The 144,179-nt window shown below is 40.2% G+C and overlaps 3 protein-coding genes and 2 long non-coding RNA genes across 7 annotated transcripts; 1 reads left to right on the top strand and 4 right to left on the bottom strand.

Annotated features, from left to right (window-relative positions):
• Positions 1-2,776: 2,776 nt before the first annotated feature.
• On the bottom strand, positions 2,777-53,562 carry LOC112054365 (sodium-coupled monocarboxylate transporter 1). Its single transcript, XM_052889060.1, has 9 exons — positions 53,382-53,562; positions 21,618-21,838; positions 17,881-18,023; positions 14,068-14,298; positions 10,728-10,877; positions 9,439-9,752; positions 8,494-8,624; positions 7,295-7,545; positions 2,777-6,434 (listed from the first exon to the last, which is right to left on the bottom strand). The coding sequence occupies exons 2-9, from the start codon at positions 21,835-21,837 to the stop codon at positions 6,075-6,077; spliced, it is 1,800 nt and encodes a 599-aa protein (XP_052745020.1). The 5' UTR covers position 21,838; positions 53,382-53,562; the 3' UTR covers positions 2,777-6,074.
• A 6,469-nt stretch (positions 53,563-60,031) lies between these two features.
• LOC112054363 (dedicator of cytokinesis protein 1) lies at positions 60,032-120,909 on the bottom strand. 3 transcript variants are annotated; one of them, XM_052889057.1, is made up of 30 exons: positions 120,747-120,909; positions 101,615-101,786; positions 100,519-100,621; positions 100,298-100,443; positions 99,808-99,931; positions 99,494-99,721; positions 99,072-99,163; positions 98,829-98,972; positions 98,338-98,464; positions 97,844-98,053; positions 90,877-90,975; positions 89,157-89,523; positions 88,298-88,512; positions 87,085-87,485; positions 86,262-86,436; positions 75,376-75,477; positions 73,752-74,490; positions 73,445-73,586; positions 73,058-73,376; positions 72,460-72,988; positions 72,283-72,390; positions 72,035-72,199; positions 71,812-71,961; positions 70,839-70,945; positions 69,816-69,910; positions 68,015-68,077; positions 67,301-67,358; positions 66,414-66,614; positions 64,994-65,096; positions 60,032-64,411 (listed from the first exon to the last, which is right to left on the bottom strand). In XM_052889057.1, the coding sequence occupies exons 1-30, from the start codon at positions 120,790-120,792 to the stop codon at positions 64,131-64,133; spliced, it is 5,811 nt and encodes a 1,936-aa protein (XP_052745017.1). In that variant the 5' UTR covers positions 120,793-120,909; the 3' UTR covers positions 60,032-64,130. The 3 variants fall into 3 exon arrangements, with proteins under 3 accessions (XP_052745017.1, XP_052745018.1, XP_052745019.1); XM_052889058.1 differs by having other exon boundaries at positions 67,313-67,358; XM_052889059.1 differs by lacking the exon at positions 75,376-75,477.
• On the top strand, positions 104,690-106,384 carry LOC128199458 (uncharacterized). The gene is made up of 2 exons (XR_008252094.1): positions 104,690-105,146; positions 105,929-106,384. It is a non-coding gene; the product is annotated as an uncharacterized LOC128199458 (long non-coding RNA).
• On the bottom strand, positions 110,179-112,637 carry LOC128199459 (uncharacterized). Its single transcript, XR_008252095.1, has 2 exons — positions 111,393-112,637; positions 110,179-110,586 (listed from the first exon to the last, which is right to left on the bottom strand). It is a non-coding gene; the product is annotated as an uncharacterized LOC128199459 (long non-coding RNA).
• A 13,288-nt stretch (positions 120,910-134,197) lies between the features above and the next one.
• LOC112057019 (uncharacterized) lies at positions 134,198-137,368 on the bottom strand. Its single transcript, XM_052888892.1, has 4 exons — positions 137,203-137,368; positions 136,479-136,576; positions 135,308-135,367; positions 134,198-134,256 (listed from the first exon to the last, which is right to left on the bottom strand). Exons 1-4 carry the CDS (start codon positions 137,328-137,330, stop codon positions 134,198-134,200), a joined length of 345 nt encoding a protein of 114 aa, XP_052744852.1. The 5' UTR covers positions 137,331-137,368.
• Positions 137,369-144,179: the final 6,811 nt, after the last annotated feature.

Below are 144,179 nucleotides of genomic sequence, written 5' to 3'. Positions count from 1 at the left end.
AATATTCTTTGAAAAATGGCTGACGCAGTCTTTAATCCAAACGGAAGACACGTCCATTGAAAGTGTCCTTCTTGTGTAACAAAGCCAGTTTTGTACCTGTCTTCTATTTTCAAAGGAATTGACCAAAAGGCTGAATTTATGTCAAAAGTAGAAAAATATTCGCAATTCACAGCTTTGATCATTAAATCTTCAATCAACGGAAATGGTTGTGATTGGGGAATAACAATTTTGTTCAATTCTCTAAAATCTATACATAGCCTTGTTCTCTTACCGTCTTCTTTTTTATATGCTAAAGTAACTGGGGCAGCAAATGGGCTATAAGATTCCTCAATTAAATTATTTTTTAATAGTTTTGATATCTGGCTTTCTATTTCTATTCTGTCTTCAGCTGTACATCTGTAAGGACGTTTGCAACAATATTTATCTACACTTAAATCAATATGTGCTTCATAATCCCGTACAGTGCCGATATCATATTTATCCTTAGCAAACACTTGTTTATATTTTTCTACCAACTTATCGATTTCTGATTGTTGGGATAAATCAAGATGATTAACCAATATTTCAAAATTTGCCGTGTCAATATGTTCATTGAAATTCACTTCGTATTTATTTATGTCTTCATTTTCTTTTGGATCATTAAATTGTACGATTTTTAGTTGTTCATTTTGCATCAACTTAAAGTTTTTAATACAATCTAGTCCAATCAAAAAGTCATAATTAAAATTTTCATTATCTATTACAAAGATATCCATAACTCTTTCAATATTGTATATTTTTATTTTAAGTTTTATTATACCTTTCGTTTTCTTCTCACCATTAATAGTTTTCAAGCTTACTATTTGGGTATTCTTTGAATTTTCATTTTTCTGTATTTTTAACAATTTTGCATTAATCAATGATACATTTGAACCTGAATCATAAATTCCAGAAATATCTAACGTATCATTCAATAGTAACTTTACTTTTATTAATGGTGGCACATCTAGTTTTTTGGACTCTCTTCATTCAGTTCAACTTCCAATTCAGAGTTATTTACAGTTTTAACAACTCCTGTTTTATCTTTATCCTTAAACCAACAATTTTCCATTAAATGGTAACGTTTCCCCTTTTTTTCTTTCACACATATGGGGCATGGTTTTGTTTGTTCCTTTTTATTTAATTTAATGTCAGAGCAAATACTGTTTTTATTGTCATATTTATTCTTTCTTACAAGGTGTTCTAATTTTCCAATTTCATAATAAAGATCCTCAGTACTTTTCAAAGCTGCTCGATCAATCTGATCCCCCACATAATTCGGTAATCCGACCGCTATAAGGTCAATAAGTGTTTCAGTATCAATTGATTTCCTTACTTCCAGTAAAAGTTTTTCTTTTTTTAAACCATATGCAAGTAATGAACCTGTTTGATATTTAAAGGACAGAGCATATCTAATGGGTGACAATCCTTTGTTTGCAAATGTCTCACAAAAACTTTTTTCCCATTTGTCCCATTCTGATTCTATTGTATGTTTCATTATCATACAACTATACCAATCGACACTAGATTGCTCCATAAAATTTTTTAAAACTTTAATTTTCTTTATATCTTCCTTTATGTCAAAACGTTCACATTCTTTATTAAAATCCTTTAGCCATTGATAAGCATTTAAGTTTCTACCATTGAATTTTTCAATCATGAAATCTTTTGCAATATTCCCTAAATTTTGATTTTCAGGTTTGTTTTGTCTTTCTTCAAGCATTTTTCCTAACAATTTTTCTAGTACTCCATGTGAACTAGGTATAATTTCAGAATAGTTTAGAATTTCTTCGAGATAAAAATCATAAAATTGTACATTTTGCTCCGCATCCAAATAAATATCTTTTATTTCCTTAGTTAAGGTTATCCAGACTTTTCTCGTTTGGTATCTTTTATTCAAGGATTTTTTTACCTTAATAAAGTTTGGAGTATTATAAATTGTTTGGTGGAGATTTACCGGCTGATATTCCTCTGGTATACTGAAAGTTTTATCATCAGGTGTGGCAATCGAAGTTACACATATTGTGTTTGATTTTCCATCACTTGTTGGTTTTACTTCAAAATCAAACCTCAGTTTCTCCATTTTTCGTAAAATAGTTGCATAAATGTTGTTTTATAATGATAATTATTTCACATAAATGTGATAGTAGTAATAAAAGCTTGATTGTGTTTCTATAAATAAAATATAATTGTTATTTACAATATTTTACATTAAATTATTAAATTAAATACTAAACTAAAACTTACCTATAAATAAAATATAAAAACAACATTCAACGCTATTATTTACATTTAGTTTATATTTTAATAAAAATTTTAATATTTTGCTGTTAAGTCAATAATAATATATCGAATATTTCAAATGTGACAATGTCATGAAAAAAAAAAGTAAATTACCAAAAAGAAATAATATTAAAGAGGTTTTCTTTTTACATATTAATAACTAGCGGACGCCCGCGACTTCGTCCGCGTGGAAATCAATGTAAACTTTCAAGCCCTATTTCACCACTTTATGGGTTGAATTTTAAATTTTTTTTAATAACATTATATTATTTTCATGATTTATCGGTAGGGTGGTAACTAGCCACGGCCAAAGCCTCCCACCAGCCAGACCTGGACCAATTAAGAAAACCTCAATCGGTCCAAGCGGGGATCGAACCCAGGACCTCCGTCTTATAAGTCCACCGCGCATACCAATGCGCCACGGAGGCCGTCAAATATCAGTATTTTCAATAGGTACAAAATCAAACCACACAAGTGTCAATAATTTTTTTTTATTTAGGTACTTTTAAGTATTTTTAAAAAATGTATTTTACGCACCAAATGAGATTTGTAACGTACTCCTGCCATGGCCTTCATTGCGGGCCCGCGTGCTAGAGTTGCAAGCTTACAAATTGCTAATAACATTATCAATACATATCATACATACTGACTTACATAATAATTATTTTACATAAAGTAGTAAGTATTATGAAACAAAAAAAATATTTTGTTTATTAAAGCGCAGAGGTACAAAGTATCTAATACTGAAGTATCACACGGACAACATTACCTACGCTTAAATTATACATACTTACACTATACGTACGTCGTACGCAATAACTTAAAAGTCCGTTTATATCTACAGACACAGTGCGTCACAGACAAGTAGCGTGGCAGACACCCACAGACGCCGTCTATTCACACTGCTCAGCATAATATAGAGACACTTAAAGTCCTTTTCATGAAAGAAGTCCCCCAGACGCGGCGCTAATGTCATAATGACGTTCATCGTCATTTGGTAAGGGCGGTCTTTATGTCATTTGTGTTAGGCGCTGTCAATTTTAATTCAGATTTTATGACAGACATGAACCACACAGATAAAATATTCTTTTCGCGAATACTGGCCGGGCGCGGCCCGTATCTATCAACTCTGCGCGTCCGCATTACGATAGATCTATATACGTTAATAAACACTGTATTAAAGAATATTATTTTGTCTGCCACGGCACGTGTCTGGCACGCTAAATGTCTGTAGATATAAACGAACCTTAAGAACTTAACTACTCACAACATTTTCACTTAAACCCTGTTTTCTTATTAATCACAAGTTCTGCAATTGTTTGGCAATTTCTTAAACTATTCTGTAAGTATTAACGTCCAACCACTCTGCCCTACCTTTTTGCTTTCATAAGGCATTTGTCCCTATACTTATTTTTATTTATATCCTAATATTAAGTTCTACATAAAATTATTCACTAACGCCTAACTAGTTATCTTAACTGATAGATATTCATTCAAAAGTGACGAAATTATTGTAAATCCTTAAATTAAATGCCGATCGGGAGCGAGGCAATGTAGGTGCAATACTGAGAAACTAAACTCGAAGGAGACCGACCATATTGTACATACAGCGCGTGCGTATTTACATGACTCGAATGATGATACTATGTTTGTTTGGTTGTGCTTGATGGCCAGTTGTCAAGTGAATGCGCACGAACTAAACATCGCTGGGCTCACAGTTTGATGAATTATGTAACCGTCCAAATTAATGTTATTCATTATATAATAATATCAGTTTTAGACTGCCAGTCCACCGAACCGGAACGAGGCAGCGGAGCCGACAACGGAGAAATATTAACCAATAGGATTGAATAAAATCTCCGCTCCTCTTCAGTGGACAGGGACTTGCGAGCTAGTTTAAAAATTCATATAGGTACATAAAACTAGTAAGCGGAGCGGGGAAACGGAGCGGGGTTAAATAAATTATATATAACATTTATGTATTTAACATAGTCTGCAACTCCACTCCGCTCCTGTGGACAGACACAGTACACAACTCTGCAGTTTCTCCGCTACGCTCCCTGAGGATCGTAACGCTTGATTTCTGTAGAAGAAAAAGTTTTTTGGGTCAAATTTTCCCTAAATCTGCTGCCCTAGGCTCCAGGCTAGGCCTACTGATAAATCCACCACTGACGTGGTGGGCTCGAAATTGTCGGCCTCAGATAAAGGCTTTTACTTCATAGGAATAAGGAAAGCAAAGACCCGTTTGAGCGATAATAATATTTAAATAACAATCTAAGTATTCATCACTATCTAGGATGTATACCGCGTCTCCACTTACATGCTACATCCTGTTGCCATCGTCGATTCTCTTTCTACGATCGCAAACGCTTCGAAAACTAGAAAAATGTATGGGAATGACATTTGCTAACGACAGGTCACGTCCTAATGATAATGCATGTATCTGCAAAGAAATAAATTGATTGATTAATTGATTACCTACTTCCTTATCGAGATTCCAATAATATTAGTGGAGATGTTGTACTAAAACACGATAAATAAATATTTCACACATACACTAACGCAACGATTTTTCATTATTAGATATGTTACGTACCTACAAAATCACCGCAAAAATATATTCGAATTTAGTTAAATACCTACTCCACTAAGCGCACATAACACATGCACAATTTTGCGTTTACGTACCTACATTATAATATATATATTTATATATAGTTTTTACACTTCCTAATACATAATTTGACATGTAGACAATATTAAATTATAATTTAAGTAAGTACTTATTATTTGTTTAAATAACTTTCGTTAAATGAAATTAACTCACATAGGCATCTTTGTTCGCCTTAGTTTCGACGTGCTACTGACATATCTAATAGTCTTAAATCTTTGGACTAATGTCAGTTTTATTCCATATACTGAACAAATGTCACATCGTATTCGCAACTGTCGGAGTGCGACCGACTCACGACTGTTTGCGCAACTTGCGTTGACGCGTGCGGCGCAATTTGCGCTAACGCGTGACGCGAGTTGCGCCGGAGGCGGGTTCAATATGTGCAATTGAAACATCGCCATCAATGCAGTCGATTCCTCTGTATTTATTAGATGAGGCTTTTTTAATTCCATGTTGTATTCGATTACTTTTACGCTCAGACCAATTACAGAAGGATGTCTGTCATTTTCTGAGGAAAACGAGCTTAGATTTTGTATATATCTTATATTAAACTAGAAGTTTTTTACACAATCCAATTATACAAAAAGGTATTTTTACGGAGCTCTTTTAACCGACGAACACGATTACAACTATTTAACATCGATTCTATAGAGACAGTTTTTATAATCGCATTAGATCGTTGATCATATACTTTGACAGAAAAGTAACGTTTAGCGAGACAGGTCCTATACAATAATTGGTCTGAGTTTTTACGTGAGTTCGAGCGATAGAGACATGTAACAACGCAGTCCTTTCATGATGTTGTTCGACTGCCACGTTAGACGCTCTATTTATGTACCTAAAATCGATAAGACATCAGAGCCGGCGGAGATGACTTGCAGGCGTCGACGGATTACAATTATTGTGATAAATTCGATTTTTAAAAAGTATTGGTGCTGAATGTACGCGACTCACTACACAAAGGGAGAAGTGGCGAATGCTCGTGAGGCGTATTACATCTGCCTCCAACACGTCCTAAAGACCACGACCGCTCTGTCAAGAGCGCAGCGACAAAGAAGAAGATTGGTACTGAAATCGATTTGACGAACACATCACAGCGTCACAGCCGCGTGCGGAGCGCTGCGGGCGACGCGGGCGGCTCGGGCGGCGGCGGCGCCTTGTCTGCCCGGCGGCACAGGCGCGCCACCAGCGGGTGCAGCAGCCGCGGGTCCACGGTGTGCTGCGCGCCCGTGGCCGCGCCCACGAGCGCGCCCACCAGCACGCACACCAGCGTGCCCAGCACGGCGTACCACATGTACGACACGGAGTACAGCCGCAGCAGCGCCGCCCACAGCGGGCCGTGCGGCGCGGCGTGCGGCGCGTGCGCGGTCTGCAGCGCGCGCAGCACGGGCGCCAGCTCCGCCAGCGTGCGGTTCACGGCCAGCGGCAGCGCCGCCGCCGCCGTCGAGTTGCCGCAGCCCTGCAACGAGTGACGCGTGTAGGTATAACGTGGTTATTGTACTTTTTTTTTTATTTTATTCTTTACAAGTTAGCCCTTGACTACAATCTCACCTGATGGTAAGTTATGATGCAATCTAGAATAGAAGCGGACCCTTTCGGTTTCTACACGACATCGCACCGAAAATGTCAATGTCAACGGAAAAATCACAAAAACGAAAATACGACAAAAATCGATGTAGTGACGCATGGTTTGAATGGTACACTGAGATACATAATAAGTCCGCTGATGGTAAGTGATGATGATGTGATGGTTAGGAGTAGGATGAAATCTACATATCTACGATATCGTGTAGAAACCGAATATTAATTTTAAGATGATTATGAATACACTAGCTAACCGCGTGGTTCCCGTTCCCGTAGGAGTACGGGAATAATATATAGCCTGAATTTTTTAAATCGGACTAGGAGTTCCTGATATTAGCGACCTGATTAACAAACAAACACTATAATATTAATATAGATTGAATGACCTGTAGAAACTAATTTGTTGAGCTGTATATTTTGATCTGTAATAGTTAATAGATTTGCTTTTTTCTTTGGTGTCTTGAAGTCTATGCTCGATGATCAAGATCAAGGTGATGTTTAATTATGAATGAATGGATAGATGGATAGATGTAAAAATATGTTTGTTTGATATAGTTATTAGACAAGTTTTAAACCGACAAGTGGAATACAAAATTAATTCAGTCTACTTATCTTTTATTTCGCTATGCTATTACATGTCTAAAGCTTGGTTTATTCCCTGGAGATGGCAGCATGCCGGCCAGCGCGCCGCGCCCGTCGGCACCGGCACCAGCGCCGCCAGCGGAGCACACTCACCTCGACAGACAGTGGCAGCATGGCCACCGCGTCGTCCACGTACAGCAGGCGCCCCACGGCCAGCCACGCCGTCACCGCGTGCGCCGACAGCATGCCGGCCAGCGCGCCGCGCCCGTTGGCCACCGGCACCAGCGCCGCCAGCAGGAACACGCCCAGCAGCGCGCCCGACGTGGCCGACGTGACCAGCAGCGAGCCCTCCACCACGCCGCCCACCTGCCCCACGCCCAGCGACAGCAGCATGATCACCAGCGCTGCAACAGAAGGCCGTAGTACGTGACTGAGCACTGTCACTGCTCACTGCTCACTTGACGAGCGTCTGTGCGTATAAAGTGGCGTAAATAGCACAGGGCGTAGACTCTCGGGGGCGCAAGAATAAACAGAGTTAAGCATCAGAATGGGCAACGCATTTGCAGTAGTGGACCTGCGTTTGAGTTTTAGTGAGTGAGACACAGTGGGCGGTATGGTAGGCAAAGGGTCTACTTAAATAGGGCGCAGTTACAGAAGCTCGCACAGGGCGCGGAAAAGGCTATTTACGGCACTGAGTGCGATTATAATGCGATGCGTAGCAGCGAAAAGAAGTATACCATCCGATGACGCTACTCGTGCGGTAGAGGAAACATCTCGAGCAGGTTCCAGGACTTGTGACCTTGGGTGTAGGTTTAAATGCATTCATACTACACAATTCATGCCTGCCCTGCCCATAATGTTTAAATTTATCAATATACGGCTGGAATCTTTTTAATCAATCAATCAATCAATTTATTTCTTTGCAGATACATGCATTATTTATACAGGTGGTCGGTAGATGTAGATGGTAAATGTATCTTGCCAATTTGGCATGCAAATTATTTATTAAGTATTTAATGATTCAAATGACAATTTCAATATTTGGCCTTCATGCAGCTTAAAGACGGTTCGAACAATCGAGTCTTTTTTAATGGCATGTTAACCCTTGTACGTCATCTCACTTGGTGTGAGTGATGCTGCAGTCTAAGATAGAAGCGGGCTTACTTGGTAAAGGTACAAATTTGTTCTACCCATAACCCTGACGGTTCCTTAGCGGGACTGGTACGCTAAATCGCGGTACGTCTTTGCCGGTAGGGTAGCCACGACTGATGTCTCCACCAGACGTTTCTTTTGAGTGTCACAACACTAGCTACTGCGCCAGCGCTCGTCTTGGTCAGGTGATTCGTCCATACCGTACACGACGCCGATGATCTTGATGACGGTGAGCTGCTGCGAGTCGCTGATGCCGCGGAAGGCGGGCGCGGCCGACACGAAGTCCTCCCACGTCACCGTCGACAGCGAGTTCACGTTCGACACCAGGAAGCTGCAACCGTTGTGTACATGTCAGCCAGTGTAGTGTCGGAATACGAGCTACTGCGTCGGACTATCAAATACATGGGCGTAGCCAGGATTGCATCTAGGGGGGGGCAGCTATACTTAAAGTGACTGGTTATTATTGACGGGACAAAATAAAATATACCTTATAATACTTCCATAATTCAGTTTAAACACTGTTTATAAAAGAGGCAAGTAGCCTATTGAGAACCTGCTCTACTTTTTGCTCGTTTAAAAAAGGGACCACGTTTTTGCCCACATCTAGATTTGTTCACACTACGCCACTGCATCAAGAGAACACAAGTCTCTCCACCTGAGTGTGCGCACTGACTCACCTCAGGGCTCCATTGAACAGGCTGCCGAGAAACAGGCCCACATCTAGATTTGTTCACACTACGCCACTGCATCAAGAGAACACAAGTCTCTCCACCTGAGTGTGCGCACTGACTCACCTCAGGGCTCCATTGAACAGGCTGCCGAGAAACAGGCCCACATCTAGATTTGTTCACACTACGCCACTGCATCAAGAGAACACAAGTCTCTCCACCTGAGTGTGCGCACTGACTCACCTCAGGGCTCCATTGAACAGGCTGCCGAGAAACAGGCCCACATCTAGATTTGTTCACACTACGCCACTGCATCAAGAGAACACAAGTCTCTCCACCTGAGTGTGCGCACTGACTCACCTCAGGGCTCCATTGAACAGGCTGCCGAGAAACAGCCCCACATCTAGATTTGTTCACACTACGCCACTGCATCCAGAGAACTCAAGTCTCTCCACCTGAGTGTGCGCACTGACTCACCTCAGAGCTCCATTGAACAGGCTGCCAAGGAACAAGCCCAGCATGCCGGGCAGGAACGCGAACTGGTCCTGCACGTAGTATGGCAGCACCTCGTCGGGCGCGGCGATGCGGCCGGCCGCCAGCGGGTCGCAGGCGCGGTACACGGCGTACAGCGCCATGCCCACGAGCCACGACAGGCTGAACAGCACGCCCACGGCCGGCACGTTCGCCAGCAGCGTGCGCCGCACGCGCGCCTCGCTGTCCATGGAGCAGTAGCGCTGCACGAACGTCTGCTGGCAGCCGTACACTGACAGCGACATGAACAGCTGCCCCACCTGCACACACGGTGATGCATTCGTTCGTACTGTATCATTATCAACGTTATTCGGCTCACTGCTGAGCTCGAATCTCCTCTCAAGATGAGAGGGGTTAGGCCAGTAGTCCACCACGCTGGCCCAATGGGGATTGGCAGACTTCACACACGCAGAACATTAAGAAATTTCTCTGAGGTTTCCTCACGATGTTTTCTTTCACCGTTTGAGACCTTACGCACCCCCGCCTTAGTGACGCCCACTTCGCAACGGGCCGTGCAGCAGAAATCGTAATATTTTAATTTCGCCATAACTTCAAAACCAAACGTCCAATTTTAATCATTCAAAGACCAAATATTATCTACATAAACTTTACTTAGTGATAAAGTAATTTATTTTGGTAAGGATTAATAGCATGAGTAAAATAAATGCGTTTGAATGTAGTCCAAAAAAAAATCAAAATTTTTAAATAAAAATATGGTTGTTGTGCCTCAGTCGACATAAGTAGGTATAGTGTGTCGCGGACTTTTTTGTAGATAAGATCTACAATTAATTAGAACATTTTTTGGTTCTATCTTTTATAGTTTAGGCAGCGTACACAAAATAAGTAACTTTTCTGGTTGATTTTTACACCTTGTGTCCGAAAAACCCAAATACCTTACGGAACCCTATCTTTTTCCAGAATAAAATTTAGCCTATGTTACTTGTGGATAATGTAGCTTTCAAATGGTAAAAGAATTTTTAAAATCAGTCTAGCAGGTTTTGAGCCTATTCATTACATACAAACAAACAAACATACAAACGAAGTTTTCTTCTTTATAATATTGGTATATATAGAAGTATAGATTAATACTTTTGAAACATATTACAGCATAATTTATATTTTTTAGGGTGACAACTCAATAATTAAGGCGATTTTAGGGGTATTTGACACAAACTTTAGGGATAAATATTTTTGAGAGTTGGTAATATTGCGCGTCGCTCACACGCGTCGCTCACCAGCGCTGACGCGGTGTCGACGCGCGTCGTCATGTCGCCCGTGAAGCGAAAGAAGCGCAACCGCCCGCCCTCCATGTTGTCGCTGAGCACACGCGCCGGCCCGCCCACGCTCACTGTGGCCTGCGCGATGAAGGCGGCGCTCACTAACACCTGGAATATACCAACAGGAATATAGATAATATCATCATCATCATCATCATATCAGCCGATGGACATCCACTGCAGGAAATAGGCCTTTGTAAATCCACCGCGCATACCACTGCGCCACGGAGGCCGTCAAAGATATAATTAGCAAAAAAACTGAGAAGTGGATTTAAAAATAAAAAAAAACCAATAATAAACAAAGGTTATGATTCATCTTTCATTCATAAGGTTATATTATGGTTGAGGTGTGTATAATTGTATTTCTTTCTATTCGCAATATTTGTTTACAACTTAAGAGTGTGCAATATGTAATTTGGTGGTTACAAATGGTTCTGGATCTCAGATTCTGGAAAAGTTAGGAGCCTGATATTTGGGTAAATGATATTTCAAAGTGTTAGCTTCGTTATGACTATACAAAATACACAATTTGTAAGACTTTTCTCGATAGTTTATTTTTTTGAAAAATACATGTTTTTTTTTACATTTTGCTTTCAATCTCAGGAAACGTAAACTTATTTTCTTAAATTTTTATTTTGTATAGAAAATTAGGTATATATCATGAACATGGCTATTTTGTTTTTCGTTATGTTGTTTAATTTACTTGCAATTAGGTAAAAATGGTTTTGGCGCTCACGTCATAAAATTTGCGTCGCGCGTCAATCGCTCCGTGCTTTTCACTCACGTGAAAGTCATAATTCGGCGTCTCGCTTGCGCTTCGAATTTTATCCATATCGTACCGACGCGCTGCGCGCTCTTAAGCCGACCGAACGCACCTTAAATCACAAGCCAGCCCGCCCAGCACGTTGAACTTACTCAAAGTCAAAGTCAAAGTCAAAATTCATTTATTTCAAATAGGCTTAGTTTAGAAGCTCTTTCGAAACGTGAGGTAATAATATTAAACTCAAGATAATGGTGATAATAATTATTCGAAAACTTAAAATTAAAGTTACGAGGGTTCCAAACGCGCCTTGGTCCGAGAAGAGCCCACAACAAACTCAGCCAGGCTTATCCTTTTTTAGTTTATCACCATTTAACAATAGGTATATACCTAAGTAGCCTGTCATGTAATAATTTTCATTTCCAAGCAATTTTGTCGTTTACGTAATCATTAACACTATTATACGACTTTAAGCTTAGAACTTGTCCAGAAAGGGCGAATTCGTATTACCGTCGCGTCCACAAGGGGCGTACCAACGCGCGAATTTTGAGGAGGAATTCAGTACGAAAAAAATTTTAATAAAAAAAATTCAACCGACTTCCAACTCAAAAATTAACCTAAACTAAAAAGGAAAAAATAACATCTTACCTATGTGCTACCTTCTGATCAGTTTGAAGGCGGTGCCAAGCCAGTGATGTTTTAATTCAAGCCGTTTAAATTACAAAATTTCCGTGGTTCTTTCAGAAACGGCTTTAATTAAAACATGACACTGGATTGGCACCGCCTTCAAACTGATCAGAATGTAGCACATAGGTAAGATGTTATTTTTTCCTTTTTATTAAAATTTTTATTTTTTAATTTTTAGGGTTAGCACACCTACTGAGTGTGAAGAAAAATTAATAAGCAATTAGTTGAAACGTTATTTTCTTATGTTAAGTATCTAAGTCATACAATCCCAATTTTAAAAATACTACCTTAACTCATATACAAAGTTTCACCCCCCCTTTATCCACGTAATATGAATATTCAGAAAAACGAGAAAGGTGACTGTCCTCCGTCTTCATCACCAAACCTCCTGTGCAGTCACTATGCATATAGGTGGAAAGTTCTCATCAATATAAAATTTATCAAGTCCAAACACAAGGTAGCTACTATGAACCGTCGAGGAGTTCCCTTAACTCTCCTTCATCTTCATCACCAGACCCCTAATACAGTCACAACCTATCCAGGTGGAAAGTTCTCATCAATATAAAATTTATCAAGTCCAAACACAAGGTAGCTACTGTGAACCGTCGAGGAGTTCCCTTAACTCTCCTTCGTCTTCATCACCAGACCCCTAATACAGTCACAACCCATCTAGGTGGAAAGTTCTCATCAATACAAATTTATCAAGTCCAAACACAAGGTAGCTACTGTGAACCGTTGAGGAGTTCTCTTAACTGTCCTTCGTCTTCATCACCAGACCCCTAATACAGTCACAACCTATCCAGGTGGAAAGTTCTCATCAATACAAAATTATCAAGTCAAAACACAAGGTAGCTACTATGAACCGTCGAGGAGTTCCCTTAACTATCCTTCGTCTTCATCACCAGACCCCTAATACAGTCACAACCCATCTAGGTGGAAAGTTCTCATCAATACAAAATTATCAAGTCAAAACACAAGGTAGCTACTATGAACCGTCGAGGAGTTCCCTTAACTATCCTTCGTCTTCATCACCAGACCCCTAATACAGTCACAACCCATCTAGGTGGAAAGTTCTCATCAATACAAATTTATCAAGTCCAAACACAAGGTAGCTACTGTGAACCGTTGAGGAGTTCTCTTAACTGTCCTTCGTCTTCATCATCAGACCCTTAATACAGTCACAACCCATCTAGGTGGAAAGTTCTCATCAATACAAATAAATCAAGCCCAAACAAAAGGTACCTGCTGTAAATCGTTGACGAGTTCCATCGTCTATGTATCGGCTCCATCATCAGACCGACTCCAGACCTTCATAAAATTGTAGTGGTTTAAAATATCTTATGGAAACACTAACAAACGCACTAGCCGTCTCTACGATTTTCGAAAGTTCCCCTCGATTTCTCCAGGATGCCATCATCAGATCCTGACATGAAAAAAATGGGACCACCCTGGAATCAAACCCTTCAAAACAAAAAAAGAATTTTCAAAATCGGTCCACAAATGACTCCTCCTCCTCCTCCTCCTTTTTGGAAGTCGGTTAAAAAGGGAGTTGACCGTGCACTCGCTCTAGAATTCGCGCGTTAACTGGACGCTACAAAGCGGCAGGCGCCCCTAGTATCTCGTCTCGCGGGCAATAAGCGCAACTCCCGCGCGAATCGAGAGTCTGGCGTAGTGCACGCGATTTACGCGCGTATTTTGAATTCGCGCGATGCTTGTGGATGCAATGTATTGATGTCTAGTACTCTGACAACGGATTCGCGCAATACGATTCGCGACGAATTCGCCCCTTCTGGACAAGGTCTTACGTTTAATATACTGTCAGGGTGAGCAAGGAACACATGAAACAATCACCATAGTGAGGGTCTGGATGACGTCAGCGCGTATGGCGGCTGCCAGCCCGCCCAGCACGTTGAACACCGCCGCCACGGCGCTGAGCGCGGCAGCTGACGCCCAGTGTGGCAAGCCCAGCACGGCGTGTAGCGCTACTGTGGGCGTGTACACCGTCACCGCCAGATTCAGCGTCTGGCGCAGCAGGAACGTGCCCGCCGCCAGCCGCCGCACCCAGCGCGACCCGAAGCGCATCTGCCGACAAACACATCGGTTATTAACTCAGACCAATTATTGTATAGGACCTGCCTCGCTAGACGTTACTTTTCTGCCAATGTATATGATCAACAATCTAACGCTATTTTATAAACTGTCTACAAAGAATCGATGTTTCATAGTTGTAATTGAATTCGTCGGTTAAAGAGCTGCTTAAAAATACATTTTTATGTAGTTGAATGGTGTAAAAAAAGGGCAAGAACTTCTAGTTTAGTATAAGATATGGACCAAATCTAAGCTCGTTTTGTTCGGAAAATGACAGACAATTTTGTTAGTGAATATGGGTGCAATACTGGTCCTTCTATAATTGGTCTGAGGTTATTAACAACTAGCGGACGCCCGCGATTTCGTTCGCGTAGAATTTAGTTTGTCATAAATCCTTCAGGAACCATGGATTTTCCGGGATAAAAAGCAGCCTATGTGTTAATCCATGCTGTAATATATCTCAATACCAAATTTCAGCTAATTCGGTTAATTCGCAGGCGTGAAAGATTAACAAACATTTATATCATTAAAATCAATCAATCAATTTATTTATTTGCAGATACATGCATTATGATTGAACAGTAATTATTTTTTTTTAAAGAAAAAGTTAATTAATGTCTATGACCAATCAGTTATATTGATTCCAATTTCCAGCGTTATCGTAGTGCTCATCGTCGCTTTGTGCAGACACGGCCAGTCGTGATAGCGACACGACACGACGAACGTACAGCGACACGATCGACGGACGATATGTCGCATTTGAACGGTTATACGTTTCTCCTGTTAATCTTCAATGGTAATTTTAATCTGTATCTACACTACATCATCATTACCAGCCTATTTTAACACAGCCACAGCCAGGTCCAAGGCCGGATCCAGCAATTTCTTTTTGGAAGTCGGTTAAAAAGTACAAAGGTAAATAAAGGGAAAACAAAAAAAGCACTTATCTAGATCAGTAAAACAAATTAAGTAAAAAATAAATAAACACGAGACTGTAGAATGACATATTTCAGCGTGTACGGCGGCGCGCGCGCAGACTCAGACGACGCCGGCGCCGCCCTCCTCGCCGCCCGCCTACGTGTTCGACGGCGTGGACTACGAGCTGCTGCCACCGCGCATGCGCCGCGAGTACAGCACGTGCTTCGAGGAGCAGGCCGAGTGTCTGCGCTACAAGTACTGTGCCTACTGCTGCGTGCTGCCAGTCTGTGACGGCCTCCTCGCCGCCCGCCTACGTGTTCGACGGCGTGGACTACGAGCTGCTGCCACCGCGCATGCGCCGCGAGTACAGCACGTGCTTCGAGGAGCAGGCCGAGTGTCTGCGCTACAAGTACTGTGCCTACTGCTGCGTGCTGCCACTCTGTGACGGCCTACTCACCGCCCGCCTACGTGTTCGACGACGTGGACTACGAACTGCTGCTACTCTGTGACGGCCTCTATGGCGCAGGTGGTGGGGCGGGGGTTCGAGGAGCAGGCCGAGTATGTGCGCTACAAGTACTGCTGCGTGCTGCCACTCTGTAACGGCCTCTCTGGCGCAGGTGGTAAGGCTGTGCTCCTCAACAGAGGTCCTTGAATCTAGTCCCGACTTTGGTCAGTTTGATTTTAAATTTTCTAATTTGGCTCAGGTCTAGCCTGGTGGTAGGCATCGACCGTTAATTACCACTAAACGGCAACCGGCATAGGCGTACATTTAGTAGGTTAGACTCACAGAGTGCCGTTAATACAAACTATTGTTAAGAAATGTATCCAAAAACTAAAAGATTCCGACTAAATAAGAACTTCCTTCTTCTTAGAAGTCGATTATCACCGTTAAGGTTGGCGATGATCCTAAATATCTGGCGACTGGAGCTCCGGAGTTCAGAGCTCTTCTGTGTCCACAGCGAGTACATCGCGCCGGTGTGCGGCTTCCACCGGCAGAGCTCCGCGGTGCATACCTACCTCAACATATGCGAGCTCGACGTGCAGAACTGCTACTTCCTCAATCTGTACTGGGGCGTCGACAAGCACGGCAATCGGTGGGAAGATCGTGAGTACCCAAGCAGTCATCATTCATCATCATTACTGTATTGAATGTACTGGGCACCACGGAGTACGTTGATACTTTATCAGCCGATGGACGTTAACAGCTGGACATAGGCCTCTTGCATGGACTTCCAAACTAAACGGTCTCGAGCCGGCAGCATCCAGCGGCTCCCTGCAACCCGCTTGATGTCTTCGGTCCACCTAGTGGGGGGTCTCCATTCCAGCACCTTGGGACCCCAACGTCCATCAGCTCTTCGAACTATGTGGCCTGCCCATAGCCACTTCAGCTTCGCGACTCGCTGAGCTATGTCAGTGACTTTCGTTCGTCTACGGATTTCGTCATTCGATCACGCAGAGAAACTACAAGCATAGTTCGCTCCATCAGGCCGCTGAGTGACTTTGAGCAGTACCCAAGCAGTAGCACAAGGTATTGACTAGGATAGGCTGTGGAGCGGTCAGCCGTGATCAACAGTTCTGTGCTCTTCACAGAGGGAGGCCTGACCTTGTAATGAGCAATGCACTAGGCTGATGTTGATGAATGATATAAAGTTTGTCCAATAATAACGCTGAGCAGATGGGTTGATCGTAGATTATTCACACCCCTGACGTTGCTTCCTGACACTTGCCATTCGAACGATGATTGATGTAAAATTTATCCAATAATGACGACGCTGGGTAGATGAGTTGATCGTAGTTGGTACCTAACTGAAATTGCCTACACCTCATTGACTCAAAATGTAATCGACGAGACAAATAGTCAGTCAGTCGGAGGCAGACAGATACTGATAGCCTCTCCATTACATCTCCGACACTATTGGCATTTTGTTTGCTCAGGTTTAATCGTCTACCTGGGTGACGGCGCAAACTGCGAGTACCATTCACGACGATTCAGTGCGCGCTTGGCTCAGCTGGCCGCGCGCGCGCCGCTGCCGCCTGTACCTCAAGACGACGACCAATAACAATCTGTTGAACTGTGCCGAGTTTCATTTTATTTTAACTTATATTGTGACGAATTGATTGTGGGAGTAGTTTTAAGACTTCACTGACAATAGTCAATGAATACAATAAATACTACTGTGATGTACAGAACTGCCAAGGGCACATTGTACCTACCTGTTTTTTTCCGATTTCTATAAGCTGCTATGTGGAATGTCCTTCCGGTGTCAGTTCCCTGACACGTATGAATTGAGCACCTTCAAGGCAAAAGTGCATTGACATCTTCTAGGCAAACTCGCTTCTTATCATCGTCTCATCATCGCTTTCCATCACACATAATTTTAGTCAAGCGTAAGCATATTCAGAAGACTCAGAAGTGGATAACAAAAATTAGAAACCCAATGTCGAATAATTCAAATTCAATTGTCAATTAATACTTGTCAGGAAAACTTAATTAACAAATCAAACTGCAAATCAAACTGCAACCAATGTGTCAGATTAATCGTTAAGTGCACACACACACTGATATAAACTATGCGAAGAAATGTTTCACTTGTCGTTGTGATTCGCGCTGTGACTTCGCTCAGAGCTGAGAGGCGTCGGGGGGTAGAGCATGGGTACCTGCAGATACTCGTAGACGGAGTTGGTGTTGAGGCGGTAGTACACGGGGATGAAGAGCCAGCAGACCAGCGGGAAGGCCAGCACCATGCCGTACAGCGTCTCCCACACCGCCGACCCGAAGTACACCAGCTCGGAGGGGAAGCCTGCAACACGCACACGGTTCTTCGTTATCAACCCATATTCTTGTATGAGTCTTAGATTAACATTCATAATTATATTATTTTGAAAAAGGAGGCATTTGTACAAAATTGTCATGACAGTGATAGTACAAACAAGAGAATGACTTGGAATTCAGTATATCAGTCAAAGAATCCTTTAACCCTACACACATTGTTCACAAGTGTGTGACTCCACTCAAGGTCATTCTCTGCCATTCTAGGGTCTTATTTTGGTTACAGTTTGATTTGTTAATTAAGTTGTCCTGACAAGCTGACATTAATTTTCTTATATTTGTAATCACTTTTGAGTCATTAATATGTAGGAACTTGTAAGTTGTAACTATTGCTTTATCAGACAGTACATCTCGCTGCCATCTCTTAGCCTCAGGGACAGACAAACAAACGACACGATTATAATATGAACAAAGTAATTAGCACCTTCGCTCTGTACCTGCTAGCTGTCAATCGAAGCTCAATAGCGGCCTTTGTGACTGAAACAGCGTCGTGCGTAGCTAGCTGTACCAGGAGTGTCACTATTTAACCGAGTTTAAATAGAAGGAGGTTTCTCAATTCGACCATATATATCTATATATTTTTATGTGTGTTTGCGCATAACTTTGTCGTTTATGGACCAATTATAATGATTCTTTTGTTGTTAGAAAGGAATATTATGTTATTTATTGCTACTGCATACTGTGTTATTTATTGCTTTTGGATATATTCTATTTTTTTTAATTAACTAATGAGCCGCCGAAAATTTTTTTTTTAATAAAATATTATTCAAAATACAAAGTCATGTATTACAAGTAGGCTCAGTTTACAAGCACTTCTGAAACGTCAGTTGACTATTTGTAAAGATTCTACCACAGGTTCGGAAGGCGGGTTCTGCTGAGAAGAACTGGCAAGAATCTCAATAGTTGCTCATTTAAAAAAAAAATCATACAGTAGGTATTATAATTTGCAAATGATAACAGCAGTACAATTTCTTATAGTTTTACTTCCTGTGTGAAAGTTGAAAGAGCCGTGATAGCCCAGTGGATATGACCTCTGCTTCTGTTTCCGGAGGGCGTGGGTTCGAATCCGGTCCGGGGCATGCACCTCCAACTTTTCAGTTGTGTGCATTTTAAGAAATTAAATATCACGTGTCTCAATAAACAGTGAAGGAAAACATCGTGAGGAAACCGGCATACCAGAGAATTTTCTTAATTCTCTGCGAGTGTGACGTCTGCCAATCCGCATTGGGCCAGCGTGGTGGACTATTGGCCTAACCCCTCTCATTCTGAGAGGAAACTCGGCAGTGAGCCGAATATGGGTTGAGAATGATGATGAAAGTGGAAGCTGAACTAATGGCCTCCAAGCACCTTTATCATTAAGGAACTAATTTTTTTTTATTTATGATAATATGATCTGATTACGAAGATTAATATGATGGCAACCCTATGTCGACCCTGTGTGAGTGTGTGAGTGTGCGCATTGTATGGTTGTGTATGATCATTGATCACAATACTCGTCGTACTACAACTAAGTACATCGATTATGATGACTATAGTCTGGCAAGTTGATGACACTCCCATGATATGCGGGCGGCGGGAGGAAAGACTGCGCGGGTGTGAAATCGTGCGTGCGGGGAAGTGAGGTGCATCAGTCGTGGGGTTTTCATTCATCGCTACACGCACCCCGGCCCGCGCGGACCGTTACAGTTTTATTATAAGTACTTATTAGATTATGCTCATCTCTAAGTCGAGAATTCTGCCTCGGAAAGCAATTCCGTTTTGCTGTTACTGGGCTATTGGGTACATTTTTTTACAAGTTAGCCCTTGACTGCATTCTCACCTGATAGTAAGTGATGATGCAATCTAAGATGAAAGCGGGCTAACTTGTTAAGAGTAGGATGAAAATCAACACCCCTTTCGGTTTCTACACGACATCGTACCGGAATGCTAAATCCCTTGGCGATACGTCTTTGTCGGTAGGGTAACTAGCCACGGCCGAAGCCTCCCACCAGCCAAACCTGGATCAATAAAGAAAACCTCAATCAGTCCAGCCGGGAAACCCAGGATCTCCATCTTATAAATCCAAGACTCGGAACACCTATACATCTTTCACTCCAAAGAATATTTGGAGTGAAAGAATTTTAGGTTTTGCGAGTCTATAGGTTATAAGTCTAAGTCATTAGATATAGACGTATCAGATAATCAATATATCCCATTTCTATTAATATCAATTAACCCCGAGTACGCGCCTCTATTCGTTACATTTGCTTGCATGAAATTCGACGAATTAAAAATGTAAACTCGAATTAAAAGTAAACATTTCTAAATTATGAACGCTCTGAGTCAATTAAAACTGCGTAGGTAATTGAATCGTGCATTTGATTGGTCAAGTTAAATATCATGTGCATAAGGTCTTTAACAAGGGTATGCACTATAAGTAAAAATTAGAAAATTCCTTGTCCAACATACGTTTGTATTGAGCCCTTAGGGTAGGCAGTGCATGTTTGCATCTTTGAAGTGCACGCCACTGTGCATATGCATAAGTACAGAACATTGTGACTACGCGGACGAACGGCGAAGGGACGAGTTATTTATGTATGTGTAAGCACAACGTCGTCGTCTCGTCTGTGTCCCCGTCACACACACACTTTTGTACGCATGTTATTGTGACACACACACTTTTGTATGTATAATGTTATCAAACGGTAGGTATGTTATTGTAGGAAAAATGTATTATCCCGTTTTGATAAAAAAATATAAATAACACACGTTACGTATGCAGCAAAGTTTTTATGACGATATTTTTGAGCAACCATGTTTCATATAAACATATATTTTTAGGGCACAGACTAAAGATGAGTCGATGAAACCCATAAAAAAACAAACGTCACGCGTCCTCTTGACATCCGTATATGACTTTTTTCAAAACATCGCGCTTGCGGCGCCACAGCGGCGCGCACGACGACAGGCCTCAGACCAATTACTGTATAGGACCTGCCTCGCTAGACGTTATTTTTCTGTCAAAGTATAAGATCAACGATCTAATGCGATTATAAAAACTGTCTCTATAGAATCGATGTTAAATAGTTGTAATCGTGTTCGTCGTAGAGCTCCGTAAAAATACCTTTTGTGTAATTGAATTGTGTAAAAAACGGGCAAAAACTTCTAGTTTAGTATAAGATATATACAAAATCTAAGCTCGTTTTCCTCAGAAAATGACAGACAATTTTGTTCATGACTATGACTGCGATACAGGTCCTTCTACAATTAGTCTGAGCGACAGGCACACGAACAACCTACCACCTCCCATGGCCCTTTCAACCTCTCGGTAATTTGGGCCGAATCGAGGGAGGGCGAACCCGGTACTTGCTCTTTGCGTGTTCCCGGGACGCCTTCTTGACTCCCTACAAGTTAATTTCTCTTTTAGCTCCTTGTCCCTTGATACTCACTCTCCCCCTTCTGGGGATGGACGACACACGACGTTGAGATTCGCTTTCCCGCCGCGGTCCATGCATCACCTTCGACCGGTGGTTAACAGTCCAGAGCGAAGCTAGTCTATACACACATGCGGCAGTGGGGAGCTCACCCAGGAAGGAGCGCACGCCGAGCGTGCCGCGCGCCACCGACAGGATCATGGCGAGCGTGGACACGCCGCCGCCCGCGAAGATGTAGGCGCGCTTGGCGTCGTCGCCCGCCGCCGCCGCAGCCGCCGCGTCGCGCTTGCGGCGCCACAGCGGCGCGCACGACGACAGGCACACGAACAGTGCGAACACCACGCACTCCCACGCCAGCCAGCCCGCCTGCATGCTGCAACACGAGCGCGCACCGTGAGAAACAATAACGTCGGACGCGTCTGCACGCCGCCATACGCGCGTACGCGTCGATACATTACGCTTAACGCTATAGGTACGCTGAAAAGAGACAAAGATTTTAGGCTCAGTCCAGAAGAGGCGAATTCACCGCGATTCTCTCGCGCGTAATACGCGCGACCTTTGTGTCCACAAGGCGCGTACCAACGCGCGAGCATTTGGGGAGGAATTCAGTATGAAACATGGAGTTGAACGTGCACTCGCTCTAGAGTTCTCGCGTTAGACCTTGTCCTAAAGGGGCGAATTTGTCGCGAATCGTATCGCGCGAATTCATACGCGCGTCGAAGTCGAATGTCGAAGTAGACATCAATACATCGCGTCCACAATACGCGTAAATCGCGTGCACTACGCCAGACTCGACTCGCGCGTGATTCGCGCGTATTGCGCGCGAGTCGAGATACTAGGGAGTAGGGACGCCACGCAACGTCCGTATGAATTCGCGCGATACGATTTTCGACGAATTCGCCCCTTCTGGACAAGGACTTAGATTGTCATCTTCAATACTCATGTTAACAACTAGGTACCGACTTTCTCCTTTCAAAAACATTACGCATAGAGACACGCATTGTCATTAGGCGCAGCCTTAATTAAAGGGTGCAGCTTAGGAACGTTTGGGATTACTGGCAACATGCACATTGGACGGGTAATGATAGGAATATCAACAATATACGATGAGCTCAGGTGAAGATAGGAATATCAACAACATACGATGAGCTCAGGTAAAGATAGAAAGATCAACAACATACGATGAGCTCAGGTAAAGATAGGAAGATCAACAACATACGATGAACTCAGGTAATAACAGGAAGATCAACAACATACGATGAGCTCAGGTAAATATAGGAAGATCAGCAACATACGATGAGCTCAAATGAAGATAGGAATATCAACAACATACGATAAGCTCAGGTAAAGATAGGAAGATCAACTATGTTGTTGATCTTCCGATGAGCTCAGGAAAAGATCAAGAAACACCGAAAGCTAAATATCTGTTCGCTAGCAAATTTTTCCACCAATAGAAGGCGATGAGAAAAGTGAACCTGTTCGATGTGAGATTGAGATCTTATTAGTACCATATTCAGATATCGAACACGTACGGAGAACATTGTCAGTTATGCCTAATTGCCTAATTCGTACTATTTAGTCGAATACGAACGATTTTTGGATTTACCGCCCAAAAATCGTTCGTACTCGACTAAAATACTAAAGTAATCCGATCTAGGCCCGAGAGTCAACATGTTTGCACGCAAGTTTGCACTTAACTTAAGGCCTATTGCCAATGATATTAAAAATTTTATCACTGGGTGGCAGGGTAAGGGTAGTTGAAAGTTTACATCAATTTACACGCGGACGAAGTCGCGGGCGTTTGCTAGTAAGTAATAATTGTTACTAACAAAAAAAAATATTAGGTCAAATACCATTAACATACTTCTATATATAAGTAAATTATATTAACTAATTGAGTCATAATTACTTGAAATAAACGAATTGATATAAAAAACATTAAAAATTTAGTCAATTGGAATTTAAAATGCGTGATTTTTTTTCCAATTAATGGTGTCCAAAAAGAGACGTGATTGCCCAGTGGACATGACCTCTGCCTTCGATTCAGAGGGCGTAAGTTCGAATCCGGTCCGGAGCATGCACTTTTCAGATAAGCGCATTTTAAGAAATTAAATATCACGTGTCTCAAACGGTGAAGGAAAAACATCGTGACGAAACCTGAGAATTTTCTTAATTCTCTACGTGTGTAGTCTTCCAATTAGCAAGGCCTAACCCCTCTAATTCTGAGAGGAGACTCGTGCTCACAGTGAGCCGAATATGGGTCGTTTATGATAATTATGATCCAAATTCTTGCAGTTGGTATAGAAATGACAGCCACTCACCTGTTCGTAATAACATATCCCAAACCTCGGAATGCTTGCATTTTTGACCGATTACAAAAAAGGAGGATATCAATTTGATTGGTATTTTTTTTATAATTTATTTTTTTAACCTATTTACCAAAACGATGTTTCTATGCGATCGTGAAAACAAGAGTGAGCGCAATGTAATAGCCGTGTGACGTCACGGCAGACAAAAGCCTAGACAGGCGTACTAATCGATCTGAGGAGTTCTCAATGTTCTGACTAATGGTACAGATATACTAGTTGTCTGCTGCGTCGTCAGTTGACCTAATACACACAACCTTCATTTTTATAGTAAACTTCGTCCGCGTGGAGTTTAGTTTTTCACAAATCACTCGGGAACCATGGATTTTTTCCGGGATAAAAAGTAGCCTATATGTTAATCCAGGCTATAATATATCTTAATACCAAATTTCAAATAATTCGGTTCAGTAGTCGAGGCGTGAAAGAGTAACAAACATTTATATCATCAAAATCATCAGTTTTTCGCTAATCTCGGGAAACCATTGATTTTTTCGCGATAAAAAGTAGCTGTGGTTTTCCAGAGTAAAATCTATTTCCGTTCCAAATTTCAGCCAAATCGCTTCAGTAGTAGCGGCGTTAAAGAAAACAAACATCCAAACAAACATACATCCAAACATCCATACAAACTTTCGCATTTATAATATTAGTAGAATATATTTTTTACGTGTTAAATTATGTGTTACCGTTAAATTGTAATAGTAGATTATGAAACGTTTGCATAATTACAGTCATTAAAGCATGAGTTGCATTTTATAAAACGAACGAAGTGAGTTTTATAATAGAGACACAAGTGATTTAATGCCAAGTTATGCACGTTTCATACTCTTCTTTATCTAATCTCATGAAAAAGGAATCTAACAAAATTAAATAGGTACTATTACATTTTCCACGACTAAGAAGGTAAAGGATTGATGGTTGTATTTGTAGCACTTTCCAATATATCCGGGAGAGTTTGTTCCATATCAAAGCTCGAGTCAGTGATTTTGCTATAAATACAAATCTAAAATGCAGTTAAGATATAAATTTGTAATTAAATCTATAATGTAATTCGAGTGGCACCAAAATTATATTACTAATTAATTTTTTTTTTAAGTGTATACCAACAGGCAAAGATTGACACCCGTACAGCCATGTCTTCATACTCGAATTTGAATCACAATTTAAATTACAGCCCTGTTCAAATTGTTAATTAATTAATTTTAGTTAAATTAATTAATTATATAGTAAAAATATACCAATTTAAAAGGAGATGGTCCAAAATTGTATAGAGCCCAGGATCACTCATTGTACCCTAGCGGAAATAAAAGAATATATTTTTTTAACTAGTTTTGATTATAAAAATCTACGAATTTACTTTAATTCTTTCGAAATAATATTCATTATCTCCCAAGCAATGCAACATTATTATGGGTAATAATGGCGGATAGATGACCTTTTTTAATGCAGTAATCGATTTGACGTTTGTCATAGTTGCTTTATGGGCGCCATCTTAATTTAACTCGAAAACTTGGGATTTTGTTTTATTTATTTCTTTTTATTTTGTTAGATTTATTTACTTTAATAAATTTTAATAAGATCCTTGTATTTATTAAATTTTAATGATACGGGGTACAAGAGTGGACCTGAAATGGACCATCTCCTTTTAAAATATAAAAAAAATTGTTAAAAAATCAAGAACCCAGAGCTGTGCTGTAATAGTATAAAAGTTATACTATAATATCACACTTTCCTTATAAAGAGCAGTGTTTTAATGTAATTTTTTAATTTATTACAGTATGCTATTTTAATATATTTTTTAATTTCATAATTGGAATACGAGATTACGAATACACGAGATTAGAGAAATTATTTTATGTAATGATAATAAACATTGTAAAGGTTAAAAGAGCAACTGTTGAGTTTATTGTTGGTTTTCTCAGTACAACTTGTCTTCCGAACCGGTTGTTTATTCTTTACAAATACATACATATTATATGTAGTTAGAATTGACGTTTTGCAAGGGATTATAATTTTGCAAAAAACTCATTTTGATTATAATTTTTAGTATCGATTTTTTTTATTCTTTACAAGTCTTGCCTACAGTCTCACCTGATGGTAAGTGATGATGCAACCTAAGATAGAAGCGGGCTAACTTGTTAGGAGGATGATGAAAATCCTCCTAGGGTGGTAACTAGCCACGGCCGAAGCCTCCCACCAGCCATCAAAAGCAATATTTATTTCTGGAATAAAAGTGTCATAGGTATGCTTTTTCACATTTAATTTTTAAATTTTGGAAAACCAGAAGCAATTTTTTTTAATTTGTTTGTTTTATGTTTGGAACTCATTAGTAAACCAATTCGTATAGGCTAGACTAGACGCTATTGCATTTCTCAAAAACTAATGTTAAAAAAGTTTTAAATGAAAATTTTGTTTGTTAGATATCAGTGTCGAAAATATAGTATTTCTGTGTAATATATATTTCTTCAATAGTATAAAAAACGCAGACCCGAAACATAGTGAATCTATACTAATATTATAAAGCTGAAGAGTTTGTTTGTTTGGTTAAACACGCTAATCCCAGTAACTTCTGGTCCGATTTGAAAAATTCTTTCAGTGTTAGGTAGCCCATTTATCGAGGAAGGCTATAGACATATTATCCCCGTATTCTTACGAGAATGCCGTGATAGCCTGCTTCCGATTTTGGAGGGTGTGGGTTCGAATTCGGTTCGGGGCATGCACCTCCAACTTTTCAGTTGTGTGCATTTTAAGAAATTAAATATCACGTGTATCAAACGGTGAAGGAAAACATCGTGAGGAAACCTGCATACCAGAGAAATTTCTTAATTCTCTGCGTGTGTGAAGTCTGCCAATCCGCATTGGGCCAGCGTGGTGTTCTATTGGCATAACACCTCTTATTCTGAGAGGAGACTCGAGTTCAGCAGTGAGCTGAATATGGGTTGATAACGAACGAACGACGACGATTCTTACGGGAACGGGAACCACGCGGATGAAGTACTACTATATATTATAAGTAGTACTATATATTATAGAATGATTGGCAACCCTTCGCTGCAGGCACGTGAACTTATTACATGGTGAGTGGCTAGCTTATTATCTCGCATAATGTAAGAACTGGGTGTATAAAAGTAAGTATGTACATAAAACCATTGTCCATCAGATGTGTTGCGGTGAACCGAGCTCATTTGTGGTCAGGAACACACAAAAAAGCCTCTTAATCGGCGGCCAGCCGTTTAATATTCAACTCGACGTAATCTCGTATGATAATGCAGTAGGTATACGAGTAAGTACATGAAGCGCGACTAGCAAAAAATGTGATGACTGTGTTATCTTGGAAAAGGGGACGATTTTTAGCAGATTTCGACGAAATTACCTTACCTAATTACACAAAACTTTTTGCCCAAGTAATTAATTATTATCAACCCATAATCATCATCATTATCAACCCATAATATGCTCACTGCTGAGCTCCAATAGTCCACCACGCTGGCCCAATGCAGATTGGCAGACTTCACACACGCAGAGCATTAAGAACATTCTCTGGTGTGAAAGAAAGAAAGAAAATATTTTGTTTGGACACACACACATAATACACAAAAGACAAATAAAAAAAAAATAAAAAAATACAGAAAACTAATAATTTAAAGATAATTAAATAAATCCAAAAAAATTATATGTGTGGTTCCTTAATGGTAGGCCTGAGCCGAGGTTAAAAGTCAAAAAAGGTTAAAAAGAGAATGGGCATTCTCTTTTTAACCGACTTCAAAAAAAGGAGGAGGTTATCAATTCGTCGGAATCTTTTTTTTATTCTCATTTTCATTCCAACCGCGGAAACAGCGTGGTTGGTCTTACCTCCATATCCCATGTCTTATAAAGTAGGTCTGGCCCTGTAGTAAGCTGTTGAAATAGACTCATAATGATATTTTGAACCACATGACGAGACGGATGTCCTGGGTTCGATCCCCGGCTGGACCGATTGAGGTTTTTCTTAATTGTACCACCCTACCGGCTAAGATTTAGCTTTCCGATACGATGTCGTGTAGAAACCGAAAGGGGTGTGGAAATTATAACTCTAAAAATTAAGGACTTTTCATAAAAACTTTCAACCCTTATTTCAACCCAATCTTAATTTATTTTCGCAATAAAAAGTATCCTATAACCTTCTCCGTATTATGGTCTTAAACCATGCCAAGTTTCATTTGAATTTATTCAGTAGTTTCAGCGTGATGCCTGAATAACAAAAAAACACGGATAGACCGGCAAAAAATCGAAAAAAAATATTTTTAGCTTCACGATTATAGTATAAAGAAAATTTTCAAAATATCTTCATTGTACAGAATGTACAAAATGTACAGAATTCGTTAAGTATAGATTCTAGATGGCGCTGGCGTCCGTTATGCCACGGTAACGTTTGGTGTTACAAATGGTATAAGCAAAATCTCAAATTTCAAATTTCGAAAAAATGTTTAGAATTCGACCAGTTTTATTATAAGTATAGATATAGATTTTCCCACAAACTTTTAAAATCTCAGTTATGTCAGCACACGTATAGAAGTGATGACGTCACGCCGCGCGTCCGCCGGAATACTAAGTAATACCTACTAAGTACTAAGTACTCGTACTGAGGCAGTTTTCTCAACCGCCTTGCGAGGGAAACTGCGCCGGGGTTTTCACTGCACTGGCTTAGTACGAATGTCTGTACGTCGCTGTGACGTCATGCTGTTAATATAGCTTGGCAACTTCGTTCGTAACACTCACGATGACGCGCGCGCGTGTAGCGATGAATGAAAAACCCACAACTGATGCACGTCACTTCCCCGCATGCACGATTTCACACCCGCGTACTCTTTCCGCCCGTCGCCCGCATATCATGGGAGTGTTATCAACGAACTAGACTACACACGACGAGTTATGTATGATTCGGTCCAGCCAATTTAAAAAATCGTTTTTAGACTCTTTATTATGATAACCATTGTCATATTAGTCCAATAACCCAAATCTAACATTGAATCCCATGTATTAAATTGTTAATGAATCATATGCTTGAATGAATTTTTTTTCGGCAACCCATTGGCAATACCTATACCTACATAATTATTGGTATACTAGCGGACGCCCGCGACTTCGTCCGCGTGAAACTCGATGTAAACCTTCAACTACCCCTACCCAACTCTACCCCTACTCTACCCCTACCCTACCCCTACCCTACCCCTACCCTACCCCTACCCTACCCCTACCCTACCCCTACCCTACCCCTACCCTACCCTACCCCTACCCTACCCTACCCTACCCTACCCTACCCCTACCTTTTCCTGAATTTTCTTTGCTAAAAACCTCACGGAGCCCGAGACCTTTCCAACGAATGCAAAACCGTAGAAATCGGTTCGTGCGTTCTGGAGTTATAGCGTCAGGAAGGAAAACCCGACTTATTTTTATATAGTAGAAGATTTTTGATATACAAAACTTTTCATCCAGTTAACAGGGCGGTGACGGTCGTCTTATATTCAGAATTTCTACTAGGTACTCGTACTTCTACTAGTCGTTAAGTAACAAACAAAGTAACTTTCGAATTCGTTTCAAGCATGATGAAAATTAATATCATGTCACGTTAAACACGTAACATAGAACCTCCTTCTTTTAGAGGTAGGTTAAAAAGCAAAAGGTTACCAAATTGCATTCCTACATATATGAATACAAATTCAAATGTCTGTTATGTCGTAGAACTTTTCCATTTATCTATTTCTAGACATTTACATATCGATCTTCGAAAACGATGAACGTAATCGAGACGCGACAACTGGCGCTGGGGCCGGAACTACTTATTATTTAATATCGTAGTTTACCTGTTCGCGCAAAAAAGCTTCACCTGTTCGTGGAATTTTGATGTTTGGAAGATTTACAGCTTTACGAGACAACTGGACGTGTGTGGAATATATATTATTGGTCCGAAAACTGGTTGACATTGTGGTAGGGTACCTATTTGTGGCAGACTGGAAACTTATCATGTAGGCTGTGTCTTCTATACCTACTACTGAAACAGAACCTCCGTGGTGCAGTGGTGAGCGCGGTAGATTTACAAGACGGAGGTCCTGGGTTCGATCCCCAGCTGGGCCAATCGAGGTTTTCTTAATTGGTCCAGGTCTAGCTGGTGGGAGGCTTTGGCCGTGGCTAGTTACCACCCTACCGACAAAGACGTACCGTAGATGATTTAGCGTTCCGGTACGATGTCGCGTAGAAACCGAAAGGGGTGTGGATTTTCATCCTCCTCCTAACAAGTTAGCCCGCTTCCATCTTAGATTGCATCATCACTTACCATCAGGTGAGATTGTAATCAAGGGCTAACTTGTAAAGAATAAAAAAAAAGAACAGGAGATCAGTCTGGAGAGTAGTGGTGGAGCTACGTCTTTGAAAAAATACCTTTAGAGTTTTTAATTAGGGTAGGCAAAATTTGACTTGATCGCTAACTGTGGGTCTCATAAGAATGCGCAGTCACACGGTGGGCGATGGAACGAGCTATGCTAGGAGTATCTCTGCGTGATCGAATCAGAAAAGAGGAGATCCGTAGAAGAACCAAAGTCACCGACATAGCTCAATGAGTCGCGAAGCTGAAGTAGCAATGGGCTGGGCACATAGTTCGAAGAGCCGATAGACGTTGGGGTCCCAAGGCGACCCCGCACTAGAAAGCGCAGTGTTGGTCGACCCCCCACCAGGTAGACTGACGACATCAAGCGAGTCGCAGGAATTCGCTGGATGCAGGTGGCTCAGTATCGTGATGTTTGGAAGTCCCTACAAAAGGCCCATGTCCTGCAGTGGACGTCCATCGGCTGATATAATGCTTCTCCAATGCATGTTCGCAATGAGTCCTCATGGTATGGTGGGCATTGCATGTTTGCATCTATGGAGTGCCGAGTGTGAGTGTAGCGAGGGCACAAGCTTATGTCAGAGTGCTCAGTAAATCATTTAATTAGTGAATAAATGAAATAGTTGCCATTTTTCCTGCTCATTACGAGTTGGCACAAAAAGTGGGGAGCGTGCACTGTAGGTACTATACCTACTCAAACTGTGAATAAATTAGTTCCTGATCTTAACGTATTCGTTACTCAACTAGTGAATTAGATATCTTGACATGTAGGTAATAAAACTTTTAAATAATATTTCAATTAAGTAAATAAGAAAAAACAATTTAAAAACTTTCATCTTTTAGAACGTAGAGTGATAAGTAGGTTTGTATTTATGTACAGGCATCTGAAGATCTCGAGCAAAATATACTTCAATTCCAATGAGTCAATAGGTCTTCTCAAAAGGTAGTGATTCTCTGCTAGCGTTGCCAGGCGTCCGGATAAAGCCGGTCATAGGTAGTCTTTTTGATTGTTAAAAATAACCGGTGTCCGGCATGTCCAGTGTGTCGTTAGGCTTTTTACATTTCGCAAACGAGCAAGCTCTGAGCGCAGGCGACGGCGAGTCGACGCTCGACGGTCAGTCGCACATTTTTTTTATAACTAGCAGACTCCCGCGGCTTACCCTACCCTACCCTACCCCTATACTACCCCTTTTTTTAATTTTCCGCACAATTTTTTATTTTTTTCTGTCATAAGAATATTCTCCTAACAATAACAAACACATAAAAAAAAAAAATAGTGAAATCGGTCCAGCCGAGCTCTTGCTTCTACATTTCTACATAATTTTTTTGTCGTATTAATTGTCGGATTTCGTCTCAGTACCTTCTAATAGTAATAGTGAGACAAAACCTTTAATAATGTAAGGTGTCCGGCCTTTCTACCCAAATGTCCGGCCAAACTGACTGGTCTGTCCGGCTATTATGTTTGGCAACCCTATTCCCGACAAACTTGCGGGAATAAAAGCTCGCAAAAAAAAAAAACTAAAATAAACGCGTGACTCTCTCATGGCCACGCGTTTATTTTAGTGTCGATATCTGTCAGCACTACACTAGACTAGATGTCTATTACACTACACTAAACATTCGAGACACAAGCATTCTGTAAAGTTACTGCGATGTGACATCGCTCATTTAAATGGCATGTTGTTAGTTTCATTTTTTTTTAATTGCTCGCGTTTTTTTAATGCAATAGGCTCGCGTCTAATATGGGACATGCTTGAAGGCGCCTATTCACTCATGTTTTGAAGATACCCACGTATAAGACTCAGGAAACACAGACTTGGGAAGGGTATTCCAAACCCTAGATGTGCGTATGAGAAAAGAAGACGCAAAGCGTTTTGTACGAATCCTAGGGACATCTACTACATAGGGATGAAATCCCATCCGATGTCTTGTAGTGCGATGGTAAAAAGGCGAAGGTGGTATGACTGTGTTAGATAGCCCATTTATCGAGGAAGGCTATAGACTATATATTATCTCCGTATTCCTACGGGAACTGGAACCACGCAGATAAAACCGCGCGGCGTCAGCTAATATCCTATAAACTTCACTATCCTGGCAACTTTCCGCCGATGCTTATCACACTGGCCCAATGCGGATAGGCAGACTTCACACACGCAAAGAATGGATCGCAATGAATGGACAAATTTCTCTGGTATGCAGGTTTCCTCACGATGTTTTCCGTCACCGTTTGAGACACGTGATATTTAATTTCTTAAAATGCACACTACTGAAAAGTTGGAGGTGCATGCCCCCTGGTCATTGTTGTGGTCATGTCCACTGGGCTATCACGGCTGATAACTACCAATTATCATGTTATCAGAGCACGCTGGTTGGGATTGCTCACTAAGGTGACAATGCGCAGGCCGCAGTTAGTCGCGTGCACCGAGCGTTAAATTGTTCGCCGATTATCGTCCTTTGTTGGCGATAATAACTGTATTTGAGCAAGCAAGTGTTGGGCTGCCGCAGGGACGGCGTATCTTACATGGAATCACCGACAGTACAGACTCGATCAGAGGGCCTAGTGTCAGTTTGATACTGTTACTGTCACGTAACGTAAACGCGAATTTCTAAGGAATTGAAACAGCGCCATCTAGTGGCACCACTGCACAAATGTAGGAAGCCTACGGCACTTACACAATCAGAAAAAAAAAAATAATAAAAAAAAAACTAAACCGACTTTAAAAACATAAAACGTACAGACTAAACTAAAAAGCGATAAATAACACTGCTTTGCTGTTGATTACCTACTGATCAATTTCAAGGCGGTGCTAACCGGAAGGCGTGGAATTCCATTAACTGTCTGTCGTCTCCATCATCAGACCTCTAATGATAGCAGTCAAAAGTCCATTGAGGTGGAACGTTTTCATCAATACAAATTAATCAAAACTGCGGCGATTTATTACTCAACGTGGCTCGATTACGATTTTTGAAAGTTTCCGATTTCTCCAGGATCCCATCATCAGATCCTGACGTGAGGACAGTGGGACCCCCTCAGGAGTATACCCTTACAAACAAAAAAAGAATTATTCAAATCGGACCAGGCGTCTTCGGGTAGTCCGCTTCCATCTCAGAAAGCATCATCACTTACCATCAGATGAGATAGTTGTCAAGGCTTAAAAAAAAAAAAAAAAAATTGCACAAGTGTTCACAAGTCCTATGTGATATTATGTGATATGACGTTGATATTTTCGTATGTATAAATGTGCCGATCATGATCGCACAGAGCATTCGCCGGCGCTTTGGCAGAGCCAACGCCAGAAGGAAAGGAATAATTACGCCAGTTAGTTACATTTACCTACTAGCAACAGTTAGTATGTTAGTTTAAATACTACAGATTATTATCGCACTTGACATGGTTCTCTACAAGCGGTACAAGTTGCAGTTTAACTAAATACGTAGGAAATAATAACAGAACGAGAGCGTGTGATAGCTAGACCTACCACATGATTGATAGGCTGTAGCCACCCGGACGTTGGTTTTCTAAGTCACGATCTTGGGGGCGTCTGGACTGATTCACTCAGGTCACGGTTACCCCCTCCTGAATGGCCCTCTAAGCCGAGGAGAGAGAGAGAGAGTCGTTCCATCCTCTATCTTTATTTCAGCCTTCGGGAATGGTAGAATGGTAGAGAAAGACCTTGAGTGAAGTCACGCACTTGTGAACGTTGTGTGTAGGGTTTAAGGCGCCTTCGACAGGTAACCAACACTCCGCTTTTCCACTCAAGTCGATCTCCCCAAGTAACCCATAAATAATACACAACAAGTAATGTGGTCGGCTCGAACGCCGAAGCCGACCGGCCGACGAGTGCCTTATATCGCAAGTCGTTCCCGCCAACTGATCGCTATTCCTCTCTAACTCCCTACTTTTTACGGAAACATGTCGCGCCACCTAGCGTCGGCACCAGCCAACACGAGATCGAGCGAAGTCATATCCGTCCCAGACTACTATTTCCAACACATGATAATATTTATGTATGTAAATAATTTAACGTATGTAAAAAAAATATATTTTGACAATTGAGGGACCTGAAAGCTCCGAAACTCCAAACTATCTCCCTATTGTGCTTACGTATGGCAGGAGCATGAGCTGATAAAATTTTAGCTAATATAAAACGGCGAAAGTGTGGCGAACACAGGCTCCGTCCACAATTAACAAATGGAGCCAGTCATGCCGTGGTCACTGGTCAGCTGCGACAGTGCGACACTGCGACAGTGGTGTGTGGATCACGCGACAGTCGCTGGCGCCAGACGCGTCGCATAGTCTGCAGTCAAGCGTTTGACGCGCCCGACGCCACTCGGCATGGCGCGCGTCCAGTTGCCGTATTCAATAACTTTTATGAAAATTAGCAACTAGCTTTTGTCATTCTTAAGTTGTTGTGGTTTCGTATTCACTACTTATTCATTTATTGACAACTGAACAAAATTACTGACCATTGTCACAATGTCTATGTTTAAAGAGCAAAATGTACGGTTTCCAAGTAAATATCGTACCAAGACGAGAGACAAGCCTGAATGATCCCCTGGGAGTGCCCCTATAACGTCTATGAATTCCACTGTAAATCATCTACCTACAGCAACTACCAAGTACACGATCAAAGAGATTATTACTCGTGGTATACCTATCTATACCTAAGCGTGATTGCGCGGGGGGCGGGGGGGTTATGGGAGAGGTTATATGTAGCTAAGACCCACCACACTACTCCAGTGCGGGTATCCTACATATGCGCCAGCTGTGTATTCTGTGTCTGTGCAGAAGTTTGATCCCTAACGGCCAGTTTCTTCATCGCAAGTAACAGTCAAAGTAACGTCATAAATCAAAAGTGACGGTCTTATTCAATGAAAACTAAAGTCTTTTTTACTACTTACTACTTTTACTGTTACTTTAGCTTTACATGAAGAAACTGGCTGTAAAACAACAACGTCGTCAGTATTCGCTACGTTAACGGGAGATTACTATAATCAAGGGAAGCTGACGCGGACTTATTTATCTCTGTTATGAGTTAATAGCGGTGGAATTGCGTCCGTGAAGTAAACTGTTCAAATTATTTGGAACAAATTGTAAGTAGATATTAAAAATAATAGACCTTGCGCGATAATGTGTCGGTCACAAGGCCGACTATTTGTTAACTTAGGTTAAAGGGTGCTTTTCCACCAGAGATGTGAAATAACGAAAATATGTGACCGTTTCCACCAATACTAAGCTATGTATCTGTACGAGGAAGATGAGTTATACGAGTATGCGATGTATCGATAGTAGGGAAGCGATGGGGGCATAGCTATCAACTCGCCACGGCCTATAGCACGCATCCATAGCACGCATACGTAGCACGCATCCCTGCATTTGACGGCCTCCGAGGCGCAGTGGTATGCGCGGTGGATTTACTACACGGAGGTCCTGGGTTCGAACCCCGGCTGGTTTCATTGAGGTTTTCTTAATTGGTCCAGGTCTGGCTGGTGGGAGGCTTTGGCCGTGGCTAGTTACCACCCTACCGACAAAGACGTACCGCCAAGCGATTTAGCGTTCCGGTACGATGTTGTGTAGAAACCGAAAGGGGTGTGGATTTTCATCCTCTTCCTAACAAGTTAGTCCACCATCAGATGAGATTGTAATCAAGGGCTAACTTGTAAGGAAAAAAAAATAAAAATCATTCCATAAGAAAAACATATCTTAGTTGAATCCGTTTCCACCAGTATTAAGTTAAGTGTGGATACCCAACGCATCCATAGCAACTTAGCGTAGCACATCTCTGGTGGAAAAGCACCCTAAAGCGAGACGTAACTTGGTAAGTACGATACGAATCTATCTATCTAGTGTGCCCGATGCTTAAGCTCTGCTTTAGGTAACACTGTCACCTACTGCAGTCTTGAAGGACAACGACAAACATACAAAATAGCCTCAATAGCTCAACGGTAAGAGCGGTCGGACTCATCACCGAGGGGTGGTGGTTCGATCCTCACCCCGTTGGTCTATTGTCGTACCCACTCCTAGCACAGTCTTTCCCGACTAGTTGGAGGGGAATGGGAATATTGATTGAGTAATATTATAAAAGTTAAGGCAAAAATAAAAAAAGAAAACAAAAAGGTCTTCTCAGACAGCACAAACACGAAAATTCGCCGGCGACGACGAGGTCTCTAGTCTCTGAAGACATCCAGACGTGGGCTAAAACCACAGCCATGGATGCGTTAGAACTGATACAACCAGGCTAAAACACCCTTCCCAAATGGCTCTCAGGCTTGTTCGGACTACTTTAGCAGTTTAGTTGAGCAGCGTAAAATTTAACATAATTCTCACTTTGCATGTAGGGAAGGAACCCCAAAAAAATTTTTTTTTTTCATTTTTTTTTACCACTTTGTAGACGTAATTAAAATACATAAAATACCATTATCAAATCTCATCTATCAAGTTGTAACAGATTCTGAGTTATCGTACTGACAACTGTTTTTTTTTAATTAACAACGGAATTAGTATGCAATTTTCGATTTCCAATTAGGTTTTTTAAGTTGGTCGACTATTACTCTTTAAATAGCAATTGCTTATAAGCCGTTATAGTTTTTCTTGTAATTTCATTACATGTCCTACTTTTGTGGATTTTTAAAAATTAGTATTTTACAAAAGGATCCCTAAATCGAAATATGTACGTAGAAGACCCCTCATAACTATTGAAGATCACGATACCCCACACTATGACATAAACGAACAAAAAAAATCATCCACATTTTACATGTACCTACAAAATAAATATTTTTCAAGATTTTATTTTACGACATTTTTAATGTAATATATTCATGCTACTTTGCAGTTTTCCAGTAGTAATAGTCTTAACGCTAGACAGACGGACATGACGAAACTATAAAGGTTCCTCGTGGACTACGGAACCCTTAAAACGGTCATTTATCAAGCATGTTGATGGAAATTGGTACACTATGATTGTGATTTGTGGGGGATATGTAATAGGGATGATGACAGTTTTTTAAATTGTATATAAATGAAGAGTACGCTAATAGTAAAGCAATTTTGTAAAAGTAACAGGGTATCTGCGATCATTACTTTCGGAGCTACAGGGATTTAAAGGGTCAGATTTGCGGCGCTGCCGCGGATCCCTGAAAAACGCCCCATACAAAATGGTACGGACTTATGACGTCGTAGGCAATTAATGATCGTTAGATTTGTATGGGCGTTTAAACAAAATTACTAATATCTTTGTTATTTCTGCGTTTATGTTTATAGTTCAAATTTTAAAAAATGTCACATTTATTGTAAGAAAGCTAAAACTGTATGAATTTTCATCTAATTACGATAAAATATTTTTAGTAGATTTTGAAATTTTATAATCTTATTTATTTTGCAAATATCCAGTCAATCTTTGCTTTTTATGTATAAATTAGTTAACATTGACCTTATTTACCCGAATGTATCATAAAAATCAATATATTCAAACCTAGTCATCATCCCCATTGTGATTTGTGGGGATAAACTCACCCTATATTCCTCGCAGAGGAAGTAAAGTAACTAAAATCGTATTCTCAACCCATAAGCGATTTCTTTACCTGTCCTAAGCATACGTAGTATGCACAGAATACATAATAGCACAAGCAGTAAGTACGAGTGAAACTAGTTTATGACTAAGTACAAGTATTTCCATATTGTATTAGTTTTTTGTTCATATACATATTTAGGATTTGAGATGTTATCGTATTGAAGATCGTGGCATGTGATCCCCGACCTTGCCAAATCTACTCCTCGTCAGATCTCAGACTACGGGTATCATATTTATATACTAGCAAAGCCCGCGACCTTGTCCACGTGAAATTTAGTTTTTCACATCCCACGGCAACCAGCAATTTTATACTATAAAATCTTTGGCGGGAACCATGATTTTATAGTCTAAAAAGTAACCAATAAGTTGTTCATTAACCTCATCTATATTTCAGTAAAAGCGGCTCAATTGTTACGTAAATCAGCCCAGACATTCTTACCGACAGACAGACAAATAGTTTGTTTGTCTTTTAATATCGTATAAATAATTACGTATAGATTGCTAAGTAAGCGCTGTGTTGTAGTCTTATTATTCGGATCACTTTTTGCGGTGATTTTGCATTTTGCGGATGTTTTAATTAAAGCCGTTTCTGGAAGAACCACAGAAATTTTGTAATTTAAACGGCTTGAATTTAAATATCACTGGCTTGGCACCGCCTTCAAACTGATCAGAAGGTAGGACATAGGTAAGAAGTTATTTGTTGCTTTTTAGTTTAGGTTAATTTTTGAATTGGAAGTCGGTTGAATTTTTTTTATTAATTTTTTTTTAGTATGCTACTCGACTACAATGCTAAAGTAGTCCGAATTAGGCTTAATTCCTACAGTCAAGCGAAAGGTGTTTGTAAGTCTCAGGTGTTGGTTGAAGCTTTTGTCTATAAAACCATTAGAAAGTCTCAAGGTGTTGGTTGAAGCTTTTCGCTATAAAACCATTAGAAAGCCTCAAGGTGTTGGTTGAAGTTTATCGCTATAAAACCAATTGAAAGTCTCAAGGTGTTGGTTGAAGCTTTTCGCTATAAAACCATTAGAAAGTCTCAAGGTGTTGGTTGAAGCTTTTCTCTATAAAACCATTTGAAAGTCTAAAGGTGTTGGTTGAAGCTTTTCGCTCTATAACCATTTGAAAGTCTCAAGGTGTTGGTTGAATCTTTTCTCTATAAAACCATTTGAAAGTCTCATGGTGTTGGTTGAAGCTTTCGCTATAAAAACATTAATAGGTCTTAAGGTGTTGGTTGAAGCTTTTCTCTATAAAACAATTTCAGTCTCAAGGTGTTGGTTGAAGCTTTTCGCTATAAAACCATTTGAAAGTCTCAAGGTGTTGGTTGAAGCTTTTCGCTATAAAACCATTTGAAAGTCTCAAGGTGTTGGTTGAAGCTTTTCGCTATAAAACCATTTGAAAGTCTCAAGGTGTTGGTTGAAGCTTTTCGCTATAAAACCATTTGAAAGTCTCAAGGTGTTGGTTGAAGCTTTTCGCTATAAAACCATTTGAAAGTCTCAAGGTGTTGGTTGAAGCTTTTCGCTATAAAACCATTTGAAAGTCTCAAGGTGTTGGTTGAAGCTTTTCGCTATAAAACCATTTGAAAGTCTCAAGGTGTTGGTTGAAGCTTTTCGCTATAAAACCATTTGAAAGTCTCAAGGTGTTGGTTGAAGCTTTTCGCTATAAAACCATTTGAAAGTCTCAAGGTGTTGGTTGAAGCTTTTCGCTATAAAACCATTTGAAAGTCTCAAGGTGTTGGTTGAAGCTTTTCGCTATAAAACCATTTGAAAGTCTCAAGGTGTTGGTTGAAGCTTTTCGCTATAAAACCATTTGAAAGTCTCAAGGTGTTGGTTGAAGCTTTTCGCTATAAAACATTTTGAAAGTCTCAAGGTGTTGGTTGAAGCTTTCGCTATAAAAACATTAATAGGTCTTAAGGTGTTGGTTGAAGCTTTTCTCTATAAAACCATTTAAAGTCTCAAGGTGTTGGTTGAAGCTTTTCGCTATAAAACATTTTGAAAGTCTCAAGGTGTTGGTTGAAGCTTTCGCTATAAAAACATTAATAGGTCTTAAGGTGTTGGTTGAAGCTTTTCTCTATAAAACCACTTAAAGTCTCAAGGTGTTGGTTGAAGCTTTTCGCTATAAAACCGTTTGAAAGTCTCAAGGTGTTGGTTGAAGCTTTTCGCTATAAAACATTTTGAAAGTCTCAAGGTGTTGGTTGAAGCTTTCGCTATAAAAACATTAATAGGTCTTAAGGTGTTGGTTGAAGCTTTTCGCTATAAAACCTTTTGAAAGTCTCAAGGTGTTGGTTAAAGCTTTTCGCTATAAAACCATTTAAAGTCTCAAGGTGTTGGTTGAAGCTTTTCGCTATAAAACCGTTTGAAAGTCTCAAGGTGTTGGTTGAAGCTTTTCGCTATAAAACCATTGACTGAAACGACTATCGGAACAATAATAGTTGACTCATTTTAAAACAACATACAATATTATCACTACCTACCTCATTATTTTTTGCGCAAGAATTGAAACAAAAACAAATATATTTTGTTTTTTTTCCTTAGTAACGTTGAGCAAAATATAATATTAAATAACTTTTATTAACATTTGACGGCCTCCGTGGCGCAGTGGTATGGGCGGTGGATTTACAAGACGGATGTCCTGGGTTCGATCTCCAGCTGGGTTGATCTCCGATTGAGGTTTTCTTAATTGATCTAGGTCTGGTGGCTAGTTACCACATCATTATCAACCCATATTCGCTGCTGAACTCGAGTCTCCTCTCAGAATGAGAGGGGTTAGGCCAATAGTCCAGACTTCACACACGCAGAGAATTAAGAAAATTTTCTGGTATGCAGGTTTCCTTACGATGTTTTCCTTCACCGTTTGAGACACGTGATATTATAAACGCGAAAGTTTGTTTGAATGTTTGAATATTTGTTTGTTTGTTTATAAAAGGACTGCGCGGGTGTGAAGTCGTGCGCGCGGGGCAAATGGAAGCACTGCGCGGGTATGAAGACGTGCGTGCGGGGCATCACTACCTATGGCGTAGGCCTAGACCCCGGCCCGCGCGGACCATTGGAAGTGTTACCAACGAATTTGCCAAGCTATAGTTAAACTGTCATTTTCTTGAAATAAATAATATTTCACCGTCTGATTTATGTATGGTATGTTATATTAATTATTGTATGTTGGCATTTATCTTTGTTATTATCATCTTATTTATACGCTGCTCATATCAAGGTTTTTTATTATCTTTTAACTTTAATGTATTATAAGTATATTGATTAGTAGGTAATTATAACTGACTGACGTCACCCGGGTCACAGCTGAAAATCAGCGCTGGGCATTGCATTTCTGCGATGAACGGCTAATGCTGAGCTGTAAACCCTTTCTGTTTGGTGTCACAGACAGTCATATAATATCTTAGATAGGATGTACTGTTTATGACACTAAAATGAATAAACTTATTTTCTTTCTTTCTTTCTGATAACAGGAGCTCAGTTTTCGTAGACATAGAACAGTTTCACCACTGGGCCGCCGTGACAGTCGGTAGCAGTAGACAGTTTATCACAGTACTGCAGTAGTGCAAGCCGCAAGGTGCATCGAAACTGTACGGCTATAAATACCCGACTGGATATCGATCAGATGAATCTGTAATGTGGTCGGCGCTAGGAATGATATTACTGAGTAAGGTACTTGACTCCAATAGTAGCCGTTGGTACAGGGCAAATGTTTCATAATATAAATAAGAGCCTATAGAATACTTATCTAAAAGAAAATAAACCGACAAATAAATTGAACCAAAATGACAGTTGTCTTTACAGATATCTTAATAAATAAATGCAAAAGGTCATTCATCACGAAATCTTAATACAGTGCAACCTTAATATAACGTACCTCAATATAACGACTTCCTCGATTTAACAAATTTTTCGTAATCCCCTTGAATTGTCCATAAGAGTCAATATAAAATATACCTTTACATTGCGAACATTCTTTGCGTACAACCTCTTTATAACGAATTTTCAACTATCAAGAAAAAGTATTCATACCTCTAATTAACGAATTTTGCCAACCCAAAACCTTTATATAAAGTTTCTACCAATAATATAACTCTTAATCTTATAATGTGATTCATGTCTCGACATGTTTCGAAACGCTTTTGTTTGTAAAGTAACTTGTAAAGTTGCTGACATCGTCACATCTGTGTTGCCAGTTACTGATGCAGAAGCGGATGAAGACGAGGAAGAAGAGGGTGAAATTGATGAGCATAACTTCACAATAAAAGATGCTTATAATGCTTTGAATACAATAAAATCTGTATTTCTCAAAAAGGGAGGTTTGAGTGACAATGTAGTGAAATCCATCACGAAATTAGATTGCGCTTTGGATGTCATAACTCATACCGGTGGTAAACAGACAACTATCAATGACTTTTTTTCTAATAAATGAAAAAAATTGAGATTAAGCTACTATGTATAACCACTTGTTAATTCTTTTTGATTATTAATGTAAGAAAAAAAATTAACTATTCTTTTACCTCTTTATAACGAATTTTAGACCAATCTAACCTCAACATAACAAACCTCAGTTCAACGAATTACTTGATATTACGAATATTTTCTTGTTCCCCTCCGATTTGTTATATCGAGGTTGCACTGTAATCGCTTATCATACAAAGATAAAATTTGATAGGGAGGGTAGTTTATATAACACTAGTGGACGCCTGCGACTTTGTCCGCGTGGAATTCTGTTTTTCACATATCCCGCGAGAACCATGCATTTTTCCGGAATGAAAAATAGCATATGTGTTAACCCAGAGTAAAATCCATTTTTTTCCAAATTTCAGCCAAATAGCTTCAGTAGCCGCAGCGTAAAAGAGGAATAAACATACTTACACACTTACACACTTTCACACTTACACAAACTTTCGTCTTTATAATATTAGTGTGAATAATGTGATAAGGTGATTGTGGATTGTTATTGCATCGTAATTAAAGACAAAATAGCTCCTAAAATACAAGGAATCGCATTGCGTGTTGAATGTATGAACCCGTTTGGAGCTCGCAGTATCATGGAGGCAGTGTGGTGGGTCCGAGATTAAAATCCTCTCTCTGTATGAGTAAGGCACCGCTCCTGGCCCTATCATAGGCCACATAAATAGGCTGATAAAGAGGAATGAAGCCGTGATAGCTCAGTGAAGCCGCGATAGCCCAGTGGATATGACTTTTGCCTCCGATTCCGGAGGGTGTGGGTTTGAATCCGGTCCGGGGCACACCTCCAACTTTTCAGTTGTGTGTATTTTAAGAAATTAAATATCACATGTCTCAAACGGTGAAGGAAAAACATCGTGAGGAAAACTGCATACCAGAGAATTATCTTAATTCGATGCGTGTGTGAAGTCTGCCAATCCGCATTGGCCTTACCCCTCTCATTCTGAGAGGAGACTCGAGCTCAGCAGTGAGCCGAATATGGGTTGATGACGACGAAAGATGAATGTCAAGGCAAGGAGTACTATTCAAGACGCATAAATATTTTAGGGGCATCAGTGAATCGAACAATAGTGTTTTGATCAATGATCCATTCATCAAACCCGAACCTCTATTAATTAAAAATGGTCGACGGGTTCATTGTTTTAAACATATCGGGACATTCATATTAATAGTAATGAATCATCTCATTTGGCAACACTTTATGAACATTTTTGGATTGCGTGCTTTCTCTGTTATCCGAAAATTGGCAACTGCCGGGGCATGGTCGACCTTCCGACGGACTTTTATATCTTTTTATATTTATTTTATCCATTTAAATTGAGGACAAAGAAATATCCAATACGGACTACCTATAAAGTTCTAAATAGACTACCTACTTCGTGTAAATGAGGTAGATACGTTAAACAGGATATCCCGTAATTCATGGATAAAATACACCACCTAATTATCTAAAACTAATTTAAATAGTTTTCTTTTAAGTTCTTCAAAATCTTAATTCCAGCAGCTACAGCATTGAAAAAACTGATTCAAGATAGAAATTTTTGAAAAATCTAAAAAAATATATAACTTGGTCATCCTAGAGATTTTTGGAAAACTATTCCAATCAGGTTTGTTTCTTTCTAGGTAGTCCGTGTAGATATCTCTTTGTCCTCAATTTAAGTGGATAAAATATATATGAAAAGTTAATTACGGGACACCCTGTATGTAAAGTGACGACGCAGTCTAGGAACTGATGGTAGCGAGCATGCTTTGAAGTGATCAACTTGACACTCTAGAACCAATATATATCCAAACAACTGAGCTCTAATTTCTAATGGAACACGCCATTTTTAATGGTTTTTCCTATAAATAACTCTATGGCATCAGAGAATTACGGAGCAAATTGTGTTGTTATCAGAGTAGATAAGTTTAACGACGACGTATCGCCGCTAACTGCCGTCGTTACACCTCTGGTGCCTCCGTACGAGTGACTCAAGTGGTTCAAGGGACATCGATCTAATAAAAATACTGAAAAACTAGCAGACGCCCGAGACTTCGTCCGCATGGAATTTAGTTTTTCAAAAATCCCTCGGGAACCATGGGTTTTTCCGGGATAAAAAGTAGCCTATGTGTTAATCCATGCTAAAATATATCTCAATACCAAATTTCAGCTAATTCGGTTCAGTAGTCGAGGCGTGAAAGAGTAACAAACATTCATATAATCAAAATCATCAGTTTTTGCAAATCTCTGGAAACTATGTATTTTTTCGGGATAAAAAGTAGCCTATGTGTCAATCCAGAGTAAAATCTATTTCCATTTCAAATTTCAGACAAATCGCTTCAGTAGTCGCTGCTTTAAAGAGTAACAAACATCGACACATCCTTACAAACAATCGTTCGCGTTTATAATATTAGTTAGAAAAAAATTTAGTTAGGATCAATATGAAAAAAAAATCCTTGTACTCGTATCATCATCATCATCATTATCCGATGGACGTCCACTGCTGGACATAGGCCTCTTGCATGGACTTCCAAACACAACGGTCTCGAGCCGCCAATTGGCTTATAATGATGATACATAGATAGGTAAACAAGAACAAATACTCGTACACCAGTGTGGCGCGGAGGCCGGACTCAAACCTGTCGCCTAGCGCACATCGGTGATGGAAAAATATCGTTAGGAAACCTGCATACCTGAGAATTTTCTTAATTTTCTACGTGGATGAAGTTCGCCAATCCGCATTAGGCCAGCGTGGTGGACTATTAGAAGATTAAAAACTGTATATACCTACATAAATATACTCGTAAAATGGATTAATGACTTTGAGCCTCAATAGCTCAACGGTAAGAGCGGTTAGACTCATCACCGAAGGGTGGTGGTTCAATCCTCACCCCGTTGGTCTATTGTCGTACCCACTCCTAGCACAGTCTTTCTCGTCTAGTTGGAGTTGAATGGATATATTAATCATAATATACAAGATGTGACAAATAATATTTTAAAAGAAAAAAATAAAATTGTGCATATTTTTCAGATCAATTTTTTGCAGTGATTTTGTAGGGACGTAGCCGATCTATGGTATAAAATTATCATTGGCTTATAATGATGATAAATAGATAGGTAGTACTCGTATAGCAGTGTCGCGCAGGCCGGACTCAAACCTGTCGCCTAGCGCACATCGCTCAGTTTTTGTGCCGAGCCGGTCGGTGCACCGTGCATCGCGAGGAGGACATTCACTCTGCACTGGGTCACTGTCGCATGCATAGACTATATCCAATGACGACATATGTATTGAAATAATAGTATAATATTTTTATTAATTTTAGTTCTTTTTGGTTATTTATTATTAAGTTTATTTTTCAGTTTAATATCATTGTTGGTATTAGTTTAGATTATAAGGTTGTGTTGGCTGTGTTCGAGGCGTTACTCAATCCGTGTTTCCAACTGAAAATCAGCGCTACGTGTCCAAATTCAAATGGTCACGTAGCATTATGCTGAGCTGGGGCCATTTTCTGGGTTATGCCACACATCGCAGGGTATTGTTCTGGATGTCATGGTGTACTGGAGATATTGTGATGCGTGGCATAATTTTGAAATAAACGCATTTTTCTTTCTTTCTTTCTTTCTTACATAGACTACATTACTACATACATACTACTATACTGAGATACATACCACTTTTTGACGGCCTCCGTGGCGCAGTGCTATGCGCAGAGGACTTACAAGTCGGAGGTCCTGGTATCGATCCCCGGCTGGACCGATTGAGGTTTTCTTAATTGGTCCAGGTCTGGCTGGTGGGAGGCTTCGACCTTGGCTAGTTACCATTCTACCGACAAAGACGTACCGCCAAACGATTTAGCGTTCCGGTCGTGTAGAAACCGAAAGGGGTGTGGATATTCATCCTCCTAACAAGTTAGCCCGCTTCCATCTTAGATTGCATCATCACTTACTATCAGGTGAGATTGTAGTCAAGGGCTAACTTGTAAAGAATAAAAAAAAGACATACTGAAATAACCACATACCATCGTGGAGATGACAGATTAACTTCTTCTCTTTCTATTTGTTATAAATAATTTAGAATAAGTTTAAATATATTGTCAACTTTAATTTAATTTTGTATGTAATTTTACCTAGTAATCTAATTTAATAATTGTATTCAATGAATTTGTTTTCCTTTTATGCTAATGTTTTATAATAGTATACTTTTTTTTATTAACTTTGACATAATATAATATTATTATAAGCTTGACATATAATTATTATGAAAGTGTTGACATGAAATTATATAAAATGTTATGTGCGCCTAGCGTTAGTATACATATCAGATTTTTTGTGGCATATTGTATTGTTTTTAATGGTTAATATGTGTATTGTTGGCGTGCTTTAAATAAATAAATAAATAAATAAATAAATTAATAAGGTTGTCATAATCACAGTACTTTGAGGCTATATTTTTTTTATTTGTTTTTTATTTCGGCCGGTGTATCGAAGTGACCGTACCAATTATATAGTTTTGTATATTACGATACTCATAAAAAGATCTTAAAGCTAGAAGGTACTTCGTTATCAATCCATATTCGACTCACTCGTGAGCTCGAGTCTCCTCTCAGAATGAGAGTGGTTAGGCTAACAGTCCACCACGCTGGCCCAATGCGGATTGGCAGACTTCACCCACAGAGAATAAAGAAAATTATCTGGTATGCAGATTTCCTCACGATGACTTTCCTTCACCGTTAGAGACACGTGATATTTAATTTCTTAAAATGCACACAACTGAAAAGCTGAAGGTTCTTGCCCTGGACCAGATTCGAACCCACACTATCCGGAATCGGAGGCCCAAGTACTGTGGTATAATTCCTTTCAGTGACAAAGAAGAGACTAAGGAAGTTTGAAAAAAGTGGAGAAATGGCAGAAGAAACTGTGTACGATAATCTACGATTTATTGATTTACCGTTAAAATTTCTTGCTTAATTATTTATTTGTGTATAATACGTAAAAATAGGTAAAATTTTAAAAGCTAAGGTAAATAAGGAATGTATTGTATACGGAGAATGAATCCTGAACAATGTTCGTAGGTAATTAGGTATATACTTGGAATACTAAACGTGAATCGTTAATGAAAATCCAAAAAACTGCGCAGCGTGTTTTTGTGCTAGGTAGGTACCGACCTACCTATTTATTTATTTTTAGAAGTTAAACGTTTTTTGTACACCTTACCAACCTTACTCGAACCAATCGTAAATATGAACACAATAATTTACTTAATTAAATATTATAATAAGTTAAAGCTTAAGTTTCTTAGTGTATTCTTATTCAATAAAAAAAACGAAAAAAAATACTATTAAGAAGTTTTTCAGTCAGTCACACGATTTACCACTTGCCAGGGAATTATTATTATTCATATTGTAGTTTATGTAGTATATACCAATGATATTAAATACTGTTAGATGTGTTACTAGCGCATGAAAAATGAGGCGCTCAAAAGAGGAAATTTATACACAACTCAGTGTTAGTTGTGGTCAACAACGAACGTTATTTAAACAAATAATACCTAAATATCGTCTACAGTGTCGAGTTGTGAGTTCAAGAAGTATAAAAACTATATATACATAAATATATAATGGAATTAAAGACAAAATTGTGCATGTGTGCGCTCAGTTTTGTAGTGTATTATTCGGATCACTTTTTGCGGTGATTTTGTAAGGACGTAACCAATCTATAGTATAAAATTATCATTGGTATATTCCTAACTACCTATTACCTACTATTACTTGTTAACCCGGCAAACGTTCTTTAGCAATATCGGCATTGAAAAATAGGGGTTGATGGTAAAAGGATGAAAATTTAGGGACACTACCTACCCTACCCCAAACCCTAACCTATCCCACTTTGTCTTCCTTAAACCACCATACAACCAACTTCTCATCTCCGGTCTGTGACTGAAAAAAATGTTGGAAGAGAAAATCTGAAAATTTCCTAAACTGACCAAGGACAAAGAGCCGTGATAGCCCAGTGGATATGACCTCTGCCTCCGATTCCGGAGGGTGTGGGTTCGATTCCGATCCTTTAATAATTTTCAGTTGTGTGCATTTGAAGAAATTAAATATCACGTGTTTCAAACGGTGAAGGAAAACATCGTGAGGAAGCCAGCATACCAGAGAATTTTCTTAATTCTCTGTGTGTGTGAAGTCTGCTAATTCGGATTGGGTCAGCGTGGTGGACTGTTGGCCTAACCCCTCTCATTCTGAGAGGAGACTCGAGCTCAGCAGTGAGCCGAATATGGGTTGATAATGATGATGAATAATGACCAAGGACTCAAACCCAAGATCTCGTGATCCAAAGGGTCATTACTGCACCAACGTATTTTTTTTTTTATTCTTTACAAGTTAGCCCTTGACTACAATCTCACCTGATGGTAAGTGATGATGCAGTCTAAGATGGTAGCGGGCTAACTTGTTAGGAGGAGGATGAAAATCCACACTCCTTTTCGGTTTCTACACGACATCGTACCGGAACGCTAAATCGCTTGGCGGTACGTCTTTGCCGATAGGGTGGTAACTAGCCACGGCTGAAGCCTCCCACCATCCAGACCTGGACCAATTAAGAAAATCTCAATCTACCCAGCCGGGGATCGAACCCAGGACCTCCGTCTTGTAAATCCACCGCGCATACCACTGCGCCACAGAGGTCGTCGTATACTTATGTTGTAGTTGTAGCTACTACTGTGCATTCTGTGGTAAAGCTAGCTTGATAAGATTAATAATGTTCAATACGGATTGATTGGTTTTACATTAAAACAGATTGCTTAATGGACTTATGAATGGAAAACGCATTATACGACTAGGTACCTACTTATGTACTCAAACGAAGCAAGATAAATAATACATATACTTAACTAACTAACGTCGCGCGGTTTCACCCGCGTGGTTCCAGTTCCCGTAGGTATATGAGGATAATATATAGCCTATAGCCTTCCTCGATAAATGGGCTATCTAACACTGAAAGAATTTTTCAAATCGGACCAGTAGTTCCTGAGATTAGCGCGTTCAAACAATCAAACAAACAAACAAACTCTTCAGCTTTATAATATTAGTATAGATTAATATAAAATGTACTTATTTATGTGGTAGGTATATTACAGCCTTTCTTGATGAGTACTGTTTATTAACAAAGAAATTAGAAATGAAGGTAGAAAACGCATGTCATTTCATAACTTATTTATTTTAAATTTTGTATGGTTTGTTTTTAAAATGTTATGTAAATATATTAACTATATCTAATTGTTCTAAGCTTATTCATCAAATTTATTTTCATGAATTTAAGAACAAGTTAATTATAATTATTATTAGGTGTGAAGTGACTAGTGATTTATACCCTCATTTTTAATTTGTTTGTTGGTAAACAGTACCTACTCATCAAGACCGGTGTTATATATGTAGTATAGTGTTAGATTTTTAATTATTTAATAATTATAAATACAAAATAAATAAATAAGTATACTTAAACAATACACATCACTATCTAGCCCCAAAGTAAGCATACAGAGTAGCTTGTGTTATGGGTGCTAAGATAGTTGATATTATAATATTAATATACAATTATATACTACATATAAATACTTATATAATGTATAAATACACACAGACACTGGAAAACACCCATGCTCAACACACAAATATTTTCCAGTTGTGGGAATCGAACCCACGGCCGTGGATGCAGAAAGCAGGGTCACTACCCACTGCGCCACGCGGCCGTCATACATAAGTTAACATATAAAAACTCATTTATCGAGATAAATATTGTAATCTGTGTTGTCCATTAATGACTATGGCTTTGTTCTGAGGTTTAGTTGAGTAGTTATTGTCTAGGTAAAATTATTGACATGTCAAGTGGGGATATGTTAAATTTAATTAATGTTTGATCCATCTAATAGACTAACGATTTGTTTAAAAATGAGTATTAAGATATTTGGAATACAGTTTAATCATTTCAAGTTGTGTTTTTTCATTTCAATTCTTACAATTGATACTATTTTTTTTAAGGAAAAGTGTCACCAATATTACTTTTTTATATTCTACGACCTCATCTGATGTTAAGGGACGATGTCTAAGATGATAACAATGATAATTTTATACTATAGATTGGTTACGTCCTTGCAAAATCACCGCAAAAAATGATCCGAATTTAGCTACACCACTGGGCGCCACACACATGTCTTTAATCTTAATATATATAAATCTCGTGTCACGATGTTTGTCCTCGATGGACTGAACCACAGTATCTACTGTGACTGAACGGCTGAATCGATTTAGCTGAAAATTGGCAGGGAGGTAGTTTAGAGCCAGGAGAAGGACATAGGCATTTTTTTTGTAGGGTAGGGGTAGGGTAGGGGTAGAGTAGGGGTAGGGGTAGGGTAGGGGTAGGTTAGGGGTAGGTAGGGTAGTGGTAGGGTAGGTTTATGGGATAGGGTAGGAGTAGGGTAGCGGTAGGGTAGTTGTAGGGTAGGGATAGAGTAGAGGTAGGGTAGGGGTAGGGGTAGGAGTAGGGTAGTGTAAGGTAGGGATAGGGAAGAAGTGCAAATAAATAAATTAATAAGTCAAAGCGAAGCTTGAGCGGGTCCGCTAGTTCCATTATATATTTATATAGTTTTTACACTTCCTGAACACACAACTCGACATTGTAGACGATATTTATTATTTATGATAACGTTCGTTGTTTAATAAGCGACTAAGTGATATTAAGTAAATTTTCCACATTTGTCCGCCTCAGTTTTGATGCGCTAGTTCCACATCTCTAGTATAAAATTATCATTGGCTGTCAAGCCGTTAGCGCTGCAGGCATGTGGGCTTACTTGATCATCAGTACCTGACATAACATCAACTTCCCAACTCCGGGCTGAGAATTTTATAGAAGAAGAAAACTCAGTATCTCATAGACTCCGTTTTCTTATATAGGTTTTCTTAATTGGACCAGGTCTGACTGGTGGGAGGCTTCGTCCTGGGCTAGTTACCACCCTACCGGCAAAGACGTACCGCCAAGCGATTTAGCGTTCCGGTACGATGTCGTGTAGTGAGTGGATTTTCATTCACCTCCTCACAAGTTAGTCCGCTCCCATCTTAGATTGCATCATCACTTACCATCAGGTGACATTGTAGTCAAGGGCTAACTTGTAAAATAAGACTGATCTAGGATTCGAATCCAGCACCTCGTGATCAGAAGCCACAGACTAACCACTGGACCAACGCAACGGTTAACTAAAAAAATCGCTTACGAATTACTTACTTATTCAAATGAAAATGCATATATGTATAATAAATTAATCAAAATAATATTATATTTCTAAACATAGAATTAAGTAAATTCGTCAATCCTATCTTGCCGTGGTAGCCCAGTGGATATGACCTCTGCTCGGGTTCGAATTCGGCCCGGGGCATGCACCTCCAACTTTTCAGTTGTGTGCATTATTCTAGTTTTCGAAGCGTTTGCAATCGTAGAAAGAGAATTGAACGCCACTTGGCTATAGAGGCTGTATTTTTTTATATATGAAAAGTTCAAAAGATATTTAGTTATATTAATGAGGACCGTGTTTTAGCTCTTCGTAGCTTCATAATAAAATCTATCTAATCTACAAGAAGTTGTACATAGCTGAAGAGTTTGTTTGGTTGAACGCGCTAATCTCAGGAACTACTGGTCCGATTTGAAAAATTCTTTCAATGCTAGATAGCCCATTTATCAAGGTAGGCTATAGGCTATATATTATCGTCGTATTCCCATGGGAACGGGAACCACGCGGGTTAAACCGCGCGGCGTCAGTTAGTTACTAAATAATTATAAATCAATCTTGTTATCAATTCATGTTAATAGGTAGATCGGCGCCTAAAAAATGTCTACTAGCTCTCGGCCTACAACGCATGCAGCATGCTTCGTGCTCTATCTGCGAACTCTCTATCAGATAACTCTTGAGATGACATCGCTAAGAAATAATGAAATAAAAGAAAAAAAAATTAAAAACACCGATTGTCATCAAGCTGAACAAGAATAAAGACATTTCAGAAAGAATTTTGTTTGCAATGTAAAAATACTGATGACCTATTTTTTAAATTTTCAAAGTATTTATCCCCCGTTTTTCCAATATTTCCCTTCACTGCTCTGCTCCTAATGATCGTAGCGTGATGAAAACTATACTATAACCCAGGAGTATGAAGAATAATTGTACCTACTGAGTTTCATTAAAATCCGCCGAGTAGTTTTTGTTTCTATAACGAACATACAGACAGACAGACAAAAATTTTACTGATTGCATTTTTGGCATCAGTATCGATCACTAATCAGCCCCTGATAGTTATTTTGGAAATATATTTCATGTACAGAATTGACCTCTCTACAGATTTATTATTATTACCTATAAGTATATAGTAGGTATAGATAGAATACGCATCATAATCGGGCCATCCGGATTAGGAGTAACGATGTCCAAGACGAAGACAGGTGGTCACCCTGTAGTACTTTTGGCGCCTCCGTGGCGCAGTGGTATGCGCGGTGGATTTACAAGGCGGAGGTCCCGGGTTCGATCTCCGGCTGGGCCGATTGAGGTTTACTTAATTGGTCCAGGTCAAGCTGGTGGGAGGCTTCGGCCGTGGCTAGTTACCACCCTACCGACAACGACGTACTGCCAAGCGATTTAGCGTTGCGGTACGATGTCGTGTAGAAACCGAAAGGAGTGTGGATTTCATCCTACTCTTAACAAGTTAGCCCGCTTCCATCTTAGATTGCATCATCACTTACCATCAGGTGAGATTGTAGTCAAGGTGAGATGTAGTCAAGGGCTAACTTGTAGAGAATAAAAAAAAAATGTTCCGCGGCGTCGTCTTATAAACTCATATTTGACGGCATTATCTTTACTCATGCAATAGTCGCGACTTTACCTACAATCGCGTAATAAATTATTGATTTACAATTAATTGTTTACAATAATTTATTAATATATTATGATATAAATATCACAATAATTTACTTGCACATAATCAACATGGTTTATTTCATACATATCTGTAAGTACCTATACAATTCTGACAGACGAATAAAAAATTAATTTTCCAGTATTCTGCTTAAAAAGTGTGCATTAAACAAAAATAATGATCGCGTTATCTTACCACCATTTATTTATACACAACAAAAACAACTCACTTTGCTTTCCGGGCGCCGTAAATAGACGAATTGGCAGAATTCCACCACACTTCGCACTCACTGAACAGAGAAAACAGTAGCAATCACACTAAACAGTAAACACGACCAATCGCGGCGACGCGCGACCGACGACTGGCAACTTCACACAAAACACCAATATAAAACAATTATTGTTTATATACTCGTATGAGATGAATCAAATGAGAAGCTTTACATTCAGTACCCCGGCGTTTACGAGTAAAACACGCAAGTCGTGAGTCGCTACAATCTTCAAATACACGACGCGCGAAAATTCCTCTCGAATTTTCTGCGACGTGCTTGTCGTAGTCAGACGTACTTCATGTTAGGAAGGCTGAAAGTTTGTCGACCCATGCTCCTACCATTAAGTATGGTACCTATGAAGTTTAGACTGTGATGGCTTTGGCACAGGGGTTCCGGCTTTTAGAAAACCTCATTGCACATGCTCATTTGATGACTCGAAAAAATGCTAGAAGAGAAATGCTATTATTGAGAGAAATGCTAAAAAAATCATTTATTTGTCGGTATTGAACAGTGTGGCTTACCGACAAATAAATAAATCTTCTACTTACATACTGCGTACTTAATTACTAATAATTATTATTGATAAACGGTCGGGTAAAAAAGACCCTGTCACTAAAAGACGATTACCTACTGATCTGTTTCTTGATGTCTATTCTCAGAGATACTCGGCGACCACTGTATAAAGCGCCCTTAATTTGTAAGATAGTATTTCTTTCTCATATTAGGCCTAGTAAAATATTTAAAAATACGCATCATACTTGGCAGTTGAGGATCTGTCTGCAGTTTTTTTCATTGCATTCCAAAGCTAGCACGGGCTCTATAAATTGGCTACTGTATGTAAATGTGGTGATACTACGGTAGGAGCACGGGCTGGCACACTTTAAGGTCAGTTTATATCTACAGACACGGTACGTCACAGACAAGTAGCGTGGCAGACATCCACAGACACCGTCTATTCACACTGCCCATCAGGTAGCTAGAGACACGTAAAGTCCTTTTCGTCAAAGAAGTCCCCCAGAAGTGGTTCTAATGCCATAATGGCGCTCATTGTCATTTGGTAATGGCGGTCTTATTGTCATTTGTGTAAGACGCTGTCAATTTTAGTTTAGACGTCATGAAAAAGACTCGACAGACATGAACCGCACAGACAAAATATTCTTTCAGCGAATACCAGCCGGGCGAGAACCGTGTCTGTCAACGTCTGTGCTGCCGCGTTACGATAGATATATATACGTTAATAAACACTGTAAAGAATATTATTTTGTCTGCCACGGCACATGTCTGGCACGCTAAATGTCTGTAGATATAAACGGACCTTTAGCCTTTATAAATGAGGCATGTCTGGCGGTCGCACGTTCGCGGACTTTAGATATTTACGTACACAAGTGATGCGGAAATATCTTCAAGTTCATTCAGTGATTTTCCATTTTCATCTAATATGTTTAAAGAAATGAACGAGAGAAAGAGAATAGTTTTTTTGCACATTAACGCTTTTCCAAGGTGCCTGAGCGATGGTTGCTTTGGCTGCTTTGTTGTAGTTGACTGTTGACCAATAATTTAATTGATTGTGAGGGAGGAGAGTCTTCTACCAACGTATTTCGATTTAGGGATCCCTTTGTAAAATAATAAGCTTTTAAGAGCAAATTTTTGTCAAGTGTTGTGAGTCAAGTGTCCCCACCCATATAATATAATGAAATTACAAGGAAAACTATAACAGATAATTAGCAATTGCTAATAATAATAGTAATAGTCGACTGCCTCCGATTCCGGAGGGTGTGGGTTCGAATCCGGTCCGGGGCATGCACCTCCGACTTTTCATTTTAAGAAATTAAATACCACGTGTCTTACACAGTGAAGAAAAAACATCGTGAGGAAACCTGCATACCAGAGAATTTTCTTAATTCTCTGCATGTGTGAAGTCTGCCAATCCACATTGGGCGTGGTGGACTATTGGCATAATCCCTCACAATCTCGAGCTCAGCAGTGAGCCGAATATGGGTTGATAATGATGATACGGCCCCCATATTCGTATGATCTCGCTATTAAAAAAAAATTACCTATGGGGTCTTTTTCCAAAAATGAGAGTTCATAGGTTATTATTATTTTTTTTATTCTTTAGGTACGTAAGTTAGCCCTTGACTACAATCTCACCTGGTGGTAAGTGATGATGCAATCTAAGATGGAAGCGGGCTAACTTGTTAGGAGGAGAATGAAAATCCACACCCCTTTCGGTTTCTACACGGCATCGTAGCGGAACGCTAAATCGCTTGGCGGTACGTCTTTGCCGGTAGGGTGGTAACTAGCTACGGCGGAAGCCTCCCACCAGCCAGACCTAGACCAATTAAGAAAATCTCAATCGGCCTAGCCGGGGATCGAACCCAGGACCTCCGTCTTGTAAATCCACCGCGCATACCACTGCGCCACGGAGGCCGGCTTGTGCGGGTGTTGAGTTAATACATTTCCTTATCACCGCCATTCGCTGGCCGCAACAATAGCCAATCAAAATGGTCTGTGTATGACCGCAGCAGTCGCTAGCGAGCAGCTGAAGTCCAAGGTTCGAGGCCAGACCGGCTCAGATTTATCTTAGTAAAATTGTAATAGAGATGGACAAAGTGAAGCACCCTCCTAGCTACACTAAACCGTCATAGTTCCAGTGGCGTGCAAAAGGTTTTTAACTATGGTAGGTATAGTCTATAGGTACGTTAATATTATGCAAAATAATAAATTCCTCCTCCATTATTGTAATTTGCTGTGATTACTGGGTTTGTTAAATAGGATACGATTATGCTCGTCTTTCTATTTCTAGATATATCCTACAAAAATTGTTGTGTTTGAGACCGATGGTTTTTGAAGTCTTAGTGAGATCTCTTGCCTAGGGTTGCCAACATTTTTTCAGAAAAATATAGAAGGTATATTTCAGATATAAAAAATATAGTAGGTACGTATAAAATATACTTAGTATTTTATGGAATAAGTAAAAAATCAATATTTATTTTTAAAAAACAATATATATTTTTATTCTTTACAAGTTAGCCCTAAGATGGAAGCGGACTAACTTGTTAGGAGGATGAGAAAAGGGTGTGGCCTTTTTCGGTTTCTACACGACATCGTACCGGAACGCTAAATCGCTTAGCGGCACGTCTTTGTCGGTAGGGTGGTAACTAGCCACGGCCGAAGCCTCCCACCAGTCAGACCTGGACTAATTAAGAAAATCTCAATCGACCCAGCCGGGAATCGAACCCAGGACCTCCGTTTTGTAAATCCACCGCGCATACCGCTGCGCCACGGAGGTCATCGAATTTATTTACTCATATTGCATTTTTCAAGATTTATTTGTCTGAAATAAGAGTCTTATGCATTTTCCACATTTTCTTACTAAAATACTCTAAACTAGGCCTAAGCGACGGCGCGATTAGCAGCTGATAAGTGATAACACTTGTTGTTTTCCGCTCCGAGCTATGTGCTATGTGCTTCTAACGGTGCGTTACTTTGTGTCACCGTCTGCATAACAATATTACTTATTTTACAATATAAAAATACTTATTAGAAAATTCTCGAAAATACATATTAGAAAGGCTCACTGCTGAGCTCGAGTCTTCCCTCAGAATGAGAGGAGTTATGCCTATAGTCCACTACGCTGGCCCGATGCGGATTGGCAGACTTCACACACGCAGAGAATTAATTTCCTCACGATGTTTTCCTTCACCGTTTGAGACACGTGATATTAAATTTCTTGAAATGCACACAACTGAAAAGTTGAAGGTGCATGCCCCAAACCGGAAAAAACATAACCCTTCCTTCTTGCAGTCGGGTAAAAAGGCGACATGATCATTGACCCGTGTATCTAAACTGCAGTTTTAAAGGTTTTGGCACCTTATACTATCTATCTCAATGATAATTATCTATTATTAGGCTGAGGCCTGCGGTTTTGCCCGCGTAGTTCCCGTTCCCGTAGGAATACGGGGATATTAAATAGCCTATAGCCTTCCTCGATAAATGGGCTATCTAGCACTGAAAGAATTTTTCAAATCGGACCAGTAGTTCCAGAGATTAGCGCGTTCAATTAAACAAACAAACTATTCACCTTTATAATATTGGTATAGATTTTAGGCGATTTGTTTGCGAACGGTCCAGCACTGAGCACATCCCGCGTTATCGAAATATTCCGTTGATTGAGAGTTAACGAGATGCCATGATGCGTTTAGTTATTTTTAGAAATAGTCATTAACAGATTTGGTTTCTTTACGTGATTATCTATACTATGTAAGCAGTTGGTATATTTTTCTCGTAACTTTATTGATCAGCCCATTAGGAAGTAGAACATGATTATAAAAAGCAGCAAATAACCACTTTTCTTTGAATAAACTTTAACATAAAGGAGAATGCCCACCGGCGCAAACAACGTCGGCCCAGGGAACCCAAGGTATACCCCCGTCAAAAATATACGGAGATGATATGATGTATAAATAAGGATCTGCTTAAATAATTGGCTTAATTATCAATCTTCTAAGGCAAAATGTAAATAACATAGTTTGAAGCTGTATTTTTACCCGACTGCAAGAAGGGTTATGTTTTTCGCGCGTATCTTGTATGTATGTAATATTCTTTATTACCTCATATTTTCCAAACCACTGGACGGATTTTCGTAATTAAGATATCGTTAGATTAATCTTAATAACCCAAGTGTTCTTAGATAGGTGAAATTTAAAAAATACCAATAAGACGACTGTGAGACGCTATAGACTCGAGGTGAAAAAAAAAATTTTTTTTTGAATATTGCAAGGTGGGTATCAAATTCAAGGGCTCTTTGAGAGGATTTCAAAATGGTATATCATGGCCATGTTAAAAAAAAACTACAATTAGAAAAACGTTATTTATTAATTATCTAACAATATACGCGAGGCGGATGACTATGGGTGCGAGGTTTATGAAGCGAAGTTTTAGAACACCTTAAATATACTAAATTTTATATTGATTATAAAAATCGGACAAGTGCGAGTCGGATTCACCCACCGAGGGTTCCGTAGATTTTTTTAAATATTTACTTAACTTCGGTTGGACGTATACATTATCGTACTTTGTAACATGTAACAAACGTAACAAATAAATCCAAAATTCACCATCTATCTTCTAAAAAGTCGGGATCGATCGAGTTGGGATCTAATAAAAAATGTAGACGAAAATCATTCTTTTTAATACAATAGGTCCCGACTGTTTTCTAATTGCTTTCTACACTTCTGGACTGAGCTTGTTTTTTTTTTCTTTTCAGTTTTTGTATCATTTATGCAGTCGGGTTTTTTTATTTGTATAATTAATTTATTTATTTGTATTGTTTTTTCTGTGAGTGTGTGTGTGAAATGAGATTATAAAATTTCAAAATCTATAAAAATCTTTTATCGTAGCTAATTAGATGAAAATTCGTACAGTTTTAGCTTCCTTACTTTAAATGTAACATTTTTTAATAAATGAACTATAAACATAAACGCACAAATAACTAAGATATTAGTAATTATGTTTGAACGCCCATACAAATCTACGACGTCAATAATTCGTACCATTTTGTATGGGGCGTTTTTCAGGGATCTGTGGCAGCGCCGCAAATCTGATCCTTTAAATCCCCGTAGCTTCGAAAGTAATTATCGCAGATACCCTGTTCCTTTTTCAAAATTGCTTTACTATTAGCACATTCCTAATTTATATACAACTAGCGGACGCCCGCGACTACGCCTACTTCTACCCTACCCTACCCTACCCCTATGGTAGGGACCATGCGACGGCGACGGAAGCTTACAAAATGGAGTAATCTCCCGTGTTCTCAACATTTCCCTTCACTGCTCTGCTCCTTTTGACGGTAGCGTAATGAAAAGTATACTATAACCTGCCCAGGAGTATGAAGAATAATTGTACCAAGTTTCGTTAAAATCCGTCGAGTAGTTTTTATTTCTATAAAGAACATACAGACAGACAAAGTTTTACTGATTACATTTTTGGCATCAGTATCAACCACTAATCACCCCCTGATAGTTATTTTGGAAATATATTTTAAGTGACTCTACAGATTTATTTGGGATTATATGGGTTTGGGATTTCCGCAAAACTATAGGTGTTTGACGTTTTTATCTCAGTAGGTGAAGGCTTAACTAGGTCAGTCTAAATCTTAATTAGTGTTCTTTAAAACAGATTACTTGTAGCCATTTCGACGGCCTCCGTGGCGCAGTGGTATGTGCGGTAGATTTACAAGACGGAGGTTCTGGGTTCGATCCCCGATTGAGGTTTTCTTAGTTGGTGGCAGGATTCGTGGCTAGTTACCACCCTACCGGCAAAGACGTACCGCCAAGCGATTTAGCGTTCCGCTACGATGCCGTGCAATTTTCATCCTCCTAACAAGTTAACCCGCTTCCATTTTATATTGCATCATCACTTACCATCAAGTGACATTGTAGTCAAGGGCTAACTTGTAAAGAATAAATAGAAAAACGTTTCTATAGCTTGCAAAATTTATTATTTAATTATTATTATTATTCATTTATTTCATTTTCACATACAATTGCATACCTACTTGTGCAGAACGCATTGTTTTCCTGTCAAGATTAAAATAAAACAAAACGTATTTTTTTATAAATTTAATAACTTGTTCATTAAAATAACATTTTAATTATAATCATTTATATACATTGTTTAAGAAAGAGTACATAATTTATTAATGTAACAAAACTACAATAGCATGGCGACGAGACGCCATATTTGATTATGGAGAGAGCCTGAGACAGCCACACATACTTCATTTAAGGCCGGTCTCCTTAAGTCCGACCCTCAACTATGCAAATTAGTTTTGGATCTACGAGATAATATGAAAAATCATACGTTCGGTCGCCAGAACACAGCATCGTGGCGTCATCGTCGCCAGAACTTAGCATCGTGGCGTCGCCACAACTTAACATCGTTGCAACTTTCAGCCACATAGATCGAGGTTAGTCTGACCAGCGCAGGCCCTCATTCCAAAACAATAGGCTAGTTGACACTCTTTTTTAAATGCTCTTAAATAGTTCAATGTCGTTCTACCATATTGAAATTTATTCATATTTTTTCGAGACGTGATTACATGAAAATTTTAGTTTTTAAATATGACAATACGAGTCAGAACGCAAGTCGGCCATGACAGTCTATACTTCAATTGTTTCATGACGTCACTATAACAAATGCCTTACAAACAGAGCGTTTGACAGAAACACTATTAAACAATTATTTTGACGTTTAGTACATCAAGTGTGTTAGTGACGTCACAAAATGGACGACATCGTTTTTGACGTTTGGATAATTACGTAAAAAATACGTGATATTTATATTAAGTTTTTTAAGAAATCCTTAACTTTTATTAATTGATATCGATATATTTCGGACACTTATTCCACGTACTACACGAGAAATATTGTTTATATTAAATTTGATACGAGTCAACTACCCTATTGAAGTATCGTGTGACTTACGTAATATATTTAATTCGATAATGATGTGCAAAGATAATTAATTACATTTGATGTGTATGTCTGTGTGTATTTCAAAACTGTTTGTCTGTGTGACTAACATTGCCTGAAACGGGTAAACCGATTTTAATGAAACTTTCACTGGAAGACAGAGGTATTGCGTAACGTATAAGTTCAAAAGAATCGATTCTTTTTAGAAATCGTTTTTATTACAAATTAGATAAAATTATGGTAAAAACGTTACCTTTTCTTTTACTAAACTACAAGTTTTTGGCCGTTTTTTATGACATTCAACTACACAAACCGGCATTTTTAGGGAGCTCTTTACACGACGAAAACGATTACAACAATGAAACATCGATTTTATAGCAACAGTTTTTATAAACGCGTTAGATCATTGATTCTTGATCTTTGACAGAGGGGTAACGGTATACGAGGCAGGTGCTTTATTTTTAATGGTCTAGGGTCTTTCACAAACTTACACATCAATCAAATTTTGAAGGTATTTAGGTTAATTTCGTTTTTATAATAAAATAATTTTCTATAAACTATTTCTATTTTGATTTCAATATTTTAATTTATAATTACAATTATAAACGATTTCTACACTGCAATGCTACAAGTCTAATGTATAAAATGTGTGTTAAAATTATAAATTAATATAAAATTAAAATTTCAGTCGTTATGTGTAAGTTGAAGGATGCGTATTCAATAATTAATTAATATATTTAAAATAATATGTCAGAATTACTTTAATTTCCTTTAAATGTTTAACTTATCTACCGATAAAGCTCTCTAACGGATACATTAAATATTGTAAAATTCTGTAAAAAGCCATTCTTATATCTACTATAAATATCAACGTTTATAAAATAAATAATTACATGTCAAAAGTTTTTATAACAATGTTCAGACGTCACATTTGACACTAAATTACGTGTCAAAATAAAAACATTACAGTTGGTATAGAACCCGGCAAGTAAGTGGAACCAAAATGTCACTTGTGTGAACATAGTATAGTATACTTAGACAAAAATCTTTTTAACAAAAAATATTGAACCGACTTCAAAATCACAAAACTGAAAAGCGAAAAATAACATCGTACCTTGTGATCACTTTGAAGGCGGTGCCAAGCCTGTGACGTATTAATTAAAGCTGTTTCTGAAAGAACCGTCTTTAAATCCTAAAACTTTATGATTAATTCGGCTCGAGTTAATGCCTCGCACATATGATGTTATTTTTCGCTTTTCAGTTTAGTTTTGTAATTGTGAAGTCGGTTCAATTTTTTTTGTAAAAAAAAATGTTCTTGTTCTGTTTTAGTGTGCCCTAGCATAGTGAACGGAAGTACTCTTTCAAACAAAAAAAGAATTTTCAAAATTGGTTAAGAAAAGACGAAGTTATGAGGTAACAAACATGAAAAAAATAAACATACACGTCAAATTGAGAACATCCTCTTTTTTTGAAGTCGGTTAAAAATTGTTAGACATTGCAAATATTTGAAAATATCGTACGCGATTCTAATGTCGTCAACGTGTCGCTATGGTTACTCGTGGCACCTCTTAATATATAGTAGTCCAACTTACATGCCGTTTTCTATACAAATATAATTTTAAAAAAGTACCGTCACATATATTTCAGTTGACGAATGGCAGTCGCAGGTGGTAACTCTTCACTGACTATATAACAAATGTATTATGGCACTATTGTTACTCATTTTGGATATACAGACTTATCTCGATGGCCTATTACATTGTACACTGTTATGTATACTTTGCTATTCCTATATATTACATAATAATTATATTTTTCTTATAAATAATAAGTAGAGTCATGTATCATCAATACCACTCATGTTCATTCAGAATAATCATTAATACTACTGTAATATTACACGTTAATTAATGCTAATTAACGTGTAATATTACATGTGCATGTGCATGTGTGTACTGCAATATAACATGTGAACTTTAATATTATTTCTGAAATATATACATTGGCATTGCTGTTATATTAAATATTGATTTTAATATCACTGCAATGTTACACTTTAACATTAATATTAATGCAATATTCCAACAATTATGTAAGTAATGCAGCAACAATATGCTACAAAATACGTATTTACTGCAATATAACACCATAATATAAATATAACAGCAATATTACAAGTTATCAATAATATTTAATCATATACAAAACTTAATAATATACAAGGAAGACAATCTCTTAAAGCGTAATAAAAGTGTCTAAAACAGAAATAAAATGCTGAACCAACGGAAACGGAAAGGTCTGAGTCATGTTTAAATTGAGTAATATTAAAAAAAAAACTTATTTTACAAAATACGTATTTAAAAAACGTGTGTGTAAAATGTGTGCGAGTTTTTGTGTGTATTTTGCATGTACAATAAATAATACTTGCTTGCTTTGCTACTTGATAGCAGAAAAAAAAAAGATTCCGACGAATTGAGAAACTCCTCCTTTTTTGAAGTCGGTTAAAAAGTCAATAATTTATAATGTTACGTTACAATGCACTGTCATGTCTGCACGGCTGGAATAGCATTAAAAATACTTTTTAAAGCTTTTAAAACTCTTTTATAAATTAAATATAGCTAATTTAAACTTATCTTGCCGTGGTGGTGTAATTTCGCGATTATACGAACCTTTTGGTGTGGGGTGCTACGTGCTTTAGTATTAATCCTACTAATCCTACTAATATTATAAACGCGAAAGTTTGTATGGATGTTTGTTACTCTTTAACGGCGCAACCACTGAACCTATTCAGCTGAAATTTGGAATGGAAATAGATTTTACTCTGGATTAACACATAGGCTACTTTTCATCCCGGAGTAATCTATGGTTCCCGAGGGATTTTTGAAAAACTAAATTTCACGCGGACGAAGTCGCGGGCGTCCGCTAGTTCGACATAGAGACAGACCTCAGCATAAGAACTCCTGTACCATCAATACTACTCACGTTAATTCAGACTGATCATTAATACTACTGTAATATTACACGTTAATTAGCATTGCTGCAATATAACATGTGAACATGTGAATATGTAGTAATAAATATATTTTCTTTCTTTCTTTCTTTCAACATTAAAGGTGAATGCCCACCGGCCCAAGGACCCCAGGTATACCTCCGTATAAAAGTACAAGAGCACTCGTTGTCGATGTTCTCACCGCGTCCAGTACGCTGCGAGTGTCACTGACGACGCCGCTGTTCACACGTGGTGTTGGTTGCGCTTCTTCGGCGGCGGCGTGGGCGCCTTCTCCGCGGGCGCGGTGTTGCGGCGGCGCGACGTGTACAGATACGAGTTGCGCGGCGCCAGCACCAGGTCGTAGTTGTAGCGCTGAGCGGGCGAGCACTCGCTGTTGTTGTTCTCCGCGTCCAGCTGCGACTGCGACTGTGACTGTGACTGCGATTGTGACTGCGACTGTGACTGCGATTGCTTCTGCGGCAGCGGCGGCGGCTCCTCGTCCTCTTGGTTGGAATCTGTCGTGCCTGAACACCATTCGATTAATGTTATTAATACAAAGTGATACTAACAGGGGCGAAGCTACCACCTTATCATTGGTACGGGGCCCCTTACGTATGAAATTAGTAAAATGTAATCCATAAAAACAATATATAAAAAAATAACTTTCATACTTTATTTAAAAAAAAAAGTATAACATCTTGTGTAGTACAGTAAAAGCTCATTATTCGCGGGGGATACGTTCTCTAAATGTGTCGCGAATACAGAAACCGTGAATATGGAATGGTATTTTATATAGGATACGTTCATGGGTGACAAAATAACTGTGGGTGGGCGAGGGGGGTTTGGGCATCAGTCGTGAGTTTTTCATTCATGACAGGTCACGTGATCAAGATCGAACACAACAACAAACTGCGGGCGATAATGATATGTATCAGTACGTTTAACGAGATAAAAAAATGTAAGCAAAGTAACAACATGCTTGTTTACCGCATGCTTGCACGCTTGCGCGCAGTCCTTCCCCCGTCGCCCGCATATCACGGGAGTGTCATCAACAAACTAGCCAAACTATACAGTAGGTGTCAGGGTGTACAGGGCAAGGTGCTCACCCAACGAGTCCCTATTGGAGGGCGGCTCGGAGCTGGTGATGAAGCTGGCGCGCTGCGACAGCCTCCTCTCCACGTCGGCGCGCAGCGGCCGCTCTGTCACCAACTGCGAAGAACAGATTTTTTTTTGAGATGTGATTGACATGAAAATATAAGTTTTTATATATGTTTTTTGACAATAGAAGGCCTGTCGGCCATGACAGTCTATATTTCAACTGTTTCATGACAACAACTAATACCATACAAACCTACAATAAATTCCATACAAATGTAGCGAAGATTGAAAAAAAATTAGTCAAGGGTGTTAGTGACGTCGCAAAATGGACGACAGCGTTTTTGACGTTTGGAAAATTAAAAAATAAAAATACATGATATTTAAATTAAGTTTTAAAAGAAATCCTTAACTTTTATTAATTGACTAGCTGACGCCTCGCGGTTTCACCCACGTGGTTCCCGTTGCCGTAGGAATACGGGAATGATGTATAGCCTATAGCCTTCCTCGATAAATGGGCTATCTAACACAGAAAGAATTTTACAAATCGGACCAGTATTTCCTGAGATTAGCAACAAACAAACAAACTCTTCAGCATTATAATATTAGTACAGATATTAAATTTTATATGAGTCAAGTATCCTATTAATGATTTTCTTCTTTTAACACTTACGTGTAAGATCAAAACTGAAACTGGTATATTTTCATTTGTTATTAAGAATGCTTATTCAAGTCATATTAATTATCCTTTTTATTTTCATGTTATTTTTTATTTGCTTAAACCATGTTAGCATTAGCAATTAGTTATATATTTTTTATATATTCACACACCTGTCAAGGTAGAAAGTATAAGGGTATGTATCTAAAGCAGTGATTCCCAAAGTGGGACCCCTAGAGGTCTATGACAAACTGCAAGGGGTCTATCAGCGAAAAAAAATTGGGGGATCAATTAAATGAAAATGGTTTCCACGATAGTGGATCATAACACATACACTGATAGTATCTATTTTTTACATCATATTATCATATAATATCAAAACATATACATTATATTAAAAGTAACTATGAAGTAAAAAAAATATTATATATGTTTATAAAATTGTGTAACTTGTAGGATACAGAAAATCAATATCAAATAAAGGGGGTCTACCCAACACGGAAAAACATGGCAAGAGGACGACACAAAAAAGTTTGGGAAACTCTGATCTAAAGAAACAAACTAAAATCAACCTAAATTGCCTCAATAACTCAACAATATGAGCGGTTGGACTCATAACCCAGGGGTGGTGGTTCAATCCCCACCCAATTGGTCTATCGTCGTACCCGCTCCTAATACAGTCTTTCCCGACTAGTTAGAAGGGAGTATTGGTCATATTAAAAAAAAAATACATGGCAAATATTCTTTAAAAAAAAAAAAAATTGCCACCTCACCTCTTGCCGGAGCTCGCGCAGTGGCGAGGAGGAGGGCGAGTCGGGCGCACAGCTGCCGTTGCCGTTGGCGAGCAGCACGCTGTTGACGGCGGCGGGCAGGCTGCTGAGGCTGCTGAGGCTGCTGGTGCTGTGTGTAGGCGCCGCGCCGTTGGCGGCCGACGTGTACCACTGGCTGCCCGACGACTGGTTGCTCACGTCGCTCTGTCGAACCAAACGTAAGAGTTATTAAACGGATTATTTAGTCCACTGCAGTCTACAGTTCTATCGATCTATATTCATTAACCACCAATAGAAAATGTTAATGATCTAAAGTTCTATCTTTCTATATTTATTAACCACCAATAGAAAGAAAATATTAATAATAAATTAAATTAAATTCTATCGATCTATATTCATTAACCACCACTACAAAATATTAATGATCTAAAGTTCTATCGATCTATATTCATTAACGACCACTAAATAATATTAATGATCTAAAGTTCTGTCGTTCTATATTCATTAATGACCACTACTTAATGTTAATAATCTAAAGTTCTATCGATCTATATTCATTAACCACCACTACAAAATGTTAATGATCTAAAGTTCTATCGTTCTATATTAATTAATCACCAGTAGAAAATGTTAATAATCTAAAGTTCAGTTCTATCGTTCTATATTCATTAACGGCCACTACAAAATGTTAGTAATCCAAAGTTCTATCGATCTATATTCATTAACGACGCCATGGAGGCCGTCAAAATGAAATTATATGAGCTTAGAAGCGCGTTGCACGAGTTGAGCGTGTGCAAAAATCCGCGTCTACGTGCGTTTCCAAAAACGAGCTCATACGCGCGTACACAACGCTAGTCTGAAACCGCTCGCAATAAACAAGAGCGCATTACGTGAACAATCACCTTCCTGCCTCTCTTCTTGGGTGGCAGAGTGCCGCTGGTGCTGTTCCTGTAAACAAACAAACAATACTTTATACATTTATTTCCATTTAGTATATATATATCTATTTGATATACAGGGTGCTCGGGAGTGTTTCCCATAACTTTAAGATGTTGACAAGTCCGCTTATTGGAGCCGGACTGCATAAAATTCTTTTTTTATACTTTTCGGTAAAGTATATAATCCCAGAATTATGGATAATAGAAATTTATAAATCTACTTTTGATAAAATTAATCGTCTCATGGATATGAGGCTGCTCACGAAAAATTAACTTGATACTCGTAGTAATCAGTTGTACAAAATGTTCTACGGATCCCTGTATAATGTATGATTTCTGCGGAAATTCTGAAAAACAGTTTCCCACGCGAATAGAGTTAATAAAGCGGCTAAGTGCGAGTCGGACTCGCCCATGAAGGGTTCCGTAGCAGCAAGAAACAAAAACTTCTTGCTCATTAATTACACATTATTTTATCACTCTTATTTTAGAAGTTACTTTTAAAGTTGATTTTTTTTTCTATTTTTGTATGAAAATTTTAATGCGTTTCGGAAAAAAGTAGCTGTGACATACGGGCAGACAGACAGACAGACAGACAGACATGACATGACGAATCTATAAGGGTTCCGTTTTTGCCATTTGGCTATGGAACCCTAAAAGTAGTGTTACCTCGCCCAGCTGCTCAATGCCGAGTTGATCTTGGCGCTCACTTTGCTCTTGTTGGGCGTCGACCTGCGGACCAACGGTTCGTCTTATAGTTATATATACACTAAAATTAATATCTAGTCAGTTAGTATGTAAGGCTAAAACTAGAGAACGATTTGAATGAATTTGAAACAAATAAAGTATCTATTTCATTTATAAAAAAAATCAACCGACTTCAAAAACATAAAACGTACCGACTAAACTAAAAAGCGAAAAATAACATCGTATTATGTTATTAATGGGATTTTTGTCATTTTTACATTTTTAGTGATAGGTTCTCCTGAACTAATTTTCGGTTATAATAAGCTAAAGCGTGACGTAAGTGACGTCCCAAGCGTTACGTAAAGGTAGGCTTTACTAAAAGCATTTTCGCTTTCTGGATTTGAAATTACCCAACGGCAACACGGCCTGTGACGTCACAAGCGTCGTGTGAAGGTATAAATTCCATATACGCTCCCCCGTCCCCCGCGGACCTTCGAGAGTGTTACTGTAGCGGCCCTAATACTGATGCCAACTAAGCAATGTATTTTAACGGCAGTCACTTCTGATCACTTCTGCTTAACACACACGCTCGGTTCATAGCCCACACCCTCGGTTCATAACACACACGCTTGGTTCATAACACACACGCTCGGTTCATAACCCACACGCTCGGTTCATAACACACACGCTCGGTTCATAACACACACGCTCGGTTCATAACACACACGCTAGGTTCATAACTACATAGTCCGCCTAGCTAGTAATTTATATATATTTCATACTGTGACCTTTTCATTCAATTAAATACTAGCTGACATCGCGCGGTTTTACCCGCGTGGTCCCGTTCCCGTAGGAATACGGGGATAATACATAGTCTTCCTCGATAAATGGGCTATCTAACACTGAAAGAATTTTTCAAATCGGACCTGTAGTTCCTGAAATTAGTGCGTTCAACCAAACAAACTCTTCAGCTTTATAATATTAGTATAGATTATTTTTGATTCAGACTTGTTTCACTTAAATTCCTTTACAGTAGGCACAGTAACTTATTAATTCAACCTACAAAAATACAATTAAATCAGAAACACTTGCACATTACGAAGGATTTTGCCGCTATACTAAGTAAGGTCTTCAATAACACTATGGGAAAACTTCACCTATACTATGGCCTTTCTTGATGAGTACTGTTTACCTACAAACAAATTAGAAATGAGGGTAGAAAATGCATGTCATTTCATAACTTATTTATTTTAAATTATGTATGGTTTGTTTATAAAATGTTATATAAAATATATAATCATATCTAAGTGTTCTAAACTTAATTAATCAAATTTATTTTGTCATTAATCAAATTGGGCGTTCAAACAAAATTAGTATTATCTTTGTTATTTGTGCGTTTATGTTTATAGTTCATTTATTAAAAAATGACACATTTAATATAAGGAAGCTAAAACTGTATGAACTTTTATCTAATTACGATAAAAGATTTTTAATAGATTTTGAAATTTTATAATCTTATTTCTTTTGCAAATATCCAGTTAATCTTTGCTTTTTATTTTGTATAAATTAGGTAACATTGACTATATTTATCCGAATGTATTATAAAAATCAATATATTCAAACCTAGTCATTATCCCCATTATTATTAGGTGTGAAATGACTAGTCATTTATACCCTCATTTTTAATTTGTTTGTTGGTAAACAGTACTCATCAAGAAAGGCCGTAGTATAGGTATAGCCACAATCTTAAAAATACGATGTAGGCAATTTTATATGGGCTTACTCAGCGCCGGTGGACGCGTCGGACACGCGGTGCGCGTCCGCGTCTGCGCTGCGGCGCGCCGCACGCAGCTGCACCTCCGGCTCCAGCTCGCCCGTCTGCACACACAGCAACTTTCAAACTTACACCGAACCCCACAACGTTCATAGATTAAAGATGTCCCAATTTTGTATGGAGGCTGGACCTTTATTCCGAGTGTTAACTAAGCAGAACAAATTATTTTCATCTTAAATAACAAAATATAGGGCTTAAAACCCAAAATAAAAAAGTTTTTCGAACCCGCATTTTTTTAAAATTAATTAATTAATGAAATATTTTTTTTCATTAGCTGACAACATTAATTTAACATTTTTATTGCTTGTCACTCACATCCTGACAGATTGTCATTGATCTCCGCGCAGTAGCGTTCGTTTATGGCATTTTTAAAGCAATTTAAGGATTTTTTTTGTTTAATGCATCTCTGTCTACGATTTGATGTTTCCTTTTAATTTGTGTCTTATTGACATTTGACAATATCATGACAGTGACAGCTGACACCGGATATGAGATGTTTATAGTGGCTATTTTGAACATTTTTACTGTATTGTCTATGTTTAATTTGTAGACAAGGGAGCGAAACAAAAAAAAAAATTATCTAATTAATGCGGGTTCCAAAAATTCTAAAAAAATATTTTTTTAACAGCAATTTGTATTTTCTATCCGTAAAAAATACTATCGACCTGCTCATAAATTATAAATATTAAAGGCCCATTTTAGGACATATCCTTTATCTTCGAGTAATTGAATCAAAAATTCTTCATTTCCGACGCTTAACAACTGATCACAATGCGCTGGAAAGTACTACAAAGATCCGACAGATGTCAAAGTCTTGTTAAGGTTGATAGCATCAAACGGTTTGCAGGGACACGTTGAATGCAAGCAACTCATGACAGTGGTGTTTGGAAGTTTATGAGGCCTATGTCATGTATGTCGTCGCCAGGCCTGCGGTTGTCGGTGGGCGGGCTACTAGTGATGTGCACGTCGTACCCGCTTGCCGTACCGCTGGTGCACGTGCTGCTGCATCTGGCGGAAGCAGGCGGCGAGGTGCGCGGTGAGCGGCGCCTGGCGCGCGCGCGCCGTCAGCTCGTCCAGCCCTGCGCACGACACTCGTTACAGCACTTGGGAGATATTTATTTTATTTTATTTATTTATTATCATCATAACTTAAAACTAGCCTTACAGGTATCACCTTATTCGCTAGCTTAGTACTATATTATAAATCTAAAACTTCTATTTACCTAAATATATACATTACAATTAATATTACCTACTTAGTATAACAAATACACCACTCGTATATGGAGTGATCTGAACTTAAATGACGCATGATGAGTATTAGAACAATCAGCGAAAATTAAATTAAGCTTCCTTGACTTTTTAGGACGTGGAAAGCAACCATGCCGGCGCTACCGCCGCGTGCTCCGGCGTGAGGAACGCCAGCTCGCAGTTCACTGTCAGCGCTGACGGCGCACGTACCGCACTTGAGCAGCGGCACCTGGTCGGCGATGCGGTCGCGCAGCTGCTGCAGCAGCTCCGCGTGCTCCGGCGTGAGGAACGCCAGCTCGCAGTTCACTGTCAGCGCTGACGGCGCACGTACCGCACTTGAGCAGCGGCACCTGGTCGGCGATGCGGTCGCGCAGCTGCTGCAGCAGCTCCGCGTGCTCCGGCGTGAGGAACGCCAGCTCGCAGTTCACTGTCAGCGCTGACGGCGCACGTACCGCACTTGAGCAGCGGCACCTGGTCGGCGATGCGGTCGCGCAGCTGCTGCAGCAGCTCCGCGTGCTCCGGCGTGAGGAACGCCAGCTCGCAGTTCACTGTCAGCGCTGACGGCGCACGTACCGCACTTGAGCAGCGGCACCTAGTCGGCGATGCGGTCGCGCAGCTGCTGCAGCAGCTCCGCGTGCTCCGGCGTGAGGAACGCCAGCTCGCAGTTCACTGTCAGCGCTGACGGCGCACGTACCGCACTTGAGCAGCGGCACCTGGTCGGCGATGCGGTCGCGCAGCTGCTGCAGCAGCTCCGCGTGCTCGGGCCGCCGCGCCGCGTACTCCGGCGTGAGGAACGCCAGCTCGTAGTTGACCAGTCCGCCCTGCACCGCCGAGTCCAGGATGCCTGGGGAGCAGACACGCATACAGTCGGATGGTTCGCCAGCTGGCAGCTCGCGCAGCACGATCGGCGTCCGCACCTTGCAGCTTCATGGTGAGCGGGTGCAGCGGCGCGTCGGGCTCGCGCGCCTCCAGGATGACGGTCTTGAGGTCGGCGTTGGTGCGCGCCATGGTCTCCACCGCCAGCTCCAGCGGGCACACGGCGTAGCTGCGGCTCGCCACCACGGGGAACCAGCGCAGGATGCCTGCAATGGTACAGGTCAGGTCAAGGTCATATAAGGGTCACACAGGCTCGGTTAGTGGGAAGCCGAAGTACGTGTCAACTCACCGGGCAGCGGGTCGCTGATCTGCAGCTCGGTGCGGTCGAGCCAGCGCGTCGCGAACTCGTTGGCGCCCGACACGTCCTCCTTGCCGTCGCCCGGCACGATGGAGTCCTCTGCGGCAAGCGGTCACGTCAGTACAGTGCCACACGTGTCACGTCGCTCGCTCACGCGCGCACACTCACCGGGCCGGTGGTAGGGGCGCGAGTACACGAAGGTGCTGACGTTGTTGTGCTCGTAGTAGCGCAGCAGGCGGTCGTCCACGGCGCGCTCGCGCAGCCAGCGCCACTCGTCCGCCAGCACCGGCGTCACCGCGTTGATCTGCAGGAACTGCCCGTCCGACTGCACCACGTCGTCCGCCGGCTCGTCCAGCTTCAGCAGCACCTCGGCGTCGGGCCACTCGTCCAGCATGCGCTCCTTGAAGTTGTGCAGCATGTCGCAGTCGTGGCCGCGGTGCACGAAGCCACGCGGCGCGCGCAGGTGCGGCGGGAACCCGCGGCCCAGGTAGCGCACGCGGAAGTACGCGGGGCGCGGGCGCGGCCGGCGCAGCGGCGCGCGGTAAAGCCTCGCCAGCTGCTCGTGCAGCTCGGCCAGCGCCGCGTAGCCCGCGCCGCGCCGCTCGTGCTGCGCCACCAGCTCCTTCACCACCTGCGCCGCCAGCTCCCACTGCTGGCCCGCGTCCAGCAGCTGCGCCGCCTCCTCCAGCAGCGACACCTGCTCAAACGCGATCGTTCACAACAATGTTCACACCTAACCGTGTCTTTGAGTCGTGAGTGTGCGCACCTTGAGCTGCAGATGCGTGCGGTGGTCGGTGGGCGCGGCGGGGTGGCGCAGGCGCGGCGGCAGCGGCAGCTCGGCCCACTGCAGCAGCTTGGCGTGCAGGCGCAGCGCCAGCCCCGCCTCGGCCCAGTGCGCGGCGGCGCGGTGCATGGCGGCCAGGCGGTGCGCGTAGCGGATGTACATGTGCGGGCGCTCGATCTCCTCGTAGAAGCGCAGCACGCCCGGCACCAGGTACATGCGCTGCTGCGGCGGCGCCGCGCGGTACTGCAGCAGCGCGTCCAGCTGGCGCGCCGCCGCCGCCACCAGCTCCGTGCCCGCCTCCCTGCAGCGGAGCGCACGTGTAGTGTGCGGGCGGCGCGTGGAGCACGCGCACGGGCAGCGGTCACTCACCTCAGCGGCGGCGAGGCCTGGCACAGCGCGCCGCACAGGCTCACGAAGCGCGCGCGCCACGCCGCGTCCCCGCGCCCCGCCTCCGCCAGCACGTCCAGCTTGTCGATCAGCTCGCTCTCGAACGAGCGCAGCTGCGCCTCGCCTAAGGGGTACACGCACTGTAGTACTTGGGAACAATATTGACAAAAAACTAATTATCTTTACGAATCAATAAGATTAATCAGAAAGTCTGGTTTGAACTGATTACACTTTTTAAATCCATATTTATCATTGATACATTTGGGGCAAGTATTTGTCGTGGGCTCACCCGTCTCCGCCGTGTGCTGGTACTCGGCCTGCATCATGTCGAAGAACAGCGGGATAGTGGTGTTGCGCACCTCCTCGTCGCGCAGGAAGCTCACTTCCAGGAACGGCTCCACCAGTGGCGCCACCAGCGCCGGCTTGTGCCGCCCCAGGCCGAACCACGCGTCGGCCAGCAGCGCGGCGGCGGAGCGGCGCGTGTCCCCGTACAGCGCCACGGCGCGTTGGCGCCGCGCGGCCGGCAGCGCCTCCAGCTGGATGTCGGGCGCCGCCGCCACGGCGCTCAGCACGCAGAACCACTCCAGCAGCGCGTCGCGCGCCGCGTCGTCCGCGTCCAGCGCGTCGCGCAGCGGCGCCGCCAGCAGGCGCAGCGCGCGCAGCATCACGTGGTGCTGCAGGTGCAGCATGTCGGCCCAGTGCGCGCGGAACACGGGCCGCGTGAGCAGCGCGCGCATGAGCGCCAGCGCGTCGGCGGGCAGCGCGCGCGCGCCGGCGTCCGCGTCGCGCAGCGCGGCGTACTGGTCGGCCGAGCTCTGGCGCACCATGTCGAGCAGCACGCACACCAGCTTGCGCAGCAGCGGCTCGTCGCCGTCGTCGCGCCGCTCGCGCAGCATGGCGGCGCTGATGCGCAGCACGGTGGGCAGCAGCGCGCGCGCCAGCTCGCCGCGGTCGGCGTCCACGGCGCCCACGTCGGCGCGCGCCAGCAGCGACACCACCTCGCCCAGCGTCTCCACGCACAGCTCCACCTGCGCACGCGCACGCTACACTACAGCCACACGACAGGGCGACGGACGCCCGACTCTCTCTCACACGATTCAGGCTTTTTTATTCCCTTATAGACAATAACCATGTTGTAGAATTTTGCACTGGAGTAGAAAACAATTAAATTAATATAATGAAGAAAATAAATTGTGCTCTTGTAACTTAAGTGTGAAGTATCAGAGTGCTCGACCAATGGTGTGCAAAACTACATGACAAACACAAATTACTAAACAAAGGAAAACAAACGGAATCAGAATATTAAATGAACCAACCTTCGACTTCCACTTCCAGAGTGCTGCATTAAGTAATAACATTGTTAAAAATTCCAACTTCATTTTTATACTTCTAAAATTTATAATATTTATAATATTTTATCGTTCAAACTGGGATAATAGGAAATAGTTGTCTGAAACACAACAACAGCCTCTATTTTGTGTTGAGATTTGCGTTATTTTATCAGAGAATGCTGATTGCAAATTTTGGTGTTGGTTCGTTGATTCATATATATTATATATCTGGAAAAGTGTTCTGAATGCCCCGGTACAGTTGATATTGTACGGGGCCATTCGGAACACTATCCATAAGCATAAGCATAATTCGAAAAAGATATCTAAGCTTATTACTGTTACCAGACATACGTATACCCAAACCTTTTTCACTGTTGAGTTTAAAAGTGGGATTACCGTCACGAGTAATACTATTACCTGGAGTTTTGATATAACAAGTACTGGGTCTGAGGCGACCAAGTAGTAGACCTGCACACTGCACACCGTACAATAATATACACCGAGTGTCCTATGCGACAAACGCGTCGCAATGGCACGCGCGACAGGCGCGTGTCAGCCGCGGACGGGAAGGGAGCTACGTACGATCTGCATCTGCTGCGTGTGGTCGAGCAGGCTGGCGGTGTCGGCGCCCAGCAGGCGCGCCGCCTTGTCCGCCGAGCGCGACTTCTGCGCCGCGTTGTCGAGCTGCGTGAGCAGAGGCATACCGCACCGCGCACCGAGCATAGCGTACCGCGCGACAGACGCGGCGACCCGCGCGTACGACAGACGCGTAATATTCGCGACATGCGTCAGACGAGTCTCTTTGTTCAATAATAAATTAACGACTGCTACGTTTTCCTAAAGTTTGCTGTCAAAAGTTAGATGCTGTAGGTACGAGTGTATGCTTTGCAGAGGAATGAGTTGACATTAACACAGAGTTAATCGCATCAATTCGACAAAGAACTCATCAATCCACTGACACTATCGACATCAGTCGAATTTTAAAGACGTTAATTTATAAATCAAAGTTTGTCCGACCATGGCTCACAGTGCTAGGTAAGACACTTAACACATTATTTCCTTACATCTACATGTATTAAAAACTATATATTTTTTTTTATTAATTAAATGTGTCGAAAGTATTTTATTTCATGAAAACCATCACTTTTCACTGTCGTCAATCACACTACTAGGCAAAGTAACCTTAATGACTGCAGCTAAGACAACACTACGTCTTGTTTACGTCGATGACGTATACGACCGGTCGCACGCGCGGGTTGAGAGTGAGTGGGAGGAACAATTCGCGGGTACACTATGCTCAAGTTTTACAAGCGAAATGTTAGGAGTATGAACAGTTTACACATTATTGCTTTAAAAAAATCGTTAATGACTTTAACTGTTAGATTGACCAGTTTTATAGTTACAAAAACATTAATAGCGTATTTGACACATGTCAAATTTAATATAAACAATATTAATTTCGTATAGTACATGGAATATGGGTCCGTAATAATTAGATATCAATTAATAAAAGTTAAGGATTCTTATATAACTTAAATTAAATGTCACGTATTTTTTTAAATTTTCCAAACGTCAAAAACGCTATCGTCCTTTTTGTGACGTCACTCTTGATATACTAAACGTCGAACTAATCGTTAACTAATAATTTTGTCACACGCTCCATTTGTATTAGTGACGTCATCAAACAGTTGAAATATAGACTGTCATGGCCGACAGGCGTTTTGGTTCGTATTGTCAAAAACATATTTAAAACTAAAATTTCCATGTAATGACGTCTCAAAAAAAATATGAAAAGAAAAAAATTAGTCTAGTAGAACGATAATGAACTATTTAAGACAATTTAAAAATAGTGTCAACTACCCTACTGTTACCACAATGTGTAATCTGTTCTATGTTGGGCTTTTACAAGCGTAGGTACACAAAAATTAATTAAAAAAAAAACCGTTACAAAATAACATGTTTACAATAAAATCACGATAAAATCGCGAGAAACGAGTATGTACAATGGTAACATGTTAATTTGTAAACGTTAAGTACGTAAATATAAAAAAAATAATGGTCTTTTCACACACAACAGGGCGGATAGCTGTCAGGGCAGTGACGTGGCGAGTATAGTAGTGTGTTCAAAACATCTCCTATTAACATAAACAGTGGAAGCACAATTAGCGACCAAAGAACGTCTCCACTCAATGAGTACACACTCTTGGCACTCAATCCAAGTAGTCGCATTTGCAAATTCAACCTAAAACTCAATTTTATGGAATATTGGACTATATTTAAAGGGCTTTTGGTACAATTTTCTTTACCAATAATTCTAAAACTGTCAAAGCAAAATTGAAGTGAAATTTTCTTCAACTATATTAAGTGCGTCCCTTTATTATAAGAGGTTAATGGTTCAAAAATGTCAAAGCAAAGTGTAATATTTTGAGTAATTTTTAAACAAACATAACAAATATTTAAATTCCCTGCGAGTTATTCGGAAAATCTGTTAGGAGTGGGTCCGACAACAGGCCAGCGAGCGGGGACCGATCCTGTGACGGTGTGGAATCTCGCTTCTAATTAAATGAATAGCAAATGCACGTATAGTTTTCACTGAGGTAACGATGATATTTTTTATATACTAAATCAAATATTAAAATGTTGAGTCAACACACGTATCGTACGTAGCTTTCAGGACAGGATTAAGATATGCTTTCGAACACTGAAGTTATGGATGTGATAAAATAATAAATTGCATTCTGTCCCTGACGGCGTATTTGACGCTGACCGTATGAGTTGTGTTTGAAGAGACCTTATAAAAATTAATTTGTCAAATTCTTTACTTTAAATACATCCTTGCAGAAATCATAAAAAATATAATCTTCGAATTTGACAAACTATAAAACACAGACTAAAGAACAAGCACAGACGGAATGTATACAAAATAGTATTTTTTTGAAAACAAGTAAATAATTGATAAATTTTGCTATTTTCTGCGAAAAGTAGACAAATCGACAACTAACTAATATTTTAAAAAAGTAATATTCAATATTAAAACAAGCAAGTTTTATTCAAGATGGGGATATGTGTTATCCATCTCTGTGTTCTTCAATCTGTGCAACATGCTACACATCTGGAGTCTGCACACAACTCTAAAGCGACATCGAAAGCTCGCTTTGTTACTTTTTAAGTTAATTAAAAAAAAAAAAAAAACAAAATGAAAACTTCAAAAACCGATCACTGTTATTTCAAGACACACATTAATTCAGTTAAGTTAAACTGAAATTTGAATTACCTAACTGTACATTTTAATTTTGAGAGTGTAATGTAATAAATAATGTATATGTGATTGTAACAGTATGTAAAATGTATAGTGTATGTACTATGTTGTGTATATACGGATAATATTTGTATGTGTGCAATGATTGTATTAAACATGTATGTTGTGTATTAGCCCGTACTACCTTTCATGTTAAACGGCGTGTGTTCATTCATTTGAAGTTCAATATAATAAATATACATACACAATATAACAATACGATACAACACAAACACATACGGATTAGTAAAGTGACACAAACACACAAACACTCACACAACGTATACTGAAAACGGACAACACAACTCACGAATAACCAAAGCTCCCATCATTATAAAACTAAGACAATTCACTTTTTTAAAAACAACAATTAGTCTACACTTGATTATAATATTATTTAAAATCCTTTACTCATTTTTAAATATCCCTTTTCATAAATTAATTATTTTGTCACCTATTTGACTCCGGCTTAGCTTAGATATACTTTTTATTAGTCATTGGCCATACTCAAGGACTGCTAGGACTACTAGGATAGGTAGTAAAGAATAAATCTAAAATATATTATCATTTTCGGAATCATATGTATGCCTTCAAAAAAATCTTATTCATTGTATATTTGTTTGAATTTGAAACCACTTTTATCCATTCATTTAATGGATAAACACTCAAAAAATATTATTGCCTATGGTTGTCTAAAAACTCCTGGCGTTTGGTCATTTACTACTAACAATTAATCAGGATCCATTTAATCACAAAAATCACATCACAATTCGTTAAGCTAAAAAGCCTTGCTTTTTAATTCTTCGGCTCTATTTTCAGATTTGTTGGGTAGAGAAGTCTCAAGCAACAGCTTTTTACCGTCAATTATGGAGAGAGTATATTTTTTTTTTTGGGAGCTAGCCATAATAATAACAAAACTATTACTACGCTATACCTACTTTTCAGATACGGTCCACACACGTGTAAATTCATGCACACACACACAGAAACAGTGTAACAGGAGTGACACACTTATCATGTAACGTTTAGCATTTATCTCATGTTATCGCGACAAGAGAAATTGATGTGATTTTGAAACTACAATAAATTATTTATACAACGATATACTCTAAGAAGAGAATACTCGTATTAGTAGAAGAGCCGAAGAGGGGATTTTTGCAGTTACTCGAGCGCGGCAGATAAGCATAAGGGACTATACCTTGCACGTTGTTGAGTACCTCCACCAAGTATGAGCCCTTAAACTTCAGAAATACTCAGCCAGCACGTCAGATTAAGATGAGGCAGGTGAGTTGATAGCTATAAACTGCGCATTTAGAAAGTCTGACGACTTGAGTGTAACGTATTGGAATGGGAGGGTTCCAAAGTTACAAAATAAAACCCTTATATTTTAGTTATCAAGTTACGACCGCGATTAATTTTTTTACTTATTTTGAAGGAAATAACCTCTTAATTAATCGCTAAAATTTTCTGACAATTTCAGTAAGCCAAAGTAATAAAAATTGCTTTTAAAGTCTGTAGTTTATTTTTTCACCGCTAAAAGCGAAAAAAGTAAATAACCATTTATTATTCCTATAATTTAATCTACCAAATATAATCGGTCCCCATGACGCCTTAGTAATTGCAAATTTTAGCATCTCGGGCTCTCCTACTATATGAACACTGATATACCGTGAAATGAATTATGACAAGGCGTGGAGAGCCGAGGGACACTGGCAAACACATATTTTACAGATAAGATTTAGTCAAATCTGACACATGTCACAACAAATGAAGATCTCAAACAAACATATCTTGGTTGTAATTTATCAATTGCTTTTGAAGTTACACCTTAATTGGAGATCCTAATTTATGATAATATTATAATTAGTAATTACCCAAGTTATTGACATTGTGAATTCTGAAACTCCAGATACAACTGGCGTTATTAGGTAGGTCTCTGATTCACACAATACCTCTGATTGATATTTAATGCACAGTATGATATCAAATTCATTTATTTTGAGATTTTTTTATGCCTAAAAAGCTATAAAATTTACAAAAATGTGAGCTAACAACGGCATCTGGGGATTTTAGTGACAAAAAAGCCCCAAATCTTTTAAATGTTTATTCTTTGGCTCACTTTTTGCCTAAACCATTGATTCCGACCGGCAAGGTATACCGGGAGTTCCGTAGAAAAAAAAAATGAGGGCTCCGCGAAACTATTTGATACCCCATATTGGATGCTGTTTTAGATATACGGTTTCATTAAAAAAAGGTATTTGGCGTGGGTTCCGCGATTTTTAGAGTCCTGATCTACATTGTATGTAAGATTTCTACATATGACGTGTCATTAGATCTGATTCAGTTGCTGGAGAGATTGACATTTTCTGTAAACACCCATTACTGTTTTAAGCAGTCAGATTTTTGAACTTATACCTTCTTAGGGGAGGTTAAACCGATGACGTAACGCGTTACGGCGCTACTCTGGCTTCCCTTTTTTTCACACATACGGCAACAGGTTTAAGTTATCCCCGAGACGCATACGTTTATTTAAAAAATAGGAGGAGGTTCTCAATTCTACGTATTAATTAATTTAATTTAAGTTATTTAAGTTAATACGATTAAACTACATGAAATATTACAAGAAGGATCGAGTGTATTACGAGTATGTTGCAGTTAAATGTTACATGACAAGAGCTGGTGCGAACACATACATATAACATGAACAGGTGTAGTAGGGCGGCTCGCGGGTGGTGCGGCGGTGGTAGTGCTAGCGGGCCACGGGTTGTGTGCATACCTCACGGTGCCTGTGCTGGGCTGTTATTGGGTCAACGACTTGTCTAGACAAAACGAAGACCACACGGTTCCTGACTCTGCGTATGACCCTTTACCCTTCACAATATGATACTCCAGTAGTAGACGCAACGTGGACGACGGTGTGGTCTTCATTTTGATTCGTACATTTTTAAATAAACAAGTGCCGCGGATATCTAGATTGTGTTAATTTGGCACGTCAACACATCGAGGGTCATAACACACACGTCAACTCGGAAAGGCAGGCCACGACTCGCTTGTTGTATGGAATGGAAGCCTACTTAAATATTTATTATATGTTCGTCGCTTCATTCGAAGATACATCACAAGCAACTCATAATAATGATCGAACTTCACTAAGTTCGTTTGATCTTATATTATATGTTCGTCGCTTCATTCTTCAGATACAAATAACTAGGTACTTTTTATCTTCGAATTATTTGTATCTGAAGAATGAAGCGACGAACATAATATAATATAAGATCAAACGTACTTAGTGAAGTTCGATCATTATTATATGAGTCGCTTCCTTCTTCAGATACAAATAACTAGGTAATTTGTATCTTCGAATGAAGCGACTCATATAATAATGATCGAACTTTACTAAGTTCTTTTGATCCTATATTATATGTTCGTCGCTTCATTCTTCAGATACAAATAATTAGGTATTTTGTATCTTCGAATGAAGCGACTCATATAATAATAATCGATCTTATATTTTATTCTGTTTTTTAGTATTTCTTGTTATAGCGAACCACAAATACATCGTCTGTAAGAATTTGATTATCTGGTTCGTGATGAAGTCTGATGACAGAGGGGTGTACGTTGCAGGAGTTTAATACAAAAAACACTGGACGTCTCGGTGCCGATCCTTTTCGAGTTGATATAGTGCGCTATGGCCCTAATACACTTGCTCGGGTAATATCTAACCCAGAGCAATGTTTGTTCATGTGCCAAGTTAAAACAATCTAGATATAGGCATACATATCTTATTCGATCAAACGAACGAACGAACGCGTTCGATTCGGTCGGATAAACGTTATATGTTACAAAGTTGTCTATGATTTGATTTCTCAAGTTTATTACAAGTTACTTATTCCTACGAAATTATCAAATTTTCATAAAGCTCGTCACTAACTAACGACAACTGCAAAGTTCGTTTAAGACATTGAAATATGGATTTTAATTCAAACGGTATCTATATTATTGTTATCAATTTATAGATTTCAAGAATTAAAGAAAAAAGAATTAAAAATATATCTCGAAATATTTTCAAACAATCAACGAGATTTATAAATATCATAATTATTATTTGTTATTAAATGAATAGAAAAAAATGTTAAATATTTATATTATTTTTAAATTCTCTCTATTAAATCACCGCATAAATTACATATAACATGGCATGCAAAGCTAGTTTAAATCCCAGTGAATATTAGTAACTACGCGACGACATGCGCTACTCATCTACATATTATATACTCAGAGACACAAATATCAGCCCACTTTAATATACTCACGACATATTAAAGTGAGCGGATAAGTTTGCCTCTGAGTATAAAAGTAAACAAATTACATAAAACATCACGATTTTATTAACCATGAATGTGGGTCATTTCTAAATTTTTAGTGTTAGGTTAATACGAAAACAAATTTTTTAATGAATTACAATATACAAGATAGTACTTCCAATGAGCAATCTACGTGGAAGGTAATTTTGGAAATGCATTGAGTATTTAATGAACTTTGGCGATGTAAATCTCAGTTTTCAGTCAAATAATATCATTAGCAGGCATGAGTAAAAATACTGCATTAAAAAAACAAATTAAAAACTCTAAAAGTAACAAAATGTACACATAAATCATCTAGTGCGGCGCGGTATAGTCAGTGATAACCTTAACACTAAAAACATAGAGCAGTGGTTCCCAACCTTTTCTTTTTAGTCATCTTTAGGGAAAATAATTTTGAAATATACATCATGTACTGAACAAGTGTTACCCCAGCTGGGGTATATACCCCTGCTGGGTCATATGCCCCAGGCCAGGAACCCCGTTAGTACAACAGTAAACAACAACATGGAACACAAAGTGTGGCAGGCGGCATGCGGAGCGTGACTTACCTCTAGTGCTGCAGACAGCGCGTACAGGCGACTGTGGCACTTACTGTTCACGAGATTAGGCCGAGAATCGGTTGTATACCGAAGGATTATTATTACTTTGTATACATATGTTTAATAGGGATGATGACAGTTTTTTAAATTGTATATAAATTGACAGTATACTAACAGTAAAACAATTTTCTAAAAGTAACAGGATATCATCCTCATCGATCATTACTTTCGGAGCTACAGGGATTTAAAGAGTCAGATTTGCGGCGCTGCCGCGGATCCCTGAAAAACGCTCCATACAAAATGGCACGATTTAGTGACGTCGTTGGCTCGCTGATCGTTAGATTTGTATGGGCGTTCAAACAAAATCACTAATATCTTTGTTATTTGTGCGTTTATGTTTATAGTTCATTTATTAAAAAAATGTCACATTTAATGCAAGGAAGCTAAAACTGTATGAATTTTCATCTAATTACGATAAAAAAAATAAACAGATTTTGAAATCTTTTAATCTTATTTATTTTGCAAATATCCAGAGAATCTTTGCTTTTTTTTGTATCACAAAATATGTATCACAAAAATCAATATATTCAAACCTAGTCATCATCCCCATTACATTTTTGTAACATTAATTTTACATGTGTAACAATATGCGGTTGTTAAAAAATTCAATACCATAAATGTAACGGTGATAACGTAAATGAAAATCTGGGGTTCTCGTCTCTTAAATTGAGAATCGATTACTTAATATCTTTATTTCACATATCGTAGATTAAAAGCAGAAAATAAAATCCACCAAGGCAGTGTTATCGCTAAAAGAAGCTAACTCGGCCGAATCTCGCCACAGCGTCGCAACGCCGCGGCGATGTGTGTACGTACCGTGACGTAGAGCTCGCAGGGCGCGCGGGCAGCTCGCCTCACACTTACTATATAGACTTAATGTCGTATCGACGCTATACTTCGACAATTACGATGATAATTAAAAACAAGAAATGTTCGCCTTTCATATTCAGCAAAATATAGTCCTCAACGGTATAGTATAGTCGAATGCAATCATTATGACATTTCCAGACACTGTGCGTTAAGCTATCAACATTTTAGGTTTGAACGCAGAGGCCCCCAAGCGTGTTGAAAAATGGTTGCTATTAGAAGCGAATTTAAAAGTCAATTCCCACCAACAATGTTACCAATAAACCCCCAAGAGACCTAGAATAACCTTGAGCGAAGTCCCGGACTTGTGCCCGAAGGATGTAGTGTCAAAGACCTATTTCAAAACTAGTTAACACTCCCTTTCTACATTCAAATAATTCTCCCCGCCTATCCCAAAATATTTCCGTGAACGATTGTCCAACAAAAGGTGTGGACGGTTCGAACTCCACGACAAGAAAGGCTCGTGCCGACCGATCTAACGACTCATGTCTTTCTTTTAGAGTATATTATGTATGACTTGCATTGTCATACATACTTATTGCAGTGACGTCATAAAGATTGTGTCCGACTATACAGGAGTGAGAAGAATGACAAGAGAGTAAATCGAAGTGCTGGAAACGCGGGCTTGTCTGTAACTATTAATGTACTGCTTAGCTAAGATGCTTGAAGGTAATGCGACGATATGACAACAAATTAAACATCGCAATATGGGCGAAGTATAGCGTAAACTGAAATGAACCGATGTATCCAAATATGTCGCCTCACGTAAACGTAGTTTATAACACATTTGCTTGTAAAGTATCGCTTATTTCACCAATTTCAATATCGTAATGTGCATGTGCCGTAATGTAATATAATAAAAAGCCTTTGTCATCCGTCTAAAAACGAACGGTACTTTTTAAATTTTGGCAAAGAGTTTTTATGTCAGAAAAAAAACAAAATTAACTTTGTGAGATAAAATATAATAAAAAGCCATTTAATTCTTTAATAATATTGACAATAAATGTCATATTAATAATTTCGACAATGACATTTATCTGTATCAGAAACACAAAGATATAATATAATTTACTTAATTAGTAATACTGGCTGTTTTTAGTGCATTTGTCTAAAAAAAAAACGCAAGGAAAACAGGCAAAGATGCACATTAGTTTTCAGAAAGTGTGTTCAAAGTGTGTTTCTTCGCAAATGTGTTATAAAACGTCGTACGACACACGTGCGCTTTGATAATTACAGCCTCTGCTTTCATACTATAGCTCTCGCCTTTGGCTCGAGCTGCAATATGGCCTCGGCTGTAATTTTCAACTTACCGCACATAAATCATAATGTACTATAATGTCCCTCCGCGCAAGAACACATTAAGCTAGTACCCCAACAACGTTACATTAACGACAATTGCGCACCCCACACGTGTACATGTGCACATGATGTTGTTACAAACGAAATGTGTCGTGTTACAACAATGTATAATTGTATCTTTGAACTTAACACCAGGGTGTGTATCACAAATGTATTACAAAATCATGAAATTCGTATGAGTCCATCTACGATTAGCTCGTATAAGTTTGAGAAGTTCTGTAAATGTCGTATGGATCACTAGTTAGGAGACTAAAGTGAGTGTTCAGTGTATAGTATATTCGTTCAGATAGTGTCAATTTATTGTAGCCCTAATGTAATATAATTAAAAAAATACTTTTGATTAATATAGAACAGCCAACAAGAATAACTTTTTCTATACTTCAAATGTGAGACTACAATCTCACTTGATGGTTCTTACCATCAAGTGAGATTGTAGTTGTAGTAATGATGCAATCTAAGATGAGATTGGAATAACATGTTAAAAGGAGGATGAAAATACACGCCCCTTTCGGTTTCTACACGACATCGTACCGGAACGCTAAATCGCTTGGCGGTACGTGCGATATAAGGTGCTCGTCGTCCGGTTAGCTTCATTATGCTCGTGGCGTTCGAGCCGTCCACATTTCTGTTGTGTAGTTCTTTATTGGTTACTTGGGATAGACGGGGAGAGTGACTTGAATGGAAAAGGGGAGTGTTAGATATCTGTCAAGGGCGCCCTGAATTCTACACACAACGTTCACAAGTGCGTGACTCCACTCTGCCATTGTAGGGTCCTATTTTGGTTACAGTTTGTTAATTAAATTGACAATCCTGACAAATGTTGTGAATCATAACCTTTGTACGACATTGGTTATTTTTGTAATCCACTTCAGAATCTGCTAAAACTATAATAAGCTTTCTATATGCTATCAAAACGAATAGACTATACGCAGTGTGTGTGTAGTGCTCACTCTGGTGTAGAGTGCGTGCGTGCGTGCTCACCTCAGCGGGCGCGCGCAGCAAGGCGCGCAGCGTTGAGGCGAGGTGTGGTAGCAGCAGCGCCCGCGGGCCCGGCTCCGCGCCCAGCGGGCCGCGCACCAGCTCCAGCAGCGCGTGCAGCCGCTGGTTGGCCAGCCGGCCCAGCGGCAGCGCCTCCAGCGCGCGCACTACGTACTCGCTGGAACGACCACAACCAAAACTACAGACCCATAATCAAACAATTTTAAGAAAAAAAATCGTTGAGAAGTTCCCTCGTCGGTGTTTAGGATTCATCATCAGATCGATTTCAGACCTTAATTAAACTTGAGAACGTCCTCAACCTCCCCCTCTTTCAGATCGGTTAAAAAGGAACATCTTGAACGACAACGCAACTAAAATACGACTTGTCAAGTTGTCAGGGTTTCCCATATTTCTTTAGTGTGTTGAGACTTTTGACTTTGAGAGAAAGTGAGAAAAAGAAGATAGACGCTTTAGAATGCGGTGCTGGAGGAATGGGTGGCATATCTTGGACACAGTTCTGAACCAACGTCTCAATCCAAGAACTGGGCATCAAACGCGATATGGTTTTTCTTCTATCGTCCAATGCGGTAGTTATACTTTCTTTGGGCATATCACACGAGCCAAAACGTCAATACAGGGAAAGTGGCAGGTAACCAATGGACGGACCAGATCAAAACCGTTCCGAATGTTTCGCTCCACGAATGTACAATAAGAGCTGCAGTTCGAGAAGAATGATGACAGATCGTAAGGCTTGCCACCACCCCTAAAATGAAAAAAACAACTGTCAAGAGTGTAAAAAGATGAAGTTACAGGTGGGAAGTGTCACCTGAGTTGCGCGGCGGGGTAGATCTGGATCATGTGCGGCACGGCGTGCGGCAGGTACTTGAGCGCGCTGCCCTGGCACGTGAGCGCGCTGTCGCCGCAGCGCATGAGCCACACCAGCGCGTCCAGCAGCGCCGTGAGCTGCGCGCAGTGCGGCGCGTCGTGCGCCAGCGCCGCGCGCAGCTGCCGCGAGCGCACCAGCACGCGCGTCAGGCTCTCGAGGCACTTCATGCACTGCAGCAGCCGCTTGCTGGCCGCCTCGCCCGCCTCCGCGCCGCGCACGCACCACACCATGATGGCGATGAGCCGCTCGTACGCCAGCGCGTCGCAGAAGCTGCGCTCCACGTACACGGCCAGCACCGGCTGGAAGTGCTGGTACTTGTGGTCGGCCACCAGCGCGATCACCTGTACAACAGTAGGCTAGTTGACACTTTTTTTAAACGATCTTCAATAGTTCATTATCGTTCTACTAAACTGAATTTTTTTTTTCATATTTTTTTGAGACGTGATTACATGAAAATTTTAGTTTTTAAATATGTTTTTGAGAATACAAGCCAAAACGCTGTCAGCCATGGCAGTCTATATTTCAATATTTCATGACGTCACTACAATAAATCACATACAAATGGAGCGTTTGACAAAAATATTAGTTCGACTTTTAGTACACCAAGGGCTTTAGTGACGTCACAGAATGGACGACAGCGTTTTTGACGTTTGGAAAATCTGGAACGCGGGCGAGATGTTTGATGTGCTCGTACAATGGTGCGCACCTCGGACTTCCGCGGACGAAGTCGCGGGCGGCGGCTAATAAATAACGCAGTTGGTGGTGCAGGATTCGATTTTCAACACGGGTTAGTTTAGGATTCAATTTTTTTTTTAATTGGCTCAGGTCTGGTCTGATGGCATCGCACTCAGGGATCGAACTCGCCACCTGTCGGTGATGACTCCTCTTTTCTGATTAGCCCTTAGCCTTAGCTTGATCTTGGGAATGAGTTTGTTGGTTCTAAGTCGGCGTTTACACGGCGTGGGGTTTACCCACGTAGCTCTGCAGACAAGGCTCTACGAGACAAGCCCATCTAAGACGGGCTTTCTGTAGCCTAACTCCACTGAAACAACCTACTGTGAATGTCCTCGTTACGTTGTCGGTCGTCCACCGTAACATTTTCATCTCAGTGAGTCGGAGTTCCTGCATATCTCGTCACAGAACACACAAATACCTGCAGCAGACAGTCCAGCACCAGCACGGCGTAGCTGCGCTCCCCGTACGGCTCGCGCTCGTCGAGCTGCGTGAGGATGCTGAACAGCGCGTCGAGGATGTCCTGCAGGAACTTCACCAGCTCGTCGTTGGGCACGCGCTGCAGCCGCAGCAGCGCCTCGCGCAGCGTGCCGTCCGCGTGGTGCGCGCTCCACTTCAGCACGCCCAGGATCTCCTCTACACACACACACACATGTGTTCAATCAGGATCTCCTCTACACACACACACACATGTGTTCAACCAGGATCTCCTCTACACACACACAAACACAGTTCAAGTTGTCGTCGCCGCCTCAATGACAAACATCAACAATATAGTCCGGATGACTGGATGCATCAAGTTTGCTGTTCAGAAAATTAGGGGTTGGCTGATGGAGATTAGGACACTTAAAGAAACTCCTCAACAGTTTACAGTAGCTACTTTGTGTTTAGGCCTGAATAATTTGTATTGATGAGAACTTTACATCTAGATGTGTTGTAACTGTCATTAGGGGTCTGGTGATGCATACGAAAGGCAGTTAAAGGAACTCTTCAACATTTTACAGTAGCTACCTTGTGACTGGCATTGATTAGTTTGTATGTGTGTGACTGTCATTAGGGGTCTGGTGATGGAGACGAAGTAAACATAAGGAAACCCCTCATTGGTTTGCAGTACCTACCTTGTTTTTGATTTGATGAATTTTATTAGAAACCGATAGGGGTGTGGATTTTCATCGTCCCCCTAACAAGTTAGCCCGCTTCCATTTTAGATTGAATCATCACTTACAATCAGGTGAGAATCAAGGGCTAACTTTTAAAATAATAAAAAAAAAAACAAATACCTCTTTGTGTGAGCTTGGTGGAGCACAGCTTGGTGGCGACGAGCAGCGAGTCGCGCGGCAGCAGCGCCAGCGGACCGCGCGTCAGGCCGCGGTCGCAGCCGGCCGGCAGCTCGTCGCGGCGCGAGGGCAGGCCCAGGCACGCCGCCGCCGCCTCCTCCTCAGCGTTGCTGCCGGCGCGCTTGTAGTCGATGCGGTACACAGCCAGGCTGTGCTGCGTGTCGGGCACGGTGGTGCCCTCCTTCTGCATGAGGCGCAGGTAGGCCAGCGCGAAGGGGCGCTCGGCGCGGTCCTTGGCCTCGTTGGAGCTGCGGTGGCGCAGCAGGAACACCGTGTGCGCCTCCTTGAACTCGTCGATGTTGAGGCACACCTGCGGGCGACACAGTCACGACGAACGGCTTATTGAGGACTAGCTGACGCCGCGCGGTCTCACTCGCGGGGTTCCTGTTCCCCTAAGAATACGGGGATAATATATAGCCTATAGCCTTCCTCGATAAATGGGCTATCTAACACTGAAAGAATTTTTCAAATCGGACCAGTAGTTTCCGAGATTAGAGTTCAATCAAACAAACAAACAAACTCTTCAGCTTTATAATATTAGTATAGATAATTTGTAGTAGCAATAGTTGTTTTGTCGGAATTTCACTGGTAGAACGAACTTTCAGATAATTAAAAAAAGACTACAATGCCTGATGGAAGGCATTACATCATGGAATCCATTAGGCATTGACATGACTGAGGGCCTTTAAACTGATCGCAGGATTGTTTCGTATAGCCATTCTGGACGTCATCGACCATTTAGAGCCTCAATAGCTCAAAGGTAAGAGCGGTCGGACTCATCACCGAGGGGTGGTGGTTCAATCACCGACCCGTTGGTCTATTGTCGTACCCACTCCTAATACAGTTTTTCCCGGCTAGTTGGAGGGGTATGGGGATGTTGGTCATATTAAAAAAAAATATGGCAAATATTCTTTAAAAAAAATTAAAAATGTTATTAGATTATCACACAAATCAACTCATAATTTGAATTGTACACCAAAATTATATATTTTGGTGTACAATTCAAATTATGAGTTGTTGAAGCCCGTTGAAATAAATAAAACTATAAGAAATTGTAATTGTTATCAATTGTAAATTATAATACTGTATGACTTTTTCAAAAGAGCAACTGTTGAGTTTCTTGCCGGTATCTTCTCAGTAGAACCTGCCTTCCGAACCGGTGGTAGAATCTTTACAAATAGTCAACTGACGTGTCAAAAATGCTTGTAAACTGAGCCTACTTGAAATAAATGATTTTTGATTTTTTTTTTTTGAAGTTGGGAGTACACCTCTTAATATTTTTATGTGTTGTATAGGTTGCGCTTGACTACAATGCCTGATGGAAAGCGATTAAACTGATCACAGGTGTAACGTTTGTAATGGTAAATAAAATTACGGATGCTTGACGATTATATTATTTAATAGGATAGGTACGTGTACAGACTTTAGGACATGACAGTAGACAATAGACAAGACAATTAGACAGACAAGTAACATAACATTGACATTGAAAATTACACAGACTATACATATTATTAATGTACGTAACAACAGGATTGTTTCGTATAGCGATTCATCGACCATTTGATTCACTCAATGCCGCTTACTGTACGAATTGAGTGAATGAAAGATATTTTACTTTCACCCATTAAACAGATGGGTGAAGGTCGTTTCTAATACGTACCTTGAACACCTCCTGCCAGCGCGGGCGGTCCTCGTGGTAGTACACCACGGACGTGTACTCGCACGCCGGCGGCACGCCCGCGCCCGCTGAGATCACGCCCTGCGACGACAACGACAACATTCATAACTTCTCGAAATATCTACCCAAAAATACTCTGCTCTTCATGGAATCCCAAATCCCCAAAATTTTCTTGTGGAAAAATAATTGGGCTTACAAAAAGACCCTTTGTGATGTAATTTATCATTTTTAAAGTTTTTTATTGTATTTTTGTGTGCAATAAAATATTTCGTCTTCTTCTTCTACAATACGGGTATCAAATAAAAGGGTCTGTTGGGAATAATTCGACAATCAAAGAAACGTCACTGTTTAATTAAAACAATAGTGCTCGTTCGTTTGTGATTTGATTTTATTAAGTTTAACAGATTATTAGGTAAAATGACTTTTAATCGAGATGTATATAGATAAAAGACGTATATAGATGACGAAGTTTTCGTGTGTAATGGCCGCCGACGCTTCGTATTCGCCTTCGTCTTCCTTCGGTATGGTTCGTGAAATCTCGCGCTCGGGTCGGCTCGTATCGTTAGGTTGCCGAGTATTTAGGCTCGAACATCCTCCCCCCCCTCAACAATAGTGAGATGTTGAGGAGACTGATCTTCGGTAGGCAAAGGACATAGATTGTGTGCAGCACGACGAATGACGCCCTTTGCCGTTAACACATCGAATACACGTGCTATATTGTCTGCTCCAGGGTAAAGCTTTATGATACGCCCCATTCGCCATTTCAGTGGGGGCATGTTGGCTTCCTTGACGACCACCATATCGTCTTCACGTAAGTTGCCTTGGCTGATTCTCCACTTATTTCGTTGTTGCAGCTCACACAGGAATTCATTGCGCCACCTTTCCCAGAAGTGTTGTTTGAGTTGTTCTATTTGTTGGTAGCGATTTAAGCGGCTTGGTTTTGCGTCTAATAAAGATGGTGATGGCAATGACGTCAGTGGTCTACCAATAAGGAAGTGCCCAGGAGTCAAAGGAAGTAAATCGGTTGGATCAGACGAGAGTGGAGTAAGAGGTCTAGAATTTAATATCGCTTCTATCTGCACAAATAAAGTCGATAATTCTTCGTAGGTAAAATGATTATTACCTAACATGCGATGTAAATGATGTTTTGCGGATTTGATACCTGCTTCCCAAAGCCCACCGAAGTGAGGGGAATAAGCTGGAGAAAAGTTAAATTTGATGCCTTCTTCGGCAGCGAACGAGGTGATTGATTCATTATTTTCTACGGATTCTAAAAATTGGCATAAATCGTTGTTAGCACCAATAAAATTTCTGCCGTTATCACTATGGATGACCTCTGGCTTTCCCTTTCGCGAGATAAATCTTTTAAGGCAAAGAAAAAAATTATCTGTGCTTAAGTCAGACGCAAGCTCTAAATGCACAGCTCTGGTCGATAAACAAATGAAGAGGCACAAATATCCTTTGGTTATTTTGCATCCACGGCCAAGGCGATCGCGTACGGGAAAGGGTCCTGCAAAATCTGTGGCGGAAATCTGGAACGGTAAGTTAGGAGTGACTCGAGCAGCAGGTAAATTTCCCATTATGGGATTCAATGTTTTAGCCTTCATGATTCTACATAATTTGCAATTATTTACTGTGCTTCTAGCCAATCGTCTACCTGTAATGGGCCAATACGTTTGTCGTAAATTATTTAATAATACTAATGGTCCACCATGCAGAAGTTTTCTATGTTCGTAAGCAAATAATAATTTGGTAAATTGATGTTTTGAATCTAATAAAATTGGATGTTTTTTATCGTAAGTTTCAGATGAATTTTGGATACGACCTCCGACACGCAAGAGACCGGTTTCATCTACAAAGGGTCGTAGTGACAGCAAATGTGATCGAGAAGGTAAGCATTTTTTACTATTTAGCAATTTAATTTCAGTTTCAAAGCTTTCCAACTGATGTTGCTTTATTAACTGCTGAAGCGCAGCATGCAGTTCATCGGTAGTGAGATGGCCTTTGTATTTTGATTGAGGATGCCTAATGTTATGGATGAATCTTAATGTGTAAGCTAAACTTCTATGTAGTCTTGAAAAATTTGAAAATCTTTGAAAATTTATTAGTTGATTTGCTTGTATAATTGTAGTATTTGCTATCATAGTTATTGTAGATGTAGATGTAATATTTTTGGTATGATAAGTAGTATTAGATTTCTTTTCAGGAAGTTCATCAACAAGTTTTATAGTACTCGGCCATTGATTTTTATCATTTAAAAGAAAAGAAGGGCCTTGCCACCATAATGAGGCGGTTTGAATTTGCTTAGGATCTAAACCACGAGATGCTAGATCTGCTGGATTATTTGTCCCTGGTACGTGTCTCCAATGGCCAAAGGATGTAGTTTCTTGTATCATTGCTACACGGTTGGCTACGAAGGGTTTAAGATCACGTGAATGAGATGATATCCAACCGAGAACTACTGAAGAGTCAGTCCAAAAATATGTTTCAGGAGTGTTTGAGAATCGTAGAGCCTTTAAAACAGATGACGCTAAACGAGATGCAAGTAAAGCTCCACAAAGTTCTAATTTTGGTATTGTTTGAGACTTGACTGGAGACACTTTTGTTTTAGCACAAAGAAGATTGACAGTAACATGACCTGATTTATCAATTGATCGTAGATATATACATGAAGCGTAAGCGTTGAGAGAAGCATCACAAAATGCATGAATCTCAATAGTTTCTGGTAGACTACTAAGTGTATATCTTGGAATTTGTAAATTAGATAAACTTTCTAATTTAGAAGAAAAATTTAACCAGGAATTGGAAATATCAGAAGGTATAGAATCGTCCCAATCTAATTTTAAAAGCCATAACTTCTGAAGTATTATTTTTGGTATTATAGTGCAAGGGCTGAGTAATCCAAGAGGGTCAAAGAGTTTAGCCGAATTTGATAATATGGTTCGCTTTGTAGCTAAAGTTGTATATTTAATATTAGTAGGAAATTTCAAAACATCATCGATCGGATTCCATTTGAGACCCAATGCACTAGATTCCGAACTTAGGTTTAAATCTGTAGAAATATGTGAAATTATGTTATTATTAAAAATGGAAGGAATATTGGTACGAAATTTGCGTAGGTTAAGACATGCAGAATTAAGGGTTTTAGATACGCTATTTATTATGGAGAGAAGTTCCTCTTTTGAATTACTACCAGAAAGAAAATCGTCAACGTAAAAATCATGTCTAATGAGTTCTGATATTTTTTTATTTTTACACTCTTTTGAAAGTTGCAGCAAACATCGAGTACTAAGGAAAGGAGCTGATGCCATACCGTAAGTAACTGTATTTAATTTGAATGTTTTGATAGGCAGATTAGGATCATCTCGCCATAAAATCATTTGTAAATGACGTTGCTGAGGTTGTATGAGTATTTGTCGGTACATTTTCTCGACATCAGCTGACACAACGTATTTATGTTGTCTAAATCTTAGTAATATAGAAAATAAATCATCTTGTACAACTGGACCAACATATTGTATATCATTGAGTGAAATGTCATTGGATGTCTTAGCTGATGCATCGAAAACGATTCTGACTCTTGAAGTTTCACTACTTTCTTTAATAATCATATGATGTGGTAAATAATAGCCAGATAGCTCGTTAGTAACTTCTGACATGTGTCCTAGTTGTTCATACTCATGAATGAATTTATTATACTCTGCACGTAATAGAGGATTTCTGCTTAACTTTTTCTCTGCTTGAATTAATCTCGTTTTAGCTGTATAATGAGATTCACCTAAGCCATCAGGGGATTCACGAAAAGGAATTTGTACGCAAAATCTACCATCTTTATCCCGGTAAGTAGTCTCATTAAATAATTTTTCACAATAATGATCATCGAAAGAAGGATTATCTTTAGGTATTTCTTCAATTTCCCAAAACTTAGAAAGTTGCTGATTTATTTCTTTGCTGAAATTGCAATAAATTTTATCAGATGTATCATAATATCTCCCCCCTATGGGGCCTGCAACTATCCAACCTAATTGTGTTTCTTGTAGTATAGGCATATGACGACCAATTTTAAATCTAGAAGAACAAAGCAAGTCCCAAAAGACGTCGGCCCCTAGAAGCATATCAATTTCTGAAGCCATATAAAAATTGGGGTCGGCTAACTGAATGTGTGTTGGTATTTTTAGACTACTGACGTCAATGTTTACTTGAGGTAGTCTATCAGTAATTAGAGGAATGATGTAGCATTTAACAGGCATGCGATATGAGTTGTATGCAGAACGTATGACTACTTCGCAATGATTATTGATTTTAATGATGGAATTGTTTAAGCCTAACACCGAACGACGGTGATTTTCAAGTACAGGTAAACCGATTTTTTTACACGCAGATTCGGTTATAAATGAAGATTGGCTCCCACTATCTAATAAAGCCTTCAACATAAATGATTTATTTTTATTTATTACTTCAACCAAAGCCGTAGACAGAAGAGCTTGGTTTGAAGATACAGATGACATACTGACAACACAAGATGGATCCTTATTATTGATAGGTGCTGCAGATGAAGAAGATGTTTTATGTTGAGGTGGCGATTTATTAGATGTGAGAAGTGATGTAGTAGTTCCTTGTAATGAAGTAGATGACGTGGCAGATGCTTGAGGTTGAATATAATGAAGAGATGACTGTTTATGTAAAATTGAATTGTGCTTTCTTCTGCAGAAGCGACATCCACCTAATCTACAATGTAATGGTTTGTGCCCACCACGTAAGCAATTTGTACATAATTGCCATTGTGAAACTTTAGCGATCCTATCATCTACTGACATCGATTTAAACATTGGGCAATTATACAATTTATGATCAAGATTACAGGCTAAGCATGAATTATTAAATGATGATGAGGATGTTGGCGATGATGGTGATGAAGGTGATGAAGCTATAAATGATTTAGATTTTAAAAATGTATTTCGTTTATCTGTTAATTTTGGTTTACTAGTGTTGATAGTTTCTAATATAGTAGCACGTTGGCGTAGAAAATCAAAAAAATCAGTTAATGTTATGTTATCAAGTGTACTCCTAACTTCTTCCCATTTCGTGGACGTATTGGAATCAAGTTTTAAGGTGGCCATGTAAATAATGATGGTGTCCCAATGTTCAGTTGGTTCTCCAAGTGATTTAAGTGCACTCAAATTTTTAGTAATGTTATCAATTAGGACACGCAAGCATTTTTCCGATTCTATAGCTATGGTATTCATAGAAAATAAACCTTTTAAATGTTCATTTATGAGTAGCCGTTTATTATTATATCTATCGCAAAGCATTGTCCAGGCTATAGGGTAATTAATGGCGGACACTGACACAGAGTTAATAACATCACTAGCAGAATCCGTTAAATATGATTTAAGGTAATGAAATTTATTTACTGCTTCGATATCGTCGTTATCATGGATTAATGACAAGTACATGTCTCTGAATTCTATCCATGTACTAGGATTACCATTAAAAGGAGGGATTTTAAGAGGTGGTAACTTTAAATGACGATGCCTTGACCGTTCGGAGCCACTCACAGATTCTGGATTTGTACTTTTATTTTCGAAGAGCTGAACTAATTCTTGAGCTCGCGCAATAAGACTGAAGAATCGATTTTCTATTTCCTCCCTTTCTCTTATTTGGAGGTCTTCATCCTTATCCAAACTTTCAATTTTAGATTGTAAGTCCTCATACGCAAAAGATAAATCTTGAAACTTACTAAGTCGCAAGCTTAATTCATTGCATTGCGCTTTAGTAAGTTTAGTATCTAGTATAGGTATTAAATACCTTTCAAAAAGTGTAATGCGGGTTTTCATGCGACCTCTTTGAGCTATAAGATCCTTTAGTTCGGCCATTTGAAAGTACTAATAGTTATAAACGAAATGTAAAAAAAAATAATTGAAAAAGAAGAAAAAAAATTAATGCCTCAACCAACCTCGAACCTGTACCGATCGTGCGTAATTTTAGATGTGGCGCGCGGTAAGCTGTAGGTATTGATTGTCTCACGCGGCAAGCGGCGGCGAGCGCGGCCTGCGCGGCGCTCGCGCTCGACTGCGGTACCGGTAGGTAGGTATCACGAGAAAGAAACGACTCGATGCCGTTTTATCGATTTTTAAGAAACGAACGAGCGAATTTTAGTTACGCGTACAACATAGACCGGTTTATTTATTGCAAACAGATGCGATACTAAAAGAAGGAATAAAGATGTAATAAAAAGGATGGCTACTTCCCTTGGATTCGTGTTCCACAAATTCTCCAACAAGATGACGCTGCCAAATGTATTGTATGTTGCCGGTCTTCGTTATTAAGATCACGTCGGGGTCACCACTTTGTTTAATTAAAACAATAGTGCTCGTTCGTTTGTGATTTGATTTTATTAAGTTTAACAGATTATTAGGTAAAATGACTTTTAATCGAGATGTATATAGATAAAAGACGTATATAGATGACGAAGTTTTCGTGTGTAATGGCCGCCGACGCTTCGTATTCGCCTTCGTCTTCCTTCGGTATGGTTCGTGAAATCTCGCGCTCGGGTCGGCTCGTATCGTTAGGTTGCCGAGTATTTAGGCTCGAACAGTCACTATAAATTTAAAATGGCGTTTCAGGTTTTTCTCATCGATCTCCTATTAAAAATTGAATGCACAATCAGCGTCCAAAAACCGTTTTGGCACTCAATTCAAGAAGTCGCATTTGCAAATTCAATCTTTAACTCAATCATTAAGGTTGAATTTGCTCTGAATTTGGGATTTTATTCAATATTGGACTATATTTAAAGGCCTTTAGGTATAATTATCTTTACCAATAACTCTAAAACTGTGAAACTGGCCAGTTTTTAAGAGAAATTATGTACATAATTGTGTGTCGTTTTATTATAAGAGGCTTTCCTACAATATGGGTATCAAACGAAAGGACTAATGACGATTCTCACCGGCACAGTGCGTCCGTGCTTGTCCACGACGCGCGCCGTCAGCTCCACGTTGCGCTCGGAGCTCTTGCCGCCGCCCCTGCTGAAGGTGCCGCCGCACAGCGTCACGTACAGGTCGTTGCGCGCGTCGCCGGGCAGGATCACCTCGGGGAAGCCCATCTTGCGCGCGAACACCGTGTTGCCGACCACTATATGCGGGTTCTCTTGCCGTATCTGACGACAGAGAACATAGTAACAATATTGGCTCAGTCCATAGATTGTAGTAGGGGATTTTTGCAGTTACTCGAGCGCGGCAGATAAACAAGGGACTATACCTTGCACGTTGTTGAGTACCTCCACCAAGTATGAACCCTTAATATTGGTGGGTATGTTTTATTTTTTATTTTAATACCATTTAAAAAAAAGTTTCAACTAGCCTATTAATATTACTTGAAGTAATTAACACAGAATAACTATTAGGGTAGTTGAGTTCAACATTAGCGAAGACTAAAACTTGCCTGTTTCAAATCTCCTTCGACCATTTGCAGAAACACCCAAAGTCCTTGTGACTGTTTCTGATCTTTGAGTTCGCGGTTTGCGATCACCTTCTTTAGAAGAGAATCCATGTTGTTTTCCTTTTCACATCTGAAAAAATAGCAAACTTTGTGTATGTTCGAATACGGTTTTACAGCTTTACACTCATCCAACTTCACTCCAAAGAGTGAGTCGGTCTGGCATTTGGGAATTATAGCTCTCTAAGCGCACGTGCTATACCCGAACGGTATCTGGTTACACATATCGACGATTACAATCAAAACATGGTAGGTTCATCTATATTTATCACAACAAATTTAGTAAAAGCTTACCCACAAATTCTGTAGCAAAGGAGAACATTTACAAAACAGCAATCGTGACGGCATTTGGTTTATTTGAATTATCTTTTATAACCTTCGGTTCCCTACGCTGGTGGTTTAGGTCGTTTGGAAATTTGATTTTTGCTGTGACTCACGCGTAGAAGGGCAGCTGTATCTCCTTGTCGGAGTTATCGGCGGCGAGGTGCTGCGTGATGTCGGCGCACGCCACGCCAAAGGGGCGTCGCATGCGCGCGCCGGAGCCCGCGCTCGGCGGCATGTTGGGACTGATGGAGCTGCGTCTGGAACATAGGCAACATCAGATTAGCTGAAGCCAGATACACACAACAATGCCAAGAAGCAATTTGCTTTAATAAGAATTGAATTTGAAAGGCACCAACCTGTGATCTACATTCTGTGGCTCCATGGAGCCTATCCTGACAACGTGACACACGAGTAAGATCTTCTCCTTCTTTATGTCACTGCCCAGATCCTGGACACAAAAGATTAGAAGTTACTTATCTAAAATAACATACATCATTTACAAAGATTGTTTCGATGAGTACTGAATACAAGTCTTTACAATAAGTTCCTGAAGACTTGTGCATCAGTCCGGTTGCTTATGCTGTTTACGTCATTCAAAGTTGTCGACAGGCAGGTCATCTCCTCCCAGGTGAACATGGATAGGGTACAGATTGTCCGGGTAATGCGCGGGGGATCTTGCTACCCGGTCATGTTTTCTCCATCCCCTTTTTGAGTGATGCCTTGTAGCCTATGGGTTAATGGAAGTTGTCAACGTCGACCACCTGGAGGCTGTACTCACTGTGAAGACGCTAGAGGGTGCGGTGAACAGTTCGGCAGCACCCAGCGGGCCCGGCGGCCAGCGCAGCAGCACGCTCTCGGTCAGCTTGTTGCCGGCCGCGTCGTGCAGCGCCAGCGCCAGCTCGGCGGTGTCGGCCAGCCGGCACACGAAGTTCTTGATGTTGACGACCACGGTGTAGGTGCGCACCACCGGCGTCTGGCTCGTGGGCCGGCTCGTGGGCGTCGTCTCCTGCGGGTATCGGACGACGTCAAATGAGCGAGAGACTTCCAAACGTCAGTTTTGAGCCACGTGCGCCGCTCGTGTCAAGCACTCACCATATTTTTGTCAATTCTCGCGTTGGCCTCGTCGTGCAGCGCGTTGAGCCTGAAGGTGGAGATGGTGAGCGGGTCCACCAGCTGGCCGCTCACCGTGCGCACCGCCAGCTCCATGCCCAGTGCTCTGAAACACCACACTCGACGGTAAGACACTGTTAGGCTAGTCACAGAATACGCCACCTGTTCCCCTTGTCGATGGTGAAGACAGCGGTGCGCTGCACGCGGCGCAGCTGGTCCTGCGGCAGCGCGCCCGACGCGGCCTGCGCGCGCAGCTGCAGCAGGGCGCGCATGCTCACCTCCATGAACTTGACCAGGCTAGTCACAGAATACGCCACCTGTTCCCCTTGTCGATGGTGAAGACAGCGGTGCGCTGCACGCGGCGCAGCTGGTCCTGCGGCAGCGCGCCCGACGCGGCCTGCGCGCGCAGCTGCAGCAGGGCGCGCATGCTCACCTCCATGAACTTGACCGGGCTAGTCACAGAATACGCCACCTGTTCCCCTTGTCGATGGTGAAGACAGCGGTGCGCTGCACGCGGCGCAGCTGGTCCTGCGGCAGCGCGCCTGACGCGGCCTGCGCGCGCAGCTGCAGCAGGGCGCGCATGCTCACCTCCATGAACTTGAACCGGTCGTCATTTGTCTGGAACAACATAGCGTCTTACGTTACGGAGCCGTCACCCATTCTCACTGCACAGCGATGGAAGGACGCACTGACCGTGTAGAGCGCCTTCCAGTGCTGCAGCCACTCGCGCAGCGTGACGGCGATGTCGTGCACCACGCCGCCGCCGCCCGCCGACGCGACCACCGCCTCGCCGCATCTGCCGACACCGAACACTTCAGATACGATGTTCGTGGAGAAAACACACCACAAAGTAAAAATAAATAAAATAATGCACTAATCAAAGTATTGCGAGGTGATCCCAAAAGTAGTCAGAATCCGTACAACATTTTGTACAACTGATTACTATCAAGTTAATTTTTCGTGGGTAGCTTCATCTTGATGAGACGAACAACTTTTTTATTTACGAAAATTCTTGATCTTTTTCCTAGTAACTCAGTCAGCTATCAGAATCAAGAATATTCATAAATAAAAAAGTTGATCGTATCTCACTATCACACTATCACTATTCGATCGAGCAGTGAACGTCTCAGATTGACGGACGGACAGCACTTGGTAGGACGTGTTCCTTGCGAGACCTGGTGACTCTGTTAAGCCATGGCATTCGACTTTCCATCAGTTAGGCTCCTACAATTTTTATTTGTAATATGTCTAGTACCTATGTTTACCGTTCTGTGGGAAACAAACACTCCTTAGGACCACAGTGAATAAATATTATGACCTCGCAAAAGAACTAACTAATATGGTAATATGGTTAGCCGCAGAGGTAGATACGAGAGGATTACCAGAAAAGTCTGTCTGTAGCTTGCTTTATTAGACCTTGACCTCTCGTAGAACTGCAGCAAGATCCCAGAACGGGTACCCAAAGCTGCTCTAGTAGCTTACCAAAGGCAGGGAGAACAACACGAGCGGAGAAGGGGAGTATTAGTCGACAGACAGACGAGGATTTCCTTAATCCTACACCCATTGGTCACAAGTCCAGGGCTTTGCTCGGAAGTATCCTCTCTGCCGCACGATGGACTTCATGGAATATTATAGCTTGGCAAATTTGTTTGTAACACTCCCGATGCCCCGCACACACGTCTTCATACCCGCGCAGTCCTCGCCCCGTCGCCCGCATACCATGGGAGTGTCATCAACGAACTTGCCAAAGACAAGACATTCGTCTCAAACAAGTGTTTCGTCCAGAGACCTGTCCACAGTGCAGTCCCGTACGACGACGTATCGCTTTGGGAAGGCGCCGCTGGCCTCCCTGCGCAGGCTGCTGCCCCAGTACCAGTCCGCCGTCTCACGCTGCAGCTGCACCAGCTCGCCCACCTCCAGCGCCAGGTGGAACGGCTTCGAAGAGTTGAAGTTGTATACAGCTGCAAGAAAACACCATCTTGTTAGACTACGTACGAGTGGCACCAGCTGTCGTTTTCAGTAACTTAGTAAATAGACAAAAATTACTAATTATAGTACAGCCTTTCTTAATGAATACTGTTTACCAACAAACAAATTAAAAAATAGGGTATAAATCACTAGTCATTTCACATCATCATCATCATTATCAGCCGATGGACGTCCACTGCTGGATATAAGCATCTTGCATGGACCTCGAAGCATAACGGTCTCGAGCCGCCAGGTTCCAGCGAATCCCTGCGACTCTCTTGATGTCGTCAGTTCACCTGGTGGGGGTCGACTAACACTGCGCTTTCTAGTGCGGGTTCGCCATTCCAGCACTTTAAGAAATCAATCGGCTCTTCGAACTATGCGCCCCGCCCATTGCCACTTCAGCTTCGCAACTCGTTGAGCTATGTCGGTGACTTTGGTTCTGCGGATCTCCTCATTTCTGATTCGATCACGCAGAAACATTCCTAACATAGCTCGTCCTATCGCCCGCTGCGTGACTCTGAGCCTGTGATACTCACAAGTAATGAAGCCTTTTATTAGTAAAATAATTGTCAAACTCTGTCAGTAGATCAAGGTAGTATTAAAGAGTATAGCAGGTATATATGTATAGATGAATCCAGGTAATCGCTTTTACAAAATTTTTAATGTTTGTTGAAAATTGGTTCAAATTACCTCTCTGGCAAATATTTTTCTCTCTCCAACCATGCAAAAATATTTTTCATATTTTATGACTTTTATCTCCTTCCGTTAAAATGCCAAGTGTCTATTTATACGCTGTCCACATACGTGGCATAAAATAGAAAAGATAAAACCAAAAATATAGTTACGACGTTCAACAAACGAACGGGATTTGCATACTGGCGGCGGGTCGACGAATAGGGCAGAAGTTATGGACGCTACATGTGTGTCCAGCCCAGCGACTGCACTGGTATAACTCGTGCGCATTAACTTGACACCTGGCTACCAATCACAACCAACCAAATACAGTACAAACATCATTCGAGCCAGGTGTCAAGCTAATCCGCACGAGCTGTATATATGCGAAAATACTAGTACAGTCATACACATAACTCCTACATATTTAAAATCAATGTTTATAGCGCTAGTGGAGATATTCGCTTTTGTATTGGGAATGTAGTACCTAAAAGAATCTGAAGGTTCTATATAAGTTGTTCTGCTGTAGCCAATGATATTTTATAGTAGAGATAAGGCGCATCAAAACTAAGGCGGACAAATGTGCATAATTGTTTTAATTTCATTTAGTCGCTTATTAAACCACGATAGTTATTTAAACACATAATACATAAATATTGTCTACAACGTCGAAATGTGCGTTTAGAAAGTATAATAACTATACATACCTAAATATATAATTCAACTAAACACAATGTGCAATTGTGTGTGTGTGTGTGTGCGCTCAGTGGAGTCGCTAAATTCGGATCACTTTTTATTTACCATATCTATAGTAATAAATAATCATTGGCTGTAGTAGCTCGATAGCTGGATATGTAGCCAGAGGTTAAATGTGTGGATCTGTGTAGGTGTGTTGAATGGATCGATTTAGTGAAAGTCGTAGTCGATTCAGTAGTGGAACACCCTTGTTTTAAAACAAGGGTGTTGTTATGTTTTCTGAAGGTAAAAAGAACAATAAACAAATACAATATTTAAGGGCAATCATCATCATTTATTAGCAAATAATTTTAGCTCACTGTTGAACAAGAGTCTCCTCTCAGAATGAGAGGGTTTAGGCATATAAGGGCAATCATCATCATCATTATCAACCCATGTTCGGCTCACTTCTGAGCTCGAGTCTCCTCTCAGAATTAGAGGGGTTAGGGCAATAGTCCACCACGCTGGCCCAATGCAGATTGGCAGACTTCACACACGCTGAGAATAAAGGAAATTCTCTGGTATGCAGGTTTCACGATGTTTTTCCTTCACCGTTTGAGACACTCTTCAGTTGTGTGCATTTTAAATATTGGAGGTTCATGCCCCGGACCGGATTCGAACCTACACCCTCCGGAATCGGAGCTAGATGTCATATCCACTATGCTATCACGACTCTCAGAATCAGAATAAGGACACCTATATAATCAGAAAGGGATCGTATCGCCCTGCTGTCAACTAAGCGTCACTAGATATCCACATTATTTGTGTTTGTCATAGGCTATATTTAATCCCTGTATTCCCACGAGAACGGGAATTACGCAGGTGAAATCGCGGGGCGTCGGCTATCATTATTATTGGGCTGGGATTCTGTCACTGGGAGCATTAATAAGGCGCGCGACACACTCCCCTAATGGCAATGCGTCAAACGCAAGGCTCGTTACACACGGACATAACATTAGCAGGTGACCGGTAGCTAATTGTGTCATTAGCTCCTACTATTATATTAATGTGCTCCCAGTGACGTCACGCGCGTGACGTATTCGTGATTTGCAGGATACGAGCCACGAGGACAAGTCTTTAACACTTTGTTAGCTTCCGTAGTTCTTAAGGAAGATCATTAATAGTATGAAATTAAATTCAACTAGAGCTATAAAGATTTTTCTCGATCAAAGAATCGAACCATGGACCATATTATCAACAGCCACTCCTTAATCACGGAACCAATGAGGCATCGCGCTACTAACACACTGGCTCAGTGACACAGGCCAAAGTGCACCTCAACCTTATCTTGACAGATCCAGGTCGTGCGAGCGGGACGCCGTCATACGGACGTCATTGCGTCCCTGTCGGGGAAATTAATTTAGAATTAACATGGCGGTCAGATACGCACTGATAAAGGTCCATTTATATCTACAGACAGTGCGTCACAGACAAGTAGCGTGGCAGACACACACAGACACTATTCAGACTGCCCAATAGGTAGCTAACGGTGGAATTCATAGTCGTAGTAGGGGGCCCCTAAGGGGATTATTCAGCCGCTATGTGTCGAATTCAACCCCTACGCGTTTCATAGACAAAAGAAACCCCTCATTTGACAGGAGCTGGCGGCTGACTGCTGAATTACCGATATTTGTCAGCCAAACCATCCCCTGGCATTTTTTTTTGTTGTTTTTCGTGATTTATTAATTAAAAAGTGGACTTGGAAAGTGTTAAGACTGTGTATAAACAGCGAGTTATATCAGTATCCAAGATAAATATTCGCAATTGCGTAAATCCAGTTTAATACTATGGCGTTATGGAATGTACGAAAGATTCTCATATTAGGCATAATATGCCTCTGTTTGATGAAGAATGAACACAGAAGACCCAAGAGAGGAATACCAATACCGCTATTATTATGCATTCTAGCAGCACTTCGATTCTATGTAACGGGATGTTTCCAGGTACGTACCTTTGTTCATTATCAATAATCCCCGTATTCTTACGGAAATTCCTATTTCCGTAAGAATACGGGGATAAAATATAGCCTATAGAGCTCGGGGATAGTGTAGCTTCCCAACAGTGAAAGAATTTTTTAAATTGGTTCAGTATTTCCAGAGCCTACATACCTACATACAAACAAACAAATCTTTCCTGTTTCTATTATTAATAAAGATAAATTAGGAGTAGATATAAAACCAATTAGCCCAGTGGGTATGACCTCTGCCTTTGATTATGAGGTTGTAGGTTCCCAACAGATGATAGAATCTTTCAAATCAATTCAGTAGTTCTAGATCCTATACAAAACAAACAAACAAATTTTTCCTGTTTATAATATTAGTATAGATAAATCAGGAGTAGGTCAAAATCCATATAGCCCAGTTGATATGACCTCTGCCTTCTATTTGGAAGGCATAGGTTCAAATGCTGTCTGAAACATGCACCTTCAAATCATTTCAGTTATGTGCATTTTATGAATTTAAATGTATATCACATGTCTCATACGGTGAAGGAAAAACATTGTCTCTACATGTGTGAAGTCTGCCAATTTACTTTGGGCCAGAGTGGTGGACCTTATCCCTCTAATTCTGAGAGGAGACTCATGCTTAACATACTCATGATGAAGAATTTAATTAGTTTGTTTGTAATCTAACCTATACATATAAATGTTAGGTATACCTATCTAGTTTTGATTTAGGAAATATATAACCTACATAAATGTAACTAACATAATGTTTATTTTCAGACTGTAGGTGCAGTCCATCAAGCATTCTATGAAATAACAGAAATGCCACAAGTCAAGCTGTATTGATGGCACACATAGGTATACATATAAACAACCCCGGAGGACCCTATACACAGATTTAAAGAAACCGGCTATCATGGCAGGGAATAGCAGTGATGAGCTCTGAGAATACTGTTTTACCAAGAATACTGAGAATACTTTGGTCCTTGAAAATCCGAGTTTTCAGATCACAGTAATTGGAAGACCCACATACCTTGAAAAGTCAGCAGCATTTAATATCGAGGTAGTAGGAGTGAGTGCAATGTATTGTAAGGTGGTCACTCACTCTGAAGTCCATAACAATAGAAAATATATACAAATCTTAATTGAATGAATGATGGAAAATAAAAATTTATTGATTCACATCTTTAATAAAGATAATTATTAAATGTTTACTTCTGCATTTTTCATTTAAGTCTGGCCCTATAAAAATATACAATAATAACAATAAGTTATATGTAAATTATGTATTTATTGTTGTTATTAATTAAACTTTGTATCAAAAGGATATAGGTTTGATTTTAGAATTGCAATAAGTACTGTGTGGTTCATTATTATCAGCCCATTACCGGGCCAAGCCTAACTCCTAAATATATAATATTATGTGATCTAAAGCTTTGTGAAATGCAATTTTACCACTATTCCTAAGGATAAGCTACACTTATATTTATTTACTGCACTTACTATAAATTGTAAGAAAATACAGCATAATAGTACCTACTTGTAATTATTTCAGGTAATTATAGGTGGTTTTGAGTAAAATAAACAAATTTCCTCTTACAATATTTTTTTTATTTCAAGTAGGATTCCACATTACAAAAGTATGAAGTATCAAATTACTTATATAGTAAATAGTATGCTTGGGATTTCTCTGCGTGATCGTTTCACAAATGAGGAGATCCGCAGACAAACCAAAGTCACTGACATAGGTAGCACAGCGAGTCGTGAAGCTGAAGTGGCAATGGGCAGGCCACATAGTTCGAAGAGCCGATGAAATCGCAGTGTTGGTCGAACCCCCACTAGGTGGACCGAGGGCATCAAGCGGGTTGCAGGGAGCCGCTGGACGCTGGCGGCTCGAGACCGTTGTGTTTGAAAGTCCATGCAAGACGGCTATGTCCAGCAGTGGACGTTCATCGGCTGATAATTTTGTATATGATCATGTTCGTCCACATAACTTCAATATTTTTCTAACAACTCCTTCTTGTGAGAAAGAAACTTTTTGATAAAATTGATCTATTGTACACTTGAACGAATTAAATTTTACTACGATAATAAAAGTAAATGAAAATATTAGAAACTCAATTATTTTGTAAAATGTCAAAGAATTAACAAAATACGTCTCTCTGTGGTTGTGTCACAGAATTTTCAAAGATCTAATGTAAAATCATAGACAACATTTGCTTGAAACTCCAGTCACCTAGGGGCTCTCCAGTAGTTTGTTTATGAAATGCAATGAAGGATGATTCAATAGTCAGCCCCTGGGTGAATACTGAATATTGGTTTGTGGGGGATTGTTCACTTCACGACTATGAATTCCAGGGTAAGAGACACTTAAAGTCCTTTTCATGAAAGAAGTCCTCCAAACGAGGCGCTAATGTCTTAATGTCATTTGGTAATGGCGGACTTAAAGTCATTTGTGTAAGGCGCAGTCAATTTTAGTTCAGGTTTCATGAAAAGGACTCTACAGACATGAATCGCACAGACAAAATATTCTTTCCGCGAATACTGGTCGAGCGCGTCCCGTGTCTCTCAACGTCTACGCGGGCGTATTACGATAGATATAAATACGTTAGTAAACACTGTAAGAATAGAATATTATTTTGTCTGCCACGGCACGTGTCTGGCACGCTAAATGTCTGTAGATATCAACGAACCTTAAGGCTGCTAATTATTATTATGCAATAATGTATGCAACTGTCGACCCGGTTGTGGAATACATCTTTGTAATCAGTTAATTTAAGTTAAAGTCCGTAATAGCCCAGCAGATATGACCTCTGCCTCCGATTCCGGAGGGTGTGGATTCGAATCCGGTCCGGGGCATGCACCTCCAACTTTTAATTTTGAGAAATTAAATACCACGTGTCTCAAACGGTGAAGAAAAAACCTGCATACCAGAGAATTTTCTTACTTCTCTGCGTGTGTGAAGTCTGCCAATCCGCATTGGACCAGCGTGGTGGACTATTGGCCTAACCCCCTCTCATTTTGAGAGGAGACTCAGTAGTGAGCCGAATATGGCTTGATATTATTTAAACAAATTGTCTGTAATATTATAAAGAGGTAAGATTTGATTTTTGTTTCTTCGTCTAGACCGATTTTAAAAATACATTCACCATAAGAAAACTACATTGTCAGCGAGTAACAGCGAGCGGAAAATACGCGGGCGAAAACCTGGGGGCAACTAGTGACAGATAACATATATTTCGTAAGTCGTATAAAGAACAGTCACGCAGCACGCAGTAGACAGTTCCCACCAGTAAGACAACACAATACAATGTAAGGCACGAACAAAACTAAACAAAATAACGAACATCCAAATACAAAAATGGTCAAGCGCGAGCACGACGCGACGCGCGGGTTCAGTACACACACGGGGTTTAAACTCTAAGTTCTCTAAGAGTCGCACCTGCCATTTAGGATACCAACATCCGCCCGCCCATTGCCACTTCAGCTTTGCGACTTGTTGAGCTTTGCTCTTCTGTGGATCCCCTTATTTCTGACTAGCTTACGCCGCGCGGTTTCACCCGCGTGGTTCCCGTTCCCGTGGGAATACGGGGATAGTATATAGTGGCTATCTAACACTGAAAGAATTTTACAAATCGGACCAGTAGTTCCTGAGATTAGCGCGAATCGATTTTTACAAACAAACTCTTCAGCTTTATAATATTAGTATAGATTTATTTCCACCGATAACTGAACTCGACGCTGCGTCTCAGATCTTTAATGTTACATAACTAATTTTCTTGTTTCGGGGTTTTTGTCATTTGCGCGGAACCTTACCCGCGGTCATCGGGTGCGGCAGATGGCAAGTAATTACTTACCCTGGAATTCATAGTCGTGAAGTGAACAATCCCCCACAAACCAATATTCAGTATTCACCCAGGGGCTGACTATTGAATCATCCTTCATTGCATTTCATAAACAAACTACTGGAGAGCCCCTAGGTGACTGGAGTTTCAAGCAAATGTTGTCTATGATTTTACATTAGATCTTTGAAAATTCTGTGACACAACCACAGAGAGACGTATTTTGTTAATTCTTTGACATTTTACAAAATGATTGAGTTTCTAATATTTTCATTTACTTTTTGTTTTTATTTATCATAATAAAATTTAATTCGTTCAAGAGTACAATAGATCAATTTTATCAAAAAGTTTCTTTCTCACAAGAAGGAGTTGTTAGAAAAATATTGAAGATATGTGGACGAACATGATCATAAGCAAAATTATCAGCCGATGGACGTCCACTGCTGGACATAGCCGTCTTGCATGGACTTTCAAACACAACGGTCTCGAGCCGCCAGCGTCCAGCGGCTCCTTGCAACCCGCTTGATGCCCTCGGTCCACCTAGTGAGGGTTCGACCAACACTGCGATTTCATCGGCTCTTCGAACTATGTGGCCTGCCCATTGCCACTTCAGCTTCACGACTCGCTGTGCTACCTATGTCAGTGACTTTGGTTTGTCTGCGGATCTCCTCATTTGTGATACGATCACGCAGAGAAATCCCAAGCATACTATTTACTGTATAAGTAGTTTGATATTTCATACTTTTGTAATGTGGAATCTTACTTGAAATAAAAAAATTATTGTAAGAGGAAATTTGTTTATTTTACTCAAAACCACCTATAATTACCTGAAATAATTACAAGTAGGTACTATTATGCTGTATTTTCTTACAATTTTTAGTAAGTGCAGTAAATAAATATAAGTGTAGCTTATCCTTAGGAATAGTGGTAAAATTGCATTTCACAAAGCTTTAGATCACATAATATTATATATTTAGGAGGTAGGCTTGGCCCGGTAATGGGCTGATAATAATGAACCACACAGTACTTATTGCAATTCTTATTTCTTAAATTATAGGTTTGATTTTAACCTATATCCTTTTGATACAAAGTTTAATTAATAACAACAATAAATACATAATTTACATATAACTTATAGTTATTATTGTATATTTTTATAGGGCCAGACTTAAATGAAAAATGCAGAAATAAACATTTAATAATTATCTTTATTAAAGATGTGAATCAATAAATTTCATTCAATTAAGATTTGTATATATTTTCTATTGTTATGGACTTCCTTACAATACACTGCACTCACTCCTACTATGTACTTCAATATTAAATGCTGCTGACTTTTCAAGGTATGAGGGTCTTCCAATTACTGTGATCTGAAAACTCAGATTTTCAAGGACCAAAGTATTCTCAGTATTCTTGGTAAAACAGTATTCTCAGAGCTCATCACTGCTATTCCATGCCATGATAGCCGGTTTCTTTAAATCTGTGTATAGGGTCCTCCGGGGTTGTTTATATGTATACCTATGCGTGACATCAATACAGCTTGACTTTTGGCATTTCTGTTATTTCATAGAATGCTTGATGGACTGCACCTACAGTCTGAAAATAAACATTATGTTAGTTACATTTATGTAGGTTATATGTATATTTCCTAAATCAAAACTAGATAGGTATACCTAACATTTATATAGGTTAGATTACAAACAAACAAACTAATTAAATTCTTCATCATGAGTATGTTAAGCATGAGTCTCCTCTAAGAATGAGAGGGATAAGGTCCACCACGCTGGCCCAATGTGAATTGGCAGACTTCACACATATAGAGACAATGTTTTTCCTTCACCGTATGAGACATGTAATATACATTTAAATTCATAAAATGCACATAACTGAAATGATTTGGAGGTGCATGTTTCAGACAGCATTTGAACCTACACCCTCCGAATAGAAGGCAGAGGTCATATCTACTGGGCTATATGGATTTTGACCTACTCCTAATTTATCTATACTAATATTATAAACAGGAAAAATTTGTTTGTTTGTTTTGAATAGGATCTGTAACTACTGAACTGATTTGAAAGATTCTATCACTGTTGGGAACCTACACCATCATAATCAAAGGCAGAGGTCATACCCACTGGGCTAATTGGTTTTATATCTACTCCTAATTTATCTTTACTAATAATAGAAACAGGAAAGATTTGTTTGTTTGTATGTTTTGAATAGGCTCTGGAACTACTGAACCAATTTAAAAAATTCTTTCACTGTTGGGAAGCTACACTATTCCCGAGCTCTATAGGCTATATTTTATCCCCATATTCTTACGGAAATGGGAACCACACAGGGTGAAACCGCGCGGCGTCTTCATGAACAAAAAATTATTGATAATGAACAAAGGTACGTACCTGATAACATCCCGTTTCATAGAATCGAAGTGCTGCTAGAATGTATAATACTAGCGGTATTGGTATTCCTCTGTTGGTCTTCTGTGTTCATTCTTCATCAAACAGAGGCATATTATGCCTAATATGAGAATCTTTCGTACATTCCATATCGCCATAGTATTATACTGGGTTTACGCAATTGCGAATATATATCTTGGGCACTGATATAACTCGCTGTTTATAACTTCACTTATAACGATCCGAACGTCCACTTTCTAATAAATAAATCACGAATAACAACAAAAAAAAATGCCAGGGGATGGTTTGGCTGACAAATATCGGTAATTCAGCAGTCAGCCGCCAGCTCCTGTCAAATGAGGGGTTTCTTTTGTCTATGAAACGCGTAGGGGTTGAATTCGACACATAGCGGCTGAATAATCCCCTTAGGGGCCCCCTACTACGACTATGAATTCCACCGTTAGCGACGCCAGTTATTAATGACATCCTCCGCGACAATTGCCACCCTGCGCCTGCTCCAACGCATCTCGGCGATGTACGCAGGATGCTTTGTGATGATGGTGATAACAACAATGGGGATGATGACTAGGTTTGAATATATTAATTTTTATGATACATTCGGGTAAATAAGGTCAATGTTAACTAATTTATACATAAAAAGCAAAGATTGTCTGGATATTTGCAAAATAAACGAGATTATAAAATTTCAAAATCTATTAAAAATCTTTTATCGTAATTAGATGAAAATTCATACAGTTTTAGCTTCCTTACATTAAATGTGACATTTTTTAATATATAAAATAAAAACATAAACGTACAAATAACAAAGATATTAGTAATTTTGTTTTAACCCCCATACAAATCTAACGATCATTATGTACCTACGACGTCATTGTTCGTACCATTTTTATGGGGCGTTTTTCAGAGATCCGCGGCAGCGCCGCAAATCTGACCCTTTAAATCCCTGTAGCTCCGAAAGTAATGATCGCAGATATCCTGTTACTTTTACAAAAATGCTTTACTATTACCATACTCTTAATTTGTATACAATTTAAAAAACTGTCATCATCCCTATTGCCACCCTGCGCCTGTTCCAACGCATCTCGGCGATGTACTCAGGATGCTGAGTGATCATGGTGATATCAATTATACAAATACTCAAAATAAACTCGTGCAGCTTTAGTTTAATGTAAACAAACAGGAAAATTATCATCCACATATAAAGGAAAAAAAATACAATTATTGTATTAAATCATTAACATTTTAAACTGCTAGACACCATTTACTTGGTATTTGGTTAAATAACTTTTTTGAACCCTAAAATTTATGAATTCCAAAATTAACGCTATTAAGCTAAGTCTTCAAATTTAAAAAAAAACCGTATCAGCCGTATCAAGGATACAAGCTAAAATTGGTAAAATGTAATTCACAATGTCACTTAATCTGGTGGAAAAAAAACATATAAAAAAACTGACTAAAGAGTTTCACTTCAGCAATGACAAAATTAAAAAAGCATATTTTTTCAGCCTAAAAATGGAAACATCCTAATATCATCAAGCCTGTTTGTTTTTTTATGAGAGATCTTTATCAATTAATTTTGATACAGAATCCAACACACGCTACGTCACTGTGGAAACTGAATAGCACATTAGCATAATTATAATTATAAACAATAAGGAATACTGTTCGCGCGGCGAGAGTTTGGCTTTGACCGTTATTGCGCAGAAATCAGAAATTGGGTATCAACGGGCATTAGCGGGGTGCGGGGCGGGTGCGCGGTGCTCTGATTGGCGCTCCAGTCGTTACCTGCCTCTCGCACCGAAACGACGTACCGCGCACTCCTGTTGTACAATCACGTTCACAAATGAATTGCTATTTTCGTTAATTGTTGTCGATTGTTATTATTTGTTGAGTTTGTTTGTTTAAGTTTTCTTTTGTTCTTATGTACCAATTTTACATGTATCTTGGAATAAATAATTTTATTAAAAACAATTATTTAGAATTTTCATTGCTGTCTCTGTATAAACATTTTAAATATGTAAAATAACTATCAATAGTTTTAATAAATGAAGAAGTTTATCTACTTCGTATTATTTTCTAGCATTATTATCACTATACATGAATTTTGACCCACTCAAATATCCAACCTGGTACATAAAAAAGGAAAAGTATTGTGTGCGTGACAGTACCCATGCGCAGTAATCCCCTCCATCCGAAGGTCAAAGCCAAACTCTCGCCGCGCGAACTGTACATTACGAATTGTGTGCGAGGTATGTCGAGTGTGAATCAGCAGAGTCCAAAGCACGGCTATTTGACGACCATTATATTATTTACATAATTTTCAACCCACGTTCGGCTCACTACTGAGCTCGAGTCTCCTCTCAGAATGAGAGGGGTTAGGCCAATAATCCACTACGCTGGCCCAATGCGGATTGAGAATTTAGAAAAATCTCTGGTATGCAGGTTTCCTCACGATGTTTTTCCTTCAACGTTTGAGACACGTGATATTTAATTTCTTAAAATGCACACAACTGAAAAGTTGGAGGTGCATGCCCCGGACCGGATTCGAATCCACACCCACCGTGGCTTTCAGGCGTTAGTATTGAGACATACATAGTGTATGCTGAGGGGTAACATACATCTATTTAGACAGTCGATCGAAAGAGTAAACTCCATTCGTGCTTCGGAGCTGACACACACTTTTTTTTTAAATTTCATGTGTGCGACGCCGTGTGCCGTGTGTGTGTGTGACGGAAGGGGAAGGGAGGGGGGGCTCTGCGTGTCCCACAGGCGGCCCCCACCTGAGGAAGTGCAATTATGTGTGACAAAATGTGATCCCCGACTGACGGACGTGGAATCGCGGTAACTGACGATGTCCCAAACTGTAAGGTCGAGAGCCCACAACAACCATGATACTTTGTTGTGGGCTCTTGGACCGCCTCTGGTTTGTTTTTGTTATCACCATTGCACAATATCTATACTAATATTTATAAAGCTGAAGAGTTTGTTTGTTTGATTGAACGCGCTAATCTCAGGATAACTGGTCCGATTTGAAAAATTCTTTCAGTTTTAGATAACCCATTTATCGAGGAAGGCTATAGGCTATATATTATCCCCACATTCTTACGGGAACTGGAATCATGCGGGTGAAACCGCGCGGCGTCAGCTAGTAATTATTAATAATTACCAATAAAAATATTCCTCATCTTATTTAAAGAAATAGGTATACTAACAGTAGCCTGTCAATATATATATAACAGTATAGTATATGTAAGACAAAATATTAATTTGTACAAACGAAAAGGAGATTTAAACCCACGTCTTACTAGACACGGGCATAAGTTAGTTATTTCTGCATATCGTCTCCAAAGAGTAAAAAAATCTTTTGTAGGTTTGGGTGTACTCTTCTATAATAAGATCCCCAAGACTGTGATGGACCTGCCAATGCATAGCTTTAAGCAATGTGTTAAAAAACATTTACTTAGTCGAGCGTACTACAACATTAATGAGTTCCTTAATGATAAAGATGCTTGGAGCCCGTTGGATCAGCTTCCACCTTCACACAGGAAGTAATACTATAAGAAATGTAAACAGTTATTGTTATCAATTGTAAATTATAATACTGTATGACTTTTTCAAAAGAGCAACTGTTGAGTTTCTTGCCGGTATCTTCTCAGCAGAACCTGCCTTCCGAACCGGTGGTAGAATCTTTACAAATAGTTAACTGACGTGTCAAAAGTGCTTGTAAACTGAGCCTACTTGAAATAAATGATTTTTGATTTTGATTTTTGATTTGATATTTCTTTAGTTTTTTGTGAATAGTTTTCAAAGTTTTCTTGAATAATGTTTAAAATTACAGATGCGACGCTTTGTGAAGTACTGACTCAGAATGTATTCGATTTCGAATTTTGTATTTAAAGCGGCTACGACACCGTCGTGATCCGTACTCTATATGCCTATTATTCTTTAATCTGTGAATATCAATAAATAAATATTATTGTGTGTTTGTAATTGCGCTGTAATCTCCACAGATGTTTGGCTTGGAGAGGATAAGCCGCTCAGTAACAACACGGCTCGTATCAGCAGCGCGCGATCGTTATCAGCCGTTATCACGTTATCAGCACAAAGGGCCGCCGCTAACCGCTCTATCTGTTTACGTTACATTTGACTATCCCGCTACCGGATGTTGTGTCAGCGTAGTGTCGTGATGCGGCGTGACACTGATTACTTCCGGCCAGGAGTTTTGAAAAATCATTTGTTGCTTTCACTCCGAAAAAGATTTATGTATGATAATTTAAAAAAAATATGTACTTTCTAAGTAAGTAATTATGTCCAATGCATGAAAATTTTCACTGAGGAATTATCATCCGAAATTCCTCAGTGCCTGAAGATAATAGTCTTCGAACAGTGCGTGTTGCGAGTGATGACCTATGGTTCCGAGACTTGGTCGCTAACTATGGGCCTCTTAAGAAGGCTCAGGGTCACTCATTGGGCGATGTAGCGAGGTATGCTCTGGGTGATCGAATCAGAAATGAGGAGATCCGCAGACGAACCAAAGTCACTGACATAGCTCAGTGAGTCGCGAAGCTGAAGTGGCAATGGGTAAGCATAGTTAGAAGAGCCGATAGACGTTGGGGTCCCAAGGTGCTGGATTGGCGACCACGCACCGGAAAGCGCAGTGTTGGTTGACCCCTAGGTGGACCGTTTTGTTTGGAAGTCCATGCAAGAGTCCTTTGTCCAGTAGTGGATGTCCATCGGCTGATAATGATGATGATGATGATGACGAAAGTGAACATCTTACAAGTACAGAATACATCATCTACTATTTTCAAGTTCATATAGTTTAAAACTTCCTGTATCGATTTTGATTTAACACAGAGATAACTTTAATATTAGGCGGACGTTAGATACCTTTGCCGGCGTCACCTAAACGAGTGAAGTCGCGTACAACAGTTAGTATGCATTGTTTTACTGATGACAGAGTGCACAGTATTAAAATAGTTTCTATTATTTAGTCCAATAAGGAAATGTAACAGGAAACAACAACGGGCCTGTGTGAGTTTATGTGTAAGTATGTATGTATGTATGTGTGTGTATGTGTGTGTGTGTGTGTGTGTGTATTTGACGGCCTCTGTGGCGCAGTGGTATGCGCGGTGGATTTACAAAACGGAGGTCCTGGGTTCGATCCTCGGCTGGGCCTATTGAGATTTTCTTCATTGGTCCAGGTCTGGCTGGTGGGAGGCTTCGTGGCTAGTTACCACCCTACCGACAAAGACGTACCGCCAAGCGATTTAGCGTTCCGGTACGATGTCGTGTAGAAACCGAAAGGAGTGTGGATTTAAATCCTCCTCCTATCAAGTTAGCCTGCTTCCATCTTAGACTGCATCATCACTTACCATCAGGTGAGATTGTAATCAAGGGCTAACTTGTAAATAATAATAATAAAAAAAAATGTGTGTGTGTGTACCAAATAAATCTACAACACCCATTTTCTATCAGTAAGTATACAAGTCTTTAATTTGAAAATATGTTCGACTCCAACGAAATGGTAAAGTAGTAAGTAGAGAGGATGCGCGCGAATTTGTTCGCATGAAATTAGATATCGTGAGTAGATACAAGTCAAAATTATATAAAATTTAAAATTACAAATTTAGGCATTTTCATTGTTTATTTCAATGTTCCTAGACTTGAACCCAAAAAAATCTAAACATCTTTGTGAGTTTCAATCTGTAGTGAGTTACAATCAACACTTTGGTGGTGAAAAAGTTTTTCGTTCGTTCTTAATTGCTTCAGTATTTTACAAGCGCGTTAGAAAGGCCAATTCCAAGGGTGCTTTTCCACCAGGAGTGTAACGACGCTACGTTGATGCGTTTTATATTCATTGGTATACCAATAATATTCATTGGTGCACATAGCTTAGCATTTGTGGAAACGGTTTGCAACATCTTTATAGTGTATCTTCCTCGCACAGCTACATAGCTTAGTATTGGTGGAAACTGTCACATATTTTCGTAGCGTAGTCTTCGCAGCATAGCTGCATAGCACATCTCTGGTGGGAAAGCACCCTAAAGCGTTAAATTATGAATATATAATAATTTATTTATTATGCTATCATCCACGATAAACCGACGAACCCATGCGACAACGTCACCCAGGGCCGCCAAAATACTCTCTACGTAAGTTTCACCCCGAAACCGGAGCATCCTCAGGATATTATGTTGAGAAAAAAATGAGAATGAGAAAAAAAAATTTAATTATAAATTTATGATGCGCTAAATTGTTTGTTACCGCTGGTACAGAGCGCGTACTTCAACATTTGGCTACAATAAAACCCGCATCGAGGTGTTAAATTGCACCTTTTGTTTTTAGGTGAAAAGCATACTAGTAAAAGGGCTTGTGTTAATAACATGTCGGTTAACTTATTAAAATGGATATAATTACGGTTCCGAGACTTGGTCGCTGACTATGGGCCTTATTAGAGGTGCTGGAATGGCAACCCTGCACCGGAAAGCGCAGTGTTGGTCGACCCCCCACTAGGTGGACTGAGGATATCAAGTGGATTGCAGGGAGCCGCTGGATGCAGGCGGCTCGAAAGCAAAAAAAAGTAAATAACCATTTATTCTTCCTATAATTTAATCTACCAAATGAAATCGGTCCCCATGACGCTCAAGTAACTACAAATTTAGCATCCCGGCCTCCCCTACTATATAATATGCCAAATACAGTATTTAGTATAACAGCTAATAAAGCAATTAAAGCTAGCTCAACGCATAGCAGTTGATAGAGTAATTATATTCACACAAATCACAACTAACAAACTCACAGTAGCACTCAATAAAAACCACAAAGTGGATAATTTCAGGTGTTACATGCAACTAATGAGCCGTGAAAATAGTTAATGACTGCTGTACGTAACGACTTGCGTCTAGCGGCCATTCATTTGTTGACTATAGCTTGGCAACTTCGTTCGTAACACTCCCGATGGTACACGCGGTTCGGGCGTGTAGCGATGAATGAAAAACCCACGACTGATGCACCTCACTTCCCCGCACGCACGATTTCACACCCGCGCAGTTTTTCCCCCCGTCGCCCGCATATCATATGAGTGTCATAAGCGACTATAGCAGACGCCCTCGACTTCACTCGCATCATCATCATCATTCTCAACCCATATTCGACTCAATGTCGAGCAGTAGTCTCCGCTCAGAATGAGAGGGATTACGCTTTAGTCCACCATGCTGGCCCAATGCGGATTGGCAGACTTCAAACACGCAGAGAATTAAGAAAATTCCCTGGTATGCAGGTTTCCTTACAATGTTTTTCTTGACCGTTTGAGACACGTGATATTTAATATCTTAAAATGCACACAACTGAAAAGTTTGCGGCGCATGCCCCATGGAGGATTAGAACCCACACCCTCTGGAATCAGAGGCAGACGTCATATCCACTGGGGCTATCACAGCCCAGCAAATGCAGCAATAATATAATAATCAATTTTAATACAACTATACACAATATGTATGTATGTACAGTACTGTGGGAATATTTATAACATGAGTGAGTCAAACCATAAACATTTTAACTTTCTCTCCATACCAATGCTTGTGTCACACAATTGTGTATTGAATTTGGGAACTGGGCAGAAAGGATACACATAACAATTATCATGCTATTGGATAGAAGCAGGCGTTTCTTTGATAGCCCAGTGGATAGGACCTCTGCCTCTAATTCCGGAGGGTGTGGGTTTGAATCCAGTCTGCACGCACTGGGTCCACTGGACCCAGTGTGTGCCCCGGACCGGACCGTGCACGTGGTGGACTATTGGCCTAACCAGAGGAGACTCAAGCTCAGCAGTGAGCCGAATATTGGATGATAACGATGAGGCCTTACTTTGCGGAAGTTCATCATGGATATATTATAATTTATGTATTTTGCAAAAATCCTCAGGAGATGTTGACTCTATGTGCGTTTGTTGTAGAGTCAACATCTCCTGAGGATGCTCCGGTTTCGGGGTTAAACGTACATAGAGAGTATATTGTCAGACCTGGCTGATGTTGTTGCATGGGTTCGTCGGCTTTTCATGGATAATAGCAAAATAAATAAATTAATTATCATGCTGACAATGCCTAGTTGGTCTACTGGTAGTTCCTAGTTTTAAGTCCTAGTCCTAGTCAGGCTGTGATGAAAAATTATTTTTTCATGAGAATTTTCAGAAAAAACTCTTGGTATAAAGTTAGCTTCCAGAGGAACAGGCACAGTAGTTTTAGAACTACTGTGCCTGTTCCTCCGAAAGCATGTTAAGCTATTAACCCCAGGCATTATTATCAGTAAAATCTGATAGTGATAGTCTGATAATTATAGTCAAATATTACATTGGAGCAGCAATTTTTAAGTCCTTTGCCCTCTAACCGAGTGAATAACCTATGCTAGGAGTGGGCGACAATAGCCCAATGGGCAGATGAAGCTATTGTGTACAAATAAGGTCAATGTAAAAGGTTTTACAAATAAGGTCATTAAAAAGAGTATCAAAACAAGCGAGGTCTCCTATTATATCATGCAACCAGTAACTTTGTCTACTTGGAACCCTTTCAGAACCTTTGAAGATGATTCTTATATAACTTAAACTGTTTATGCAGTGCATACAATGGTAGCTAGCAAGAGAAATAGTTTTTCTGGCCTTTGATTGATTGCAATTAGATTTGAACCACTTCACTAATGGTTGTAGTTCGATGTCATATAGACTTTCTCCGTAAATGGAGTATCCGACAAAAAAAGAATTAGAACCTTATATATTGGAAAGTTAGTTAACCCCTCAAGACAGAACAATAACACAGAATTACTGAACACAATTTGTTTACATATTTACAAAATGTACCTTTAGATCCCAAATAAGTCTGTTTATATAGATTCCATTCAGATAAAATCTATAAGAGTATTAGAGCACTTTAAACTATAAATTTACTAGAGAAAGACCTTCTTTTTTAAATATAAGTAAATATAATAATGGGTAAAACTGAACTATAGTAACAATGCTGTTGATAAATAAGCTTTAAATTATTAGTAACTGATAAAAGAACCGCAGCGCGACGTCACGGCAATCTCGACATCAAATAATTAACGAACAAATTAATAAGTTAGTAATGCTGTTTGGGAGGGGCACTGCAACATTACTGTTTTTTGTGTACACCAGCCGAGATTATAACTTTTTCTGCTTTAAAACTTTAGCACAGCAATTCAATAGTGTGAGACAATGTTTATATTTATCCATCTCAGCGGGAGGGATCTTATCAAAGATGTAACTTCAACTTTTATATCATTTCCATAAGAATTACGTAAGTAATAAAAACATCGACTCACCGACGGCGTAGCACTCCTCATTTTCGAGTTTTCGCCACACAGTCATATTTGTAAAACCACTAGATTTTTAATTTTATAATTAAATTGTAGGGCTCGTCATTTTTATCACGGTCAAAGTTTTGGAGTTTGACAAATCACAAAACACGTTGTCTATGGTCGGATGTAGCGATGCGTAATGGGTTAATTTGACGGAAGAGCAGCGGTGGCCAAAACCTACTTTCGTAATTCCCCACAAATCAAACGAAATTCCATTGGGAATTAATTCAGTTATATTGCAAATTATTAAGTATTTTTTTAGTCAGTCTCCAATTACTATTCATTAAGTGTCGAATTAATGGTCGATGTGGAATACAAAAATCGCATTACACGTAAACCCAATCGGAGAACGGCCAAACAAGAGTCAAAACTCCCCATAATTTAGGGAATTATTTAGAGACTAGCAACCCTGCTTGAAGTAAGTGAGAGTAGGTTCATAGAGCAGGTGTACATACGTCTTGTTATTACCATAGACTAGGAAAGCAGAGTATACATAATTAATTAAACGATTTTAAACTTTTTGTAATTAATTTTATTTGATAGAACTTCGCTGAACGTCCAAACTCCCATTACTACTATTTTAGTTCTTAGAAATATAAACATTAGTCTCTTGTCTGGGAGCACCGGAGCACCACAATAACTTTTTCCACTGCAACCAACAACAATTGGTATAGCTTGGCAAATTCATTCGTAACACTCCTGATGGTCGGCGCGGGCCGGGGGGTGTGTACCGATGAATGAAAACCCACGACTGATGCACCTCACTTCCCCACACGCATAATTTCACACCCGCGCAGTCTTTCCCCCCATCGCCCGCATATCATGGGAGTGTCATCAACGAATTTGCCAAGCTATAGGGTTATAGGCAAAGTCGCGAAGTCTAGCCGGGCTGTACTTTTTAATGGGTTTAATATATCAATATGAATGGATACAAATGAGACTTTTTTTAACAGATTTTTCAATTTATTTGGAAAAGCAAACAGCTTCAATACATACCTACTTAAAAAGCCTACCTATACTATACTATGTTGACGCCACGTCGATATTTTCACCAATTTATTTTAATTCTAGGTCGAGTTTTCAAACATGGAGTTGTACAGTTTTTCTTTTTAAAGTTTCATTTCTAGATTATAATAAAATTTAGTATGTCTGTATACACAGTCTCTCATTCTAAAAAGTATATTCAAGGTATAAATAAATTATTTTGGTTACAACGCCTGAATGATCTAAAATAGCAATAACGTACATCACAACATTAGATAATAAAAAATGTTATTGCCTTACCCGAGTGTCCTAAACACACAGACATTAAAAGTGTTTAAGTTTAATAGACATTACTTAGAGCAAGACCTGTGACGGCCAGACTATCTTCATTAAAAAAAAAACTCGAACTATGCCCTTATTTGTACCAAGGCTCAGAAAACATATGTACAAGAAAGAAGAAAATACTTTATTGCACACAAAAATACAATTATAAAATAAAACAATAAAAAGATAAATTAAACTTAGCATGCAAAGGCGACCTTATTACTAAAAGTAATCTCTACCAGGCAACCCCTGACGAGAGAACTTGCGAAGAAAGAGCGGGAAGGTGCAATACAATATATGTAATTATATATATAAATAATTAAATAAATATAATATAATATATACGTAAATATAATATTAAAATTTACATATGTATTACATAATATATTACAACTAAAAATATATAATATATACTACAAAAAAAAAAGGTTCGTAAAGGTTTTGGATATAGGTAGCAATGGAAGCTCCACTCAATTACACATCCACGCACAAAGTAGGCCTAACATGCAATCAACGATTTATCTCATGAAAAGAAATACACAAAATGTCGACCAGACCAATGGCAGCGGAGTTGTCGCGGTTCCATATTATTGTATTTCGTCCCGACGTAATGAAAAATATTTAACGGTATTTCCGGTTGCGCCGCTATTGGTTGACATTTTGTCTATTTTTTTGTATTCTTTACAAGTTAGCCCTTGACTACAATCTCACCTGATGGTAAGTGATGATGCAGCCTAAGATTGAAGCGGGCTAACTTGTAGAAGGATGAAAACCTACACTCTTTTCGGTTTCTACATGACATCGTACCGGAATGCTAAATCGCTTGGCAGTACGTCTTTGCCGGTAGTGTGGTACCTAAGGGTAAAGATAAAGGTAGGGTGCGTGTGGTGGTTGTCTTCACTAGATAATATATCTTTGGTCACATGGTGTAAAACTTATTTTTATGGAAACTATTCAGAGAATGTGAATTTCTAAATTGTCCCGAGTGGTAGGCAGTCCCAACTCAAACCCGCGACCGGTCTATTGAAAACCACAGACTATTAACTAGAAAATTAGATAAAAAAGATAAATACACGACAAGATAACGCGTGATATTCCACGCAAACTCTTAAATGTTCTACGAGAAGTAATAAATTATGCTTTGTTTAAAAATATATCACCAGTGATGACCTACGGATCTGAGACTTGATCGCTAGCGTAAGAAGGCTCAGAGTCCCTCAGCGGATGATGGAACGAGCTTGGAGTTAAAATCAGAAATGAGGATATCTGCAGAAGAACCAAAATCACCAACATAGCTCAGCGAGTCTCGAAGTTGAAGTGGCAATGGGCGGGGCACATAGTCCGAAGAGCCGATGGACGTTGAAGTCCCAAGGCGCTGAAATGGCGACTCCCTACTAGAGAAAATCAAGCGGGTTGCAGGGAGCCGCTGGATACTGGTGGCCCGAGACTGCGGTTTTTGGAACTACATGACGCTTAAGTCCAGCGGTGGACGTCCGTCGGCTGATAATGATAATGATGATAATGATAAAAATATATGCATTATTATAGGTAGGTTACCTACTGCGTTGTGTTGTGATAGTCACGAAATTAAATCTAAGTAATTCGCAAGCGACACTGGTTCTTATGGTATGAAGTGGCAGCCATTTCCATTGTCTTCTTATTAAGATTTCGCTCGTAAGTCGTAACCGAAGCTGAAGTCACGCTGCCTCAGCAACATCTCGCAATTTTTCCGGTACATTGTATTTAGGGTCGATCTCTATAAGGGTTTGGGGTCAGAAATGGCTTTTAGGGTTCCTTTCGAGTTTCGATAGAGAGCCACAACCTCTGAAACGATTACGATACCTACACCGAATCCGGATTATGATAACAAAGGTTCCTGTTTAACAAACATTCATAAGTAGAGATATATAAAAAAAAATGGGTTGTAGCTGTGTCATAGACAAGGCCGAATTGTTGTATAATAAGACAGGAGATATCTTCTCTAGTACCTAAAGATGCGTGGCCTCTGGCCGCGCTAATAGCTGCCCTCCTGCCGTGGCTTAACATATTGCAGCCTTCGGGCGGGGTTTAGGGGCTGGCCTCCGATCATGGCTTCCGCTGGGCATTTTTCCAAGTACATAATTAGCGCGGCCTCTGGCCAAGCGTATTACTGTTCTCCAGCCGTGACTTCACTTGCCTGTGCTTTGGCCGGGTTTGGAAGGGATCGTCAGAGAAGAGGCGGGACTGGTGTACTACCAGGATCTCGTTAGCTCGGCGGTCAGCATCGGCAAGCTACGGGAGTTCGCGCATCGGTGGCACGCGAGGCGGAGCGCTCTGGACCGTTGACTACCGGTCAAAATTCTTTGATTCTTCAGCTAACAAATGGTGTAATTATATTTTGGATAGATATGATAGACACGTAGCTACAATAGCGAACTATATTCCCCGATTTTCGGACATTGGTTCGTTTTTTGGAATGACACCCCATTATGAAAGCAATTTTAAAGACGTATCCACGTCAAAATATATATTACACTCGTACAATATTATACAAGCTATTTTAGAAGCGATTACGGAACCATACTATACAATTACTAGCACACACTTGGCTAGAATTTATTATACGTCAAACAGTTATTTCTTCAGGCGTAATATTAGTGATATATGATTTGTAGTAATATGATAGCGGGCGGGAGGAATAAAGACCCCCAAGAGTCATGTTTAGGGGTCTGTAGATACATAAAGGGGTCAGTTATGGGTGAAGATATACCTGTTCAGAAGTTGCTATTGTTGTGACCGGTTAGTGTGACGTCATATTGTTATATTTTATGACACGATAAAACGAATGACTGTCTGCTCGTTTGGCAAATCAATTCAGTGAGCAAATTCGCAAATGTTTATGACACACGCTACCTTATTTTGAGAACATACTATCGTATCGTATGAGGAGCTCTGCCTCATTACTACTTCAGGCATCCGAAGGTTGCCAAATCAAGTTCCCATGGCGTCTCGACAGTCAGTTCGTTTACATCGTATCGCCAGGAATGGAGGTAGAAGAAATCGCACTTCTTTGTTATCTAGTTGTTTTTTTCCTCATTTGTCATTTCATCTTTTTCTTTAAATATGTTTACTATTTACTATTTACGTCCCAACCTATAACTTTTAAGTTACGATCAGAATACTCATTAGACGAACTATCCAATATACAAGGACGGTTTTGATTTTCTATTAAATTTTTCAATATTTTAGCGACGTTGCCAAACGAGTCACCAAGTGAGTTAGGTACCATACATTTCAATATTAACTGCTTGGATACGTAGCCGGCGACGTCGCCATGGCGTCTTAATGAGGCAGATCTCGAGCGGGGGCACACGAGCGGTGCGGCGACGCAAAGATTTCACCGTATCAGTCCGTGTCAGTTGGACAGTCTGTTAATAAGCAAATAGTTCAACCCTTTAATGACGGCCGCGTGGCGCAGTGGGTAGTGACCCTGCTATCTGCATCCACGGCCGTGGGTTCGATTCCCACAACTGGAAAATATTTGTGTGATGAACATGGGTGTTTTCCAGTGTCTGTGTGTATTTATACAGTATATGTAGTATATAAATGTATATGAATATCAAATATCTTAGTATCCATAACACAAGCTACTGTACTGTATGCTTACTTTGGGGCTAGATAGTGATGTGTATTGTTTAAGTATATTTATTTATTTATTTTTAACCCTATAGGGGTGAAATTTTTGAAGTACCTTTTTAATGTTAGATAAAGCGTATGAATACCAATTTTACTGAGATCGTTGTGCTTGGAGGTCCATGCAAGAGGCCTATGTCCAGCAGTGGACGTCTATTGGCTGAAAAGGTAAGGTAAGGTAATGGCGGACGAAGTCGCGAGCGAGAGTAACAAATAAATTTTTAGATCTAAATAGCCGAAAGTTTAAAGAAAAGTAAAAAAAGTAAGCTTAACGAAAAGTCGTATTATAGTGTTAATGATTACATAAATGACAAAATGGCTTGGAAATGAAATGTATTTCATGACAGGCTATTTATATAATAAACCTATTGTTAGATGATGATAAACTAAAAAACTGAATTTGTTATGCGCTCTTCTTGGACCTAGGCGTTTTGGAACCCTCGTAACTTTAATTTTAAGTTTTAAATTATTATCACCATAATTTTAAGTTTAATATTATTACCTGACGTTTCGAAAGAACTTGTAAACTTAGCCTATTTGAAATAAATGTATTTTGATTGATTGGATAATTGTTGTAGTTACCGAGGTATAGGTAGCTTACCTAGTTTAAATAGTGTACTCTTACCTATAGTGTATAGCATTCTTCGCAGAGAGGTAGAAGAAAAGGTGTTTTTATCCCTTTAAGCGAGTAATAAAATATGCTTTTGTCATGTAAATAAGTAGGCACATTAATTTCTCCCCGTCATCTCCAGATTCCGAGAAAAAGGGAAAGTCTGTCGCGCTCACTTGTGCATTTTTCATTAGCACCCTCAGCACATTGTTGTCGTTGGGGAAATTGCTTTTCCATTTTCACAACACCTTTTGTGCACCTTCTTAGTTTTGTGACGCTGACCTTTATAAGGGACTGATTATACTGGCTAACCAGCTCCTTTAGCCAAGTGGCATGTCGACTCTCTTTCTACGATCACAAACGCTTCGAATATTAGAAAAATGTACCTATGGGAATAACAGATCTTGATCACCTGTCGATAGCAAATGTCATTCCTATACATTTTTCTAGTTTTCGAAGCATTTGCGATTGTAGAAAGAGAATCGACGTGCCACTTGACTATAGAGGCAGGTTCCTTATGATCACCCGATCGTGCCTAACTACCCGACTGAACAAACAGCGATAAAATCATAAGTCTCGTAACAGTGGGTCAATTTTTTTTTTATTCTTTACAAGTTAGCCCTTAACTACAATTTCAACTGATGCTAAGTGCAATATAATATGGAAGCGGGCTAACTTGTTAGGAGGATGAAGAAAATCCACACTCCTTTCGGATTCTACACGACATCGTACCGGAAAACATCCTTCCCGGCCGCCTTTCCCGGTAGGGTGGTAACTTTAGGTTCAGGTAACCCATTTAAAATAAACAGAACATAAATAATTATTAAATATAATAATTAAATAATAAATCTATAGACATTTCTGAGAGCAAACATTTTTTTAACCAGCTTTGTAACCAGCCAGCCAGTCAAGAAAACCTCAATCTTAGCCGGGGATCGAACCCATGACCTTCGTCTCTGTAAATCCTTCACGCATACCACTGCGCCACGGAGGTCGTCAAATAAAAGTACAATATTGGTAAAGTTGGCGCATTCGGAGTCGGCGGCGACAGCTGGCCCCCGCCTCCCCCCCGGCCGGGTAACGACCAGTAACGACCAGTAACGACCAGTAACGAGCGAGGTTTATTGTGCTCGTTCGGTGGGCACATACGCCTACATGTTTATGTTATAAGGATGGCAACAGCTGAATCTCGAAAATTCGTTAAATTCTACTACTTTTTTTTGTGTACTTAATGTTAACGCAAAAGTTTGTATAGATGTTTGTTTGGGTGTCTATAACGCCGCAACTACTGAACCAATTTGGCTAAAGGAGATGGTACATTTCAAGTCCAGTCTTTTACCCCTTATCATTAAAATGTAAAAAATACAAGAATTTTATTAAAATTATGGAATTATAATGCGTAGGGAGGAAAGTCATATCACTAGAAAAATGTTAAATGTGCAAGTGGAAGGAAGGCCAAAGAAGAGATGGTTGGATTGTGTGAAAGAGGACATGTGTGTAAAAGGAGTGGATGCTGAGTTGACAAGTAATAGAGACCAATGGAAAAGATTGACATATTTTTCCGACCCCACTTAAGTGGGATAAGGGTAAGGAGATGATGAAGAATTTTATTAAAATCCAAATAAGTGAATAAATATAACTAAATAAAAAGAAATAAATGAAATTAAAACCCAAGTTTTTGAGCTATAACAAGATGGCGCCCTTAAAGCAACTATGACATGACATTTGACAGCAAACGTCAAATCGACTTCTGCATTGAAAACATCATCAGTCACTATTACCCATACTAGTGTTCTATTTCTTGGGAGAGAATTAATATTATTTCAAAGACGCGGGCATCTGCTAGTTCACCAAAATTTGCATTAAAAATAGTTTTCTTTTGTGACCAGTTAGCTCTAGACTACTATCTGATGTTAAGTGACAGTCTAAAATTTAAGCGGGCTTACTTGAAAGAGCTATAGCTTGGCAAGTCCGTTTATGACAATTCCATGATATGCGGGCGACGGGGGGAAAGACTACGCGGGTACGTGCGGGGAAGTGAGGTTTTTCATTTATCACTACACGCCCCCCGGACCGCGCGGCCCATCGGGAGTAGAATTCTTCAACTTGGATGGTTGACGGTCTGGATTGACCGTCAACCATCCTTCAACGTCAACTTCGTTCGTAACACTCTCGATAGTCCGCGGGGGCCGGGGGGCGTGTAGCGATGAATGAAAAACCCACGACTGATGCACCTTACTTTTTTTCACACCCGCGCAGTCTTTCCCCCGTCGCCCGCATATCATGGGAGTGTCATCAACTAACTTGCCAGACTATAGTCGAATTAGTTAAGTTTACTTACTTGTGGGACTGGCATGGTGGGTGTGCTAGCTATAGCTTGGCAACTTCGTTCGTAACACTCCCCGATGTTGCGCGCGAGGCGGGGGGCGTGTAGCGATGAATGAAAAAACCACGACTGATGCACCTCACTTCCCCGCACGCACGATTTCACACCCGCGCAGTCATTCCCCCGTCGCCCGCATATCATTGGAGTGTCATCAACTAACTTGCAAGACTATAATCGAATTAGTTAGGTTTACTTCCATGTGTGGCATGGTGGGTGTGCTAGCTAACGTGTTTTAAAATAAATAAATAAATTAAACAAATAAAAAAACCCGACTGCATATAGTGTAAAAAAACTGAAAAGAAAAAAGCAAGCTCAGTTCAGAAATGTAGAAAGCAATTAGAAAAGATATGAGGTAATAAAGAATATTACATACATACATACAAGATACGCGCGAAAAACATAACCCTTCTTCTCAGACCAATTATAGATGGACCTGTATCGCACTCATGGTCACAAAGAAAATTGTCTGTTATTTTCTGAAAAAAAAAACGAGCTTAGATATCTTACACTAAACTAGAAGTTTTTGCCCGTTTTTTACACAATTCAATTACACAAAAAATTATTTTTACAGAGCTCTTTAACCGACGAACACGATTACAACTATTTAACATCGATACTATAGAGACAGTTTTTATAATCGCATTAGATCGTTGATCATATACTTTGACAGAAAAGTAACGTCTAGCGAGGTAGGTCGTATACAATAATAATTGGTCTGAGCCCTTCTTGCAGTCGGGTAAAAATGTTGAATAAAATAGTGCACCGTTTTGTTAGAGAAAATGTTAATTGGAAAACAACACATCGCGATGCGTCGCTCGCGGCGCCTCATGTGTGGCTTTGTCTCAAAGAGCTGTACTGTCATCGTAAGTAATGTCTACTCCATCATACTCTAACCTGACATATTATATTTTTTATTACTTATATGTATACTAACTGTAGCGCTATTCTGTAACGATGTTCTGTTTAACTCGTAAGTGCGAGTTTCGAATTCACGTCTATCTTTCTCTTTCTACAGTACCGTGTCAGACACAGAGAGAGGTAAATTCGAAATTCGTACTTACGAGTTATACAAAATATCTTTACTGAATAGCCCTCTTGATGCTTGAGAATCTCTCCTCGTAAATTGGGTGTATTTTATACGGAAATGTTTGCTTACCGTTCCCGTAGGAATGCGGGGATAATATATAGCCTATAGCCTACCTCGATAAATAGGCTATCTAACACTGAAAGAATTTTTCAAATCAGACAAATTCTGATATTAACGCGTTCAAGCAAACAAACAAATTCTTCATCTTATAATATTCGCATAGATATCTATTAGTGGTAGGTACTCATTCGGTTAAGGTTATTCGGTTTTAAGAAATTGAATATCACGTGTCTCTAACGGTGAAGGAAAATATCGTGAGGAAACCTGCACACCAGAGAATATGGGTTGATAATGATGATGATTGGTTAAAATCGTTTTTTTTTCACATAAATACTGATCCCAGAGGATTTCTCATGATTTCTTGTATAGAATATAAAAAAATACGTTTTATTGGCCCAAGTATAATTTGTTTTAAACCTATGACTACGAGTATAATCAAATCTTGATACCCACGTGGGATGGTGGAACAAATCAGATTTTAATTTTTAGAAGGTCCAATATTTCAAGGCCTGACTCGAATCCTAGACTCAACGACGTCGTGATCGATGGGCATAAGGAGTTTCCTATAAAACTGAAAATTTTGAAAAACCCCCGAATGTCATGCAATTATTAATAACACTCTCGATCATCAATATTCTCTTTCAGTGCGCTTTCATTTGAGACCCCACTCGAGTATATTTGCAGAAATTCGGTTGTTCTTCCCCACTTTCACCCCCACAACTTATAAACGGCTCAACCGATTTTCATCAAACATGTCTAAAAACACTCGTCCGTAAGTCACCTTTAATAAAAAAAAAACAAAATTGAAATAGCTTCATCCGTTTGGGAGCTATGGTTCCGCAGACAGACACGTCAAACTTATAACACCACTCTTTTAGCGTCGGGAGTTAAAAAGACAGTTGGTAAATAACGGAATGAAGGAAGTATATTATTGTGAAAAAACTGTTTACCTGAAACTGGGCCGGTGATGCGCGATAACGCAAACTTTGGCTGAGGGATAAACAACAGAGAAAAGAGGTCGAGCCAGTGCCGGACTTACCAACAGGCTAATTCTGGCATATGACAAGGTCATCTGCCTGCAGCGCTGACGTTTGTAAAATGGTGGTAAACTAAAAAAATCACCCTTGGCTGAGTTTGTTGTGGGCTCTTCTCTGACCAAGGCGCGTTTGGAACCCTCATAACTTTGATTTTAAGTTTTCGTATATTATTACCATACCATTAGATTAAATTACATTTTGACATATACCTGACCTTTCAAACTAAGCCTAATTGAAATAAAAGAATTTTGATTTTTTTTTAATTTAGCCGGCGTAATGGATGGTGGGTGTCTAGCACAAGTAACCATCCAATCAACCAACAAGATGGAGCCTGTCTAGGGCGGAATATTTTAGGACGCTCCAAATTTGGTGAAAAAGTTGTATCTTATAGAATTGAACATAGAGAAATTAAAGAAAAATGAGTCTGTGTTGAAAAAAACACCCGGCAATTTACTTATATCTAAAGAATTTATTCCACTTTAATAATGAAATCATTACTTTATCAAAAAAGTTTGCTATGACGTTTTACGACATTTTTAATTAATCTACTATATAAAAATTAGTCGGGTTTTCCTTCCTGACGTTATAACTCCAGAACGCACGAGCCGATTTCCACGGTTTTGCATTCGTTGGAAAGGTCTCGGGCTCCGTGAGATTTATAGCGAAGAAAATTCAGGTAAAACTTCAACGTAGGATAGGTAGGTAGGTAGGGTAGGGGTAGGGTAGTGGTAGGGTAGGGTAGGGGTAGGGTATGGGGTAGGGTAGGGTAGGAGTAGGGAAGGGTTGATAGGGGTTGGGTAGTGGTAGGGTATGGGGTAGGGTAGGGTAGGGGTAGGGAAGCGTTTATAGGGGTAGGGTAGAGGAAGTTGAAAGTTTACACCGAGTTTAACGTGGACGAAGTCGCGGACGTCCGCTAGTTCATCTTTAATTATTCCACAAGGGACAAGCTAAGATCGTTAATACAGCCTGAGTTTTACGATATATCTTAATACCAAATTTCAGCTAATTCGGTTCAGCAGTTGAGGCGTGAAAAAGCAACAAACATTCATATCATCAAAATCATCAGTTTTCGCAAATCTCGGGAAACCATGGATTTTTTCGGGATAAAAAGTAGCCGATGTGTTAATCCAGAGTAAAATCTATTTCCATTCCAAATTTCAGCTAAATCGCTTCAGTAGTAGCGGCGTTATATGTAGAGTAACAAACATCCAAACATCCAAACATATATCCAAGCATCCATACAAACTTTCGCGATTATAATATTAGTAGGATTAAACTTGCAATTCTATTGAAAACGTAATTAATGCAATTGTGATTAATGTAGTTCAACTTTCAGAGGTCAGTAGAGGCGGCAATAATTGATTAACCCATTGGAGGAAAACTAAATCCGCCACTGGTCGAGCCGAACGTTTCGCTTATTGATTGTCGGCAGGTCTGCATAATTCAGCACGACAAATAACATCCTTGGGGTGGCTCAGCTGCCTGTTTTTCCTAATTTTCCCGCAAATAATACATTTATAGCCCTATAACGGTAAATTGACGGCCTCCGTGGCCCAGTGGATTAACACGACGGAGGTCCTGGGTTCGATCCCCCGTTGGGTCGATTGAGGTTTTGTTAATTGGTCCAGGTCTGGCTGGCTGGTGGTGGCTGGTTAGATGTCGTGTAGAAACCGTAGAAATGTTGGTCTACCCCCCACCAGGTGGACTGACGACATCAAGCGAGTCGCAGGGTTTCACTGGATGCAGACTCAGTATCGTGATGTTTGGAAGTCCCTACAAAAGGCCTATGTCCTGCAGTGGACGTCCATCGGCTGATATGATGATGATGATGAGGGAGTAAACAAACAAGTTTTACTTCAAAAACTCAGTTGTAGCAAAGCAGAACAGTAACAAACTTGTGCCATACAATAAAAAAGAATGATATCCTCACATGGGGGCACGCAGCGCTCCTCGTAATTATTTTCCTCGCGCAAGGCAATTATCGTGAAGCCGGCCGATCCCTAGGATGTCGTAAATTCTCATTTCGTCCGCAACTTATATTTCCCGGCGGGTTTTCCTCATTTTCGGCCGACGCGTCGCGACCTCGCGGATATTGTGTTAGCTGCTGAGTTATTCATTACGAACGGTGTATGAATTAGCCCGCACTAGAGAGCGCAGTGTTGATCGACCCTCTCCAGGTGGACTGACGACATCAAGCAAGTTGCAGGGATTGGCTGGATGCAGGCGGCTCAGTATGTAAACGTACGTAGAGAGTATTTTGTCGGACCTGGGTGACGTTGTCGCATGGGTTCGTCGGCTTTTCGCGGATGATAGCAAAATAAATATCTAATATATAAAATTCTCGTGTCACAGTTTTCGTTGCCATACTCCTCCGAAACGGCTTGACCGATTTTGATGAAATTTTTTGTGCATATTCAGTAGGTCTGAGAATCGGCCAACATCTATTTTTCAAACCCCTAAATCCTAGGGTAGGGTAGTGGTAGGGTAGGGGTATGGTATAGGGGTAGGGTAGGGGTAGGGTAGCGGTAGAGTAGAGGAAGGGTAGGGGTAGGGTAGGGGTAGGGTAGGGTAGGGGTAGGAGTAAGGTAGTGTAAGGTAGGGATAGGAAAGAAGTGCAAATAAACAATTAAAAAGTCAAAGCGAAGCTTGAGCGGGTCCGCTAGTATTATTATATATTCATGATGAACTTCCGCAAAGTAACGCCTTATAAATAATATAAACACCCCCGTGCCTCGCAGAGCACGTAAGCAGTAGTTGTAAAGTTGTCCGAGTCTCGCGTCTTCACAGAACTTATCAGATAAAAGTTGAGCGGACACAAGCGCTAGTCAGCGAGTTGTTCAATACTTGTGGAATATTGACCGATTGAGTTATAGTTAAGTTGCTCTAAACTTGAACGTGGATTTGTAGACCTGTCAGAAGATAGCGGTTAGCCTTCAGCAGGTCATAATGAATATATCAGCCGATGGACGTCCACCGCAGGACATAAGCCTTTTGTAGGGACTTCCAAACATCACGATACTGAGCCACCTGCAGCCAGTGAAACGAATGCGAGAGATTTATTTGCTCAAAATACGGGTTTGTAAATGATATATAAAATAAAAAAAACATACAATCGAAAAACCTCCTCCTTTTTTTGAAGTAGGTTAATAAATAAAATTAAAAAGCCTTTATTGCTGTCTGTTTACAGTGTGAGTACATTTAAAAACGTGCCAAATTAGTTATTAAATACACAAATTAAAAAAAAATAACTTCCGATCAGTGGTCTTCTATAACATAATACTGGTCCAAGAAGTAGTCGTCATCATACGGATATCCTGAAAAAGCAAAATAAATTGTTAAGAAACATAATAAACAAACCTAAGGAAATAAAACAATCTCACAGTTTCGGCCGATTGCTTCATATCAAACAATTTACATGCAACTGTAATACATTGTTATATTACAACTTTGACAAGAGAAGAAGCTTTTTAGGCGATGCCTCATTAGTACGTTGCGGTACGTCGTCGCAATGGACAACTGCATTGCCATGACGTCACAGTGCAAGAGGACAACGCACGCCAACCAGACTCAACAATGGATCGAAAGTAAAACACTGACCGTCATAGCAACGTCGCTGCGACGCACAGCTTTAATGTGGTTCATTTCAAATATATGGAAAACAACGTTCTATTTATTATGGAAACGCAATGTGATGCGTTGACGCAACGCAAATATTTCATCGCTTACGACATCGTACGAGAAAATTATGGCCATTAGTTTAGATTGGCGGGCGATGGAACGAGCTATGTTAGGAGTATCTCTGCGTGATCGAATCAGAAAAGAGGAGATCCGCAGAAGAACCAAAGTCACCGACATAGCTCAACGAATTGCGAAGCTGAAGTGGCAATGGGCGGGGCACATAGTTCGAAGAGCCGATGGATGTTGGGGTCCCAAAGTGCTGGAATAGCGACCCCGCACTAGTAAGCGCAGTGTTGGTCGACCCCTCACCAGGTGGACTGACGACATCAAGCGAGTCGCAGGGATTCGCTGGATGCAGGTGGCTCAGTATCGTGATGTTTGGAAGTCCCTACAAAAGGCCTATGTCCTATAGTGGACGTCCATCGGCTGATAAGATAATGATGATTATGAATGGTGATAATAATTAGTCTAAAAATTAAATTAACGAGGGTTCCAAACGTGCCTTGGTCCGAGAAGAGCCCAGTCATGTTGAAATGCACACGCGCGCACGCAGCGAAGTGTGGACGCGTCGCAAGTTTGCACGGTTCAGCATCGCATTGGATATTTGCACGGTGCGTTGTGCGCACCGTAGCGTTGTGGTTTCGCCCTAATGGGGCACGCTCTAATGCGTAGACGCGCTGTACTCACTGAGATACTCCTCGTGCTCCTTAACCTCGTAGCAGGGTCCCATATGCAGAAGCTGCCACACTGCGAACATTAATGTGTTTGTTTGTTAACTGTGAGCTCGAGTCTCCTCTCAGAATGAGAGGGGTTAGGCCAATAGTCCACCACGCTGGCCCAATGCGGATTGGCAGACTACACACACGCAGAGAATTAAGAAAATTCTCTGGTATGATCATTCTTCACGATGTTTTCCTTCACCGTTAGAGATACCTGATATTTATTTCTTAAAATGCACACAGCTAAAAAGTTGGAGGTGCATGTCCCGGATTGGATTCAAACCCACACCTTCCGGAATCGGAGGCAGAGGTCATTTCCACTGGGCTATCACGGATACATATAACTGTACATTAATAACTAATTTTGACGACCTCTTTGGTGCAGTTGGTGCTGCGGTTCTCAGTAGAGAAGTCCTGGGTTGAATTCCTAGCTCGAGTCAGTTTAGTTTTAAGGTTTTTATATTTTCTAAATTTGAATAAGTCTGGTCTGCTGGTAGACATTCTACCAGTTAGCTTACTAGCATTGCTAGTTACCAGCTTGCATAAGTTTTTTAACTAGGATATGCACTATAAGTAAAAATTGGAAAATTCCTTGTTCAACCATGTATTTTGTGGTCCAACATAGGTTTGTATTAAGTTCTTAGGATAGGCAGTGCATTTTTGCATCGATGAAGTGCACGCCACCGCTTGTTACCATCCTATCGGTAAACGATTTAGAGTTCGGTTTTTCTTAGCCACAGAAAAAATATTATTAATAAATTATTAAAGCCAACATTTTAAGCAAATACCAAATATTATATGGTGAATTATTTTATCTGTAAACTACACACAAATTGCCACATCGCGAAGCTAAAGTGGCAATGGGCGGGGCACATAGTTCGAAGAGCCGGTGGACATTGGGGTCCCAAAGTGCTGGAATGGCGACCTCGCACTACTAAGTACAGTATTGGTCCCTACCACGTGGACTGACGACATCAAGCGAGTCACGGGGATTCGCTGGATGCAGGTGGCTCAGTATCGTGATGTTTGGAAGTCCCTACAAAAGGCCTATGTCCTGCAGTGGACGTCCATCGGCTGATATGATAATGATGATGGCGATGACACACAAATACAATTAGTGTCACATAGCCAAGTGTTACCTCGGTATCTCTCCATACAGTTGACATACTCCAGCATGCAGTAGTTCTTGAACGTGTAGTAGTGGAAGTACAGTGTTCTGCCGCACACAGCGCCCGTGCTAGAGGACATGGAGGGCAGTGGTAGAGAAACAGGGAGAACAATCAACTTTTTTTTTTAATGCAGATTGGCTCGCGTTTGACCATGATCTAACCTGATGGTAAGTGTAGATACAGTCTAAGATGGGACACGCTTGCCTAGAAGGTGCCTATTCACTCTTGTTTTGAAGATACCCAAGTTATAATATTCAGGAAACACAGACTTGGGAAGGGTATTCCAAACCTTAGGGACATCTACAACATAGGGATGAAAGCCCACCCGATGTCTTGCGGTGCGATGGTAAAAAGGTGAAGGTGGTATGACATCGAATAGCTCCTGAGCACACTCTCCAAAATATATCCTATAAAACCAAAGATAACAGAGCACAAATGTTATCCATCCATCTAAGAGCAAGTACACATTAGGAGCTCGGCGGGTTCAGCGGGCGTTGGCGTTGGCGTTCACTGCCAACAGTGGCATTTATATTTTTTTTTATTCTTTACAAGTTAGCCCTTGACTACAATTTCACCTGAAGATACTTTTTGAAGCGTTAGCGATTGTAGAAATAGAATCGACGTGTCACTTGGCTATAAGCCCAGGTGAGATCGCAATGAACGAACGAAGAAATTAACGATGATGAGGACTCACATGTATGCTTTAAAGCAGTGGTGCGCCATATAGTCGCACGGTTCCTTGAAGTGCAACCGCCTCGGAGTGGTGCGGATGATTGGCGGCGGTGTCAACCGCATGGTGGTCATCCTGACGGAGAACAACATGAGCTATAGGGCTAGGAATCTATGGACGATCATCTTTGTAAGGACCCTTGTTCTTACTCTAAGAGAAGCTAAACACTGGCAAGGCAAGCAGACCGCGCACGACCACTCAGGTCGAACGCCAGTGACAGACTGACTCATTGCCCCCACTACCAATGTACATGAGATAGTGTATGTAGTGTTGTAGGTATTTATTTAGTATACACAAACACTACAATCATCATTAACAACCCATACAGGGGCGTAGCTACCGCCGTATCAGCCTTATGAAGGATACGGGGCTCCTGGACTATCCCGGACCCCTTACGTGTGAAAGGAAATATTAAATAAAAATAGTAGTCCACAACCACACTGAATCTGATGCTTTCCGGAAAAAAAAACAAGATAACAGCTTTTGGAGTTAACCTTCACTTTAGAAAAACAAACGTAAAAAAGCAATCTCTTTTTTTCCCGGGTTAAGCCGTGAGCCCCCAAAAATTGGATACATCCTACATAGGTTAAAAAGTCACTGTTATATTTACAAAAGTTTCTTTTGTGAGAATTTATTCTTTATAATGATGATAAATCCATTCCAAATGTTGGGCCCCCTAACAAATTTTTATACAGGGCCCCTTCAAGGTCACTGAACCCATATTCGGCTTACTGTTAAGCACGAGTCCCCGCTCAGGAAGAGACGGTTAGGCCAATGGTCCACCACGCTGGCCCAATGCAGATTAGCAGACTTCACACACGTAAAGAATTTAGAAAATTCTCAGGTATGCAGATTTCTTCACAATATTTTCCCTTCACCGTTAGAGACACATGATATTTAATTTCATAAAATCCTAGCTGAGAAGTTGAAGGTGCTCCAAAAATAATGAAATGAAATGGAATGGAAAGATGAATGTCGAGCGGTGGGCGGATAGAGGCTGATGTTGATGATGTTAATGGAGACGGTGACGGTGACGGTGACGGTGACGGTGACGGTGACGGTGACGGTGACGGTGACGGTGACGGTGACGGTGACGGTGACGGTGACGGTGACGGTGACGTTGATGATGACGATATTTAGTTACATACAGGCCAGATTCCACCTCTAATTGTCGGGCCATGTGGGCGAATTGTGCCGTGTCGTTGGGTCCGGCGCGCGTCGCTTGCACTTGCACAACAAAGATACAGAATAGAGATTACTTCATCATGAAATAATTACTTTAGGTTAAAACGATGTTAAATAATATGCTAGTTGGTTCGTTTTCTTTTTTTTTCTTTGCAAGTTAGCCCTTAACTGCAATTTCACCAGATGAATGAAAACCACACCCCATTTGGTTTCTACACGACATCGTGCTGGAACGCTAAATCGTTTGGCGGTACGACTTTGTCGGTAGATTGGTAATTAGCCACGGCCGAAGCCCCTCACCTCCCAGATCTCCTCTTAGTAGAAAAATAAACTTGTATTTGAAAAAGAAATGTACTTACTGGTATAGAGAAGCACGCAGAATGAGATTAGTATCTCCGCATCACGACTGTCCATAATGCGTAATCAAAGAAACATTCTTCTGCTTCAACTTCTGTGCTATAAATAAGGCGAAAGTACAATCACAGAAATATTCTTCTGCTTCAACTTCTGTGCTGTGAATAAGACGGAAGTACAGTCACAGAAACATTCTTCTGCTTCAATATCTGTGCTGTGGATAAGGCGAAAGTACAATCACAGAAAAATTCTTCTGCTTCAACTTCTGTGCTGTGAATAAGACGGAAGTACAGTCACAGAAACATTCCTCTGCTTCAATATCTGTGCTGTGGATAAGGCGAAAGTAAAATCACAGAAAAATTCTTCTGCTTCAACTTCTGTGCTGTGAATAAGGTGAAACAGTCTCATTTATTTGACACTATTCTATATCATCATTCATCATTATTAACCCATATTCGGCGCTCTGCTGAGCTCGAATCTCCTTTCAGATGAGAGGGGTTAGGCTAAAAGTCCTCCTCGCTGGCCCAATGCGGATTGGCAGACTTCACACACGCAGAGAATTAAGAAATACCTCTGGTATGCAGGTTTCCTCACGAAGTTTTTCCTTCACCGTTTGAGACACGTGATATTTAATTTCTTAAAATGCACACAACTGAAAATGGAGGTGCATGCCTGGGATCGGATTCGAACCTACACTCTCCGAAATCGGAGGCAGAGGTCGTACCCACTGGGCTATCACGGCTATCACAGTTCTATTCTATATCGTTAGTCAAAACATTGAACTGAGGGCCTAGTGGCAGTTTGATACTGTAACGATCGCGTTAACGTAAACGCGAATTTCTAAGGAATTGAAACAGCGCCATCTAGTGGCACTACTGCACAACTGTTTCAATTCCATATAAATTCGCGTTTACGATAATGCGATAGTAACTAAACTAAAGTATGAAAATATTGAAAGCGTAGTTTCGAAATTTCAAAGAAGATTACTTGTATAGGCGCAACAGTGCCTTGTGTACCAATTTTAAAATTTTTCTTTTCTTTTCATAATTTTTATGATTGAATAAGTTAAGATTTATTAAATATAGATTTTGATAATAGAAAATCATTCAGTCAACTAACTATATCTCAAAGATATGATGACTCCCGCTCATTGTTCTGTTTTACGAATATGCAGTATAATGAAAATGCAAATCAATGAGAAATAAAATGTGAATTTCTTACTTTATTTTATGTTCGGCTGCAATTTACAACTCAGTGACTTTAATAATTGGAAAAATTAATTATATTCTAGGCTTAGAACACAAATGTTTATAGGTACTTTGTACCTAAATTGTTGTATGTTCATATTTTTAATGCGACAATTATTTGATAAGAGAAATCTAATATAATATTTAGTAATAGATAAATAAAAAAATTAGTTTAGTTGGTTTAGTGATAGGTCGTAATTCCCTATTCCCATTAATGCTTTACTTAATTATATTTTATTTTCAAATAATGATGGCAAAGTAAACATGCGCCAATCAAACCCGAACCCATCATTGAAAACCGCATCAAAATAGATCTAGTGGTTTTGGAGATGGCGACATTGGATTGCACAAACATCCTCTTATCCGAAACGCATAAACACCGTCTCCTTATCGTTTTAAAATTCAAAATTCATTTATTGCAAGTAGGCTCAGTTTACAAGCACTTTTGAAAGGTTTTGGTTCTGCTGTGAAGAACCGGCAAATAACTCAACAGTTGCTCTTTAAAAAAAAAATTATACAGTTCTTATAGTTTTACTTCCTGTGTGAAGGTGGAAGCTGATCCAATAGCCTCCAAGCACCTTTATCATTAAGTCAAGACTTAAGTAGCTAAGTGGCACGTCGATTCTCTTTCTACGATCGCAAACGCTTCGAAAACTAGAAAAATGTATGGGAATGACATTTGATATCGACAGGTAACGTGATCAAGATCTGTCATTCCTTTGCTTTGCGATAGAATGAGAATCGACGTTCCACTTGGTTACAGGGGCAGACGAAACCCAATTATTCGATTCAATCGGGTTCGAAGCCGAGGTCTTGAGCCGTATCATCATCATTATCATCATTATCAGCCGATAGTCGTCCACTGCTGGACATTGGTCTCTTGCATGGACTTCCAAACACAACGGTCTCGAGCCGCCAGCATCCAGCGGCTGTCTGCAACCCGCTTGATGTCTTCGGTCCACCTAGTAGGTCGACCAACACTGCGCTTTCCGATGCTTGGTCGGCATTTCAGCACCTTGGGACGCCAACGTCCATTGGCTCTTCGAACTATGTGGCCTGTCCATTCAGCTTCGCGACTCGCTGAGCTACGTTAACCATTAAAACGATTATTATTTAAATTTCTCAAAATCTACTAATCTGCATTAGTTAAAATACTTCACAAAATCTCAGATTGGTGAAGCCTTTTTAGATGCTGCCTATTTTGATCAACTCGGTTAAGCTGTTCAAAAGTTATGAGGTTACATACTTACTTACACACACACTACACGCATACAGCCAGAGACACCATCGTAAAAATGGTGAAGATCTTAGTGGCTCAAGACGTCAAAATTAGTATCATCCCTACAATTAGTACCATCCTAAGTCATCATCAGGAAGTAAAAATCGTTAAATTGATTTATAAAAATTATATTTATATGAGGATTGTCGATGTATACCAACATCTCACCAATCTACATAAATCAGGTCCAAAAACTTGTCGTCGAACTGTGTATATTCTGAAAAAGAAAACACCAAAATCTCAAGTACTTTAAACTCTGAATTTTAATTAGCTAGAAATTCTGATGTACGTCAATTTTTGACGTTTCTTATGTCACAAGCCCTTAGTCTGTGTTCTTTGTTTAAATTAATTAAATTAAAAATCAATCTAATATGAAAATATTAAATATTTCTCATAAATTTTGTATGGAATAAATCTTTAATAATTAAAATAAGCTTTTAATTACTGTAAACTTTATAATCTTAGAAAGGCTCTAAATGTTAAGTTTGTAACGAAGTGTACAGAACCCAAACAGCTTAGCAGAGATTCCGACACTCCCGCATTCTTGGAACATTCGAAAAGCCAGCTGCCAGCGCAGACTACGTCGGGCGGATGACTCATCGTAGACTATATAAGTTGAAAATTTTGTTATCATAGGTCCAGTCTTAATAGTTTTTTTTTTGTTAATATTTTCTTTATATTATCTTAGTATGTTGTAAACACTGGATCCCTTATCCAGTCCTACTCCAGTTTGCTCTTAATGTTTTTAGTGCATTCAGGTGCACTCCATTCTGTATTGGGCCATGTTTGTATGTCATACTTATAGGTATGTATGCAGCAGGTATTGTAGACTGGATGTAGAAGTAAATGTACGCACGTGTGAAATAGCTCACTTCCCAGGAGTTCCACGCGACGGTGGCTATGTTGTCAATGTCGTAGCACTCACTCATGTGAGCCATATGTCACACTGCAACAGGTTTAGTAGAATGTACGTAGAAGTAAATGTACGCACGTGTGAAATAGCTCACTTCCCAGGAGTTCCACGCGACGGTGGGTATGTTGTCAATGTCGTAGCACTCACTCATGTGAGCCATATGTCACACTGCAACAGGTTTAGTAGAATGGATGTAGAAGTAAATGTACGCACGTGTGAAATAGCTCACTTCCCAGGAGTTCCACGCGACGGTGGGTATGTTGTCAATGTCGTAGCACTCACTCATGTGAGCCATATGTCACACTGCAACAGGTTTAGTAGAATGGAGGTAGAAGTAAATGTACGCACGTGTGAAATAGCTCACTTCCCAGGAGTTCCACGCGACGGTGGGTATGTTGTCAATGTCGTAGCACTCACTCATGTGAGCCATATGTCACACTGCAACAGGTTTAGTAGAATGTACGTAGAAGTAAATGTACGCACGTGTGAAATAGCTCACTTCCCAGGAGTTCCACGCGACGGTGGGTATGTTGTCAATGTCGTAGCACTCACTCATGTGAGCCATATGTCACACTGCAACAGGTTTAGTAGAATGGAGGTAGAAGTAAATGTACGCACGTGTGAAATAGCTCACTTCCCAGGAGTTCCACGCGACGGTGGGTATGTTGTCAATGTCGTAGCACTCACTCATGTGAGCCATATGTCACACTGCAACAGGTTTAGTAGAATGGAGGTAGAAGTAAATGTACGCACGTGTGAAATAGCTCACTTCCCAGGAGTTCCACGCGACGGTGGGTATGTTGTCAATGTCGTAGCACTCACTCATGTGAGCCATATGTCACACTGCAACAGGTTTAGTAGAATGGAGGTAGAAGTAAATGTACGCACGTGTGAAATAGCTCACTTCCCAGGAGTTCCACGTGACGGTGGGTATGTTGTCAATGTCGTAGCACTCACTCATGTGAGCCATATGTCACACTGCAACAGGTTTAGTAGAATGGAGGTAGAAGTAAATGTACGCACGTGTGAAATAGCTCACTTCCCAGGAGTTCCACGCGACGGTGGGTATGTTGTCAATGTCGTAGCACTCACTCATGTGAGCCATATGTCACACTGCAACAGGTTTAGTAGAATGGAGGTAGAAGTAAATGTACGCACGTGTGAAATAGCTCACTTCCCAGGAGTTCCACGTGACGGTGGGTATGTTGTCAATGTCGTAGCACTCACTCATGTGAGCCATATGTCACACTGCAACAGGTTTAGTAGAATGGAGGTAGAAGTAAATGTACGCACGTGTGAAATAGCTCACTTCCCAGGAGTTCCACGCGACGGTGGGTATGTTGTCAATGTCGTAGCACTCACTCATGTGAGCCATATGTCACACTGCGATAGGTATTGTAGACTGGATGTAGAAGTAAATGTACGCACGTGTGAAATAGCTCACTTCCCAGGAGTTCCACGCGACGGTGGGTATGTTGTCAATGTCGTAGCACTCACTCATGTGCGCCATATGTCACACTGCAACAGGTGATGTAGACTGGATGTAGAAGTAAATGTACGCACGTGTGAAATAGCTCACTTCCCAGGAGTTCCACGCGACGGTGGGTATGTTGTCAATGTCGTAGCACTCACTCATGTGAGCCATATGTCACACTGCGACAGGTTTAGTAGAATGGAGGTAGAAGTAAATGTACGCACGTGTGAAATAGCTCACTTCCCAGGAGTTCCACGCGACGGTGGGTATGTTGTCAATGTCGTAGCACTCACTCATGTGAGCCATATGTCACACTGCGACAGGTTTAGTAGAATGGAGGTAGAAGTAAATGTACGCACGTGTGAAATAGCTCACTTCCCAGGAGTTCCACGTGACGGTGGGTATGTTGTCAATGTCGTAGCACTCACTCATGTGAGCCATATGTCACACTGCAACATGTATTGTAGACTGGAGGTAGAAGTAAATGTA

The sequence above is a fragment of the Bicyclus anynana genome, chromosome 24 (assembly GCF_947172395.1).
Source record: "Bicyclus anynana chromosome 24, ilBicAnyn1.1, whole genome shotgun sequence".
Lineage (NCBI taxonomy): Eukaryota > Metazoa > Arthropoda > Insecta > Lepidoptera > Nymphalidae > Bicyclus > Bicyclus anynana.
This window is presented reverse-complemented; position numbering and strand designations above follow the sequence as displayed.

What these genes read in the sequence shown, in the direction of transcription:
- LOC112054365 (XM_052889060.1), bottom strand. Translation starts at nt 21,837, where the DNA reads ATGCAGGCGGGCTGGCTGGCGTGGGAGTGCGTGGTGTTCGCACTGTTC. An exon ending in CGGCGTGCGCTCCTTCCTGG is followed by an intron (nt 18,024 to 21,617) that starts GTGAGCTCCCCA and finishes TGCGTGTTGCAG; the next exon opens with GCTTCCCCTCCGAGCTGGTG. An exon ending in TCATCCAGACCCTCACTATG is followed by an intron (nt 10,878 to 14,067) that starts GTGATTGTTTCA and finishes GGTATATTCCAG; the next exon opens with GTGTTAGTGAGCGCCGCCTT.
- LOC112054363 (XM_052889057.1), bottom strand. Translation starts at nt 120,792, where the DNA reads ATGACTGTGTGGCGAAAACTCGAAAATGAGGAGTGCTACGCCGTCG. An exon ending in TGAGGAGTGCTACGCCGTCG is followed by an intron (nt 101,787 to 120,746) that starts GTGAGTCGATGT and finishes GTTTTCTTGCAG; the next exon opens with CTGTATACAACTTCAACTCT. An exon ending in GATCAGCGACCCGCTGCCCG is followed by an intron (nt 72,200 to 72,282) that starts GTGAGTTGACAC and finishes GTACCATTGCAG; the next exon opens with GCATCCTGCGCTGGTTCCCC.
- LOC112057019 (XM_052888892.1), bottom strand. Translation starts at nt 137,330, where the DNA reads ATGTTGTTCTCCGTCAGGATGACCACCATGCGGTTGACACCGCCGCCA. An exon ending in CTGTATGGAGAGATACCGAG is followed by an intron (nt 135,368 to 136,478) that starts GTAACACTTGGC and finishes TAATGTTCGCAG; the next exon opens with TGTGGCAGCTTCTGCATATG. An exon ending in GGAGCACGAGGAGTATCTCA is followed by an intron (nt 134,257 to 135,307) that starts GTGAGTACAGCG and finishes TTGCTTTTTCAG; the next exon opens with GATATCCGTATGATGACGAC.